The sequence below is a fragment of the Centruroides vittatus genome, unplaced genomic scaffold, assembly GCF_030686945.1.
Source record: "Centruroides vittatus isolate TY-2023 unplaced genomic scaffold, ASM3068694v2 contig_1035, whole genome shotgun sequence".
NCBI lineage: Eukaryota > Metazoa > Arthropoda > Arachnida > Scorpiones > Buthidae > Centruroides > Centruroides vittatus.
Genome location: NW_027120673.1, coordinates 3,385,916 through 3,491,239, shown reverse-complemented (window position 1 = coordinate 3,491,239; position 105,324 = coordinate 3,385,916). Strand labels below are relative to the sequence as shown.

General features: G+C 30.1%; 2 protein-coding genes across 2 annotated transcripts; one reads left to right on the top strand and one right to left on the bottom strand.

The window, feature by feature from the left end:
* Positions 1–2,634: 2,634 nt before the first annotated feature.
* ari-2 (E3 ubiquitin-protein ligase ari-2) lies at positions 2,635–69,764 on the top strand. The gene is made up of 14 exons (XM_067263803.1): positions 2,635–2,807; positions 19,168–19,374; positions 23,073–23,216; positions 28,688–28,838; positions 28,981–29,102; positions 34,795–34,904; positions 43,930–44,047; positions 50,677–50,727; positions 52,630–52,675; positions 55,625–55,752; positions 56,226–56,369; positions 60,271–60,339; positions 64,813–64,896; positions 69,369–69,764. The coding sequence occupies exons 2-14, from the start codon at positions 19,168–19,170 to the stop codon at positions 69,438–69,440; spliced, it is 1,446 nt and encodes a 481-aa protein (XP_067119904.1). The 5' UTR covers positions 2,635–2,807; the 3' UTR covers positions 69,441–69,764.
* An 8,181-nt stretch (positions 69,765–77,945) lies between these two features.
* On the bottom strand, positions 77,946–93,951 carry LOC136968996 (pre-rRNA-processing protein TSR2 homolog). The gene is made up of 5 exons (XM_067263067.1): positions 93,871–93,951; positions 90,118–90,208; positions 86,924–87,015; positions 82,330–82,476; positions 77,946–78,121 (listed from the first exon to the last, which is right to left on the bottom strand). Exons 1-5 carry the CDS (start codon positions 93,940–93,942, stop codon positions 78,002–78,004), a joined length of 522 nt encoding a protein of 173 aa, XP_067119168.1. The 5' UTR covers positions 93,943–93,951; the 3' UTR covers positions 77,946–78,001.
* Positions 93,952–105,324: the final 11,373 nt, after the last annotated feature.

Sequence of the window (105,324 nt, the reverse complement as noted above, 5' to 3'; positions counted from 1 at the left end):
AGTCTCGTCTTTCATCTCTCCGCTTCGTTCTCGAGATTAAGAAAAGACAGACGGACGGACGACAGTGAGAATTTATAGGTCTGTAAATTTTTCAAATTGCAGCCTAGTAATAAATTGATCTTGATCAGAAAAATTAGCAACATATTTATTTTATATCATTATTTGTTATATATAACAAAATAAAAATAAAAATATGTCATTAATCGAAACTTTGTTCTAGAGATTCGCATTTGTTCAGTCGAGTACCCCGAGAATTTTTTCTATAATCTGTGTTCGAATACCGAATTGTTGGGCTGCAATTTGAAAAAATTGTAGACCTATAAATACCTACTGTCGTCCGTCCGTCAGTTTGTCTTTCCTTAATCTCGAGAATGGAATTAGATAGATAAAATTCGAGACCAAATATGGAAAGCTTAGGGCAAGAGGTCCGATTAACAATATACGAACTTAGTCTAAACCGGAAGTCACTTGATTTTAATTCAAAAATTTTTCTCAGAACGGGATTATATAAATAACCGGCATGACTCTGTTGTTATCAGGAAAAGTATGATGTGTGATGAGACACTATTAATTTGAGATGGAGAGCATATATCAATATTTTAAATTAAATAAATTAAAAATATGATTAAAATTTACAAACTGGCATTGTTGCGATGTCACAATAATTTTTTCTTATGTGTAATTTTCACCAAAGGACTAATTCTGAACAATGTTTATTATTAAAAAAAATACACATCAGTGAAAATTCTAGTCACAAAACATTATGTGCTTAAATAAACCATAGTATAATAAACATAACTCGCATTACCACACCATTTATCCGATTGCCATGAAACTTTGGGAAGTTGTTTAATACATTCCCGCGAAGGTTTGTGGCATATGTCGAGATGGTAAATTCAATCGATTTTATTTTATTTCCCGTATAATTTCCAATGTCATCACTTCATTAGATTATCCTATATACATAAATATTGATATTTTAAAAATATATTTGTTTATTAAACTAAGCATTTAAGTTTAAGAATAATAGATTATAAATAATAAGAACATTAATAATATTTCAATACATCTTTAAAAATTTTAATTTACATGAATTTTTTAAGGAAATAAACCTGTTTGCTTTTCTGTGAGAATGGACCTAAGCAGATCATTTTCTACCTATCTATATAAATAAAATACAACGTTTGTTTGTTCCTACCGATTCCTTTGAAATTTTGACACAACGTTGCATTCGAATATGCACGGTTTTTATATAATATACATGTCGAAATCCCCACGGGGGGGAGATGACGGGTTAAGGCTTACGTGAAGAACTCGGCTTTATTATACTATTTTACATGCGGTTTTTTTGCGTTTTAATAGGTGACGTAACAGAATACACTAAAAAGGGATTTTTCGATATTCCCCAGCGGGGAAAGAGACAGGATTAAGGCTTACTGTGAAGAACTCGGCTTCTATTTATACTATTTTACATGCGGTTTTTTGCGTTTTTAATTGCGTTTTAATAGGTGACGTCAACAGAATATACACTAAAAAGGGATTTTTTGAAATTCCCCCACGGGGGAAGTGTTACACATTTATAATAGATACATTTTGAGCCACAACAACGCGTGGCCGGGTCAGCTAGTAATTAATAAAACAATTAATAGAAAATTGTCTTCCTGAATTGCAGTTAATTGCTTTGTTTATGAATCCTTGATACGTGCATAAGATACCTAAAAAGTATAAGAGATTTAAGTCAAATAAGACCAACTCTTTATGGGAGTGTCATTATTAATATGTATATATTTTAACTTTTTCCGCCCTGTGGGCCTCTTTTAGCAATCCCATTATGAGTTTGGCCAGGCCCACAATAAAGCGGGTGGGTGGCGAGGGAAGATGTCTGAGAAATTCTTGAGATTTTTCGATCCGTTCGGATTCGATCCCGGGTTTCCCAGAGCGGTCAAGAGCTTTGATACTAGGGATTGTTTCTTTTGTTAAGTTATAGCAACGCAACACTTGGGAGATCTGACTAGGAGGGATGCCTTCCGAGAGGTTTTTTAATAAAGACATGACGCCATTTAATAAAAATATATGTGCAAAAATAAGTAACACGTTTCTTTATTATTTAGAATAAAATCAAATTCTAATCTACCCAGTGACGTAGCGTAGTGGGGGCTGCAGGGGCGGCCCGCCCCGGGCGGCACTTTTAGGGGACGGCAAAATTTCACAATAAATAGTAATATCTTGTAAAAATTTGAACCATTTCGTTTCATATTTTTGTCGCACATACGATTCGGACCGATTGAAATGAGCATGGAATTTTTCTTTACTTATACCTAAATAAGGGGGTGGCGAAATTTTCCTCCGCACCGGGCGGCTGATACCCACGCTACGCCACTGAATCTACCTTAAGCGTTATATACAAACTCTTAATGTAAATTAAAATGATGAGAAATATGTATATAATTATAACATCATCGTTTATATTTCTTAGTTTCAAATAAAATTTTATATTTATTATTTACAAAAATTAATTAAAAGAAATAAGTACATATAATATGTGTTGAAATACGGCACATTTAAAAAAAAAAAAAGTTTTTAAATGAAAAGCATACCCCGATAAAGGCTCCCTCTTCCGAAGAAAGTGTAATTATAGATATTCAATATTTGCAAAATGGACGACTGGTTCATTCATCCGCAGTCTTAGTTTTGAGAAATATGAATAATCTATAAAGAAATATATTAAAGCAATAGCCTTTTCGCAGAAAAGCTGTAATTGTACATTTATTAGCCGTCATTTGTACATATGTTTCTAACTTCTAAAGGTAAGAATTTCTGTTTTAAAAATGGAGAAATTACAACTTAGCACTTTTTGATAAGGATCGTAGTTGTTTATTTAAACAAATTAACTGTATTTATCTTAAGATAAAGATTGTTGTTGTAAATAAAATTGCTTATATTTATTTCGAAACTCTTTTATTTCCTTTATCAAACTGGAATTTTATAGATTTTTTTTAATGAACTCATTATTTAATCTCTTTGAAGACATTTAAGTCTCTTAAATTATCAATAAAATCTCAAAATAAAACATTGTTTTTTAAGATAAGTTTGCTTTTGCTAACAGATATGTGTTAAATATAGATTAAATGAACATTTGTTTACATTCCTTAACAAGGTAATGCTGTATGTATTATATATTATTATGAGTTTTAACTGAAGTTGCAAGGTCATGTGGTTAACAGAACACACACACACACTTGACAGCTGGAGGTAAATAGTCTGAAAACAAAAGCAAAAATAACTTTCCCAGCAAATGCAATTAGATTCAAGACTTATGCCAAAAATGGCAAGATTTTTGTCTGCTAGAGGCCATTGGCATCTACGGGGGATCGTGGGATATTCTTATATTAGCTAAAACCAGCGAAAAATTTATACTAAAAATAAAGTTACTTGTAATATTATTCAAATAAATAGTATGTTATAAAAACCAATCGTAAAACAAAAATTTTTTCAAATTAATGTGTGATAGCTATAAATAGCCTCCAGCAAAAATTACTTTATTGCAGTCTTAACAATCCCATTAAAGTTTTTGGTAGAATTTACTTTTATAACTATCATAGCTTGATACAATACATATATTGATATTGTAAACTATTAAGAAATTTGTATAGTTACACATGAATTTTATATGAAGCTCATAAGAACTTTTGTTACTTGTATCTTATGAATATGCACATGTGATATGCATATTTATAACATAAAAGTGCTTTTTAATGTTATAACATGTTTTATAGTGGCATTTCACATTATGGTTGAAAAAGCACTCTATTCTAAAATTCACAATCAAAATTTATTTGAATTTAACAAGGATGTTTATGATTTAAAAAAAATTACCTGTAATTTTTGTATTTATTGTGTAACATATTTCTGTAATTGTTGAAAAAAATGATATTCAAAAATTCCAAAGTAAAAATTTTTTGAAGCTAACAAGAATAATTTTTCTAAAATATTACAATTTAATTTTGTTACATTAAAGCACACTATTCAAAAAATCAAAATCAACCTAAACTATTAAAATTATGTACTTTTTGTGGATTTTGTTACATTAAAGTATTTACTTATTAGTTGAATGGTAATATAAAGGATTAAGTGAAGGAAACTTACTTTCCCTCACTTAGAATAATGATTCACATTTAAAAGCTACAGGCAAAACTTTGATTTAAAAAAAATTCCTCAACCTTACAAAACTCAAATCTAAAGGAAGGAACAAAAATAGCCTTTGATCCTTACATCCATGTATCAGTCAACACACAATAACATAAATACAAATTGCTTTTGGAACATTCCAATTTTCAACACGAGTGTTGAGTGTTGAAACCAACAATTTGACATCATCAACGACTTTCCAACTTCAAGTACGAAGTGCTTAGTTCCCACAATTCCATTCTCAGTAAGATGGACTTCATTCAATGTCACACCAATTACCCATAATTCATTGGAAAGTAGCGGTCAACATATCTGTTGAGTGCTGAGTGTGTTGAGTCAGTGTTGAAAATTAGAATGCCCCATTTGTTACAAGGGTTCAGCCTGTACAACATATGTACAGGGTTCCCACTCACCTGGAAAGTCAGGGATTTTCATTAGTGCTCAGAAAAAGTTCATGGAAAGTCAGGGAATTTGTTTCATTGGTTGCCTTGTTGATTTTGTTTTCTGATAGTATGGCTGACCAAGTGTAGCTATCTGCAGGCAGCAAGAAGTAACATGATACATTGCAACTTATGAATAGGGGTGCAGAATATTTTCAGGACCCAAAATTTCTCCAAAATTATACACAAAATAAAACCATGATTTATGAATCAAATAATAATTACTACTACATGGTTTGGAAAATTCAAATTGAATCATACAAATAATTAAATAGGCCTACCATAAAATTTACCATGCAATGCTAAACTGATAAGTTAACATAAAAATATTTTAGATTAAAAGGATACTTTAAGCATATGCCATCATAAGATAGCATATACAGGCTAATTTTTAATTCATGCAAAACTTTAAACTTTAATAAATTTTCAACAAATGAAATATAAATAAACTTCAAGAAGTACTATATAGTATAATGTTTACATTTTTTATGTCAATGATTGATTAATGTTAATAGTCATTTTCAAAATGGTTGCACTCACTTTAGAACATGTGTTTATTATAAAGAATTATCATCAAAATTTTAATTCTCCAATTGATGTGCTATCAGTGCTAGTGGAGTTATTCGGACCATTCTTCTTCAAAAAGAACATTACTTCTGCTGCATATGTTGAATTATTGGAAAAGAAATTTTATCTCAAAATGCTTGTTGGGCATAAACCTCATCATGCTTGGTTTATGCAAAATGGTACAAGGCCCCATTGCACAAAGCAATTGTTCAAAAGCCTTTACAGCATATTTAAGAAGCATGTAATCAGATTAGATTATGAAAAATATGTTGGTGGTGGCGTGGAGTGGTTGCCTTATATCCTCGACTTAAACCCATGTGATTTCTTTTTATAGGGCTATCTTAAAGATAGAGTGTATCACAATGTTCCTACATCTATTGAAGAGTTGATAGACGTAATAAAAAAAGAAATAATGGTGATTCCAATAAAGACCTTTATTACTGTTATTGAATGTTTCAAAAATCAGTTAAAAACTATTCTTGCAAGTGAAGGTAGTCGTTTTGAAAAACCTAATTCATTAAATGGCAATAAATTCTGTATAATATGCTTTTTGAATTTTCTTTTTATCTCATATAGTTGAAAAGTTATTAAAGTTTAAAGATTTGCATGAATTAAAAATTACTGTACAACTATAAACTTGATGTAATACATTGACTAACAGAAATAAAATTGAAGTCAGTGCCATGGATTAATTTTTTGTTACTTTTAGCACAGGCAGTAATTAACAAACATTTGGACATCCAAAAATATAAAATTTATTTGACAATGACATCAGAACAAATTTTTATAAGACTCAAAAATTTCAGTTAAGGACAAACTTTTAATGTATTTTTTAGTGTTCATTGTTTGAACACCAAAAAATACATTAAAAAGGAAAATTTCTGATTTTAGCAAGAAAATTTTTGTATTATTGAAATTATTACCTCACAATGGTCATTTTGTCTAACTTCTAAAGCACTCATTTACACTATTTATTTTAAAAAATTAATAGGAGAAATTACATACATTTACAGTATAAATAACTTTATTAAAAATTATAAATTTTTGAAATTACTTGGAATTTTAAAACAGCACAAACTGGATCTGAGTCTTGGTAATTAATATTGGCTTCCTTATGGGATTAGTCCATCAATGGATAAATAGATAAAAATGACGGTTGACTGCAGGTTTAAATCTTAATAATGGGTTGGATTTTTTGGGTTTTTTTGCATATCTAGCACCTAAATAGGGTCAGTTTCCTATAGAAAGTCCTAGTGGGATTTATCCTTCCTTGGCATATTGTCCAAGTGTTGCATTGCCTTCTTCCATTACTATCCATCCTGAGACCCTAACTGCTTTTTTTGTCTGATATCAGATAAGGAAAGCATATGAAAACTGAAAACTTGCAGAGTGTATAGTGCTGAACAGTAAAAATACTCATATGCATGTATTTGAGATAATTTGGATAGCAGATTTCTCAATAATGTGTGATCCATGGATTCCTACATATCTGTAAATGTGTTGACACGGATCCTTGAATTTACAGAAGAAAAAGAAGTATATTATTGTATTTTGTAAATTAAAAAAAAATGTTTTTTGTGATATTTACCTTTATTAAAACACACATTAAAGTTAAAAAATATATAAAATCATTTTAGTTAAATGAAAATATTTAAAACAAAGATAGTATTTTAAAAAAGGTTTATTAATACTTTATATATATATATATATATATATATATATATAAAATATTTTACTCTAGTGAGTGTGCCAAGCGTTTTCTTTTATTAAAAGAGGGTCTACTATAAGGTGAAGTTGAGAAACACTAGGTTAATGTATGCAAGCTCTTAGGGTATTTTGTACTTAAAGGCATGCAATTCTTTCAATTTTTCAAAAATTGTATTGTTTTTCTCTTACAGTCTACAAAAAGACACACCGTCAATAATAAGAATATTAAAACTATTACAGTGAAATGTTGATTTTGTGTGTGTAATAGAAAAATAAAGAATACAGAGGTGCTAGTCATCAATTTTCTTTTGTTACTATACTTAAAGACCAAGTTCTTAAGCAGTTCTTAAACCTTTCGCAACCATATCAAATAAACTGATTTTAATTTTTACATTTTTTAAATTTTACACACAAGATTTATCTTATGTGTAAAAAATGTAATAAGAAATTTAAAATTTTAAAAAGGGTAAATCTTATGTGTAATAAGAAGTCCTATTACACATAAGATTTATTATTCTATTGTATTGTAAGATTGCATTTTACAATCACTCAAAATCAGACCTTTAAATTGTGATTACTTTGTGTACTTTTTAATTTTTTAATGTTTAGACAATTATTACAGACAATTACTCCTTTTACTGATTGAGCAGATTAACTTTAAAACCGATGGTAATTGTTTGTGAAGAATTACTATAAAATGCAATAGGGGGGAGAACATTGAAAAATGCTGGGGGATCAAATTAAGTCTCAAATATAGCATAGAACAATATCAAATGTCATTTTTCAAATTTTAAAATACTTCTAGATTTTAAAACTGCTGTATTAATTATACAGTATTATAAATTTGAGAGAAAAATCTGTGAACTTTTAATAATCTAACATTGATTTAAAAAAAATTTTGAAATATTTTAACTTTCTCTATATCTCTTACAATTACCATTTACACACACAATTTGAGGGCAGGTGTTAATGAACTGATAAAAAAAATAATTTATTATTATTTAGTATTATTTATTATTTTTTGTTTTAATAATTTTAATTTCATAACAAAACAATTTCTGATTTATGAAACTTTTTTCCAATTTATTAATATTTTTATAAAGTTGGGAAATTTATTAAGGGACAAATTTAATAAATTTATACTTTTATACATGGATTATCAGGATTTGTTAATAATAAATAATTGCTTTTTCTTTTTTTCAAAGCCATGAAGTTTTTAGTTATGGATTATTAACAGGATAAATTACTTTTATTTGATAAAACATTTTATTTTTGTGTAGAGAAGAGATGCTATAATTCTTTCTTTCTTATTTTATTTTTAATTTTACTAATTCAATGATTATAAAAAAACATATAATTATTAATTAGAAAAAATAACTACACACATGTGGCTGTCCATAAATGACATCCAAACTGGAAGGGAGGGAGAGTGTTACAAGTCAGACAAAGTCAGACAGTGAAAGAGGACGGGTTGAACTTCAACGGACATCCATTTTATTTCATTAAATTTTATACAGTTTATGCATTTTATTATTTATATAGTGATAAAGTTTTTGTGAGAATTTGATTTTTGTTGGATGTCCAAAGAGGGGAGGGGGTTATGAAAACTTGGACAAACTGAGACAATGAGAAGAGGGAGTAAAAATTTGAAGAAAAATGCAGATGTAATTTATGAATAGTTGTACAACATGGTTTCACTATAAAATGGTTTTGGAAATCCTCCATAAAAATTTCACAATTTTTAAGTGTAAACTTTGTTATTCAATGTTTTTTTTTTTATTCAAGTAAGCCGGCAGGCAATGTTGTCTCAAATTTTTTCATGGATTTTACAATATTGAATATGTAAACTGTACGTGTATAATTTAAATTTCCATGTTCATGCGGAACAAACAATTTTGAAAAAAACATTAGTTGATGTTTGGATTCTTCTTGAATTTAAATGTCTTGTTCTCTGGATGTTCTAATAACAATTCTGCCTGGAGAGGACAGTTTTAGATTGTTGAAAGTACTTGCAAAATAAATCAGTTATTCATAACATCAACAGACAGTGATATATGTATTTCATTTTATACGTGAAGGAATTAGACAATTTTGCAAAATGAGTCTAGATGGCAATGGGAGTGTTGGAAAGGAATGTTCATTCAATTTTAAAAGAAGATAGAACCCAGAAGTTAGAAACTCCAGGAAAAAAGACTAAATGAATCTCCAGTAACAGTTTTGGACAAATTTGATTATCTGTTGTTTGCAGGACAGTTCATGTAATGTATGTGTAGAAGGTTTGGCCTACTGTACATAGCATTTTGCAAGAACTTTGAGAAATAATTAATTTTTATGGTCAAGAAAGTTCCTTTTGACAGGTCTTGCAGAAGCTAGGTTTTAGATGGAATAAAGTAAATGGTGGAAAATTTCTCTGTGAGACTCTACACATTGTTTCTACATGAAAAAATTGCATTTGTTTGATAAAAATGAACATAGAATCAGACAACCCTCATCTTCTCCAACTTAATGAAACATGGATTTTGATGGTCAAAATCATGGATGGATACAACTGTCAATGGCTCTTTGGATATTGCTGAGCAATTTTTTTCTTGTGAACAAAGGAAAAAGATTGTTGTTCATGTGGGCAAAGAAGACAGATTTATAGGAGATGATTTGATTTTTGCCTCCAGAACAAAATTTGGAGATTATCATAGTGAAATGAACTCCCAAAATTTTCCATATTGGTTTGTATAACAACTTCTTAAAAATCCAAACATGCCTAAAAATTCAATTATTGTGATGGATAATGCCTCTTATTATCTTCAAATCAACAAGGGAACAATCAGCCAGAACAGGGAATTGAAAATCATTGAGTGACTTAGAAATCATGGTGTAAAATGCAATGATGGATTTCTGAAACATCAACTTCTGGAAAAAGTCAAGTCAATTCATGACAAAAATAAGTTTATTTTTGAAGAACAGGCTAATCCAGCAGTTCTCAACCTGTTGGTTGTGACCCCTTTGGGGGTCGAATGATCCTTTCACAGGAGTCTTCGGTGACCCCTGTGAAAGGGTCTTTCAACATATTTCTGATAGTCTTAGGAACCAAGACACCGCTCCTCTATCTGTCTGCAGGTGAGTTCGCCCACATGCAGATACACCCAATACAAGTACCCGGAGTGATGACATCATCATGCCAACCCCATCACATACACCCAGTACAAATACAGGTGTATGTGATAGGGTTGGCATCTTAATGTACTTTACTGTACTTATGCGGACCAGTCACACATGTAGAGAACAGATACTGTGTAAAAAAAAAAGCTGGTGTGTTGAAAGCAGCAGTATTGGAGATAAAACGACACTTCATGTATTATAATTACTGCGTAAATGTAAAATCATGTACTGTAAAATCATCAACTACTGCAAAAAATATATATCTGTACCATGGAAACTTAATCTGGATGCTGATCAGTCTTTTTATATTCAGCTGTGGTTGATGTGAGTACTGCCCCCTTGTGATAGTAACAGGTATGTAAAAACACAACACAGAGAATAGTAAATCATAGGAAACTTTAATGAACTGTATTGACTGAACTATGCCATGTATCATCTTTTGTATTATTAAAGCTATTGTTATATATTATTTTCATTAGCAAACCATTCCATGACAATGGATTGTGTAGAGAAGAACGTTAAGAAAAGAAAATATAGTGAGGATTTTTACAGTATGATTTTACCTCAATAATTACAGCAGGAATTGAGAAACCGCAACATGTTATTTGTTGTCGAGTTCCATCAGCTGAATTTATGAAGCCGAACAAACTAAAACGCCATTTTGATAGCAAGCATCCGAGCTTTGCCGGCAAGGATACCAACTATTTTAGAAGCGATTCTGATGGACTCAAGAAAGCCAGACTTGACACTGGTGGCAAGTACCACAAACAAAACGTAGCATCTCTTGAAGCTTCATATTTTGTGGCACTCAGAATCGCCAGAGCTATGAAACCTCACACCATTGCTGAGGATTTACTGTTGCCAGCGGCCAAAGACATTGTTCGAGTTATGATTGGAGATGAAATTGAGCGCAATTTCTTTATCTAACAACACTACCCGCAGAAGAATAGATGACATGTCTGCTGACATTCTTGGTCAGGTAATCCAGGAAATTAAATTTGCTCCACTTCCAATATTTAATATCCAGCTTGATGAATTTACAGACATTGCAAACTGTTCAGAATTACTGGTTTACGTATATTGATGATGGCGACTTTAAAGATGAATTTTTTTTTTTGCAAACCTCTTGAAACGACAACTACAGCACATGATGTATTTGACACAGTTGGTTCATTTCTGAAAGTGCATAAGATCTCTTGGGAAAAGGTTTGTAGTGTTTGCACAGATGGTGCTCCAGCTATTCTAGGATGTTGATCTGGATTTCAATGTTTGGTATTGAATGAGTCACCAAAAGTCATCAGATTATTCATTGGCAAATATTAGCAATGAAGACACTGTCACAAGAGTTACAAGAAGTAATGAAAAGCATCATAAGTTCTGTCAATTTTGTAAAGGCAAGCATTTAAACAGTTGCACAGTTGCGAAAACAGTCAATGAATTGGATGCGCCGAACAATGCTCTGCTATTTCACACTGAAGTGAGATGGTTGTCGAGAAGAAAAGTTTTAAAACATGTTTTGAGCTTTGTGATGAACTCAAAACGTTTTTTAATCAGGAAGCAAGACTGCAGTTCAAAGCACTTTTCAGCGATAAAAGTGAACTGCAGAAAATAGCCTACTTGGTTGATATCTTTGCCATCTTGAATGAGTTAAATTTATCACTGCAAGGACCAAATGTAACATGCCTTGATTTGTCTGAAAAGATCCAATCATTCCAAATGAAACTTCAGCTTTGGCAAAAAATTGGATGAAAATAAAATTTACATGTTTCCTACCTTATCTGCTTTCTTTAAGGAACATAAGGCCTTCTTCCATTTCCAACAACATATCTTTGTGAAACAGTTTTCTAGCATGTTGGTTATCAAGTCTAAATACAGAAGTAGACTTGTGAAAGATGATCTTCGTTGTGCTCTTGCAAAGACTGCCCTGAGAATTTCTGATCTGGTGAGAAAGAAGCAATCTCAACCTTAGCACTGACGTTTGCTTTTTACGCATACTGTTGCAAAATGTAGCGATGTAATTTACTGTTGTTATATTAAGGCTGATACCTATGCTATACCATGCTTCAAGACAGAATTTCATTTATTTGTAATTAGAAATAAATATTTCACAATATATAATTACATATTGTCTTTTTGATTAATCACTATTCTTTAATTTGTAACAATGAAAATACATCCTGCATATCAGATACTTATATTATGATTCATAACATTAGCAAAATTACAGTTATGAAGTAGCAACTAAAATAATTTTATGGTTTAGGGTCACCACAACATGAGGAACTGTATTAAAGGGTCACAGTATTAGGAAGGTTGAGAAATCACTGGGCTAAACAGTGGGAGCACACAGTGGTAAGGACCTTATGTCATTCTGAATGCCAAGCTATTGATCTTATTTGGACAAATATGAAGGGCTATATTGGTTGCCATAATACAACTTTTACGGAACAAGGTTTCAAAATTTTATGGCTACAAGCTACTTTGCAAGTCATGTCACAAATTTGGAGGGATTGTGTCAAAAGCACAATGAAAAAATTTTGGAAAACAAGGCATTGTGGATCTGATGATGAATCCTCTGACAAAGATCCTATTAATGATAGTTCAAACTAGGATAAATATGCCATTCCAGTTTAGGTCTAGAGAGTCCAAATTTAAAATTTTGTGCAGTTTTCTCTACATCTCTATGTTATCATTAAAAACAACCATTTTCAGGGCTACATGGGTGCCACAAAGGATAGATCCAATTATTATATTCCAACATTAAGCAGACAGCTTAATTTTGTTGTTGGTCATGATAGTCACCTGCACTTGGAAATCAGACTGACAACTTGGGCTAAAGTCCTCAAATCTATCTTTCTTTCTCTCCAACAAGATTACTGAAGAATACAAAAATTTTTGTTTTTACAAATCTGTTGTTTCACAATCATCAGTGACAAACTAATAAAAATCTTTATTTACCAAGGTCACTTTTTATTTGAGGTATATTAACTTTGTTTAATGAACAAAGGGGTAATTTATATTAAATACTAGACCATGCATAAAGAAGAGAATTGAGAGAAGAACAGATGGTGAAAATTTCACTGGTAAAATTTATCTCACAAAGTAATCAGGAAATTTGAGAAGTCTGGTGAAAATGTAATTAAATAGAAAATATGGGCCTATCTTTACCTTGCAAAAAGGATTGTGTAATTTGTGATGAAACATAGTCACTTATTGTGTAATTGTTTAATAATTTAACAACAAATTTAAACGTGATTATAAAAAATTAAGAAAAAAAGGCAAGGTGACTAGGGCTGATTTTAATCAAGGCAAAGATTAGATAGAATATTAATTTGCATGCAAAGTCTGAACATATCTAAATTTCAACACTAGTTCTCTATTCTAATCATTGATATAACATCATTAAGAAGCAAGAAATGTTTTTGTTATTGATCCATACATCCACAAACATTGCATAGATTATGGATGAACAACAATTTTACTATTTCATGATCCTGCCTATTTAAAGACTTTCCTTTTTTGGAAACACTCATTATTTTGGAAAAAATCTTAAGATTCAGAAAACAATCTCCATCAAAGTAAAAATGTGTGTGACTGACTGTTAAATCCATAGATCATTCCTCCAATTCTTCCTTACTTTCCTAATTATCCCCAGGCTACAAAGGATTCAGTTTGGAGTGTATGGTAAGCAATGAAACTCCATTGTTAATTTGATCACTCATTGATATCAACATCCACCAGTAACAGTTGCGTAGACATTTATTCATTATCAGATTATACCAACCATTATTAGCATGGTTTTTTTTTTATTTGATAGCATCCTAATGAAGATAAGTTTATTTAATGTTTGCAGGCTATATAATAATATCTTTAACAAAAAGTGATTATATTGCTTTCCTAAACAAAAAGAAAGGCATATCTGGATAGCAAAGTTAAAACTTTTGTTTCATTTAACACAAGGGGTGCTCAAATGAAAAGGTATGAAATGACACTGTGGGTATAATTGAAGTCAACGTACTTAACAGAACATGGAACATAACAAACTTGTTATGTTCCATATGGCTAATGCTGTTTTGTTCTAAAAATTTTCAAAAAGAAAAATAATAATAATAATAATTGAAGTCTTTATTCAAAGTAATCACCAGAAGCCTGAACACAACTATCCCACTGTTTAATGAGTCGAAGGATTCCCTGTTCCCAGAATTCCTGTGGCTGTGACAAGCCAGTCCTCCACTGTGTCCTTCAGTTCATTATCTAAGTTGAAGCGCTTCCCTTTGAGATGTTTTTTGAGCGGACCAAATATATGGAAGTCACAGGGCAGCATGTCCGGGCTGTAGGGCAGATTCTCAAGCTGCTGCCACTTGACCTTGGCCATTACACTTTATGTGACCCTGGAGACATGTGGACGCATGTTATCGTGGAGCAGAATCACTCCCTCTGTGAGCAACCCAGGCTGTTTGCTCTTGATGGACTTGAGTAGGCAACAGAGTGTCTCACAGTACACGTCACTGTTAATGATTTTTCCATGCTTGAGGAATTCCATGTGTATCATATCTCGGATGTCAAAAAAGATGGTGAGCATCACCTTGCCTACTGAGGGCACAGCTTTGAATGTTTTAGGGGGGTGACGACGCATGTTTCCGTTGCATGCTGTCCTACTTTGTCTCTGGCTCGAAGCAATGACACCAGTTCTCATCACTAGCAATGATTCATTCCAGGAAAGCAGGGTCTTCATGATACCAGAACAGGTGTTGCAGTGCTAACCCCATACACAGTTCCTTTTGCGGTTCACTGAGCTTATTCGGCACCCAATGCACATACACCTTTTGGTAACCCAACCTGTAGTGCACAATTGTCCACACTGTTCCAATGCTGTCCCCCATCATCACTGCCAACATTTGCATTGTGACACGCTGATCACTTCTCACCAGGTCATTCATCTTGTCAATGAGTTCGGTCGTGTTTACCATGTTTGCCTGGCCCGGTCTCAGGTCATCACTCAAACACTCCCGGCCTTCTCGAAAACGGGCACTCCACTTTCTCAGTGAGAAAGTGGAGTGCCTTCCGCAGTCAGAAATCTGATAACACCTCGCTGCTTCTCACTCGTCGACTTTTGCAACATTAACACCATGATGTCCTCATACACACTGCCATGTCAATTGGATGGAACACACAACTGCCTGCTTCTCTTGTGCATCATGTGCGGGAGCACACACATGACGCACAACCATGCCGGACACTACATTCACATCCCTAGATGTCTCACTATGGTATCCCAAAGCAGCATATTCCCATTTCAACCAGTTTGGTTGTGACGACATTTTGTACCTTTTCATTTGAATACCCCTCTTATTTAAAATTATGTACTGTACATTCATTTAATACAATTATAACACAGTTGCACAATATAATTAATAAAATTACAATTAAATAAAATTCTATAATGCAGTATTATTAAATAATTTAGGGTTTTTCAACTCTGTTACCCAAAGTTCACATCTGAAAAAACATGCAAGAAAAATAACTACGTGATTATAGTTTATATATAAAATTTTATCAATAAATATGTTATTTTATCTATATTTTATATATTTCTAGCAAATTAATTAGGATGATAATTTTCTATACAGATAAAAAACTACCTTATTTATTTAGAACACATTGCATGTCTATAACAGTATAAGTAAATAATTTACTTAAAGAACTAAATTAACTGTAGAAATGTGTTTGATCTAATTATAAGTACAAAAATGTTTATGTTCATGACTTTCTTATGTCTTTATAATCTAAATTTTGTCACATTATGATAAACTGTAATTTAACTAAATATGTATACAAAAATTAATAATAATTGCCATATATTCAACATCATTTACCTTTCTTCTTTTTTGGAAAATCAATTTAATCAGTTTCCAGGAGTTGTTTCTACATTAAAAATGAACTTTTTTCAAAAAAGTTCCGTTTTCAATGTAACTAATAATGTTTGGTATAACACATGTAGTGGTGATATTCAGTGGGTTCGCACAGGTTCGGCCAAACCCGTTGTTAAAATTTTCAGTTTTCCGAACCTTGTTAAACACATGGAACATTTCTCAGTGGGTTTGTTTTTTTGAAATATATTAAAATATACGTATTATACTCTGTAAACTACTAAACTAGGGCCTTATACCCTGTTTGCACCAAGCATTTCAATCTAGATTGTGAGCAAGGTCGGGGACTATGTCTTGGTGCAATCTCTTTGGACCGTTTCAATCTCGACCGAAACAAGGTTTAATCGCGATCGATTCAAGAGAGTTCTTGAAAGTAGATCCAGTCATAAGAGAGATCCCAGAATGCCACGTGCGCGAGATAATACAAGATGGCTGTGGAACATGTGTCGGGCTATGGACAGCGAAAGAAAAAGGATAATGTATCTCGAGAGAGATGATGACATCTGTCTATTACGAGGAGTGCCATTTCGCGGTTAAGAATTTCTCTGCCTAAAAAAAAAAAAGAAAGAAAGGAAAAGGTCGACAGCACTAAAATACTATTGTTGCCTGGTCTTCACCCAGGGCTCGTTATGTTACAAATACGCCACTGATTGTTAGATATATTGCAAGAAAAGGTATTGTATTTATTTCTAGCTAAAACTTCCATTTCGTTTGTCGGTGATTGTCAGGGAAAAATTTTCTGCTAGCGAACCCCTTGTTAAATATTTCGAATATCACCACTGAACACATGGTATAACCTGGCAATGAGCAAATCTACATAACCATTACTAGGGGGCCCTGATATCATCTAATGATAAAATTAACAATGGAGTTTCACCATATACCATATATATATATATATACACATACATATACACACACTTTGGTTTAGCTTAAATACTTGTAGGTGTAGCAAAATTACCACAGAATTCTCATTCTATTCACTTTCAGTCTCAACATGAGGCTAATAACAGGCAATTATTATTAGTGTAGGTGATTCTGAAAGTGATTACAATAAGTGGATTTTACTCTATATCATTCTATTTTCAGTTTATATTTGTTATAGCTTTATGATGGCATTTTTAATATGTATAAAACAATTTTGTCATTTCCTAACTATAAATTTGCCACTTTTTGCTGGGAGTCCTACGCAGATGATTTTTCTGGTTGCCTAGCTGAAAAACTTCATGAGAAGTACAGTCAAACCTGTTTTTATGCGGGGGATAGGGACCGCATAAAAGAAAACGCATAAAAAAAATCGCGCGAAACTTCACGAGTGGCTATAAAAAATAGTTTTCGCAACACAATTAAAAAATATTTTTTTTTTATGCGGTGAATAGGGACCGCATAAAAAAAGTCTCATGTAGAAAATAACTCGAAACCGTACAAAATAACTAGGAATTGCTTTTTTAACTCCTTGGACCTTTTTCTGCAACACCTAATGGGGAGAAAAATCCTCTAAGAATTTTAATTTTTATATTAATTAATTATTTCCACTTAAAACGAATCTAACATTAAAAAGTTAAAAATAATTGTTAAATAATGATTTTATTTGAAAAATATAGCTGCAGGAAGTGTTATTTCATTTAACAAGGTGTGAAATTTCACACCTGCAGTCTAAAGCTGGAGGGGAGCTAACTTACCGCATCTGTTCAAATATAACATAATATTTATGGTTTTTATGCTATTAAAATAAGAGGGGACCGAAAAAACGTATGAGAAAAAAATTTTACTGAATAAAAAATGAAAAAACCTGCTGATGTCATAGAAAACATCCAATAGAGTTATAAAAAATTTTACAGGAGTCAATTATGTTCCAATTTGATTGAAATTTTCATATACCGCACAAAACAAATCGCACATGAAAAGAGCGCATAAAAACAGGTTTGACTGTATATACATATATATAAAATGTGTGGCTTTTTTGTATTTTTTTTAATGTAGTTTAATCCCAATTTTTAACACATGTTTACCAGAACACATTTAAAATTTAAACAAATATGCGTTCTTTCCAACAAGTTAATACCTCTGTGAATATCTTTTAAAAATACTGAATTTTCACATATTTTAAAAAGTTTTAAAAGTGGACATGTTTAAAAAACATTCACATAGATGTGTGAAAATTTTTGTTTTAGTAAAACCTAATAAAAATCCCTAAATAAATGACAAAAAAAATCAAATCAGACTAATTTGATGTTTTTTTAAAAAAAACAACAAAATGACAAAATAACGATTTCAAAACAACAGAGCTGCCAATTTCAAACCAAGATTTCAAAGTTGTTATCAACAACCTTGTTCAAAAACAAGAACAAGATTATTTATAGGATGAGAGAGTCTGATTCACCTAGCCATTTTTATCAACTACCTGGCAAAAAAATTCAAGAAACAACATTGTGTTGTATTAGTAAATGATTATGTGATTATTAATTAATACCATTTCTTTATTTCTTATTTAGGGTTATTTTAATGATATTTATCACTATTATTTGTTTAGTAATTTTCAGTTTAAGTGATCTCTGTATAAAGTTTATTCTACATATCACTTTATAAAAATAATAAATATTGCATTATTTTATAACTGATTTTATTTTTGTATTGGTCAAAAATTTGAAATATGGTTTTGTTTGCGCAGTTTAACTTGTCATTATTTGGATCTTTTCTTGATTATTTGTTTTTTATGATGCATTATGTAATAATCAGAACAACAAAAATAGTTATTGATAAGTGAGAATATTTTTAATACATAATGTAAATTACATTGAACAATTGTTATGTGAATAATAATGAGTTATATATTGGGAATATCTAATTATTTAATGTTTTAAAATTATTGGATTCCTACATTTATAATTCATTAAATTACAAATTTCATTATTTTAAATTAGGATGAAAGCTTTTTATGTCTAATACAATTAAAAGAAAATTTATCATTAAAGAGTTAGTTAAATTAGTTTAATTTATATGTTTTTAAAGTAAAAATCTGCCCAAAACATATCATTTTGTATGAACTTATCAATAATTTATTAAAATGAAATTTTTCTTTTGAAATTTACATGCTATGCTCTTTAAGAAAAGTTTTTGTTATATTCATTGCCAGGTTTTTTTGTTGTTGGTTATGTAGATAATATTGTGATTTTTAGATGTCAGGAATAGAATCTGATATGGATTTAGAAGAAAGTGATGATGATGGTTATGAAGATTATTATAATAATACTGATGATGCAGAAATTGACCAAACAGATCCACGAAAAATAGATCCTGAATATTTTGAATATGATTGTTTGACAATTGAAGATATTGAAAGGCTTTTAAATGAGAATGTTGAAGCTTTATGTGCCAATTTACAGGTATGGTAAAAAAATTTATAAATGTTTGTGTTATAAATCCGTATGAAATTAACTCAAAATTTAACATATTTTTTAGAAAAATATTTATGTAATAAATGATTAAAATGTCTTGCTAAACAACTAATGAAATTTTTTTTTAAAGTTTGGTTTTAATTAAGTCTTTCTTTTTAGCTTAATGAAACATATACAGAATAAAGATATATTCATGAACATGTAATTCTTGTAAATAATGTACTGTGATTTATAAAATTTATATTTTATTATATATAAAATGAAGACTAAATTAAATTAAACATATAAATTTAATAAATATTTAAGAATTAAATTTACATATAAATATGACAAGAGATTAAATATCAATATATGACCCAAATGTTTCAATGATATACATATTTATCTTTAAAATTCAGGATTGCATAATAACTACAGTAGAATCTCAATTTCATGATTTATTTTAAAAAATTTGTCCGTCAATTTGTTTTGATGCTACTTTTCTGTCTATTGAATACAACAACTGCTAGATATTAGCAATGTTGCATATAGCCTGTTGTTTGTTTATGCTGAAACTCATCAGAAAGGTCTTTACGACATGAAAGACTGGGTGTCTTGCTGAATTTTGACACTACACTTGGATCAGCATCTTAATATTTATTAGGTGACTCCTCGTCACCTAATAAATCCTTGTGACTGTCTTTGTACAATTCTTCAATTGTTCATATCCCAGATGTGACAAGTATACCATTGAACTCTACAGATATAATTCACCTATACACACCGGGTTAATACTAATCCAATCTCCCGAAAAACCTTGTAACCGGTGCAGTCCAAGTTGTTACGCAAACGTTTTCGGACCCTCACTAGGTCCTTCTTCAAGCGAAATTTTCTTTTTCGACCGTTCCATCGAATACTATCCTCCCAACGGATAAAAATTCGAATCGTCCGAATTCCGAATCTAAGGAAACCGCGTGCTATCCAATATTCCAAAGTTTTCGTCCGACGATCACGTGCTTATCTTCGTGACGTAATCATCCAACGTCAGTCTGATCGTAACTTTTTTGATGCGACTTCTCCTTAAGGGCCCTTGTTTTATTCATTTGGCCCTCACTGTTTCGAACCGTTGTCTTGAATTAGAGCCTGCCACGCTAAAGATAGCTTCATCTCGTCCTTCGAATTGATTGGTTGGGAGTACTCGAAGGCTTTACAAATCTCCATTTGCTCCAACCATCTGAGGTGGTCCGTGTGGCGAGTGGTGGTGATGAGTTTTGCATTCGCGAAGTCCGCAGATATTTCCGGGTCCGAGGCGTAAATCGCAAGTGCGGTGCTTTTTCTGTTAGCCCCAATGTCTTGCTGATGTTCCTTCCATCTAATCTCCACTGATCGTTTCGTGGCGCCGATGTACATTAAATTTCTATCAAATCTATGGTCCTTTAAAGGGACCGCGTACACCCCTGGTAGTTTTCTTCTGTCCGGTTCATCCTTATCATTACGTAGTATTTGAAACATCGACGGGCATCGTCTGTATGCTATGCGTATTCGTTGTTTTTTCGCGATACTTCTATATAACGATGCCAACCTGGGGTTGTAGGTTACTGGTACCATTCGTTGTGTTAGCTCTCCCATGTCGCCGTTGGGGGTGGCGTCCTACTTGTATCATCTGCATATTGCCTCTCCAATCTCCGAATTAATCCATCAAATCCGTGCTCTTTATGCCAGTTCCCGCAGGTACCTCATTTCCTGTTTCCGTGCTTCCCGTGTGGAGCAGTGCGTGTGCGCCCTTCTGACCAAAGCTCTGAACGCCGCGATTTTGTATTGGTAGGGGTCACAAGAATCTGCCGGTATGTAAGTCGGGAAATTTGTCGTCTTGCGGTATATGGAGGTATTAATGCTGTTTTCCCCTAACTCTATGCTCAGGTCCAGGAAATGTACCGCCGTCTCGCTATGCTGTTCAAGCTCGACGTTGAGGCCATACCGGAAAAAGAAAATTTCGCTTGAAGAAGGACCTAGTGAGGGTCCAAAAACGTTTGCGTAACAACTTGGACTGCACCGGTTACAAGGTTTTTCGGGAGATTGGATTAGAACTCTACAGATTTCCAGAAACACCCAAATATTAACTAAACATTGAAATAATGTGAAATATAAATGGGACTAGAAAAAATCTGTTATTGCAAGTTACAGGTGCACTAAAAGGAGGTAAACTTACATTAATTTGACTGGTCATGGGAAAAAAATTTTTATTCCAAGAAATCCTTTGTTCTGTGATATGTTAAAACAAGATTCTACTGTATTATCAACTAAAAAGCATTTATACCTTGAAATATCTACTGGAAATTTTAAACTGGTTGAAAATGTAAAAACTATAATACTCATATGATCAAGATTCCATTCCCTTTACCATTTTGAATAGATTTATCAGTTTTATGAATATACATTGGAATTCATTAGTTTATAAAAGATGAATTGGATTACTTTGATTTATTGGTGAATTGGCCTTATGGGCTATACTGTGCCATCAGCTTACAAAGATTCTGTCTTTAGTATATTTTTTAATATTGAGAATGAATATTCATTCTCAATATTGTTTACTGCAGTTATAATTTATAGTTCTAAAGTTATAATTTTTTAATATTGTAATATTTTTTATTGCATTTTAGAATTCAGTTAATACCAAAGAAGTGTTAGCAAATTCATATTATACAGTCAATGGATGAAACTTTTTGATATGCCATAATATTTCTTGCAAATTCTGTTAATCATTCAGAATTTAATTGTTTCATTAATTTGAGCAAAAGTCTAGATAAATAAAAATGAAATGATTATTTTTTTAATTTTTGACTTTTCAATTTATGCAAAATAATAACAAAAATTATCACTGTTTATATGTTAATAAAATCAAAAATATCAATTTTTTACAATAAATACAAACATATTATAATGACAAATAAAACTTAACCAAAAAGTAAAATCTGATAAACATTTTTATTCTAAAAACTGAGTTTAAAGTCAAATAAATATTACTTATAACTTTGTTTTTATTTAACTTGTTTAAACTCAGTTTTTAGAAAAAAATGTTTATCAGATTTTACTTTTTGGTTAAGTTTTGTTTGTCATTATAATATGTTTGTATTTATTGAAAAAATTGATATTTTTAATTTTATTAATATCTAAACAGTGATAATTTTTGTTATTATCTATATATATAAAATTACATATCCTGACTGACTGACTGATTCATCGTCACCCAGAGCAAACTGCTGAACCTAAAGAGGTGAAATTTGGTATACGGTTAGGGTACGTCATGAAAATGCTTACTAAGAAGGGATTTTTCAAAATTTCTCATGGAGGAGAGGGAGAGGATTAAGGCTTAACCTGAAGAACGGCTTCTACTGTACTATTTTAGATGAGATTTTTTTTGTTGTTAACTGCATTTTAGTAGGGTGTGCCATGAGAATTCACACTAAAATCTAGTTAGAAGGGATTATTTATAACTAGATTTTTGCTCAAATTAATGGAACAAAATTAAATTCTGAATGATTAACAGAATTTGCAAGAAATATTGTGGTATATCAAAAAGTTTCATCCATTGAATGTATTATATGAAATTTGATAGAAATCTCATGCAAAAATTCATTATATTTAAATAATAAACGTTATATATTAATTTAATGTATATTAAACTTTTTAAACTTTTTATTTAACAGGTAATGCCATCATTGGCAAAAATGTTATTGCACACTCATATGTGGGCATTGGCAGAAGTTATTCAGAAATATAGACAAGATATTAGTGAAGTACTGGCAGATGCTAGAATTAAACCACGAAAACCTTCAGAGATTGATATACAGGTAGGGATGATTTCATAATATATTGTTATGTTGGGTTGTCATTTTAGATTATTTTAAATTATATATTAAATATTATAAATGTTGTTATAAGTTAAAAATATAAAATTCTATTAGTAATAGGATTTCTTTTTTATTTATTGTAAGATTCTAAAGTTTGAATAATCTTAAGTCTATATATTTTAGAGAATTGGGTGAAACAAAAAGAATTTATTGCTAAAAATTAGAGTATATCTTTGAATTAATATAATAATGATTCATCTTATAAATAAAAAGTGTAATCTGTATCTTGTTTAAGTATTTATTTTGTAGTTATAAGTATTAGTGAAACGTGAGTTTAATGAGCACTGATTTAATGGATGGATACTTCTATAATTGACAAAATATCCAATCTTGACATAGTTGTGATTATTGATGTATTCTTACATTGATCAAGTGGAGATTTCCTTCTGTAGACAACAGAAAAAAAATGTCCTATTTTTGATGTCTTCTAAAACCCTGTTCAGCATAATGCAAATAGCACAATGGATTATATTTCTTTTAACCGTCACTTTAAAAAATACTATGCTTATTTTCAGTCTCATTGTTTTTGTAGGATTTCTTTGCATCTTTAAACTTGTCAGATAAGATTTTTTGCAGTTTAGATAGTATTCTGGTACACAATATCAAACATTATCATTTTTGAAAGAGAGGTGAAAGCTAAACAATTGCCATAATATATTGTTTGGTTTTGATTAATAACATCAGGGTTTGAGATGTTTATATCAAAAGAGAGGTATTAAAAAACCTTGAGAATTTTGAAAAAGAAAAGAATATCAAAAACAAAATAAATTAAATGAGATAAATATTCAAACATCCTGCTTGAGAAGCCTAAATAACATAATTGATTATTAATTATTTTATTATGAAATCATCACAATGCTGGGCTGCAATTTTTAATCATATTTTTTAATTTATTTAATTTTAAATGTATGCTCTCCACCTTCAAATTAGCATTGTCTTGCCCCTGTATAATATACTTTTCCTTTAGCAATTGAGTCATGTCAGTCATTTATTAACTCCTTTCAGAGGAAAATTTTTGAATTGAAAAAAAGTGACTTCGCTTTACATTGGAAGTTCATATATAGTTAATCGGGGTCTCCTGCCCCTAAGGTTTCCATATATGTTCTCGTCTTTCATCTGTCACAATTCTCAAGATAAAGGAAAGACAGACGGCTGGATGGATGACAGTGGGAATTTATAGATCTACAATTTTTTTCAAATTGCAGCCCAATAATGTTACCTGCCTAGTTTGCAGCAGTTACAGTTTTCATGCCAGATCTTTTTTTCTAGATTCCTATGAAATAATTACTTTCATTAAATCAGTCTTATAATTTCAGCAATTTATTGACTATTTTTGAGTTCTGTTCATATTACACATTTTTTAAATGATTCCATGGTTGTTTTAGCTATAATAATAATAATAATAACAACAACAACAACAACTCTCCCGTGGTCACCACCTGGTCGTGGTGGGAGAGCCCAGTAATTTTACTGATCCATAGGGCAATGCAGGCTGGAGCATAAGCTCCTGGTAGGGACACCCATGCCAGTAAGGTCTATAGGGAGAAATGAAGCTAAGAGTGACCACACCCACATTCTGTGGAGATATTTATTATGGTAATAACCAGATCAAAGTGTGATACTGGCTCGGACGTTGTCTGGGTTCATGGGTTAGGCAGAGGCTCACGTTTGAAAAATAGGCCACAGTTTCCCTTGGTTACCAGTGGCAAAAGTAGCACCGGCCCAAGCATGGCTACTGCAATGCCCTCAACAGATGTGAGGAACCAACCCAGCCTTGGTGTTTCTGTGGCAATGCATCCATAAACCACAAAGGCTGGAAAACCACGCCAACAGATGAAATGGACAGTAGAAATGAATGAGTTTATCATCCATACTTATTACACCATCACAAAACTCGAAACAAACATGACAGCATACAGACAACAACTACACCATAGATTCACAATTGAATAGAAACACATACATCACACTACAGAAGGCCACTATATTGAATACATGTCATATTGTGAGAAAATTCCTGAATACAGACACACACACTGATACACTTCTTTAATTTCTGTTTTGGTTACTATGCCTTGACTTTGGTCTGGCATAGTACACAGCCACCGGTGTTAACTGAGTATATCTCACTTAACCCAACATAATAATAACAACAACAACAAAGAGTTAATAGCAGCAAATAATGTTTCATAATATTAAAAAAGAGCAAAGATAGCAAAACTACATCTTCCTAAGACAGCTACTAATGACAGACTACACAGTAGTTTACGTACATGGCAAACATTCTTAACATTTAGACTTCAAATTATGCTGACCAACTCCCGTTTCCAGATGTCCCCTCTTGCATTATAAAAAAGGCTTTCAGTATTTTTACATGCTGTTTAATACTTTTTACATCATAAATATAGTTGGATAATTTGCCTATTTCTTTCATGAGGTAATATTATTTGGTTCAATAAAAAATGCAACCCTTTCTATTATTATTAAACTGAAATTGAATAAGATGTTATAAATTTATTTAGCAAGAGTTTAAATAGTTTAATCTTACAAAGTTGTAACTAAATTTATTCAAAGATAAGATCTAAAATGATTGGGATTTATTTTATTCTTATATTAAATATCTTTTTCTCTCATCATCAGTGGTTAGCAAAAATTGTTAAAATTGGGAAGGAACTAAATATTAATTAAAAAATATATATTTTTATGGACTATTATATATGTTATGAACATGTATAATTATCGAAAGGCTATATTATTGTATATAATCAAGTCAGTATATTTATAATTTTCTATTGTTGGTTTTTCATAATTTGTGCATAGAAAAATATTTAGTTATAATTGGGGAAAAAAAGCATTGATAAAATTAATCATGTAATACTGTAATATCAAAAATAGCTTGAAAGATAATATTTCTTGTAGAAAAACCCAAATTTGTATTTTTGACAATTGTTTGTATAATAGCCATTAATAGTTAATGACTTTCTTTGAGAAATAATGTGATTTAAATGCTATTTATTTTAAAATAAATTTTATAAGATTAAAACTAACTTTATATTTGTGAAACAGTTTTAAAAATTTGATGTGAAAAATTTCATTGAAAAAATTTTTTGTATATTAATTACATTTTTTAGATTATAGCAAACACATTCAAATTAAATTAGAATGTATATATAATGCAGAAAATAAATAAGATGTACAGAAGATTTTATTTACTGAAATGTACTGTTAGACAGAGTAATGAAGTATGTATTCTTTTGTGTTCATTCTATTTCCTCCAGGCTTTATCAAAGATTTTTCCATAGGTCAGTTACCAAGCACATCTTTGCAGAGAAAAGGTTTTGCTTAAGATAGCCAAATCTAAAAATTTCAAGCAAACTAGTGTCACAAGAATTGATGGAAATACCTTTGTTTTCCACTTAATTAATTTCAGTTTTATTTCTCATCTTTTGGAGATATGATGAGATATGACTGAACCAAGTTGCATGTATGTGATGAAGCTTTAAAATGGTGAAACACAACTTTGTCCATCCATGAAGTTACGGTAGATTCTTTTTAAAGAATGGCTTAAGACACAATATATGGTATTATTTACATTTTGATGAATGAATGGTAAGATACTGATGAATGAATGGTAAGATGGCATTGACTGATAATTCCAATTACCATAAAGTCTACAGGCTAAGTTTCAGTGCAGTATCTCATCCAACATTCAAATGATTGTTTCTCTGTTTCTTCTTTGCCCTCAATCCAGTGAAGCCTGGGTTGGACCTTGGACCAAAGACCTTCATCTCTTTCTATCTTTCCACCACTCCTCTGCAACTATTACTGTTTTCAGAGTCAGTCAGTCCTGTGTTTTAGGCCTTTGGCTATATTGTCCATCCACCTCTTTCTGGATTTTCTCCTAGGTTTTCTTCCTTCCATCTTCTTCTCCAATACCAACTTTGGTATTCTATTTTTTTCCTTTAACTATTTCAGTCTAATTTGTTCTATCTTCTCCCCCAAATTTTTCATTCTTGAACTTTTCCTTATTGTTTCATTCCTTCTTCTGCCTCTTCTGGTCTTACTTAGCATATTCCTGAGTTAACTTTTGGTTAACTCATGACAATGATTATATTTGTTTGGCTTGTTGCATTATTTGCAGAACCTCATTTAGTGCTAAATACAATGAAATTAAAGCATTTACAAGGCATTTCGATTGAGAGTAGCTTGAAAAAGAAGTGCATCTTCTCCTTTATCTTTTCCCTCTCCCTGGTCATTGTGTTGGCCAACAAAGCAGTTTTCAAAGATGGTGACCCTGGATGATGTGATAGGATAGTTCTTTGAGTAAAAGGAAATCAGCTGTAATTTTTTTTTACGGTTGTGTCGCAGTATTAACTTTATCCAAAATAAGATTACAAATTTATTTTGTAGTACACAATAAAAGCATGTGTATCCACATATAAATGGGAAATTTTCACATTTCTTTCAAAAGATTGATTCTGGATTTACCAATTGTTTTCCTTTCTTAAGTTTGATGTTTATTAATTAATGAATTTACCTTGCTCATAATGTAAATCATTAATTTTTAAAACTGAAATAAACTTTAAGCAGGGTCTTACTGTATTTTAATAAATTAAAAAAATGTATCAATGAATAATAAGTAAAAAAGGAACTTTGATATAAACTTTTAATCTGTTGTTATCTTTAATTTGTAATAAATAACTATAAGCCTGCTGGCCTTATTGGTAAATTCATCAAACATCTTTCCAATTTTTATTCATTAACATATGATGTCCCAGATTGCATTCATCTTTTTCAACAACCCCCTTAAGTCGAAATGTATTCTGGGACAACATGCGTTAATGAATAAAAATTGGAAATGTGTGTTATGATTAGATTCATCACGCCATAAGGCCCACGGATTCATAGTTATTTATTACAAATTAATAAAGGAACTTTTTCCCTGCATTTTTGGAAGCTTCATAGTTTTAGGATTGTAGAGTAAAACAAAATAAATTATATTTATGTAATAAAATGTTAAATTTTAAACGTTTAGTGTAAATTTTAATAGTTGATAATTCTAAAAAGATATCTTTTTCAGTTTAACATTTTAATTAAAAAGTTTAGTTTGCAAAACTGATCTTTTATAAACTGAAAACAATAATTGATTAGAAAGCATGTTCAATTAAAATGACCTAAATATATTAAAAATTATTAAATTATAGAAATGATTTAATAAATCATTTTGCTTATTTACAATTTTTTTTAGAATACGTATCTAATCTTTTAAATAGATATTTGAGTCTGATTATTTAAGTAATAGCTGTCTACGAGATATTTGGGTGTACTCAGTACTTGAATATCCAGATACAAAAATGGGTAACTAAGCATTACTAGTCAATAATTTACAATTTAAATATCTGTCTTTTTAGGCTTTACGTAGTAATCCATCAGTGCAATGTACCACCTGTCTTCAGTTCATGTCAGGAGATCATTTTCGTAATTTGGCATGTGGCCATTCATTTTGCAAAGATTGCTGGTCTATGCATTTTGAAATTCAAATTATTCAAGGAGTCACAACAGGTAAATCAACTGTATTTGAAGTCAAATTTTAAAAAAAGATAATATATCTAATTAATTAATCAGAATTTATTTCAATTTTATAATTTCTGGTATTTGAAAATAAAATAAAAATTTTTTAAATGTAATATATTTACACATTTAGGTATTGAATGCATGCAACAAGGTTGTAATATTTTAGTTCCAGAAGATTTTGTCATGAGTATATTAAATAAATCTTCTCTGAGAGAAAGATATCAACAGTTTGCTTTTTCTGATTATGTCAAGGTAAATGACTGTACATTATTTTTTGATAAATTATTTTTGAATGTTGTTATTCTAGTAAATGATTTTTAAATTTTATCTATATTATTATAAGAAATTGAAATAATTTCATAAAGAGAGATTTAGTTAGAATAACACAAAAATGAAATCTCAAATTTTAGATTGATGATAATGTAGCTATAAAATAAGTAATTTAGTATTTAGACATTTTACTAGTTATTTGCAATTCAGTGTATCAGATATTTTAACCAAAATGATATAAATATGGAAATTGAAAAAATATATATATAATATTTATATATATTTCAGTAAGTGTTCATTCTACAATTCAGTTCAGATTAAGAGCTTCAAATTAATAAGTGTATTAATAGTTTAGATATAATTATAGATAATTTTTATTTTAAAATTATCTGTCTTATATACTTTCTAACCACTTCAGTTTGTTTCCAGGCCTTCTTTTTAGTATCCACTGTTTCCTTAATTCTTTGTCTGTCTTTATGTAGTCACTTCAAGATTAATATTCAGAATTTGTTCTGCTAAATTTTATTTTACTTATTTCCATTATAAGTGATTCTGTCAAACTTGTACTTAATTGCATTTTCCTAAATATCCTTTCTCTTTTATGTACTTTTATATATAGAAAAAAAAATGAAAAAGAATTGATATAAAAAAAGGTTTTGATTTTAATTAATTGATATTGTTTCTACTGATAATGCTGTTCGTTAATAATTTTTAATGTAATCATTAAAAAATTAACAAATATTATTAATCCTTCTTTTAAAACAAAATTTACTCAAACATGAAAAAAGTAGCAAAAAGAATATTTTTAAACTGAAACAAAAATTAAGAAATGCATTTTGAAACTGATTTTTTTCTCCTCTCTCTTCATGGAATTTCTTCAACTGAATAGACAGTAACTGAGAAAATGTTTAAAGTTTACCTTGTCTCAGCTGCACTTTAACAATTCAGCTAGTATATTAAATTTTATGTTAATACAGAGTGATTGTTACAAGTGTATCAAATGTTTTTTATTCTTATTATAGTTTCAAATATAATAAAAAGGTCTGTAAAGAAATTATACATATACTTGAAATTTGTGTATAACTTCACACAATGTTTATTATATATCAATTTAACAATTAATAAGCTCACTATTATAAATAATTACTCACAAATACATCATATTCATAAATAAAAATATTCAAATTTCTGAGTGATGAATTAATATAAAAATTGCAACCAAATCTGCCATAAAATAATTATACATACAGTGTGTGTATTACATCATATAATTGAATGTACAGTACTTAATAAGCAATATATAAATTAAAATGCACATCATTTACCCTCTTTCACATAATAGCAAGGTTGTGGTTGAAGTTTTCATCTCTAAAATGTGAATGTCAAACATCGATCACCACTTACAAGATAGCAGCGCTTGATGTTTGATGTTCACATTTTAGAGGTGAAAACTTCAGCCACAACCTCACTAATAATTGTATCATTCTGACTTAAGTTTTTACAAAATGCCACAAGGAAAAGAAGTGAGAAAAATCTTTTTGTTTCATGGACAAGGAAAATCTTATAGACAGATTTTGATACTTCTGAAAAGATCTATTGGAGCAATTCAAAATGTTATTCAAACAGTTGATTAATATGGGATAAATAAATAAATCTAGTCAGAAACAAGCTCTTTAAGTGAAAGAAAGAAAAGAAGAGTTTTCCATCTTGCCACCTCACAAGGAAGTCTACACATGCCATTGCTGCTAGTTTGTCATTGAAAATGTCTCATTCAACAGTTGCTAATGTTTTCAAAAATAATGATGATGTTGCCTATGTTAAACTCAAGGCAAAACCTAAGCTTACAAATGACCTCAAACAAAACAAATTAGAAAAGACAAAATCAGTAATGAGTTGAACTAACAAATGGAAAAACATGGTGTTTTCAGATGAAAAAAGTTTAATCTGGATGGAATAGATGATAATGGATATTATTGGCATGATTCAAGAAAGCAACCAAAGGGATATATTAGCAGACAGATGGGAGGTGGTGGAGTCATGGTTTGGTCAGCCTTTGCTTTTAATGGCAAATTAATTAATGGCACAATTAATGATAGAATGACTTCAGAAAACATTAAAATATGTTATTTGAACCACTGATTGGAAGAAATGGATGGCTATTTCATCAAGACAATGCTTTCTGTCATGTATCTAAATTCACTGAAACTGGTTTAAACAACAAAGAATAGATATGATGGCCTGGCTGCTGCATACTCCAGACAAATTCCATGGAAAATGTGTGGGCTCTGCTTTCTTGAATGGTCTATGCTAACAACAAACAATACACAACTGCTAATAAAATGACAGTTGCAATTTATAATTATTGCGATAAAATTAACTTACATGAACTGTAACACTTTTATGTAAAAGGGGCAAATTTACTACTATATACAACTTTTTAGAGAAATTACCGGTACTGGTACTAATAAGTATCACCTCTAAGCCTTTGGATTTCCGGTACAGTTTGAATGTAGTAAATGAGCAAACATTTTTGATCTTTTATCAAAAATGTTTGCTCATTTACTACATTCAAACTACATGCTTCAGGTTCCTATTGTTCCGATTGTGGAATGCCAAGAATTTGGAACATTTTCAACATTTGTATTTGAAAACATTTGAAATTCTTGGCATTCCTCAAAGGATCGAAAATGTTTGCTCATTTACTACATTCGAACTGTACCGGAAATCCAAAGGCTTAGAGGTGAGAAATTACCAGTACCGGTAATTTCTCTAAAATGTTGTATAAAATAGCTATGCCAGTTAGGACATACAAGAAATTTACAAACTAGAATTTCTATTGGAATGCAAGAACAACATTTATCCCATGTCGATATACAGAATACATTTACCGAAGGGATGCAAATTCTTAATTCCGAAACTAAAAACGTTATGCTTGAGAAAGGCTATTAGAATATCTAGAAAGAACATATACTCCATTTTGGATAAGGTCATCAAGGTGGAGAATGATTTATTTGAACGCAACCAGTCATACCTATATGAAGAAAACAGAAAAGTGACCTTTCAAGAAATCCTGAACAAAATTTAACACTAAGATACAAGAAGAAATTGGAGTGGATAATGAATAAACAAAAACTTGGCAAAAGGAATACACCCTTCACCCCATTGATATGATGGGATGGCATCAAACCCCTGGATTTTCTAATTGAAGCAGTATTGTACAGTTCGATGTATACTCTGGGCTCAACAAGACCTTCACTTGAAACAGTGATGCCAGATATTGAAAGGCTGGTCTGCGGCTTGGATGAAGTCCATAAGGAATACTACAGATGGTGAGCAACAATAAAAATATGCTCTATTAACCACAAAAATCAAGGAGCAAACATATGGAGGCAAGTTAGAAGGACCAGGAAGTGGTTAGCCAAGGAGCATATTGTTTTACTGAGAGCAGATAAAAGCAGAACACTAGTTCTTGTCAAGGAGGCAACATACAAGACTATGATGAGACAGTACATAGTAAACACTGAATGTGAACCAGCGACAGAGAGCTACATTGATAAAATTTAGGCCTGTGTTGTACGTTTCACGTCCTTTGCCAGAAAGCAGGGACTAAACAAGACGTTGGTGGCATCCCTGGACACACCTAGGCTCTTTGCTTTTGCAAAAATACACAAACATACACCATCCCTCAGACCAATCCTAGATAAAGCCAGATCTCCCACTAAGATTCTGGAAAATGAAAATACACCAAATAGTAGCAGAACATCTGAAAGATTACCCCTTATTGGTGAGAGACTCCAAAGAGCTAATAGACACAGTGGTGAAGACACAAATAACTGAGAACACCCATGTCACAGTGCTTGATTTTGAAGCACTATATACTTCCATTAAGTTGCAGCCCTGTTTTTGTGTCCTTAGAGACATCTTACTGGCCAGGTATAACTTACCGGCACAACACAAACAAGTCCTTGAGCTTACACATCTCATGTGCTACAATTCAATATTTAAGTTTGACAACACAACATACTTGCAAAAAAGAGGGGTACCCATGGGGTGCCTCCTCTCAGGCGAGCTATGTGAACTAGTACTACAGTGATTAGAAAGGGAGGTTATCAAAAGTTTTACACATGAAATCATTTTATACTGGAGATATATACTGTATATTCCGGCGTATAAGACAACTAGCCGTATAAGATGACCCCTGACTTTTGAGAAGACTTTTGTGGATTAAAAAGTCGTCTTATATGCCGGAATATATGGTAGATGACATGATAGTCTTTTGGAAAAGCAAGCCGAGGATTAACAATTTTCTAGATGGCATGAATAACAATTCATATTGACTCACCGTAAAAATAGACCAGATGTCTACAGCCAGTGTAAATTTTCTGGACATCACTATATGGCTCAAGGAAAGCAAAACAGAGACTGAAGTATACTACAAACCCAGCTTCCATCCTATATGGATACCGGTAGAGTCTGAGGACCCGTATTTCTATAAGGTGGCGCCATTTAAGACATTTACAAAATGTTTATTCACACACAACTCTAGATGGGAGGACACATTCAAGGCACTTGAACACCTAGAAAACATTGTGACAAGTCGTGAGTACAATAGAAACATAATTAGGAATTTAGCTCAGAACTATAGACCACAGAGTGGGGGACATACCTCCACAGACCAGGCAGAGTCCAACAAGATACCTGAGCAGGACTCCAATGCAAAACACACAGTGATAGACTATAACAAAAAACTTACATTTCCTATGTAAAGAAATAGTGCAAAAGAAGGGCACAAAAGTAACTTACAAGAGGTCTCAAACAATTTACTCCCTATTGAGGAATGCTGAAAACATCTGATAGTTTGAGGGCACCAGGAGTGTATAGTGTCTCGATCAGAGACCATAGATTCCAGAGAAATTTGGTATACATTGGATCGACCAAATGATCTATACAAAAAAAGATTAAAGAACACAAATACGGCATTGCCAAAAAAAGATACGTCACCACCCTGGCAACATATGCCACCAACTCTGATGTAAAGCACTATTCAACCATTATAAAGAAATTCTTCCAGACAGACCACATCAGGTCCTTGGAAACTCAAAATTTATAAGGCAAGAAAATTGAGGAACTGTGTAAACTACAAGGAAAGCTATACAATATTTCAAGCATAGCGATATGCTGTGAAGACCATCTGCATCAATAATTACATATTCCCTCAATGATCAGCTACAGCATTAAAATACAGTTACGGAATACAAACATTCAAATCTGTACTATCAATGCATTTAACAGATTTAAATAATTTGTATATGAAAACATTCAAAATTCTTGGCATTCCACAATCGGAATGATAGGAACCTGAAACAGATTCTGGCTAAAGGATTGAAAACATTTGTTTATTTACTACATTCGAACTGTACTGGAAATCCAAAGGCTTAGAGGTGATACTTATTACTACTATATGTATAATTATTTTACAGCAGATTTGGTTGCAATTTTTATATTAATTGAGTAATTATTTACAATAATATTGGTGTAAATAAACATTGTATGAAATTATACACAAATTTCAAGTGTGTGTATAATTTCTTTACAAATCTTAATAATGATGATTAAATTTGAATATTAAAATATTTATTCTTTCAATTTAAACAAAAACTTAATTCTTAATCAGAGTCATCCACAACTGAGGTATTGTCCAGGACCTAATTGTACTGTTGTAGTCCGAGCAAAAGAATCTAAAAGTAAACGTGTTATCTGTAAGCATTGTAAGACACAGTTTTGGTAAGATTGTGTTTTATGTTTTTTGTTTCTTACTTCTTTAAAGATATTTTATAAAAAATTTATATATTTCTTCATTTTATCAATTTCTGTCAATAATTAAAAACAAACAAATTTTTATTCTAAACATTCCAAGTTTGTCTTCAATTTATTTTCAAATATAGAACAGAAAGGGACAGTCATGATTTGTTGTTTGAATTTTGAAAACTTTGATAAGAAAAGCTTATTGACATATATAGTGTTATATTAGTATAGGAAAATAGTGTGTTAATTTCCTTTTAATATATTGCATAAATATATAGAGTTGAAATCTGTTTGTAGAAAATTTAATAACTATGTGAAAATACAAAAAATGTTATATCTGTAAACTAGATTCTGTAATTAGGCAATGCCAGGTTGCAATTTTTAATCATATTTTTAATTTATTTAATTTAAAATATATGCTCTCTATCTCAAATTAGTACTGTAGTGTCTTGCCCCTGTACATCATACAGGATTCCTACACACTTAGAAAGGATTTTCATTGGTGTTCAGGAAAAGTCATGGAAAGTCAGGGAATTTGAAAAAATTGTCAAAAAATCTGGAAATTTGCCTCCTTGGCTGTCTTGTTGATTTTTTGCTCACAATAAGGTAGACCAAGTGAGCTGTCTGCAGGCAGCAAGAAGTAATGTGGTGCAATAAAACGTATGAAAAGACATGCAGAATATTTTCAGGACTCAAAATTTCCTCAAAAATTATTGCACTTAAAATAAAACCATAATTTATGAACTAATTAATAAATATTATTACATGGTTTGGAAATTTCAAATTAAATCATACATATAAGTATCATACAATTTGCCATGCAACACTAAACTGATAAATTCACAAATATTTTTGATAAAAAGAATGCTTTAATTTAAGTATGTGTTTTTATCATCATAGGATAGCATATACAATAATAAACTTGATGCAATATGTTGATTAATAGAAATAAAATTGAATTCAGTGTCATAAATGATTATTTTTATTTTTAGTACAGAGTAATTAATGGACTTTTAGACATCCAAAACTACAAAATTAGTTTATGATGATGACCACAGAATGAATTTTTATAAGGCTTAAAAATTTCAGTTAAGGCTGAACTTCAAGTAATGAACACCAAAAAATATTGTAAAAAAGAAAATTTTCATATTATTGAAATTATTTTCCCACCATGGTCATTTTGTTTAACTTCTAAAACACTCTTTTACATTATTTAGGTTAAATTATTTTAAATACAGTTAATAGTTAAAAAATTAGACATTTACAATTTAAATAATTTCATTAAAACATTATAATTTTTTGAAATGACTTGAAATTTTAAAATAACACAAGTTAGGTCTGGGCCATGGTAACTAATACTGGCTTCCTTATGTGCTTATATCAATGTCTTAGTGGATAAAACACTGGTAGTTGGTTGCAGGTTTGCATCTCACCAGTGGACTGGCCATATGAAGTGTTTTAGGTTTTCTTCATAAATCTAACACCTAAATAGTCAGTTTCCTGTAGAAAGTCTTCCTGGAACGCATTCCTCCTTGCGAGATTTCCAGGTATTGCATTGCCTTCTCTCATAAATCTATACATTCTGAGATACTTAACCTGCTTTCTTTATTTGACATTGTTGAAAGCATCATCTGAAAAAACTGATAATTTTTGCACTGATAATTTTTATGTAGTGCTGAATAGTAGAAATTTTCATGTTCAGATGGTTGAGATAATTCAGATGTATAGCAGATTTCTCAACAATGTGTGATCCACAGATTCTTGTGGGTCTAGGCAAATATATTGACAGCAAACTAAGCAAATTATGTAAATGGCACATTAAAATTTATTAAACAGGTCTATCAGAAGAAGTTTGAGAAATGTTAGGTTAATGCATGTCACTGGGGTATTTTGTACTTAAAAACATTTAGTTCTTCCAGTTTTTCAAAAATTGTATTACAGTAGAGACTCGTTAATCAGAACCTTAGTAATCGGAATCGCTAGTAATCGGCACGATTTTCAGTCGGACTGTGTCGTGCTGAATCTAACGTTTTTGATACTAAATTTACTTCTAAAGTATAATTTTCATGTTTTTATATTCTTCAATATATTTATTTTGTTTGTACAAAATGCAGAAATAATTTTTAACGATACGATAGCCTCGATTATTATTATAAAAATTTTTGTTAGGCTTAAAATCAACGAAAATTCAACATGAAGCAACACGCAACGGAGAAAAATTTGAACATCGGACAGGTTAATATATTTTTTCGTACATAATCGGTAATTGGAACAAATCACTAATCTGAACAACCCCAGTCCCCAATTGATTCCGATTTTCGGTTCTCTACTGTAAGTTTTTCTTTTACAATTTAAATAAAGATACACTATTGATAATAAGAACATTAAAACTATTACAGTGAAACGTTGACTTAATGTGTGGGGTGAGTATAATAGAAATGTAAAGAATGCACAATTGCTATTTATCAATTTTTATTTTTTGATACTATTCCTAAAGACCAAGTTTGTAAGCAGTTCTTTAAACTTTGCAAACCGTGTCAATTGAGTTAATTTTAACTTTTACATCAAAATATTTTATTTTATTGTATTTTATTTATATATATTTTGATGTAAATACCATCAGCCAAAATTTAATTTTAATTTTTACATTTTTAGATTTAATAAGTAAATCTTATTACACATAAGACTTATTTTATTGCATTGTAAGATTGTATTTTAAAATCATTCAAAATCAGACCTTTTAAATTGTAATCACTTTGTGTATTTTTTTTATTTCATTTAATGTTTATGCAATTATTACAGATGTTTACTTCTTTTACTGATAGTGCAAATTAATTTTACAAACTAATATTGACTATTAATTTGAAGAATTATAAAATGCAACAAGGAGAGTGTTAAAAGGAGATCAAACTAAGTCCCAAATATATGGCAATATCAACTATCATTTGTAAATTTTAACACAGCTGTATAAATTATGCAGTATTATGAATTTTAGAGAAAAGTCTGTAATACTCTTAATAATCTAACATCAGTTAAAATTTTTTTGAAATATTTTAACACACTATGAATCTTTTACAATTACCATTTACACACACAGTTTGAGGGCAGATGTTAATGAACTGATAAAAACAAATGGATTTACAAAGTACAATAAATGATAAATAATTTTAATTTAAATGGTATTTGATTGCGTAACAAAACAATTTCTGATTTTCCTCCACTTTATTAATATTTTATAAAGTTCAGAAAATTTATTAACAGATAAATTTAATAAATAATTACTTTTGTACATGGATTATACAGGATTTGTTAATGAATAATAAATAATGGCTTTTTATTTTTTTTCCTAAGCCACATAGATTTATTAATCCACAACCATAAAGCCACATAGATTTATGGTTGTGGATTAATAACATGATAAAATGCTTTATTAAATTAAAATAGTTTATTTTTAATTTTAATTATTCAGCAATTATAAAAATTATGTAACTGTTAATTAGAAAAAATAACTAATTAAAAAGTCAAAAAAGCAATAGCATATTTGCATAGTAAGTCATATGCTTTTTATTTTGTCAATGTGCTGTGCTGTAAGACACTTGAGAGTCAGGGAATTTGTGCAAAGTTTGTCAGGAAAGTCATGGAATTTAAAGCAAAAATTTGAGTGGGAACCCTGATCATATTTTTCTATTAGCAATGGAGTTGTGTTTGTCATTTATTAACTGCTTTCAGAGGAAAAGTTTTGAATTGAAATAATGTGAATTCCAGTTTGCATCAGAAGTTCATGTATAGTTAAGCTTAGTTCACACTGAGTGCGATTCCCTGGCGAAAGCGAAAAACGGAGCGAATAGAACGTTAGACATGACGTTTCTGGCGAATTTTACCATTTTGTGAATCGCTTTGAAGTTTGGAACTTTTGAGCTTTTTCGCTAGCAAAAAAATTTTGCACCAATTGTATTTCTGCTTGTTGTCACGTGGTTATTGTTTTTAAGATGGCTACAGAAACTTTCTCACGCAATAGAGTAAATGTTGTAATTACGGATTTTTAATATTTCTCTCACTCAGCATCATTTTCTTTTCATCTTATCTTTCTTTCTCAATTAATAAACAAATGTGGTTAATGACAGAATATCGGAAGCGGCCATTTTGTTTTTTAAGATGACGTTTTTGCTTGCTTGTAAATGATTGGCTGCTTAAAATTCGCAATCGCTTTTTGCTTTTGGTTGTATGGGTCAATTTCGCTAAGCAAATAAAACTCGTTTTTTGCTTTTCTCATTTACTTTCGCTATTCACTCAGTGTGAACTAAGCTTTAATCATGGCCGCCTGCCCCTAAGGTTTCTGTATCTGGTCTTATCTTTCATCTATCTTACTCTGTTTTCAAGATTAAGGAAAGACATACAACAGTAGGAATTTATAGGTCTACAATTTTTTCAAATTGCAGCCCAATAATAAATGTCAAAGTTTACATTAAACAACCAAAATGACAATTTTTGCATTCTGGTTGTTTGATGTAAACATTCTTAACTTGAAGTATTCGAGTTAAGAACATGATTATAATGTCCAAATTGTTTTAATTACAGGAAAACTTATGTATCGATAAATTGGAATCATGCAATACCAAATTTCTTTGTTTTGAACATATTTTAGTTTTCTTATCTTTAAACTATGGGTATGTTCGTTAAGTCAAACGAGTTAAACGAGAATGACGTCATCGTTATTCTTGTTTCGTTAGACTTTTCGAACGATTCGTTATAACTAAATGGCTGTTTCTAAAATCGAAGATATGAATGTTGCTAGTGCAGCCTTATCCAAAATATTTTTCTTAGGTTGCTTCGAATAGACAGTTATTTCAATCATTTCACCTTTAATTCACAATTTAAACACTCGAATAGATCTAGAAACATCGATATTGTCGGGTGCCATTTTCTTAACGAAGTAAACTAACTCTTTCCTTCGTGAGCTTCATTAGAGTTTCGTTCGATACGTCATCACCGCGGAGCATGCGCACTGAGTGAGACTACTACTTTTCAAACAATTCGTTACTAACGCGTTTAACTCGTTCGACTTAACGAACGTACCCTATACCAGATAGAAATGACACAGTTACAATGTCATTTCTATCTGGTATATAGAAAGACACACTATAACACACATTTCTATCTGTGTTATAGAAATGACATTTCTATAGTATAATCATTTTTAACATTACTTTTGTGTACTGTAAGTAAAAATAATTTAATTACTAGATTTCAAAGTGATTCCAACTGAAAATGGGACTATTCAAATGCAAAAATTGAAAACAGTTCAATTCTAAAAAGTTTTCATTCCTGAGAACTTAGGCTAGGTATTTGAATACTGAGTTTTTGGTGAGTTTGTGATACGTATGAGCTCACTCAACAGCTAACAAGCAAAATACCATGAACTAGTGTGTACTTGGTCTGTTGGCAGAAATTCTAATTGTTTTATATAGGGTTCGTACAGACCTGGAAAGTCGGAATAAGATTATTAGCAGAAAAAGTCAAGGAAAGTCATGGAATCTGCAAATATTGCAGAATCCATCTGTCATTCTCACTGTATTTTGATTGGAACAAGTCTTTAAATTCAGTTGGATGACGGTTTACAAAAACTGGAACCACCAAACAAATGGCAAGATTTTTTGCACTTCTATCTAGTAAACTATAAATGATAATTTAAAAATTTTGTTGGATAGAAGGTTTACGTCTGTATTTAAAATTGAGTAGTGGGGTGTGTAGCTTTTTTTAGGGGAGGGGTAGCTGTTGTGCATGAACACTGAAAATGGCAACACGATGTGGTGTTTGGACAGTGAAACTTTGGATGGAGAAGAGATAGGACGTTGAAATTGGTGTTGATTTGCACAGAATGACAGGATCTACAATATTATTTAGCAATAATAACCAACAAAATAGAATTTTTAAAGTTATAAGCCGATAAATATGAGAGTCAAAGAAAATTTTCATAATGTGGAAGAAATTTCAAAGGAAATATGAACAGAAATGGAAGAAATGTATCTCATTGGAAAGAAACTTTTAAAAGGAATCAGAAAAGCCCAAAGACTAATGCTGAGCAATGCAGATTGTGTAGAAAGCATAAGAAAACTGAGTGCATAAAGTTTGATGCTAATACTTCAAGTACGTCGCTGCCCAAACTGATAGATATTGACTTGGAATATGATAACCAGCAAGACAGTCTGTTTAAATCTTATCCTTCCTCTAATAACACACAGACAGATTCATGCCTTAAACAATTGCAGTTGTGTTCCGTACACAACCCTTCTGATTTTTTGACCTGCATGACATTTAGTTAACTCATTGCAGTCAGTTGATGCCATGGAGGCAAAGAACTGTCAGTCGGCTTAATGGTATTGTGTACAGGACATTTTGGAATGCATAGTGGACCTTGTGCAAATTATGTAAATTTATTCATATTTTTTGCTGTTGGCCACAAACAATATGCAGAGATAATAATCCTGCCAATTTTGACAGATTGATGATCTGTGATGTCTTTTCTCTAACTGCAAACTTTCATCTTCAGATGGCCCATGGGAAATTTCGGAAGTCCACATTTTTTTGGAAGTATACCAAAATATCGCTATTGAGTTAAAATGGGTTTTCAAAAACACCAAAATCAACAATGACCCGCTTTCTCACCAAAATTCCATCACTCTCACTTTAATCTCGGGGAGGGATGGGAAGAAATGTAACAATCTTGAATAGGTCTGTGCTTCTGTTTAAAGTATTTTGAATTTTCCACCTCCTTGCTTTAAGAAAATTCAATTTTACAATGTGATGCAAATCTTTTTCTTATTTAAATAAAATTTAAGAATGAATTTAAATTAAATCATTTTTATATTATGTAGAAATGACGTAGCTAATTATGTAATTGATTTTACGCAAAGTTTTTTTAAGTGAATAAAGTGTTTTTTAATAATAATAAAAAATTTATATAATTGAGTACAAAATGGGCTTAGAGTTGGCTGAATATTACATAATAGAAAGGGAAAATGCAGAGATATTAATAAGTCAGGGAATAATGTCATAATTGGGGAATAGTTAGGGAATCAAATATGGAATTACCTGTATGGACCCTGTATATAAAAATCTCTTCTTAGAACAAAATTATTGTGACATTGTCACAATACAGGGCTGTAATTCAAGTTTAAAGACAATGAATGGTATGATCTGTCACTCTTTTGTACCAATTCTTTTTGGCGGCAGGACAAATAATATGACATGTTGTAATATGATATTGTATACAGAAATGGAACCTGAGTAAACAGGAAAACAGGATATAATTAAAACTAAATTTTGTTTAGAAATTTAGTCTTAATTATTACTCAAGTAGTTTATTATAATCTAGACCTACACAATTTTGAAAAAAGAAAAATTATTTTTGATATAAGTCTCCAACAGCTATAGACAGTTTCAAATTTTATAAGAAATTGTTATATTTGGAAATTGAGATTATTTAAGTTAAAAAAATACTTGTATTTAAATTTTTAAACTACTTCAATAACAAAGTATAAATTACAAGGTTTATTTGCAATATTTGAAATAAATAGTTTCTGTAAATTAATATTACAGGTATCTCTTGTACAACATGGCACTTCTACAATACGGTTTGAAAATTGGGGGAATTCTTGTACAACATGGTTTCCGATTTCACTCTAACTCAGTTTGTGAATTTGGAAAATCCTCCACACAAAATTTACAACTTTTAAGGTCAAACTCAGTTATTCAATATTTTTTTTATTCAAGTAAGCATGCATGTTGTCTCAAATTTAGCCACAGATTTTAGAATATTGAAATTTTTAATTTCTCTTGTCCCTTTCATCAGGTTTACTTTAATGAAAACCAATAGTGCAATTTTTTTCTTCCTTGTCTTAAGTTTCATATCAACTGGGTGTCGTCATTACTTTCAGACTTCAGTTTTTAAGACTGTCAATGTGTTTTATTTTAATAAATTAAATAAATTTTACTAAATACAAAGATTAAACAGTTTTAGGTAAGTGTTGTTAAGCTTTTTTTTTTTTTTAAGTGTAGGTAAGCCATCATTCATAAAAATGACAAACGAAATACAGCTGTATCTCTGTACTTGAACTGTCCCCAATTCGAACAGTTTTGGTATTCAAACAAATTCTAGACGAAATTGCTCATTCCTCGACTGAACAAACATGACCTTCTAGAACAAACTTTCAATTAATAACATACTTTTATTAAGGGCCTAAAACCACAAAGGAAAAAAAAAAACATACTTTTATTTTATCATGTATGAACATTTTTTTTGATAAAAATAAAAAGTTTGAAAATTTTGCTGATATGTCTGATCAAGATCAACAAAAAGGCTCAGATGATGACAGTAAAAACAAAATGCCGCATTTAACTAAAATTAATATTAATGCATAATACAGTGCTTTTAATTGTAATTGTTAGTTAATTATTGATTGCTTTAATCAGTATATTTCTCTTAGTAATGAAAAAGAATAGTATACTTTTGTTAACTTTGGAACCTAGCCTTATATTTGGCACTAGTTGTTCATTTTATATAGCATAGATTTGCATAACATGGCAGTTTTTTCAAAACATAACTACTATGTTATACGAGGGATACCTGTAGTTTTTAGAAAAAACTAAATGTACAGTTATTAGTTTGTGATATAATAATAAATTTGAATATAAAAACTGCTTTTTAAATATAAAATACATACAAACTACAGAATATATAAAATTAATATTCTCAAAGTAGTAATTTGAGAATATTTAAATTTTTAAAATTTATAGATTTTTAAAAACCATAATTACAAAATTATGGTTTAATTTTGTAAATTGTGATTTTTAAAGATTTTGTAAATAACCATAATTTACAAAATCTTTATATAAAGTATATTATTTTATAAATTGATAATAATATGAGAAAACTAATTTCATTTTTTATTTTGATTCATCAAAAATGATTAAATACTATAACAGTGTTTTAAAATTCTTTTAGTTTCAAATGTGGTACTGATTATCATGCACCAACTGAATGCAAAATTATTAAAAAATGGCTGACAAAGTGTGCTGATGACTCGGAGACAGCTAACTATATATCTGCTCATACTAAAGATGTAAGTACTAGTGCAATTCTTGTAAATTTTGATTTTAATATTTATATAATAATACTTTACAATATGGGTTTGCCCTCATTTTACTCTGACAATAACACTGGTCTTAGATTTTACCCAAAAATTTTCCAAAATGTGTGGAATATATTTTTGCAACTGCTAAATGTGTATTTTTTTTTTTTTTTTTTTTTTTCTTTGTGGTAACTCTAACAGTGACTTCATTTTAATAACGATTCTAAGCAGTGTTGGTTTGTTTATTATTTTAAAATGCTTATTGTTCATATAATAAAAATAGAAAAAGAAAACCATGTCGAATAAAAAGAAATTAGTGAATCCCAAATGTCCAAGTCTATGTTGCAAAATGGACCCTGACTGGGAGTGAAATGACTTTGTAAGGAGGTGCTGAAATGAAGTCTTAGCACTTTTTTATGAAATTCTCAAGAAGAAGAAAAGAAAGGCACAGTAAACAACTTTGAATTCATATTTTATGAAGATATTTGACCCTTACCAAGCTCATTAGTGGATGTTGACTCTCAACCAGGGCCATCATTACTGAATTGAAGTTGCACCTAGTGGCACTGTTATATGAGATCAACACAGTAGAAATATAAAAATTGCATCATTAATCTCAACTATAAATAAGTAGTCCTAAGCTATAATTTTTATATTAGTATTTTTGTATTAGTAAACATTTTGGTACTGAACATAATTTTATATATATATAATAAAATATATGTTATATATATATATATATATATATATCATCATAAAATAAATCCATTTTGGAATAATTAGGAATCTGTTCCAGACATGTATTGTGGAACAGATCTCATAATAAAATGGATTTATTTTATGATGATTTTGTTTATGACAACTCCTTCAGGAATGCAATACCAGTATAAAATGAGTGCAGCCTATATATTGTAATTTTATGAGGGTAATTCATGATGGTGTATACCATGCAGAAAATTATTAGAACAAAAATAAAATTGTTCATATAAACCCATCTAACTGTTTACCTTGTGCTTCCAAATCAGTGTTGAAAGAAAGCATGACACTGGTTCACAGTTTATAAGGTACCAGCTCAACATTACATCTACAATGAAATGTAATAGAAAAACAATTTGTTTATAAAATAAGTGAAATGGAATACAAAGAGAACCTCTAAAACTTTTTGTAGAAAAGATACAAATGTCTACAAATAATGACACTTTATCATCGTGTCAATTTATTTCTGTTTTATTCATATAATAATAATAATAAATGCTAAAATAAATGCAGGAAAAATTAAATAGGAAATAATTTTAAAATATATAATATCCAATGATATGGATTTGAGTGTTAATGACTCTGCTCTTACTTTCTGTGAAGAATGTGTAACCTTAGTACAGAAAGATATTTGCTAGTGAAAGCAGAATGCAAAAACAAATTTATTTTTTATAGAAAATTTTATTTCCACTGCTGTTTCACAGAACAAGAACAATGAAATGATTAGTAATATGCAAACAACAGCAAATAGTATTAAAACAAGATGATGACTGTAACAGCAAATTGTTTTTATGCTTACTAATTTCATTTATTTATTAAAATTATTTACAATAACTAAGTATAATTTTAAAAAAATTTTTGTCCTGAGGATGCTGTGAGGTCCCGTCTTTCTACAGACATTATGGTTTCAGTCAAGACCACGAAAGAGGTAGCCATAAGTAATCCATCCCAGATGCATTGAGATGGACTGCCCATGAAAAGTTCCTGGAGTTGCCTGCATCAAGTTTTATCCCAGTTTTTCCAAAGCATTAACTATCTAACCATCTTAAGAATAGAATTAAACATGTTAGTTAAAAAGAATATACTTTAAATTTCTCTCTTATCTCCATAAATCATTTTCCCAATTAGTGGCAAATAGTTTTACTTGGCAAATAGTTCAACATGTTAAATCTGTAATTTGAATTTACAAAATGGAAAAATTTGCTGAAAAATTTGTCATTGTTGATATAATGTTTGTTCCTTTTTCCACTTCATCAGCAATTCACTCTTAGTGTACTAAGTTAAGACATTAAAATTTAATTTTGTCTTTTAGCAGCAAACTCATTCGAAAAATATGCTTCCTTACATGGTAAAGACTTCATGAATTGTAATGGTCAGGCAATCCAATATAGTGCTGAATATTGTTTCTTTTCTTTGATTACTGTTTGGAAAATGTTATATAAAGAACTATTTTACTGCTGTCTTTGAAAGTTGTTAAATAATAATTTAAATTTTATATGAATGTCATTTTAATTAATACAAAATGAATTTATAAAATATAAAATTAAAAAAATGAAACAAACAAAAATTTTGATGACATCATCATTAATTAGATTTAATTAGAAAGTAATGCTATTATGTGCAAACAAGGTGAAACATTGCACAATCAAGCAGGGACTATCATTTTAAATGTATTAATTGTTAAAACTCACTTTATAGGATGAAAAGGGATCATCATATAGGTAAGGGATAAAATACCAGAACTTTATCAGTTTTTAAAATACAAATTCAAATATTAGTCTAATGTTATCAATTAAAGCATGGATTGAACATAAAGAGAATATATTGGTCAAAAACTAAAGGCAAATTATATATATAAGTACCTGGTGGTTTTGAAAAAAATTATGATAGCACAGGAATCCATGGCAGAGCATAAAGGATTTTTTTTATGTTTTTGTAGGAAACATGTTTTTAAAGCAGCTCTTAGTGACTTTAGACGAAGGTAAAGTTGTTTGATGAATTTTTAATTGTAATTTAAAATTGGCATATAACATACTCCATCACATAATGTGCATCCATTGGTTTCTAAACACACACAAGTTTTGAGTTATTTGCATGAAATTACCATAACCCATTTCTTAAATATAAATGACAGCATAAAAAGTCTTTGACTACTTGTCCTTTTCATTTTAATTTTAATTCATCATACAATGTAATAGAGAAGTCTATAAAATAATAATAGAAAATCTTGAAATGCAAATGTTTTCAGAATGCTTAATGCAATTCTCAAATGTTTTTAATAAAATAAGAACAGAATAAAAACAAAATATTCATATCAAACGGAATCAAATTTAAAATTTTTTATTCGGTTGCCTATGAATGTTTTGTTTATTCTATTCTGTGAGTATCTGAATTATTGGCTTACATTATATTTTCCGTGTTATGTCATGACATCATAGTTTGTCGCCTTTTTGTCAACTACCTAGCGACTAACTGTCAATTTTTACACATGAGAACGAACCATCTGTTCGATTCTCAGACGCTTAAATGATGCTTTCTCATCACCTCTCGACCTAAGTTGCATACAAAATAAAACAGCACCTCAAAATTCGTTAGTAGTCGCCCTGATCGACGCTCGCCAAGTTCCTAATTTCATAGTGTGCCATTTCCTTTGTGTATGTGTAAAATTCAGTCCCTGGATTAAATCGGCCGTCCATTGGATTAATTGCCAACTTAAATGGACTAAGCTTATCGTCATCACTACGAATTTCGCCATTCACCCTTCCTCTTGTCTATGGACTAATCAGACTAACAGGTCAACCCACCTCCGCTTCAATAAGGTATTTATCGCCATGCATCCGCATGCGATAAATACCTTATGAAACTCTCTCTTATTGAACCTTATGTAAACTCTCTCTCTCTCTCTCTCTCTCTCTCTCTCTCTCTCTAAGAATCGTGACGTTAGGCCTATCTCCCTTATGCTTTTCGTTGTATGTAAGTCATGCTCTGTGTAAATAAATGTTGTACTTTAGTTAACGAAGGTCTCTGTTACTGCATTGTCACGCCCTCCATCCCGAATCTGATCGTTTCATATCGCGACCGCTCGCGTGTCAGATCTTTGAATCGCCATGGCTTCAGTGTCAGCTAAGACATGGTGGTGTCAGTCTTGACAAGGCATCAATGAGGTGCCGACCTCCCGGTGTCACTGGTGTCAGAAGTGGGATTTTTGAGGCCCCTAAGGCCCCTTTGGTACAATAGTAATCCACTCCCTTAACAAAAAATAATTTCTGAACCAATTCTAGGATGGAGGCAGAGGCAGAAGGACCAGCGCATGGAGCGGAGGTCCTTCTACCTCTATATTCACTTGAGCTGCTATTTTAGAATGCTACTCTCAAACCATTCTCGTAATCATCTCTTCTTCTGATAGCCCCTCCTTTGCTATTAACCTTTATGTTTTAGAAAAACTGACCTCCCATTCTAAAGTCTGTTATAACATTAAATTCAAAGAAGGGGATCATGTCTTACGATGGAGCTCTGTTATTCAAGAAATCTACGGAGACAACCCACCCGCCTCCCCTCACCCTATACCGTGCTTCGAGATTCCCCTAACCTGTCTTCATTTCTTTGGCCATCATCACAATTTTAAATTCATTCTTAATATTTCTCCTTTATAGATGGCCGACGATAATGAATGGTGAGACTTCATACCCTCACCCCCACCACCAACAACAACCAACAAAGTCAACCGAGTGGCCTTACAAGCGGCCATATGCTTCGCACAATTAAACCCATCAAACTGTTCCAATGACCCTCGTTCTGCCAATAAATCATAGCTGCCCTCCTGATCTAGAGCAAACCTTCCAAGACATTAACCGAGTCTCTTTGACATGGACCGATCCATTGCCACATGCATCCCGCACTTCATTACCTGATCCACCACCATCTCGCAACTCTAATCAACCCCCTCGTAACTCAAATAATCATCCTTAAGATGTACGAAAAATTCTACGGATATATATATCAATTATATTGCAATTAAATCATTTATATACTAATATATATCAATATTCATATCCTTTTTATAATAATCTATTCTAATTTTGTTTAAAAAAAAGGTTTGAGAATGGAATTAAGAATTCTGAAAATATTTGCATCTTGAGTGTTTCTTTTGTAAAATTTTATAGACTTCTATTTATATTATGTTTGCTGAATTAAAAAATGCAAAATACAGGTGTTTTTATTTCTAAAATTTCAGTTACAATGCAGAACAGAAAATACTGCACCAAAGACATATGAATTAACAGGAATAACATGAAAGTAAACATTTTATTAGGAAATTTGTTGATACTTATGCATTTTTCAAAATATTTACATGTGATTCTAACATTCTATCAATTGTGCTGGAAATTTAACTTGAGACTTTCCTGCATATCATTTTATTAAAATTATTGTATTGAGAGAAACACATGTTCAACAAAATTTGGGCTTTGAAAATTGATGTTCTGTAGGATTTGTCTGTGTTTTCAAATATAAATGCTTGTAGTATGTTGTTTTTTATTTTTAAAAAAACTATTTAAAAAATTGAAGTTTCTTTCAGTTTATTATATTTATTATTTCATTTTTATTTTATTATTAGTTTAATGTCATTTTAATTTTATATATTATTTTAACTCAAATTTTTGAATATACTTGAATCTCCATTCTAATATACCATGTTCTAAACTATTAGTATACGAGAATAGCTATTTAAGTAACTATTCTTTAGTAATTTTAATTAAAATTTTCTACTGGATATTATATAAGAATATGTTTTTAAGTATCATATGTAGTTAAAAAGAACATTGTGATAAAGCAAAGTAATAAATTTTAAGATTAATTTGTTTTAATAAAAAGTAATAAACATTACAGATGGATACTAGTCCAATCTTCTCTGCTTGCCATGTCCAATCACCAGGAACAACTATTTCCATTGCAGAGACAACCTTTCTTTAGAGGCTATGCCTCTGCACAAATATGCAAAACAGTTTAAAATGTCCACAGGTGACAATCCCAACACAATTAAAAATATAATTTTTTTTTTTTTTTTTTTTTGTAGAAATGGGCTGGCAGAATTACAATTTAATAAAAAGTAATAAACATTACAGATGGATACTAGTCCAATTTACTAGTCCATAAGTTTCAATTGATTAATTTGTTTATAAATATATTATCATCATTTTTTGCTTTCCTGCCTGAAAAGTATTGGAATCATGCCAAATTTGACCCTCCAAGTTTTTTGCAAATTGCCATGTTTTGAGACCTCCTGAATCCAAAAAAGTAAAAAAAAAAAAAGCAAAAGAATTGCATGGATATGTTTGTACGTGTATGTGTTTGTGTTGGCATCTGTTTTGCTTAATATCTCGGGATGGGGTAAACATTTAGTATTGAAATTTGTCCTGGTTGCTTGTATATGAAGGACATTGACGCTGTTAAATTTTGGTGGTTAAAGGTTGAGAGGTGGGGAGATAAACTTTGCATCTTCAGTAGGGTCAAACTTAATGATGATTTTACTCGCTATTAACATTTGTAATTTTTTATAAAACTCATCCCTACCCTCAAAAATAAGCTTTTTGCCATTTTATAGTAGTATTAAAAACAGTTTTTTTATAACAAAATCTCATAATAGATGGCATCACACAATTTTATTAAGTTATATTGTAATTAAAATAATAAAAGTTATTTTCTATATAAGATCTCATAATAACCAGGATAGTTATGCAACTTGTAGCTGGATTTATTTAACAATGTATGTAATTTTTAAATAATTGAATTTAAAAATATGTATGTTATCTTTAAAATATTCTTATTAAAACTGATAACATCTATTTTTATTAAAATTTATTTAGTGTCCAAAATGCCATATATGTATTGAAAAAAATGGAGGATGCAATCATATGGTAAGTTACTTAAAATATTTAAAATTTTGACTGAGTAAAAAAAAACTTGTAGAGAAACTGAGTTGAACTGTTTTATTGATGCAATCAAACTAAAAAAAAAAAATGAATACTCTCAAACATTTTTGAACATCAGGTCTCACCTTCAAAGACTAGTACATTTGTAAAAAAAACTACCAATTTTTAAAGGAATAAAGAACAAATGTTAAATTTTATTTGCATTGGTATGTTGCTAAAATCAACATAATTTGTGTAACAACATTGGATAAATATAAAGTGTATTAGTAATCTACAAATAATTACAAAGACAAGCCAAAGTTAAAACATGTAAGAATCATCAATAAATAAATAAGCTATATTTTTATAAAAACTATCAGTGAACCAGAAATTCATGATAAAGGGAGAAATAATTTCTAATATTAATTTTCCTTTTCTTAATAGTAAACTGTTTTCTGGAAGTTCAAATGAGAATCTTCATCTACTTGTTTTTTTAACTTTCTGTACTCTTTTCTAAAAGTTTTCATTTGATGCATTTATTCCAGTAACTTAATATCATTCCAAGTATCTTTTATAGTTGTTCAGTGTTGCTTCAGAAAGTACAAAAGATTAGTACAAATTATAAATTCTTTTAACAGATGTAGAATTTCTCAAATAAACAAACTAACTTATAAAAATAATTTGAATATAACTAATTAATTATTAATGTTTCTTTTCATGTTTATAAATTTTATAAGAAAAATAATTGAAATAAATAAATTATTTTTAATATTTATAATAATCCTCACTGATTAGACACTGTTTATCAAACGATAATGTATTAACATCAATTTTTGACAAATGACAAATCTTGAAATTTTGATATTGCATTTACTTATTATTTTAATTGAAATGCATTTATGTAATCATACAATTTTATATACATTTGTTTATAATTAAGTTATATAGTTACATATAAGCAAAAACAAGTACAGGTATCCCTTGAATAATGCTGTTAATTAATTTCTCAATATTATCATGTTAATCAAACACAGTTATTACCTTGGTATTCGACCAAACAATCATGATCTGCTAGAACAAATTTTTGTTTTAACTTCAATTTTGTAATCTACAAAAAAGTTTTGTGTGATAAAAATGAATGAATAATTTAAAAATAATATGAATCTTAAAGCCTTCCTGCCTACCTTCGACAGACAAATAATACTCAATACAGTTTGTTTCTTCACTGATGTGTGAGGAACACAATCATGTTTTGCAACTATTCCAAGTGAATGAAATGTTTCAACAATTCATGTCTGTGACGCACTACAATTTGTTGGAAGTTCATGAGTTGTTGTTCATCAATTTTAACGGTTTCTTCCTGCAATTTCTCCTCATCAACAGCTTTTTGGTTACCCATACATTTTATATCCTGTAGTTCAAAATTTTCCAAACAAAATTCTCAAGACCATATTTGACAAGACCAATTTGACATATAAAAGCCTTTCCCCATACACACTGCAAGTATCTTTTACTGTATGTATCCTTTAAAAAACTTAAAAAGCATAATATGTCCAATATGCATTTTCTTTGCAGACATTTCAATTTGATTTTACACAAATAAAATATGAAGTAAAAAGTTTTAAAATAAGCTTCTAAACAAAGAATACAATATCACATTAATAATAATGTGTTAAATTTTACAACTGTTATAATTAAACCACATATCTATGTTAAGTAAAATACAGCCATAAAAGACATTAATTAAAACTTCTGGTGCCTATATAAAGGGATTGTTGCAATTAATTTTGCAGTGTTAATCAAATTTCTGTTAAGCAAGGGATACCTGTAGTAATTGTTATTTTAATGATTTAACAATTTTCATATAATATATCTGAAGTTGTGTTTTTTATTATTTATTTTTTGTAGCAATGTTATAATTGCAGACATGACTTTTGTTGGATGTGTTTAGGAGGTAGGAAATATACTTTTTTGTTGTTACTTATCATTGGTTTTTTATGAAATACATTGATGTTGTTATCTCAGTTTTCATTTTAATCTGTTATGAAATAAACTAAAATTTAAAAATTTTTCAAGCTATAAATTGCTTTATTTTTTGAAATACTGTATTTCAATAAATACTATTCTAGACAATAAAAATTTAACCATTAAAGCAAAAGGATAGACTTGACAGTTACATTTTTAAAAATTCACACAGAAATTTATTTGAAAATAAACATTTTATATATTCTCTTTCATATCCTTTAGTTTGACTTTGTTAATCCTGATGACATCACTTTGGAAATATCAAAAATAGCCAAACTATAAAAATTTTTAGTTGTTTTTAAGTTTTAATTATATTTTAACACCAAAATCTTTTTTCTACGTATATAAGGTGTAGGTCTCTTCCATCTTATCTTGGATTTAGATTTGTTTCTCTGTTTGAAAATCATCCGTATAAAGAAACTAAATAATTGCACTTAAAAGTTCCAGCAATTATTTTAATATTAAATACTAATGTTTTTGGCCATATTCAATAACTTTATTCAGGCTCAATCAAAACAAAAAAAAAAGAACAAATTGTAAACTGGAACATTACACATATCAACATTTATGGAACATAAATAATAGAATGCTACATTTAAAAACTCGAACGAACACAATAAAAGAGATTACAAAACATTGGTTAATATTAAGATAATCACTGAAACTTTAAGATATACAGTCAAATCTGTTTTTGTGCAGGGGATAGGGACTGCATAAAAGAAAATGCATTAAAAAAAATCGTGCGAAACTTCACCAGTGGCTATAAAAAATAGTTTTCACAACACAATTAAAAAAATATTTTTTTTATGCAGTGAATAGGGACAGCATAAAAAAAGTCTCACGTAGAAAATAACTCGAAACTGTACGAAATAACTAGGAATTGCTTTTTTAACTCCTTGGGCCTTTTTCTGCAACACCTAATCGGGGAAAAAATCCTCTAAGAATTTTAATTTTTATATTAATTAATTATTTCCACTTAAATAGGAATCTAACATTAAAAAGTTAAAAATAATCATTAAATAATGATTTTATTTGATAAATATAGCTGCAGGAAGTGTTATTTCATTTAACAGGGCGTGAAATTTCACACCTGCAGTCTAAAGCTGGAGGGGAGCTAACTTACAGCATCTGTTCAAATATAACATAATATTTATGGTTTTTATGCTATTAAAATAAGAGGGGACCGAAATAAACGTATGAGAAAAAAATTTTACTGAATAAAAAATGAAAAAACCTGCTGATGTCATAGAAAACAACCAATAGAGTTTTTAAAAATTTTACAGGAGTCAATTATGTTCCAATTTGATTGAAATTTTCATATACCGCACAAAAAAATCGCACAAATAAAAATCGCACAGAAAAAGACCGCACAAAAACAGGTTTGACTGTAATTATTTAGTTTATTGAACTCTCCATCCAATAAGTTTTTCTTTGTGTAAATTTGTAATATCTGAAGTTTCATATATTTTTATTAAAATTTTAATTTATGAAAAAGTTAATATACAGTATATTTACTCTAAAATTAAGAAGAAAATTTCTTAATGTAAATGCACAGAAATGCAGTAGTCCTCATTATATCAATAATTTGGATATATTGTACTGTTTTCCTTCCAAATATAAAAGCACTTTAGCCAGTAATTTAAATTAAGATATGTTAGTTAATGTTACTTCTTGTAATGAAGCCTTGATATAACAAAGCCTATTTAATGTAAAAATATTAAAATTTTAAGATCAATGCCAGGAAGTCATCTGATTGCCAAATGATGGCAACATGTCACATATTTCAAGTTATAAATATGTTTGTTTTAACAGTTTCATGCATCATTGGAATAATTAGTTGTTGCTTGCACTGCATAAGGTATGTTTCAGTGTGATGTAATGCAATAAATGAGGTATGAAGAAAAGAATAAATTATAATAAAAGAAAATAACATTCAATAGATAAGAAATGGTGTCTCAATCAATAGGTTTTGAAAATGTGTGGACAAAGAGGATGTATGAAAGTTATTAAATGCAAAAGATAATAGTTTTTCAATGGAAGATTTAGGAAAACTTGTTAACAATGAAGCAAAAAAAAAAGTGAAAATGAAATTAAAGAAGTCCCTATAGAAAAAGCATTAGCAACCAAAGATTTAAAAAACTGTTTGAATGGAATTGAAAGTGATCATAATTTAGGAAGAAGTATTATTATTAAACGATCATTGTTAATTGCAACAAATCTGTACAAGTAACTGTTAAATGAAAGAAAAAACTAAGCATAACAATCAACTTTAGATTCTTGTTTTAAAATGTCGTCATTTTATACTTGTTTGGAATGCAATATCGACTTTTTATTTAATAAAGCTTTTCTTTTTTCAAAAAGAGTCTCTTCTTTACATAAGAACATATCACTATTGAGGCCATAGTATTTTTACCTCTGAGAACAAAAATTTCACGTAACAAAGTAATTTTGTGGAATGCATTTGTTTATGGAACCTCTCTGTTAATTGAGGTATGCCTGTATTTAGAAAAATAACAGTTTGCTCATACTAAAGTTTTGAGTTTAAAATTTCCCTTCTTTGTCCAGAGTGAACACTTTCAGGTTGTTTTCTTTTTTGTCCCTTGTTGATTATTGAAGAATGTGTAAGAATTAATTTTTTGGTACACATTTTTTAATGATTAGAGAATGAAAATAATAAAATGAGACTGAGATAAGATTGCATGAATTCAAAATCAAATATTTTAAAACAGAAAAATTATATTATTATTGTTTAATGTAAATTATTGTAATTGCAATATTTATTTAGTTTTTAATATAATTTCTTAATTTTTGAAATAATATAAATTTTAATTGTTTATCATCAGTGTATAGAATTACTTCCTGCTTTATTTGTATATAGACTGGAGAACGCATGGAAGTGAATATTATGAATGTAGTCGATACAAAGAGAATCCAAACATAGCAAATGAATCTGCTCATGCTCAAGCAAGAGAAGCTCTGAAAAAATATTTGTTTTACTTTGAAAGAGTAATTATATACTTTTTTTTTAATATTTGTTTTAAATGTTTTTTTTCTATTAAAATAAAAAAAATTTTTGTATCAAATGTAAATCATAACATAGCTTCTGAAAACCAAACTTATAACAAATTTTGAAATTTTTGTTAGGAAATGTAAAAATCTAGCAGTATTATATATTTGTTTTAAGAGTCACTGTAAATTCACACCTGGGATACTAAATTTAATGTTAACTAAGTGTTGATATATAGTAACTTTATTATTAATTTAAAAAAAAAGATAATTTGAAATACAGCAATGATTTAATGAGCAAAACTTGCCATTTTTAGATGTGAAGGTGACATATCTGCTTATTATAAGAAGAATAGATAAATGAACTGTACATCTAAAAATGGCATTGAGTTTTGTTCATTTTGAATATAACTGATTTTTTTTTTAATATGAATTATTAAAATAATTTTAGACTGTATATTATATGCTTTCAGTGGGAAAATCATGCTAAGAGTCTTCGACTTGAAGAACAAACTCTAGAAAAAATCAAAAATAGAATTAATGAGAAAGTAATGAGTAATCAAGGGACTTGGATTGATTGGCAATACCTGTTAGATGGTGCTGATCTTCTTGCAAAGGTATTTTTTTTAATATATGATAAAACAAAATTAAGATATATTTCAAATAATGAACACGTTTGAAAAGAGAACCCATTTATATTAAATTTTTTAATTTGTAAAAATCTTTAGATAGAATATAAAAATTGTCACATTATATCTGTGTAATCTTCCAAAGCATAATAAAATAAATTACTAAAACACTATAGTAACAGGAGTTCTTTTATATTTTAATTATAAGTAAATGCTTTTTGAGATATTCTGCTTCATCATTAGATTACATCATCAAAAAATTCAAATGATGAACAATTCCAACACTGCTATTTGAACATTCAAAGTATAATACATAACTGAAACTTGCATATTAAGCCATAGAATAAAATATCTTAAGTAATAATCTATTGAACCGGAACATATAAGATAAAAATAAAATATAGATAGATAAATAAGAATTAAATTAAAATAAATAAATGAAAGAATAACAATGATAAGTAAATAATGAGATAGTCATTCTACAGAATTAAAGACTTGTAAATTGTTGATTTTAGAGTAAAAAGAAGAAAAGCAATAAAAAAAATTTAACAGTTGTCTGTTATTGTCTTTGGCATTTTCATCCACAGTTCTAAGTCATTTCATTCTAAATATTTTTGTTTCTTGTCTGTGATTAATATATCTTTATGTGGTCTAAATTTGGCTTTTTTCCAGACTTATCAAAGTTTGTAGATCAAGTGATAAAAACAGAGTCAGAGATCAGATCCAAAAAATATATATTCTTTTATTAACATTGGAAATGTGTTTCAGACTCTACAATCCCTCATCAGTCCAACCAGTTCGCTTAAATTACTATAGGCAGAAAATTATGGCATATATGTAAAAATGATATGATGATCCTGCTCTTAACGACAATTGTTATCTCGAAAAGCACATTTACCTCCAAATTAACAGATTTTAGAAGAAAAGACCAGCTGGTTTTTTAACACACACATATGAAGTTTAATTGTACATAATTGTCAGTAAAATGATTCCATTGAGAACAGGTAATATGATGATCCAATGATTCCATTGGATCATCATATTACCTGTAATGCTGTTAATTAGTACTATGTACAATTAAACTTTATATGTGTGTGTTAAAAAACCAGCTGGTCTTTTTTTCTAAAATTGGCTAGTTTGAGGTAAATGTGCTATGTAAACCGATCGAACTCAGTTCGATTGCGGGTACGAAGGGGTTAAGAGCAGGATCATCATATTATCTTTATATATATGCCAGAATTTTCTGCTTACAGTCATCTATGCAAACTGGTTTGGACTGATGGATTGTAGTCTGAAGTGCATTTCCAATGTTAATAAGTGTATATATTTTTTGATCTGATCTCTGACTCCATTTTCATCACTTGATCTACAAGATATTTGGCTGTTTTTCCAGACTTATCATTTTGGTCATTTCCTTCTTTTTGTTTGTGTGTAGTAGGGTATCAGTTTGTGGCTATTTATAGCTCATCTGTTACTCTTAAGGAACTGTTTTTCATTATTGGAAGTGTAATTTTTCCATCTCTACTTTGCTTCTGCATCTTTATTAGACGTTAATATTTCAGTTAAGCTCGTGTTTGGATGGCCTTTCAGTAAGTTGTACTGGTGTTCCTTCAATCTAGTACTGAATAATTCTTCTGTAGCTTTTTATTATTATTTTTTGTTTTGTTTTGTTTTGTTTAAATGTCACTGTAATGAAAACATTAATGAGCATTTACCAAAATTATAGTATAGAATCTCAGTTTAAAAGACAATTTTTTTAAGACATAAATTTGTAAAAACTATGTTATATATGTGGATTTGTCAATGAACAGAACATTGATAATGAACTTTAAATGAATGGAACAATGTTTTTGACATCATCTTAAATGAGCACTTCTGTTTACAGGTGTTAATGGAATGCAATGTACAGGGTATCTGGCAAAAGACCTGAGCCTGTAGACAGCTCAGCAGTGCTACACTAAATATTTTGTTACAATGCACTAAGTTAACATTAAATAGCTGTCTTGTTGAGGAATGGGAGGGGTAGTAACTCATGGACATCCACTTGAGATCTGGTGCTCTTTTAGCTTTTCAAAAATTCTTTTTATAAAATTATCTATGTGACATCATTATCAATATCATACTGTCCTTGGTGGTTAAACTGCAACAGAAAAATGCCATCCTATAACTGTATTTGTGGAGTCTTCACATTTTGCATAAATTTGTGTCTTTTAACATAATATTCAACTACATCATGGATACATAAACTCCTACTAAAACACCGGATTGTAAATAATTCTTCACCCAAAAACCTAATAACCGGTGCCAGTCCACTTAAATTATATGGCAAACGTTTTCGGACACTTCACTGCGCCCTTCCTCAAGCCTTCTAATCTTCTTACAACAAATTTTCGAACAAACGAAATCATATTTCCGTTATGCACGTGCCAACCGAATAAAATTAAAAAATCGAACAACTTAAATTCCAACCGTTCAACTATCTTTTGTAAACGAAGCTTCCTCCAAACATTCTACTGTTTTGCTATTTACAAATTCCTACATCGTTCGATTTTTTAATTTTTTAAATTTTATTTGGTTGGCACGTGCGTAACGGAAATATGACTTCGTTTGTTCGAAAATTCATTGTAAGAAGATTAGAAGGCTTGAGGAAGGGTGCAGTGAAGTGTCCGAAAACGTTTGCCATATAATTTAAGTGGACTGGCACCGGTTATTAGGTTTTTGGGTGAAGAATTACATCATGGATACTTTTATTGTCTGGAAATGGTTATATAAATTTTCTATCATTTATTTTGTTTAGTTTTTGCTCTATCTATGGATTGGGCAATGCTTATTTTTGGACGCAAGTGTGTATACAAAAAGTGCCATTTTGATCCATTATAAAAATAATAATTTCAGTTCTCGGGTTCAAATGCATACATAATCATGTGTTGTCTGATTCAAAATTTAAAAAAAAAAATGTTTTATTTAGATTTTATGTAATGAAAATTTCTCATATATTCAATATATTCTGTAAAATATGTTGAATTAAACATTGTATGAAATCAGCATACAATTTAAAATGTCCAATATATTTAATAATTATATAATAGTAAAAATGTACAGAAGTAACTTAACACTTCTCAAAAATTTAAATATTTTTATAATATTGTGATTATTCTTCTAATTAGTTAATAATCAAATTAAACTTCCTGACATTTTACTTTTGTGTTTTTATGTCTAGTTTTCTTTAAATTCAATTTGTTATGGTTATTTTTTTAACATAAGTTAATAAATCTTCCAAGAACTGTTTATTAAGGAACCCAAACAGAAACTTTCTTTAACTTCAAAGTGCTTTCAATTCAAATTGAGCCATTTTCAGTTCAGGATACATTACAAAATAAGAACAACCTATAGAACAATATTTTCTATATGCTGTTCTTAGAATAACGTATCCTGAACCAAAGATGGCTCAATTTGTATCAAACATTTTGAAGTTACAGAAAGTTTGTTTGTTATCTTTAATAAGCAGTTCTGGAAAGATTTATTATCTATAGTGTCAAGTTTTGTTGATTATAATGATTATTTCTATTATAAAGTATAACTTGTATAAATTTCATATTTTTAATATTTTGTCCCATTGGCTTATCTGTCATTCTGATGTGTCTTTCTCAGTTATGAAAATTAAGATACTTTATTGATGTATATACTGTACATATACATGCAAAATTTAGTTTATACTTTTTTTTTTATAAAATTAAATATTTTTGGATCATGAAGGAATAAATATGAAATGTCAACTATATAAATAAAACTGATTTAAAGATGTAGGACATATTTCAAGAGAGACAGATAAGTTGGTTGGGTAATAAATTTTAAAATTTATATTTCAAATGATTATTTTCATATTTAGTGTCGTTACACACTCCAGTACACGTATCCATATGCATATTATATGGAAATAGGCCCACGTAAAGAATTAGTAAGTTACTTTAAAATTTTCAGTAATATTATTACAAAATTTTTTATTTTGTTTAGTTAACATAAAGCTTTTATTTTTATAATGTGATTAACTTATTAACCTTTGTACATTAAATGACAAGAGAACTTTTTTAAGATTAACCTGTATGACTTTGTCTTACTTTTTTGTTATTAATTATAATGTGGAAGCAAAGATTGAATGGGATCTAGGATGATTTAGTTTGACACAAGATGGCAGAATAACCACCTTTGGTCAAATTACTGTAATTACTGATTATCCATATTATAGCCTAAATATAATTCAGTCTTTTATGTTTTATTTATACATTATATAAATTTCATAAAATGAGAAATACAAACACTTTTTAATCAACACATGGTATTCATAGTAAATTTGCTTTTTTCCAAAGTATAATTTATTTAAAATTTATTAATGATACATGATAAGACTGCTCCCTTGATAGCATGATATTGTGAAAAACTGGGGGCAAAGGATATTACCTTATACCACTTAATTTGCAACAGGATGGTTAATCCTGCTCACTTTGTCTATGGATGGCTTTATTTTGCAGATTGGATGAAAACGTAAATTCTTGGTCCAGTCAGGACTGACACCAGCTAGGAAAATTATTCACGCCCTAACTCACAATATTAAGATTATAATAAAATTTAAAAAGGGGGTTATAAATACTATTGAGTGGGGAGGAGTCATGGGTAAGTCAATGGATGTCCATTTTAGATATTGAACCAGAGTCAAGATAACAATTAACTAATTTAATGGCTAAATAAAATAAAAAGAATTACAAATGGATTAAACAATATAGGATACAATTAAACGATTACAAAATCTAATAATATCTAACACTGAGATTATGACGTTCTAACTTCTTATCTATTTGTATAGAGATAGAGTTCACATAAATTGATAAAATACGTCTGAAATATATTCTTTCATTCATTTCCTAAAGATGGAAGTTGAGACATCCAAAGTTGATCAGGCACAAATGAAATAATTAATTACTTCCAATATATGGAGGAATCTGTAATTATCCTCTATAGTATTTGAGGGACCCTTCAACTATATATGGTGACTATAGTATAGAAAGGTCTGTAGGTTCTTATGGCTTCTCTGTATCAAGGGATCCGTGCCGAACCTGACGTGTAAAACCCTTTTATATTCGAGTTTATCTCCAATGAGGAGCTGAACTTTTTGTCATCTGACTGAGATGAAGTTAGGTCAAAATTTAGTTATAGGATGTGATAAACTTTTCTAAAGGAAGTAAACTGGTGGGAAAGGAAACTGTATTTCCTTGTTTTCCCTTTATTTCCCTCAAAATTTGTAAAAGTGTACAATTTTAGTGACAAAATATTAAGTTGAATTTTATAATTTTATAAAATAAATGAATCTCAAATTCAGATTCTCACAATATTTGTTAATCACAGGAGCTACACACTGGCAACAAATTGCTAAACAAGGGCCCTTGGTATTCCTTGATTAGCAGCATGAAAAATATAGAATAAACTCCTGATGTGAAGTTTGACTAATAAATGTTTGGCTAACTTTTCCTTTATTTTGTTAATTCCTGACTTGATTTTACATGCCATCTATTAGTATAGACCAATTCTTTATGATGAACTTGAAATTGTTCAATTAATTGAAATTGGGATATGTTTGGAAGGTTGTTTGAGTTGGGTATCACTTTTGAGCACAATGAAACCAACTTTGCTTGACATGCAGTAACCATATTGGGCCAAAAACATATCCTTTGTTGTTTGAATAGTGCTTTTAGATGCAAGAGACTACTCTTCTCAATGCATTCAGATATATAAATGTTCTGGCTTATGGCTCCTTTTGATTCCATGAAAAATAGCTCTAGTGGTCCTTTTGGTCCAACTGTAAGCCAGGCAGCTTTATCTTTTGGTGTAATGTTCTCCCAGGTAGATTTCTTCCTTCTTTAAAGTAAGCTGTAGGTTGAGGAGGCAGGAAAGAATAGTAACATTCATCATCCATGATTACATCAAATGTGAATCTCTGGTACCTTTGAAGAGAGAGAACAATCAATTCTATTGCATCTGTTCTTGACATGGGTTAATTTCTGGCACAGACTTTTTCTTTCTCATCATATACCCTATATCAAGCACTATCTTTTTCATAGTGTTTGTGTGATAACCCACATCTTTTGGCTAACAAGTTTGGTGAGGCATCTTTACTCTGCAAATCTTATAAGAAACACTTGATTCATTGCCAGCAATCACTTTTTTTAGGATATCTAGATCTTTAGCAGCTTGATTGATTGGTTCTCTGCTTATGAATGCATGTTCCTCCCATTACCTTATTGTTAAAATCCTTAAAATAATGTGAGAGTAGACACACTACATTTTTAAGTCATGAAGAATGTGTACAGAGCTATGCAAAATTCTCAATGTTCAGAAAATAATCTACTGATTGTCTACAATCTTTTCTGACTTTTCCAACTTGAAATAATTTCATCATATCATTTCTTGTTGGGGATTGTCTGTGTTGAGTCTTCTTTAAAATGCTTATTTCATTTGTAAACCTGTACATGAGATGTAATGTCATTATCATATGCTTCTTTGATAAAAACTTAAATTTTCAGTAATTACTGAATTTAATCTGTTTAATGTTGAATTGTTGCTAATGAGTGAGATTTCCGAATTATGGCATCTATCTAATATACTCTAATACTTTGATGTTTTGTGTTCTAATTTGTCTGAATACAACCACCTATCATGTCAAATAACTACTTATCTGTACATTTCTAAATTCAACACTTATATCACTGGTGAGTTCTCCATTGAATGATGTGACATCACGTTTTGTAGAATAAAGAAACGTTTCCATTGAAAAGGCACATTTTATGATGGCCGACTTAATTAAGGAGAAGACGATTGTGACTGTTTTGCTAAATAATTAAAGTAACTCACTTAACCATTATTCCAATAAATTCTTTTATTCAAATGAACCCTTCTCTGTATCATTTTCTTCTATACTGGGTCTTTCTTTAATAATTTGAATTTCTTGAATATTTATATCATTAGGAAGGCTTTGTGACTGAAATTTGGTCTTCTATCAATTTTGGACAAATTTGTGGAGGTAATTTATTTCTAAAAAAAGCTTAATATTTCAATATTGACCAAATTATTCAACATAATCATACAATCACATGTTTTATCATATACAGATCGTTCATTAATCTGTCCACTATTACAGCATCTGCAGCAAGAGCAAATCAAGAGTTTCTATAAGCAAAATTTACTTGTTTCACAAATGCTGCCATGTTAGTTTGTTGAATACCCAATCATCTTTCAGGTCGTTGAGCTCAACAGTGCTGATGTCATTAATTTCAACAGAGAACTCAATGGTCCATTTAGGAATGTCATTTTCTCACCGTTGAGTCAACCATTGATTATAGAAATGTATGGAATGTATATAAGAAAATGTTTGGATATGTACAGTATATGTGCTTACAATACAGCTATTTCTAGTAGCACCAAAAGTTTAGTTTAACTTTGTGGAAATCACAATAATCAGTATTAAGACTATTGTGAAGGTGAATGACTATCACATGAAAAGGAAGACAAAGAAAAGTTACTTAACAATAAGTTTATGTACAAGTAGAATATTGATACATACAAAAATTTACGATGTTGTTCACAAGGTTACACATACAGACACTGACGAACTATACAGGGTTCATGCTTACAACGAGTTTGCTGTAGTGCAAACTTGTTGTACCCTTCAGTCAACCCAGACATGTGAGTCTCACACTGAAACTAATTATTGGGCAATGTCCACTACCGACAATTGATATAAACCAACAAAACATTCCAATCACCCGTTTGGTATTTCAACTGATGCAAACAGATTCCTTCACTTCTAGTCTGATAATACAAGTTAGTAAAGGTATCGCTTCCACTGCATCATACAGTCCACCAGAACACCTTAACACACAAAGAAAAAAAGAACGGAGGGCTTTTTCCTCCACCTGGGTGACCTCACCCATCAGAAAAAGTCATATTGCCAATCTTCATTACCTTAAATACCCTTTCTTCTTTTTGTGTGCTGCCAATCCCTTATACTGTAAACAAAAAATAAAGTATTATGTATAGCCCAAAAACCTTTGATTCAACCACATATTAACTGTGTTCCATGCTTAGTATTATATTATAAATAACTTAACATTTGGAGACCCAGTTTGTTAAATTTTAATCAAATTTTATATGTAAAGCTAATACATTAGCTACAAAAATTGTTAAAATTTTGATTCTTTTGTTGTAACTATTACATTCACCTATGGTTGTCACTTTTATTTCAAAGTTTATTGCATTTCATTAAAAAACCTATAACATACTGCATCAAATATAGTTAAGTAGAAAAAATTTTATTGGATAGTTAGTGTTTTATAATAGTTCCATAGATATATAAAGATTGTGTTATACAATTATTTTTCAGTTTGAATATCAGCAAGCTCAACTCGAAGCAGAAATTGAAAATTTATCTTGGAAAATAGAGAGAGCTGAAACTACTGATCGAGGAGTAAGTTTGAAAATTATTTTAGTAAATTAAAATATATTTTGTTAAATATTGTAAATATATAATAAACAAGAAATTACCCAGTAATTAGAAAGTAAATTAATTTTCTGTAAACACTTTATTATTATGACACTAAGTAATTAAAAATATTCATTTTTATTTCAATATATTCTTTTTTTCCACAGTCTGAGTTTCATTCAGATTGTCTTGTATGGTCATTTTGTGAAATAGTTCAAATGAAGCTCTTCCTTGTGACTGACTGACTGTTTTGCATTTTCAAGCTAGTTGTGAAAATACAGTGGGTGATTGGTTAACGAACATAATCTGTTCCAAGACTATGTTCACTATCCGAATTGTTCATTAACAGATTATCGATTTACCATAGATTTTCACAGGAATTTGATTAATTCATTCTGGAGACCCACAAAAATCAATAATTATATACTTTTTTACTATGTTTATTTACATGTAATAACAAACTAAAAGCAATCTCTCTATTTTTTCATGGATGGCACATCTTTGTTTCTCAGATGTGATTTTCGTTACTCCTTTATCAGCTTGGGTCTTTTTGATTATATCTTTCTTAGCTAGGATTTATCTACTGTAGATCTGTTTAAATCATCTGCCTACAATATCAAACATCTGCCCACTCTCTACCTTGGCTATTATCTCTTGCTTAGTTTCTATAATGAACACAGTTCTTGACACTCCACTCTTTTTAGGCCCCTTAATAATACAGTTTAACCTGATTATAACATCATCTGCGGAACCGGCTATTTTTTGATGTTATAACCAAGTGTCGTTATTTGCAGGGTCATAATTTCAGTCCCACAAAAAGTACAAAGTGTGTTTAAAAACCTATTATAAAATCCATTCTAATTTAACATCGTATGTGTTACAATAAAATTATTTTTTAATGGTAATAATCATTTATTATCGTATAAAAGTGAAACTAAATGTTTAAATCAACTTTATTTACTTTATTATGTCTAAGTTTACATCGATGTAATTAAAAATTTCAAAAATTATTTTTTATAAGAAATTTCTGTTTGTCTTAAGTTTTGATAATGGTGGCACTTCTGGTTTTGAGGATAATGTTGAATCAAAAGGCAACAAAAGGTTAAACTAATGTATGCCAATTAAAAAGACACCATAACAATTTTTAGGTGAAAAACGCCTACAATGTCATTTTCTAAATCATACACTTTATCCACTATTACCAATTTAGTTTTCCGAGACCTGTAAAACATTTTCAGTTATCTTATTGCATTACATGCTTCCCTGATTGACAGCACTTCATTTTCGTCATCATCATTAGCCTCATTTTTTTTCATCTGAAGATTTAATTTGCTTAACAATATCTGCATCTGTATAAAATAACATGAGTGATATAAACCATGTATAAATGCCATTAAAGGCATGGTTTATGGAATACAGTTTTATACATAACCTTTTTTGCACTATCTTAAACATAACCTTGTACAGTTTTACAAATCTTAAACATGGTGTCACTTCTTGTGTTTGTTCTGTGAGGTGTTCGTTATCTGAACATAAAAATCTTTCGCTAAAGAGTTCATTATCCGATTAACCGATCACCCACTGTAATGGTCAACACTTCAACTTTTTTTCAGATAACAATTTCTCTTATGATTATTTTACTGTTGTGAGTCCTCTTCAGCTAAAATTCTAAACAAAGGTTCTTGTCTTTGGTAAATAAAAAATTAAAACATGGTTGGTGAATTAAAGACATTTTGAAAAATTTTTCAATAGGAAGATGATTATTGATTAAATTGTATAGACATGCATTTAATATTAAGCTACTCAGAACAAATGTGAATCAAACAGAAGAATACTTTTTAGTAGAAATGATGTTTTTAGAAAAAATATACATAAAATTTTTTCCATGATGTACCTCAAGTAAATACAAAACTGCAAAAAAAATATAATAATAATAATTTGAAGAGTCATCTCATTTGATGATTCCATTTAATAAACCTAGATCTTTAGAAGTTTGCCTTAATACCAAGCTAAAACTGTGGATATTCATCTGAAACAAAGTGTAACAACAAATGGAACTGTGAATTATCATATTTATAACTTGGTAATGGTTCCAGTAATTTTGTAAAGTGATTTGTTGCTGTGCTTCTTGAAAATTCATTTTAAAACAAACAGTTCCAACAAGGCACAAATTTTACATCTGTGTGATTAGAATTAATAATGAAATTTATTTTTTAATACATTTTTATGTTTTTTGTTTGAGAAGTTTTTCTTTGTAATATTGCATTGACAAGCAATCCACTAGAAGAAATAGTCTAGATCAGTGGATCCTTACATTAATTTAGTGTATGATAGGGTCAATAAAATCAAGTAATTCTAGGTTACTTTTTCAAAAATTACAATAATAGCAACAATTTTAGTTTTTTTTTTATTTATTTAAAATACTGTAATAAAATTTTTAAATGATATAGTTTTGGCTGAAAATATATAAAAATCATTTATTGAAATTTATAATGTTAGCTAAAAACTTGCAATTAATTTTTATAATGTATATAAGATTTGTTCTGTTTGGAAGCAGAATGATATTCACTGGAGAGTATTCTTAAATTTCTATAAAGATTAACAATACATGTATTCTGTTTCAACTAACTAGATGGTCAAGCACTAATGTGTTAGGCTTTGCTATGATTATGCAGTTTGTAGTAATGTAAGTTGAAGTACCATATCAACACATAAATATAACCTTAATTTATATTACTATTGGGACTTGTCAATATAATAAGTATAAAATGGATATTATATAGAACATGCTCAGCAAAACATTAAATAATAATCTAACACCTTTATCGTTGCCAAGAAAGTTTAATTTAAAACAAACGTTTTCGACCTATTCCATAGGTCATCATCAGGTTAAATAAACCGAAAAATGGAAAAGTTCCATTCCAGTTAAGTAAACTTTCTCGGCAACGATAAAGGTGTTAGATTATTATAAAATGGATAATTTGAGAAATTGTTTTTTGGAAGATAATGTACAGTTGAGAACAAACTATGCTTCTTAATCTTACTCAATAAGAATTTCTTTTTCATTAAGTTTATAAAACAAGTTGAAGTTAAATAAAATTATATTGATTTTCGAGTCAAACAAAGTGAAGAGAAGATGGTATTTGCTGTTTAAGTGTGGACCAGAGTGATTAAACAAAACAAAGCTAAAAGAAATTTGTGATTTTTTTTTTTTTTTGGTTGGAAGTTGTTTGAAAATATTTTTTGGTGCAAAAGTAGTTAAAAAAAAAAAAAATTAAATTTGGCTCAAAGTAACCAAACCTGCCTTCACTGTATGCACTCCAATATTCAAAACTAGCATGTGTTTGTATGGGACTGTAACTATTTGGGCATCCTTAAACTTTAACCCCTATTTTCTGACTACAGTAGAATAGTTCACTAAAACCAGATGTTTTAATTGCTCTATAATCCAAGGTCAAATCCATCATTGCTTACTAGGAGAAAAAAAATCTATTCTACTGAAAATGGAACATTTATTATTCATGTCGAAAAGTATAAAAAGCAACCATTATTGGAAATAGGGTTATTTCTTGGGAGTTATGAAAGTAATTTAGTTTGGTTTAGTGAAGTCTGGTAAAAGTTTTGTTCATTTTATTGCATGAAAATTAACATTGTGACAATAACATGTTACCAGGGCAATGGCAAAATTCATTTATTGGTGGTGGTTTTAAGGCAAGTTGATTATACAATCAAACCTGTTTTTATGTGGTCTTTTTTTGTGTGGTATAGTTGGTGACTAGTCTCGTGTGTTTTGTCATGTCTCACGTTGACTTATTATAGCTAAATAAACTTATTATAGCATAAATGTACTTATTATAGTAATATTATTGCACAAATATGCGAAAAATGAAATAATTTATTTTTTAAGTCAACAAAACACCACCCAGACAAAAATATGTAAAACAGATGATAGACAAGATGATGCAGTCAAGTGCTGACATCTGTTGTCAATAAATTCTACATGTGTTTTAATTACGTTAATTAAACCTTCAAAGTGCTTTCACATTCCTGGACCATTAAGATAAGATTCATTTCAAAGTGTAAATTGAAGGTAGATGTACTGTATTATTTTTTCTACTTAGATATAAAATTTTAGGATTTTTATTTTATGTTTAGACATAATCCCTGAAAATAAATAAGGGCAAAAACAAAGCGAAGAAGAAGGTAATTTCCTTAGAAACTAATACTACGATTTTAAAACGAGTTATTTTCTATGTGAGACTTTTTTTATGCGGTCCCTATTCACCGCATAAAAAAAAAATATTTTTTTAATTGTGCTGCGAAAACTATTTTTTATAGCCACTCATAAAGTTTCATGCAATTTTTTTTTATGCGGTCCCTATCCACCACATAAAAACAGGTTTGACTGTATTATAAAATCCATCACGTAAGATTCATTAAATTTTTTTTTCTTTCAGGATTTAGAAAATCAAATGGATATTGCTGAGAAAAGAAGAACTACTTTGCTGAAAGACTTTCTGGTAGTCTGAGAACTTCTTATAACTATTCCTAAATGGAATGAACTATAAATCTGTTTATACTATAAAATATCCATCTGCCTCGGAAGATAGGTCGGGCATTCGGGTCGTACCATCGGTCGGGCTCTATACTGTGGACTTGGTCGGTCAAAGTTTTTTTAAAATCTTGTAAAAGAGATTTGTTTGGAGGTGAAAATTACTGTCTGCTTCAGGAATGATAATTTTTTCATGCTTGTATAGAATTATGATAAAAGATTGTGCATTTTGTAATATTTATTAATTCTTCCAAAATAATTACTACTTGTAAATAAATTGATTTCCAGTCCACTTAAATAATTTTCTTTTTAAGCTGACATACCAAATGAATATTTGTCATTTAAAATCTAAATAACATTCTTATTCTAATTACTTTCAGCTGAAATTTTAAAGGATTATTATTAATGATATTTATTATAAACACTTAGCAAACCTTAATTAAGAGGTAAAAATTGAGTAAATTATAAATTGAATATTGTATAGCAAGGGAAATAAGAGATCAAGTTTGAATACTAAAGATTCGAATACGGAACTGTTTTGTCTTGATAACGGGGATGATAGGCCTGCACTCTATCTCCTATAAAAGAAAATCACACTGCAACAGAAAACTCCAGGAAAATGAAACTGGATGAATTGTATAGTAAACGACTAAGGCAAGGTAAACTAACAATAAATTTTGCTACATGGAATGTACAGGGGATTGAATCAAAGGGACAAGAGATAGTTAAAGAAATAAAAAGAATGAAAATTGACTTTGTGATCTTAACAGAAATAAAAAAGAAAGGGTTGGGAATGGAGAACTGGAAGACTATGTACATATTTACTCTGGCATACCAAAAGAAGAAAGTGCAAAATGTGGTGTATCCATGATGATAAAAAAGAAATTTAAGAGAAATATTACCATGAAAGAATGATGAAAGTTAACCTAAATATTTTTGGAAGATGAATAACTATCATTGGAATTTATGCACCAAATGAGGTTGAAACCATGAGGGTAAGGATATATTCTACAACAAGATGCAAGAGATAATAGATGAAACTGGAGAGACAAGAGAAATAACGTTATTGGGTGATTTCAATGCAAGAACAGGATCATCGAAAAATAACAAAATTATTGGACAATTCGGAGAAAAAGTAACTAATGACAGTGGAAGAAGACTAATAGACTTATGTAATACATATCACTTTAAAGTATGTAATGGGTTTTTTAAACGTAAAGACATCCATAAATATACTTGGATTCAACATACTAGACTGTGAATCAATCATTGACTATGTTATTACAAAGAAAAGAACCCAAATTAAAATTTTAGATGTAAGAGCACAGAGAGGTGCTACCTGTGGCTCAGACCACTAGTAAAGAGCAAAACTCATTATTTCTTATAGAAGAGTAATACAGACACAGAAAGAAGAAAAAAAGGAAATGGAAGTAATCAAAGATCCTAAATTTAATCTCAAAAGCTTAGCAGAAGAAAGTACAAGAAGACTGTTTCAGACAAGATTAGGTCAAAAATTTGAAGAAAAACAATATGATAATACTATAGAATTACATAAAAATATAAAAACAGCACTTCATAAAGCAGCAAATGAAACTCTAGGGCAAATCAAAGTAGAAAACATGATACAACAAAAAAAAAGAACTTACTTAAAATGGATAAACACTAAAAAAGAAGAGGATAGAATAAGATATAAAGAACTTAGAAAATCAGCAAAAAAATTAATTTTGGAAAAGAGATGATTAGATTAGGATAGAAATTGTAGAGAAATGGAAACATATATAGGAAGAAAATGCACTGAAGCATGGAAATTCCTAAAAAATGTTAGAAATGAAAGTAATAGTAATAAAGGGCAGTTTATCTCAGTTAAACAATGGGAAGAATATTATAAAAATTTATTAACAGAAGATAGAATTCAATTTATGAGAGAAAATATAAACAGAAAAGGATGTACCAATTCATTTAGAGACAAAACAGATTAAACAAGCATGTAAGAAACTGAAGAATAATAGAGCAAGTGGTCCTGGAGGAATACCAGCAGAACTGATAAAAAATGGAACAGAAAAATTATTTACAATGACAACAAAATTCTTTGAAAGGTGTCTTAATGGAGAAGACATCCCAAAAGACTGGAAAATACGCTTTTTGACATCTATCTATAAAAAAAAGAGACAAACAAAAATGTGAGAACTATCGAGGAATTACAGTAACAGCAACATTTAATAGATTATATGGATGAATAATAGATCTAATCGAAGAAGAATATCAAACAAAAGAAAAAGAAGAGCAGAGTGGATTCAGAACAAGAAGATCATGTATATTTTCTGTATAAAACAAATTATGGAAAAAAGATTAGCAACAGGATAAGAAACTCGTTTGTTGTTTATAGACTTAACAAAAGCTTATGATAATGTCCCAACATCAAAATTATGGGAGACATTAGCGAGATTGAGGCCGAAGTTTTAAACGCGAAAATGTGTACGTCGGACGTTCAGCGCCACTTTCCTGTAAGCCTAGAAGTTTGACAATGGCATTTGGAATGCCGAGCATGATTCCACTGACTTTCCAAACACCATTATCAAACTTCTAGGCTTACAGGAAAGTGGCACTAAACGTCCGACGTACACGTTTTCGCATTTAAAACTTCGGCCTCAACTGCTTTAATAAGTGTGTTGTTAATATTTAAGAATTATATAGAGAATCCATAACAAAAATAAAAATTAGAAAATAATATTGGAAGGATTTACAGTATCAAAAAGACTAAGATAGGAATGCTGTATTTCACCAACTTTATTTAAAATCTATGTAAAAGGAGTATTGAAAATATGGAAAAAGAAATGCTGTAAAATGGGAATAGATATTAACAGTAAACCAATATTTACACTGCAATTTGCAGATGATTGGGTGGTAATGGCAGAAGATAAAGATGAGCTGGAATACATGACAAGAAAAATAAAAAAGGAATATTTTAAAGGAAGTTTATATATAAACATGAGTAAAACAAAATATTTATGCATGGGAGGGGCTAAAACAGGTATGGAACTGGAAGGAGGAGAAAAGATTGAGGGATGTGAACATTACAATTATCTTGGAATACAAATTCATCAAGATGGAAGCGATACATTAGAAATTAATACAAGATTAGCACAACATAAGAGAGAAGTCAAAAGATTAAATGGAATGTGGTGGAGTGAAGAAATAACTAGATCAAGAAAAAAAAAAAGAATATATAATGCGATTGTTAAAAGCATTCTGTTATATGGGGTGGAGACATGGAGAATGACTGGGGAAGAGAAGAGAAAAGTAACAATGGTTGAAATTGATGCATTGAGAAGATCATGCAGAATATCAAAAAGAGAAAGAATAACTAATGAGAGAATCAAAGACCTAATGGTATTGAAGGAGATGGTTTTGGAAGAAATAAAGAGGAAACAACTTATTTGGTTTGGACATGTGAAAAGAATGACTGATGAAAGACTCCCGAAAATGTCAAAGGAATACATTCCACAAAAAAGAAAAGAGAGAGGAAGACCCAGATAAACTTGGTACGACAGAGTAAAGTTAGCTTGTAGTGAAAACAGGATTAAAGAGGAATGGTGTATGGATAGAGAGAGATGGAGAGGGTTCCTGGAGGTCAGAAGGCAACATTGAATGCCATAAACCAAAATATATATAAATTGAATAAACATATTAATGTCTAGCAAAGATTTAAATGACTGCTAAAACTAACTAGAAATGCCATTAGGTTACATGCTATATTAATTCCAAAATAGGGATAATTCACAATTGAAAGCTTTCTTAAGTGACTTTGTTAACCTGGGATCAGTTAATTTTCCAAGCTAGGTCCTAATTAAGAATGATTGTGTCAGGAAAAAGTGTCCTTTTTTCAGTTACACATGGTCATCAGAAAAGTGAAAACTGTACTACTGCTCTGAAAACTAGCATCCACTAGATGCACAGCTATGGTGTTAAAAGAAAGGAATATGATTGAGTGGGGGAGAATAAAATATGGCAGAACTGCAACAAATTGTGCAGTCCTGCCATATTCTTACATGCTAAATTATTTTTAATTAAGTTAACAGTAAGAGAGATCTAATCTAAAAATTTTGAAAAAAAAACAATAGTAATGGAAAGTTAAAAAGTTTCAGTGCAAAAGTTAACAATAAAAGTTCATTACCTCTATACAGCAATTTTAGGAAGAAACCAGCGAGATAAACACCATACTGTGTATACTTTTAGGCTTATGGAGAAAAGATTTTGGCAATAAATGGTTCATATATACATATCATGTTTCATCTGAACTAGTTCAGTAAAGAAAATATGCAAGTAGGAATCATACCACCCAATCCAGAGTGAACTGGAATAATGGGAAACGAACTGTACTCTGTACCATATGAATTTTCATTGTGCTCGTTCCATATATTAATGTGAAAATAAAAATGATTAGATGTCACAGAGAAGTGCAGTGTTCCAAATGTGTGTTGACTGTTGTGCAAATTAAGAACTGATATCACATTACCATATTTTCACCATTGGTAAGTAGTTTGTCAAAATTTCTTCCCCATAATCTGGAAAGTGTACACATTAAGTATGGCAGCATTTCATCTATTGGTTTATCTCTGGAATAGGAATACATTAAATACAGACTGATTTAAATTAAAATGTCATATTTGGAATAAGGCTGTTAGGAAAAAATATTCAGTGAAAATAAAGTTATTTTCCTTAAAAAAAAGTGCCATAATATTTTGTTTGTGCATTAAAATAGATCACTATAGTAGAATTATAGTAATTTATATAAATTAATAGAAATTACTGTCGAATAAAAATCATATTATCAAGAATTGCAGAGTTAACTGGCAATTCTTAGCAAATTTGGTTTCTATTCAAATTTTGAAAAATTGGTTCTTCTCATTAAAAAATGGTCAATTAATTTTAGAATATAGATCAGGGGTAGCAAACCTGTGGCACATAAGGAGAAATCATTTGGCATTTAACATAACATATGATTTCTGTTTATCACCTGTTTTTATATTTATTTCTAGCTAAAGCATATTTGTTTAATTTCTTTAAATATCATTATTCAAACTATGAAACTGGTACGCACATACATCTTTAAAGCTAAATATGCTTACTATATGGCGCACAGGCTCAAAAAGGTTCACCATCCCTGTTGTAATCATCATTGGACATGTGACATTGAAAATAAGTTTTAACTCGAAATTAATTTGAATATAATTTTTATAACAAAATAGAAAAGCAAAACAAAGTATTCTGTCTTGATTCTATTCAACAGAAGTGTCATGATACACAGTTTTTCAATCATATAGGATTTTAGAGTATATGATTGCATTTTTATAAATAGTCCAGTGCCCTTTGGTCATCAATCTTCACTCTGAAGAAAGAAAATAGATTGTCTGAAAATTTTTAATTCAAACTCTAGAAAGATTCAATAAATCAATCTTCCCTGCAGAATATACTTCTAATAGAATAGCGAGGTTGAGGCCAAAGTTTTAAACGCAAAAAACGTGTACGTCGAACGTTTGATGCCACTTTACTGTAAGCCTATAAGTTTGACAATGGCGTTTGGAAAGTCAGTGGAATCACGCTCAACATTCCAAATGCCATTGTCAAACTTCTAGGCTTACAGGAAAGCGGCAGTGAACGTCCGACGTACACATTTTCGCGTTTAAAACTTTGGCCTCAACCTCTCTAATACTTGCCAAAACTTCTGGTTGCCATCTGTTGATACACCAAATTTAAGATCTCAAACTCCAAGATCAAAGTTGCCCGACCAGGCTCTTCACCAAAGCAGCATCTTAATCAGGATGTACCACTACTACTAGTTACTATAAGGGTTTGCTCTATTTTAAAGCTTCCTTTCTGCTCAGCCTCATATTGTTTGTTTTTGCCAACATGTTTCATCTGAACTAGTTCAAAATGTAACTTTTGAAAAGTAAATAATCACTAGTCTTTGTTGTATATGATTTTTATAGAAACTTAAGTCTTAGAAAATATCTCAAATTTCTTATTTTTGCTCCTACATACTGTACCTTTGCAAAACTGAAATACTATATTTCCACAAAACCCAAAGAATAATGATGATAAAAAAATAATCCCCAGGTTGAAATGTTGAAGTTGCACTGCATAAGGGTAATGTGGTTTTGAGTGGCAGGTAAGCAGTACCTAAAATTCTACCTCTTCAAATTGCCTACAGTCAGAACTGTTTCAGGGTTCGTGGAAATATTTTTTGAAATAAAATTATAAATGAAGCGTGCAATGCCATATGCAAAAAATGCAAAAAAATAAACTTTTCGGGAGAGAGAAAGAATACTTTTTCTAATCAACAAACTTTAATCAAACGCTAGAAAAATTATTTTAAGAATTTACAATTTGGAATGAAACATAGGTGTTTGAAATTAAACTCAAAGTATAATAGTAAGGAAACAAAAAAAGGTTTAAAAATGGTTAGAGCCACAATGTTGTAAATGCCAAAAACAATTGCAGTCATAAAATGAATGTTTCTACAGCTGAAAAACAGTTTTGAATACCAAAAACTTACATTTAAATTATTAAATACAATTGATAGATTGAATTTGGTCAGGAAAATTTCATTGTACCATTGTTGAGTAACTGGAGCTTTGCTCCCAGCATACTGTTGACAATATTTCTCAAGAAAGGCTTTACACATTCTGCTAACATTGAGATCAGGTGATAAGTATATTTTATCTGTACTTTTGGCTCGAGCATAATGACTTTCTTCACATGGAAAACTCCTAATGTGCTCAATTATTTTTTCTGTCCACAGCTGCTTTTCAATACATTTTCTCTGGCCTCCTCTGATCAGTAGCATCCATTTTTCTCTCCAAAATCTTTTCTCCAATCAACTAAATTCTTCTTTCAGTAGTAACCCCAAATGTATTACACAAAGTCTTAGGGCAAACTCTTACTTCACTTCCACTGGAAAGAAGCAAATGATAACTGAAAGAGTGTTGCCTCCTACTTTCAGAAGGACGGTTGTACTTCCCATATCATCTCCTTTTTATCATCTAGGGATGAACAAGTCTTTGAAGATAACTCTGCTGCTTATTGTAGTCAGCCAGTTCATAAAATTGTTGGAAGAGTTCCTGATGGTAAGCTAACCTTATATTTTTGCAATCAAAGGAACACTTCCAGCATCACCTGTAATATAAACAAAAGTTTGACAAAATGTTAGAAAAACAGTCATCTACAAGTTATACAAGTTATACATGCATACACACGACGACTATCCATATCTTGTAAATCTCAAGTCTACATCTATTTTTTGAAGTATTAAGTCTTACTTTCCCCTGTTGGTGGATCCTTTCTCAGATTAACATCCTTTGATATGGGGAAATGTATTCTAAGCCACTAATTTTTTTGTTTCTTTCGAATGTTGTTGTTCCACTTTTCTGCACATTTCTTTTAAGTATTTCATACTTTAAGGAATTCATTTCAATTTTAGAATGAAATCATAAAAAACTCTGTGTTACAAATTGGAATAACAAAATGATGTAAATGTAAGCCGTAACATTTTACACGCCAAAAGTCACATGGTTTGCACTTTGGCACTTAAAATGTTCTGGCTTGCACATAAATTCATCTTCAAAATATAGCCACTTAGAGCGCCAGTATCACCATAATATTTTATTGTAGAAAAAACATTGCGTTTAAAATTCATTTCTTCAATAAAACGTATTTTGAGAAAGCTGATAGATCCATTTTCTTCTTGCTCTATATAAAAATTATTTTGTTGAAGAAATAAAAAAGTCAATCTAATATAATCCAAGATTAGATTATATTCAATTCATTTATGTCCAACAATATTTTTCTAATTTAGATGATAATGGCAGTTTTCTGCATAGAACTTGATTTACATTCAACTTTTTAAAATATGAAATCCATTATTTTAATACAAATTTCAAATAATGGGAAAACAAAATATTCCACTAAATGCAATAAAGTTTATCATGATTAAGCTTAAAAATGGTGAAAAATGATTAACTAAGTTAAATAGAAAATTATTTATTTACTGTAACATCTATTTCCATAACTTTTCAAAGATTTTCTGGGTTTCTATCATATCTTTAATTCTTCATGCAAGTTTTCAAATGAAGACAATTAATTTGTAAATTGTGACTGCTTTATAAGAAGTCAGTTAAATTTGGAAATTGGTGTTTTTCAACTGTTGGTCTGCATAAAAATATTTTATTGTACTGATGTAGATTACTATTTAAATGTCTTCTATAATCAACTGTAATCTACAGTTACTGTAAGTACAGCAGTTCTAGATAAGCACGATTTATAGTTGCATATAATTACTGATCCAGGTAAAATTAATCATAATTTTACTGGTTACAATGAGAGTCAAGAAATGCTGTTATAAAGCATATCAGTTAACATACTAATATGATGTAATATTTGGAAAATCGGCAATATACTTTGTCGTGAAAATAACAACACTACATTTAGATTTTATATTATTTATTTACAATTTAAAATATATATTAAGAGTATTTAAATTCATTTCCTCCGGTGATTTGATACCAGTGTCCATCCGCCGCCGCCATCGTCGCCGTTGAACGAAACATCAGGTTCTGGTTCACTGTTCAAAGTCAAATTCTGAATTTGTGGTAAAGATTGCTGAAAGAAATATAAAAGATAAATCATACACCATTTACATTTGATCTTTACTACAAGCAATTTATAATTTAGTGAAATATTTATAGTCTTATTTCGTCTACTAGTATGTATCTATTAACCTGTAAATTAAATAAAACAACAATTTTCTAATCTGCGAAACTGAGTTGCAGTATCCTTAAAGCCAGTTTAATAAGTCCTGTTAATAGATACGTACTAGTGGACGAAATAAGACTATAATAAATTGAGGCATATTAATTTAATTTAGTGAAATATTTAATCATAGTTGTATGTTGATCAGAGAGATGGTTCTGCCCAATTTTATAGGTTTGAGATTCTTTTGAATTTATCTTCGAAGCAATGTGGATTATTGTCAAATTCATATAATCCTAATACCATAATGTAAAACTATTAGCAATAATAATGCTTTTCTGGAAGCCAAAGTTTATACAAAGAACATTTTTTGGCCTGTTTTAGAAATCAAATGTTTGAAAAGTGAATTGTACTGTACATTACAAACATACAATTGATGCATTATGAAAGAGTTGAAACTCACTATAAAACTTTGCATGCAAGTTATTTAAAACTGAAGAACAATGTATAGAATGTAGACACACACATTGTACTAGAGCAGCGATTCTCAATGTTCTTAGCTCCATGATCCCGCAAAATATTAATTTTATAAATAAAATTAATATTTTGCGACCCCCCCACCCAAAGGAATAATAACAGTAAGCCTACTATTACTAATTGAATTTTGACTGTAATTATAAAATAATATTTAAAAAAATTTACAATAATCACATTGCACTAATTTTATACATTAAGAATATTTGTTTGAAACTGACAGGAATAGTTGTATTACATTTTTTATACTATTATTTTGTGTCACTGTGTTTATAGCGACGGGTATGAACACGCATTATGATGTGTACGTGCTGGGGATCGCGACACCCAGGTTGAGAAACTCTGTACTAGAGTATAGGTAATTCATAGTGGGCTATTTGTTCTCTGGATGCCACAGATCCCCAAACCTCATTTGTGGGGAAATTCACATCTCAGCATAGTTTAAAATAAAGTCATAGCATCTCAAGATCAGAACGAAAAGTTTTTTTCTGATTAAAATACTCAGAGGAAATGGCTAGGCACCATCAACAATTGAGGCTTCTCTGCATGGCCTTAAGCTTTTATCTATAATAAGACATATATTGATTCAAAATGAAATGTCCAAAAATTAAAAATTTTCTATCAAGACAAAAAACATCACTGTCAAATAAATCAATCATCTATTTTCCTAATTCAGAAATTACTGAAATATTTTTTGGATAAGTTTAATCCTGATTTTATAAATATCTGTCAAAAATTATACATTTAAAAAGTAATTCTTGAGAAAATCAAAATCTTGAATTTTTGAGATCCAAAATTATTGCAATAAAGAGAACCAACAAATATTACAATGATGATCAAACATTAAGGAACAAGTTACTTCTGAACATTTGAAGTGTCATAGAGAAATTGCACATGACCCAAAATGAAACATTTTTATTACCATATACATTGTCAACACAAGTTATATTTTTTATACTACAGCTAAGTTTTACCATAAAGATTCTCATTGTAAAATATTGCTGTAGAAAAATTTCCAAATAAATCACATTACTGACACCAATAACCAGCAAAACAAACAAAAATTTTACTGTAAACTAATGTTTTCTTTTGTGTTCAATGGACATCATCAGAACATATAATGGAACAACAAAAATTAAAAACTATTCGAGCTGGCGTAATTCCCCACAACAGTATTTTATATCTGATATATCAACTCTGTTTTTAAATTACAGACTGAGCAAGCACAATTACAGTTTTTAATTTTTGTTGTTCCATTATATGCTCTATCAATTAAATTCAATAATTAAAATAGAAAATTGTGTTGAAAGAAGAATTGTTGAACATTTTTGCATCACTGCATATACAAATGTACTTAATTTAAATACCGGGATGAATGTTGATGCATGCTGGGAAAAGTTGCTGGATATAAAACAAGAACAGCAATTACTAACTTGATGAGGTAAAATGCATTTGGAGTATATCATTTATAGAATAAAAACATTGGTAATAATGAAAGTTTAATTTGTTTCTTGTCATTTGTTTGCCTTTTTTGACTTGTATTGTCCTCGAAGTCAGAAATAGATCGAGTATTTTTTTTACTTATTTTTAACTGAGAATAATTTTATATTTTTAGTGGTTATTCTATCAATTAAACCTGATGTCCATTGTATACAGAAGAACAAATCATTTTACAGTAAAATTTTTGTACTTTTTACTGGTTATTGGTGTCAGTGGTGTGATTTATTTACATATTACTCCAGTATTTTGATAATTAAAATTAATTCAATGGGGAACGTACAAGTTTACTTTACAATAGAATTTGGGAAATCAGTTCTGGTCATAATGCAATGATTACTTACAACAGCCCAGAAGTAATGAAATAACATTATGTTGTAACAAGATATTTGTATTATACTAATTCTAGTACAGTAGAGCATCGATTATCCGACTCAACTGGGGACTGAGGTTGGTCGGATAACCGAAAACTATGAAAAAATACATTATTAGTATATCCCATGTAATAAGCATATTAGTATATCGCTATTAACCTACTTTGCATTGAATTTTCGTCGATGTTAAGCCTAACAAATTTTTTAAAAATAATAATCATCGTTACATTATTTCTTTATTTTGCAAAAAATAAATAAAGAAAAATAGAAAATTAAGCCTGGTTTAAATACTGGCCTCCCTTTCAAGGTCGAGCCAGTGTTTCCAGCTAAAACACGCAAAAATTTAACAATAATAATAATAATAAAGTAGCCAAGACATAGCCAAATATTGTAGCACCACATCACTAGCGGATATTTGAATTTGCCGACTAGAATGCGGTCGGTTAACCGGGGGTCAGATAATCGATGCTCTACTGTATATTATGTATATATTGTATATAATCTATACATATACAACCTGGTCTTCTATAATTATTTATTTTTTAACGTCGATGCTTTATAAAAGAAGGAAAAAATAATAATGAATTCCGAAAAATGAAAAGCATCTGTCAGGAATATATCTATAAGTAGAAATATAAGTTACTAGAGAATTTTCAATGATTCACAAAATTTTATATATATTTACATAAAATTTTGAGCTTTATTGTGTAAAAATTTTATAGAGAATGTCTGAAGAAATTAACACTTCTGCAAAAAACAGATTGGAGCTGATGTCGAGAATTTTTAAAGAATACGTGCTCTGAACTTTCATTTTTTACCAGAGCTGGCTCTGGTAAAAAATGAAAGTTCAGAGCATGTATTCTTTAAAAATGAAGCTCTGATAGCTCTAGCTCCAGCCCATCAGTAAACCAGTCTCTTTTTTCTGAGAGAGATATGCCAGATTCCCATTCAGGAGCAAAAGAGATTTTTCCAGCATTGTACAAATGTATGCATGAGGTGTATGTTTCAGCACTGAAATAACTAAATAATCTCTGACTATAAAGGATGAAGTAAACATTCAAACCTGATAGTTATACATTAAAGCCAAAAATTGCCAAATTATATTGGGCTACTTCTATTATTAATTAAATACTAAGTAATTTGGCAATACAAGCAGGTGTTAAGTGACACCTCTTACTAAATTTATTAATTATAATTAAATTAATATTTTAATATTTAATTTAGATGGTTCTGGAAGTGAGAATTAAACAAAGGTTTGGGTAGCATAAGGTTTGGCAATGCAACCACATGGTAATGTGAGGTTCCAGGCTGAGTCTGAACTTGTTGCTAATACAGTGGTGATTGGTTAATGAACATAATCTGTTCCAAGACTATGTTCGCTATCCGAATCGTTCGTTAACCGATTATCGATTTACCATAGATTTTTGTGGGAATTTGATTAATTCATTGTGGAGACCCACAAAAATCAATAATTATATACTTTCTTACTATGTTTATTTACATGTAATAACAAGCAGTCTCTCTATTTTTTCATGGATGGCACATCTTTGTTTCTCAGATGTGATTTTCTTTATTCCTTTATCAACTCAAGTCTTTTCGATTATATCTTTCTTAGCTAAGATTTATCTACTGTAGACCTGTTGGAGTTGTCTGCCTACAATATCAGACAGCTGCTCACTCTGCTATATAATAATAATTTTAAACTATTCTTACCATTGAATTATCTGGATTTTCCCCCAACTCAGTCTTTTGATTGTTGTTCTGTAATACTGATCTTTGATTTCTTTGACAACTTTCTAGTATCTTAGATTCCTGTTTGTTTTGACAAAATTCAAAATACTGACAGAATTTCTTGGATACCTAAATAAAATTAATATTTACTTATTTTTAATTTAATCTAGTTTAAACATTTATTTAATGCTCATCTTAAAATAGCTTGTGAAACAAATGAAGTAATTAAGAACTAGTACATTTCTTTCTAGAATTCTCTGTTCATCATCAGAATGTATAATAAGAAATTCAAAAGATTTAAAGATATTAAACAAATAATAATTAGAAATAACAATCACCAATCTAAAAAATATATTAATATTTAAAGATTATGAGAAGCAGGAATAAATCTTAATATTGGAAGCCATTATCTAACTATGGTTGGTAATGTAAACAGATTTTAGTTATAAGAATCAAATGATTATTCTATTATCAAATCAAATATGAATTTTTAAATGTTAGTAAAATATTCATCTTGATAGCTGGTTACTATACATTCTATCTATTTGTATTTCCAGCTACTGTTTTTCATAATTCCAAGTTGTTTATATTCATTATTTTATTGGGTTGTTCAAAATTTCGTTTCTTTTATTACTAGAGGAATTAGATGTATTTTTACCTGCCAATTTTATTTTAAACCACATTTTCACTATATACTTCGACAGCTGACATTTTAAGGCTTGTAAAAAATTTTGTTTGATTCTGTACAATCATTTTTTTTTTCTATGACCCATCAATATGGAAAATCGAAAGCATCATTTTCGGCATATTTTGCTTTCTTATAACTAAAAAATCAAAATGCTGTTCAAACAAGAAAAAAATTGTGGTACATGTTTGGAGAAGATGTGTTGAGAGAAAGACAGTGCCAAAACTGGTTTACAAAATTGCGTTCTGGCAATTTTAATATCGAAGATACACCACATTCTGGATGGCCATTTGAAGCCAATGAAAACAAAATAAAGGTACTGATTGAAGCAATCTGCCTTATAACAACACATGAAATCACTAAGAGATTAAATCTGTTAAAATGAACCATTTATTATTACTTAAAATGAATTGGTTCCATTTCAAAGCTCGACATATGGGTTTCACATGTTATTAAAGAGAGATGCTCTCTATGGTGAGATTTTAAAGAAATTTGTTTTTGAGCTTTTACCAGACAATTTAACAATCGATTCAAAAGTGTACTGCCATCGAGTAAACAAATTGAGTAATATCATCAAACGAAAGGCCAGAATTGATCAACAAACAAAGTGTAGTGTTTTACCATGACGATGCCAAATTTCACACAAGTTTGGTAACTCATCAGAAACTGTTAAAGCTTAGATGGGATGTGTTATCACACCAACCATATTTGCCAGATCCAGCACACTCAGATTATTACTTGTTGCAGTCTATACAAATTTTTTTTAACTGTAAGACATTTACTTGAAATGACATGTCAAAAATCACTTGGATCAGTTTTTTGTAAACGATCAAAATTTTTATTAGTGATGTAACGAATAGTATATTTGGCCTCAGCCGAATACCGAATATTTGGCCAGGAGCGTGGCTGAATGGCTGAATATTCGGCCAAACTATTCGGCTTGATTAATGCAAGTACGAAAATTGGCGCACGAACAGCATTATGGCAAGGATCGCGCACTCTGCTCTCTATTGGCCCGCTGTCAATAGAGAGCAGTGTGTGCCCGCTATTTTTTCTTCCAGTAGGTCTAAATTATTTAAATTAATTAATTAAATTATAATTATTACAGTTAATATGAGATGGAGCCTAACGTCTACCTCTAGTGCCAAATTGGTTTATAATTTATGTAATAGCCGTAAATAGCCCGATATGATTTGGCAGTTGTTGGTATTTAGATGCAAGTTATAACTTATAAGTTATTTTATTTGCAATCGATCTTTTTAACTCTAAAATCTTGTTTTTACTGCGTATTTGTAGACTGAATAGTGTCTAGTTTCTGCCCAGTTGTGGAACAGTTCAAATATATTATTCGGGGTTTTAGTTATAAGAATCAAATAATTATTCTATTATCAAATCAAATAAGAATTTTTAAAGATTGTGAAGTTTTGTGATATTTTGTTGCTATTGTTTTTGTCAATATTTTTAAAATTAACATGATTTCAAATGTTATCTTTTGTATATAATGAAAAATGCTCATTCTTTGCTTTATATATAAAATAAATTATATATTAGTTACTCATCTTCTAGAAATAGATAAATAATTCTTTCATTAAATATGATAAATTTCAATAAAACATTTCGTAAATCATTTTAAAATATTGTAAAAAATATTAAAATATACGCGAATACAAATATAACATAATTAACTAACCAATAATATCAATGCCCGATACATTCTAACCTACACGCCATCAATGCAATAAGATATCGGGCTAGATAAAGGCTATAATATTATTTAATACTAGAGTTAGATGCTATTTCTTATTAACATTTATTAATGCTGAAAATTAAACTATAATTATTAAAGTTACCAAAATGATTAATTTACTGTGTTTTTGTTATTTGGCCGAATAGTGAAAAATAGGCCGAATACCGGGTAGTAACCGAATATTCGTTACATCACTAATTTTTATGAATGTGAAATCATGCTACTACCAGAAACAATGACAACAAGTATTTGACCAAAATGGTCAATATATAATTCAATAAAATATTTATTTATTATAAGAATATTGCGTTTATTTTTCTATGGAAAAAACGAAATTACTTTCCGAAGAACCCAATAATTGCTAATGAATATAAAATTCCAGCATTTCCATTTTTTTCTTTACAATAAAATTCAGCTTTCAATTCAATATAATTCTTGCTTCATACATTTTCAACTTTTATTTCTTTATTCTATCATCATCATTGTAAAAAATAAATAAGCAAAATTGCATGCATTTCTTAAAAGTGTTGCATATATTTAAATTATAGATGCTCAAACATAATTACTATTATTACAATAATAAACTTGTTCTGTAGCATAAATTTTAATGAATAAAAAGATACCGAAGATTTTGATATATTGAATTACAGGCTTACTCTGGAGTTATGTCATCTTAGGTTCCAGACTGTTCCTGATGCCATAACTCAAAGTACTGCCTTTTTTCCCACCTATCAATGTATATACTTCCTCTCCTTGCACTTTGATATTATGTACAGTACATTTGACTTCTTGACCTTACCAAACCATTCAAGATTTAGAAGCAAGTATTGAATGGTTTGGTAAGATCAAGAAGTCAAAACATACATTCTCTGGATTTTTAGCTTATGTTTGGTAATAAAAATAAAACTATAAAATCAATTATATATATAATTCTATAAAATCAATTATGAAAATCCAGAGAAAATAACAAAAATTTCAAAAAAAAGGTACATTATGTTTTGTTAAAAATGTTCAATAATTTTTGCTTATTTTTGTAAAATGTACAATAGAAGAGAAACTTCCTTTCTGTTAAAGTGTGATAATATAAGTTCCTTCAAATTTGATAGTTCTTGTGTGAGATTTTACAAGACTCATCCGTTAACTCACCCAACTTCCATCATATGTCAGAAGAGTGGAAGCCTTGTTTTGACAATTATAATTGGATGAATTTTCTGGATAAAAAAAAAGGATAGCCTAGCTCAAGAGCAGTCTCACACCTAGAATTTGTTGCCTGTGTAGAAGAGAGACAATGTGGCTGAAAATCCTAGACCAGGGATGGCGAACCTTTTTGAGTCCGCATGCCATATTGTAAGCATACTTAGCTTTAAAGATGTTAATGCGTGCCAAAGTCTTAGACTTCGAATATGCTTTAATTCGAATAAATGTAAAAAAGTAAAAAATCTGATTGAAAAAAGGATGATCAGGTGATAAACAGAATAGATGGTTGAAAAGGACAGAAATCATATGATACATTATGTGCCAGATGATTTCTCTTATGTGCCACAGGTTCGCCACCTCTGTTCTAGACCTTTGATGCATGTAATAGAAAACAAAAATGAAGAATTTGAAAGACAAAGAAAACACTGTCAATTTAGAAAAAATTGTGAAAATAATATAATATATTTAAGTTATTGTGTAAATTATCTCAATCCAAAGGGAAAAGTCAACAGTAGGATATTGGTTCTGATTATGATTCAATAATTTTAGGTTATAATAAAGTATATTAAAGTAGGGATCGATGGAGGGTCAAATTGTATTTGTAATCTCAGTTTATGTTGTTAATTTTTTTTCTTAATTTTTGTTAATAAATTGAATTTGTTTTGATTTCAAGCATGTCTGGATATGTATTTCCAATAAAGTCTACGTCTATCATCTTACTCGTGTCATGAATGTTCCCTTCTCAAATCCAGTAAATTTATATTTGGGATAGGACAGTCAATGTGCACTCTAGCACACGAATTAATTGCTGGATGGTGTCAGGAATCCTGATTTTTTGGTATTGAATTAAATAAAACAGTCATTCAACATATGTCACAGGGTCTATCCAGAGCACTAGAAATTCGCATAATTATATATATTAATTCATATATAAATTTATAACTTACTTCTAAAACACTGCCATCATCTGCAATAGTATTAAATTCATAACTTAAGATGTCTTCTATATATTCTTCTACTTCTTCAGGAAGTAAATTATCTACATAAAAAAGTAATAAATAATATAATATAATAATATAAAATATTTTTATTTCATTTTATATTGCTTTATGAACTTTATAAAACTCAATAATACCTATGTCTTATCAACTTCCTACATATAAGAACCTCACTATCAGTCTTCTTGTTATAAATGCATTTGTTCTTTCATACACACAATTACATTTAGAGAGGTAATTTAAAATGTTAGACAGCTTTGTGTAATGCAGAATATGCTAACAGTAAGTCCTATTACATACAGAATAATGCTCGTCAGTCAAATAGACTTTCCCCACCATGTTTGTTAAACTCAAAGCTGTGGTCACACCTTGCATTATCCAGCCACACAGGCAACTGCAACCATGACAGCTGTTCTCATTAACTAGTAACCCCCTTCAAAAACCGGCACAACTGCAACCAAAACTAGAAACAAAAAGTTTGTTCTAATCATGCCAATTGCAAACACACATCCAATCAGAAAACGTCTTTGTGCCACATCATATGATAGCAACATTGAAAATAGATCATCATCATGGCAGAAAGTAAGAGGATTGATACTTTTACAGAATCGAGATTTATTGAGCTTTATTTAGGCTCATGAATACCTATGGGATTTTAATTTGTAGTTTTATTGAAGATTTTATCTCTTCATGTATTCTCACCAGCTCTAACAAAATGATTGCCTTTTTTTCTTTATTCGTTGCAGAAAAGAAACTAAGAAAGAATTTTAGCCATTTTAATAAGAAAAATGGCTAAAATTCCATAAATACTCTGAAAGTAGAACACAAACTGTCGGTAAACTTATCAAAGTAGTCAGAAATAAGCTACTGTAATTTTATTGTATTTCTAAATAAAAATTAAATACAGAACATGGCCGGCATTATTCACATTTAATAAATATAAAATATAAAATATAAATACGACTTTACAAACTTGGAACTTTGTCTTGTCTTTACTTCCGCGTTCACACCATCAGTAGTCCTTTAAAATTCACAGTCTCTTGGAGACAACCTTTCTTTTGAGGCTACTGCCTCTGTAAAAGAATGTAAAACAGGTAAAAAGCGTCCTCTGGTGTTATTGCCACAGTTAAAATATCACATTTCTAAATAAAAATTAAATACAGAACATCGCCGGCGTTATTCACATTTAATAAATATAAAATATAAATACGACTTTACAAAAGTTAAGAAGCTGTGTCTTGTTTTACTTCCGCCATTCACACCATCAGCATTTCTAAATAAAAATTAAATGACGAGATGGCGGAAGTAAAGACAAGACAAAGTTCCAACTTTGTAAAGTCGTATTTATATTTTATATTTAGTAATTTTATTGGTTTATTATGAGGGCACATGTTTCCAAGTTGCAACGGCAATGAACAATGAGACCGTGACAAGATGCACGCAACTCATGCTTGTTGCACTCGCAGTTGCCTGCGCGGCTGGAAATCCTAAGTATGACCACTGCTTAAGACAACATTGTTCAGTAGCTATCCCTTAACTACATAATATGCTTGTAAAAGAAAGACATCAACTGCATCTCTTTTTCACAAGCATAATTACTAGCTCCCAACTTCAATAGTTTAAAAAAGGATGGTTTGCTCTTGAACAAATGATTCCTTTTGCATTACTAATAAATCAGTTTACTAGGAATCAGTTAAAAATGCATCAATAAATATACCAGTAATTCAATACTTTTTACTGGTAAACTTTGGTAAAAATAGGCTCATGTAATAGTTTTTTTTTTTGAAACCAAATATTTATTTTAATACATTTTCATGTATATTTATATTTATATATATTAAAAATAGAAACATTGAATGTTTTTATTTAAATCATAATAGTAGTTTACATCATTTATCCTTTAAATTATTACTGTACAGTTCACATTTATCTGAATGTGAATGCTTGCAATGACAACTTTTCAATCATGAAAAATAAAAACCTACAGCATGCTCTATTTTTCAGACAATGAAACTGTTGTTTTTGAAAATAGAAAAGAAGGAATTCAATTGGACATAGTGCACTAGCAATTATTTAGCTGCAAACTTATCCATGAGTCAGCAACAACTACTAGTGGCCTGATTTTTGCATCTGCAGTCAAAATTTAAAATTACCAGTAATATTTTAAAAATTTACCATATTTAAGTAATAAAAAAAGTTAAATTTGCAATCCCTAGTATTTTTTAAATTTTTGTATTTGTAGATTGTCATTTTTCTAAAGCAGTTCATAATAGCAGCACTAAATATTTTTCCATCTTTACTTTATTCATGTATGGACTATGTCTTCCATCTTTCTAGTATACAGTATGTCATTCAATCTATAAAAGATACCTTAAGTTGGAAAAATCAATTTCCATTTTTTGAGTGTATCTAATTATAAACATCATATATTATTTATACTTATTTAATCTACTGATTATTTTTTATATTTTAATATATTAAAAAATAGAAAATGTTGTGATTTAAAATAATGCAAACAAATTAACAGCTATAAACTTTTACAAGAATAGGTAAATGACACTTAACACTAAATGCTTGGATATTATTCTATTGTATAAAATTTGGATTAAACTGACACTCTATAGCTCATTCTATTTTACTTTTAAGAGTTATTTGTAAAATAGATCATTATCTGTAATTTAATATTTTAAATACACTTGGTCATGTATAAAACAGACAAGTTGAGGAGGAGTAAAATAAAACCCCAAAATGCATCCAATAAGGATGCAATTTGGAGACCGTGGAAAAGTCACAAAGTACTTACACGTCTGGTGTCTGTTTCATATATGGTCAAGTATATATAAAATATTTTATTTTTTGAGACTTCAAATTTTTTCTGATAATATACTTGACATGTTCCTTAACTGTACCATTTAATTTTTTTTCTAAGAAGTCTATTTCTATTTAAAAATTTCACATCAATGAGCTTGTGAATGAGGCCAATGTAATTTTATAATATAGATGTATGGTAAACATTTATAAACGATTTATTTTATAGCTAAATATCAGAAAACATTAATTTTTGTCAGATTATATTTAGGCCCTACTACTGAAATAAAATTGATAAAACAAAATAAAAACTGATAAAAGATATGTTCATATACCATTTTTATTAAAAAATTCTTCAATAACATCAGCTAGCCATAATTCTTTTGCATGACTTTCTGGGCCACCCATCCCATGTTCAATTGCCATCTATAAAATATATAAAAATTAATTATTATTTTAAATATCGAGTGAAACAAAAGTGTAATAATAAATAAAAAAACATCATGATTATTTTATACTAGAGAAATATGATATTTGAAGGGAATAGATGCAAATGTCACATTATCCAATTTTTGGCAGTATTGAGTTATTCATATCACTGTGTTCATCTTGTAAAGGTGAATAAGACTGTAATATAATCTCTCTATACACCAGAATTTGTAATAATTAAAATAACACTTCTAACCTTTCACCCGGTGTCGTTCTATTTTCAGAATCGCAAATGTTTTCACAGCCCCTCCTGGGCTCTTCTTCAGGCTTCGTCAAATAGGCCGTTAACATTCGTTAACAGAATATTAAGCAACGGCAAAGACCCACCAAACCCCGAAAGGCTTCCGGGAGTATATATGATACCACTAGAAGACCACAGGTGCAATAGACAATTAACATACATTGGTTCCACGAAACGTGCGTTAAAAGTGAGGTTAAAGGAGCACGAGTCAGACATACAGCACGGTAGATACACTACGGCCCTGGCGACGTATGCGTCGGAAGAGGAGATAACGGCGGACCTGCATGCGGCAAAAATCATTATACCCAGCTATAACCCACAGCAATTGAAATGGCTAGAAGCCATGGAGATATTTAAGGCGGGATTATGTAGTACCTGCGTTAATTATAAAGAGGAAATGATCCTATCGAGCGCATGGCAGGTTTTGCTAGAAAACAGTGTTTAAAGGGAAGAACATGGAGCATGCGCAGTACAAATGTCCAGCTGCTGCACGTGGTAATGTTCTGAAAAGAAATCAAATTGAATATTTATTCGAATGTTAACGGCCTATTCGACGAAGCCTGAAGAAGAGCCCAGGAGGGGCTGTGAAAACGTTTGCGATTCTGAAAATAGAACGATGCGATTCTAAAAATAGAATGACACCGGGTAAAAGGTTAGAGGTGTTATTTTAATTAAGACTGTAATAGTGAAGTCACCCTACACTCACATTTTTAGACTGGAAAAATTGTAGAAAATCACGTTTTGAAGCATACATCACATTATCCAACAACCGTTTTGCAGCAACATTCACACTCTCCAATTCAACCAATTAGAGAACCCTTGGCGCACACAAAGCATCATGGGATTGTCTGCTCCAGTTCTGTTGATGTTGTGTCTGCTCACAATTTTCTAGCTGCTTTGTTTTTAATATTTTGGTAATAATTCTTGTAAGTATTTAGTGTTAACAATTGAAATACAGTGTACAATGGATGAACTAGTGTAATTAATAAAGATTGTGTGCAATTTGATTTTTGGTGTTTATTATCCCCCAATAAAATAATGTTAAGATTCATTTTTCTTGGTTCTTGTTGTTTTTGATTATGTTAACTGTTTCGGTTAACATAACTAACATTCTTCATATAAGATTTGTTGCAAAACTCACTGTCCATATTTTAAAGTTAAATCCTAGTTTTCCCTCCTTTACAAAGAGTTTGAGACTATGTGCAAGTGGTTTCCATGCCAACAGAGATATCATTAAAAAAAAAATTGTTATAATATATCACGTATGTCAACAATAAATAGTGTTTTATGTTTTTCCGAAAGTCTTAAAAAGGGGAGAGTTGTGATACCCTTCATTTATAACAAACTAAAATATTTTTTTTATTTACTAAATTACTTTTTCTATTATTATTTTAATACCCTTAGACTAATAGTACATACTTCAATAGTTACCAATTTTCTCACCCAAAAACTAAAAACCCATTAGAATCTGACAAATCTCTATACCCAAGTAAAATTTCAACCTAGGTTATGGAAAATTAGAAATGACAACAAAACATCACTAGATCTGTAGATAATTATTATTTAATAAGTTAATTAGAACTATCATTAAAAATGTCCAAGGCAAAATTAAATTACTTATATTAATTAATGATTTGTAAATTTAAACAACATGTACCATGTTTTGAAAATTTTAATAATTAATTTGATCAAGTAATATTAATTTATTACTTGAATTTTGACCTTTTTTAGGCATTATTATTCTCACTTTCTAGATCCTTTAACTCTGTTCATTAACATCTGTAAAAGTATTGACAGTTTACTAATAAACAATACATCCATTCTTTTTCCCTTATAGCCATTATAGCTTGTATTGTTACAAAAAAGCAAGCTTCCATCCAAGAGATCAAAACATTCCAACTGCATCAGGATACTTGAAGTTTTGGAGATATCTAAATTTGAAAAAAGGGCCATTGCATTAATTTTAAAGATGAACAACATCTATCTTACTGTGGTAATCCTTATATGATCATGGAACAAACTATGACATACAACGTCATGACATAGGGCTATTATAATGGAATGTTCTTATTTATGTTTATATCATTTGATTAGTTACTTTTTAGTTTTATTTCTCTACCTCACTCTATTTACTTTTATCTTATTTATTTTTATGTATTTGAAAATTATTTTATTTAATTTTTCAAAACACATCATTGTTCTATTCAAGCATTCCATCATTGAATATATGGACTAGAAAATGATCTCCATTTGCAGATTGAAAATGTTAGTGCAGAAGTTTTATTTTAAATTAAATCTTGCCTGAATTCAATTAAGGCTCTTTGATAGACATTTTCATTGCTAAATTCCAGCTTCCCAATTGATGTTGGAACTCCGTTTTGGTTTTTGTAAATGAAGACATTTTGAATCTTGTGTTTGCAAAGTATGTTCTTTTTTTAAGGGTGTTTACTTAAAATTTATGTCTACTCAACAGGTCTATATTTTAGTAGTGTTTAATATTTTAGTTTAATAGTTTTTAAGGCTGTACTATAGATTACCATCTATGGAATTTCGGAACTTTGAGTATATATTTGAACTGAGAGGGCCAAGATGAGTTCAACGATACCCTCCTTTTGGACCGGAGACAAAAAATAATCTATAGTATCCCTGTTTTTAATGTTTATGTTTTAAGTTTCCCGAGCTACAATTATGGGGGGAGCAACTTAAAAATATTAAGCTCAAAAGGGACCACAGGTCAAAAATCTCAATAGTGGCAACCAATTGTGGAAATAGATAAATCAAAAAATTTTCACTGAAAATACAACAGAGGATAGTGGAGAGAGGGACATTGGATATTCAGAAGTAGAGAAAGTGTCTGGCCAATATGTTTTTTATATTGAAGTGTCAGATAGGAAGGAGAACAATGTAATTTAACAGAAAACTAGATTTTACATGGTACACATAATGCGAGCAATAGTTGGTGAGCCTAAAATAACATTGAGCAATGGCCCAATGGTGTGTACACCCATTTCATCATTGTTCACAAACAAAACTTATAGATCCAGAAGATTCAGATGTGCATAAGCAAACTGCAGTGCATATTCTAATGTGTAACTGAACACAAAATGTGTAATGGAAATTCTGAATTGCGCAATGGGAATACAATATTTGTGAAGTAATTAAGTGTCCAATTTCTGGGTTTCTAAGTATTTCTTTCTTCTGATTATGTTAAAGTTAAAATATTTACCCAAATATTTGGTTCCATGCCATTCCAGTTACACAGCCAATAACTTTTTATGCAGCCGCAACATCAATATCATTGTTTAAATTATAATCCACAACCACAGCGTTTTCATTTTGTTCAAATTTTAAAACTTACTTGCAAAGCGGTCCAATTTTTCAAGACGTTTTTAATTCCAAAATGAAACACGCTTTCATTTGAGGCCGCCATCTTTTCGAAAACGCCACCTGGCAAAAATATTTACGAAAATTTTTATTTATAAATAAAAAAGTCATATACCAAATATCAAACTGTTTAATCTGTACAAATAGTAATATTTTTTCTATGAATATTAATAAATTATAATTCGTATTAAATAATAATAGCTTTTCTCTTTTTCCACTCTGTGGGTACTAATGTTAGATCACGCGAGTGCATGGCCAACGAAAGGACAGGAAAAACGAATAAAACAAAACTTGGTAGAAGTTTATTTTATCGACACCAACGTTTTTCTTCTTAATTATATTTATAATAGAGACATACATGCTAGACATGTTTAAAACACATCGAATATATGAAGGGCAACTCATTTAAAAAACGCTATAAACAAAAAATCATAGGACTACTTACCGACTGTGCACCGCCATCGCTTTAGCTTGTTTTGGTCGTGGAGCTACACATTGGAGGGCGGACGCGCACACAGCGTGTCACGTGACCCGGATTCGACGTCAGTCGCTCACGTGACTACTGCTCTGACGCGTTTCCGGACAACTTTTTCTTGTGGCGGAAGAATTCGTTCTGTTTGCACTATACCTCGCAGGCGTCACGTGATAGAGTAAAGACACCCTACGGTGCCCACATTAATAGCGGTGCTTCGCTGGGCTGCTGTTTGTAGACATTTGCGAACGACGGTGAAAAAAAAGAGACGCCCGTAATATCGTAATCTATAATTTTAAAATATGCGTTTTTAGAGAGAAAATTTAAAAGATGGGTTCCAATAGCATCCAAAGTAACTGCGAAAAAAACTCGAGATGACACTTATATATATTGACGCGCGTTTTCACAACTTGTAAATTTTTCATTCATAAAACTACATAATGGACACAAAAACCCGCGTGGACAGCCCGCGGACCAGTTTGACGAACTTTGCTTAGTTACGCTTTCGTAACACCGTAACATTTTATAACGAAATTCACAAGCTAAGGTTTGACAACGACGATTTATTTTTCGAGATTAACTTGTTAAAAAGAGAACAATCAAATTACTTTAAAATTCAGATTAAATGTTTATAACTATAAATTTATAAACACGTATGTTTTACATAGCCTAACTAATCCTTTAAATTTAAAAATGTAAAGTTATATAACAATAATTTATATGTAAGATGTGGATCAATAGGCTACTACATAAAGACTTTTCTGTTTGATAATGTTTTACTTAAAAACAACAGACGCAACACGCGTCAGAGCGAAGTTCTCACACCCAGTTTTTTTTTTTTTTCATTCCAATACCTCGCGGACCAATACTTTTGTGAATTAAAATAAAAGTAATGATAAGGCGGATCACAGTTTGAGTACGTCCAGTTAGACCGCCAGCGACTTTCTTTTAATTTCTTTTATGAATCGCATATTATAAAATAAGTTATAGTTATCATAAACAAATCAATTTATGATTGATAATGTTAAAATTAAAGATGTATAAATGAAATAAAAAATGACGACTTCCTGAATATCGTGTAATTCCTATTCGACTGATATAATAAATCTAGTTTAGAACGTGGATAAGAATATGCCGACAATAAAACTATTTCGTTACTAAACAGTACACGTTTATATTTCACCTAAAAAAGATAAAAGTAATAGGAATTAAAAAATCTAAACATGGACTAGCCCAATGAATATTGTAATTAATATCTTAGTTTGGTAAGATACAACTTCACTCACGGGAACAATGCGTAACGAAATTTCATATCGGTGATCGAAAAAATTACAATTTTGGCTAGGAAAAGGTGGAAGGAGTAAAACTCACATTTTTATTTAAATATCGTAAATAGGCAAAGTAATTAAAAACTGATTCAAACATGTATTAAGTGGCAGACAATACACGACTCGAACGTAAGAAGTTACACGATACTGTTTGTTATAATCGTGCCGTCAAACCAAGAAAGCCAAATCAAGATGCCTTTCCTATTAGTTCAAAATCAAAATACGTATATGATACTTTTTTATTTCAAAGGATGACAATGACGAAGAGAAATGACTCGTCAACACAGAATTATTTTTAAAAGAGCGTCTTTTTAAAAACACGTTATTTTATAAAGTTTAGTTATTTAAAATGCGCAATGTAGATCTTTCTCGCTAGACTTATTATACCATCAATTAGAAACAGGACAAGCTTTAGAAAATCACATTTTTTCCCCTAGAGTATGCATTTTTCGAACTTCGAGTCCCTTATCAACTCTGTCATGTAACTGTTTAGTTGCACTGTTACAAAATTTGTAAAATTTTTTAACTTACATGGTTATGAGAAGCACAGAAATGGTGACGATTGATAAAATACAGATGATAATTATTAATTTATAGGTATTTGCTATCGCAATAGTTAAAATGTTAATGATTTACAAGAACAAACATGCGCACGAGAATTACGTTTTTCTGTTATTCAGAGGTTAACTAAAATCCCATTCGAGGTCTTGCCTAATCGCATTCCTAAGCTTGTAAATAAAATTATTTTTATAAAATTTGACCATACGGGAAGTGTTTAATGTGAACGTTATATTGTAATTTATCTTCGATCGTTACGTATACAGTATTTGTTGTCAGTTAATTCTTTGATGAAATTGGTATCAGAATATTGCGGGTGTAACTCGTAATAATAATATCGTCTGCTTGGATTAATTAAAATATTTTCTTTTGAAATTATTTGGAAAAATAACTTGTTTTCTTACACCCCATAGCTACCTGTCAATCTTCATTACAGACTCTTTATAACGTTTGAGTGGAATCCTTTGAAGGTCCACTGACAGTTTTACAAGTTTTGGGAATTTGAACTCGACTAATTAGACGCCTAAAATGTGTAAAATATTTGAATAAATACATCAATTTCCCAGCTTAAGGAAGTATGCAGCAAAAATTCCAACGTTATTTTCTACATAAAGCAGATACTAGCTCAGCCAATAATTAGTCTAATTCACAAAACAACACCTGCCACTTTTTTAAAAAAGTATCACCAGTGGAATCATTTTTATTTTCGTTTTTTTTACTTCTTATTCCCACTATAACGATTTTATTGTATATTTATTTATTTATATTACCATGTTCTTTCTTTTTGTTTTTATTTTTTATTTTTGTCCGTTACTAATGGTTTGAATTTTTTCAAATAATTGTATTCTTTTAATGGAATGATAATGTTCCTTTTTTCGAAAGTTAAAACCTGAAGATGGCTTCTTGAGTAAGCCGAAAACGTTAGTTTTCTCAATAAAATTGTCTCAGCTATAAGTAAATGTGTTGTTTTGTGAATTAGATTATTTTCTACAACTTTTTCATGTGAATAGTTTTTCGTAATGAATTTAGTAAGAATTAAAACAAGAAACCGGCTAGCAGACACATCGAAAATAATTTAAAACTAGCAGTGACTAATATTTAACCAAACATTTCTGATATATAACGTTTACATCATTTCTAGAAGCTAAATTAAGTACAGTATATGTTTATTTATTTGTTTATTTGACTAAACGACATTATGGCCATTGGCTTTTTCCAAGTGTCGACAAAAATACATATACAGAAAATAAACAATCAACAAACAAAAAAAGAACAACAAAAATAAATAATACACAAAATTAGACATCGTTCAATTTTTTAACAACTTGTTTAAATTGCCCATAAGTTCTCAGATCTTTATATGCTTTTAAAGAATTCCAGTTATACATCAGTCGGTAGATCGGTGCATCTCGCCAAAACAGTGCTAAACTCTTGGTAGAATCAAATTTTTTTTTTTCATTGACAGTTATAGTTAGAGGTCCTAAGGTGTTTATTTAACTTATCACTTATTATATAAGTGATGAGTTAAGATTAAGAATAATATTAGCTAGAATCTTATACTAAGCTTAAGATTAAGAATAATTACTAATAACTAAGCTTCTGAACTATAATATAAGCCAAACATTCATTTAAACTTCAAAAAAATGTTTGAAATATGAATATATATAAGATTTTTTCCTGCCAGCCAGAAGCTGTATCCCATATGGAAATACCATATCGAAGTTTGGTTCCATACAAGCGTGATATAAACGCAAAAGAGTCTCAAAATTTATGAAACTCAGTATTCTTTTTAATATTCCAATAAATCTAGATAAAGACAATGTTAGATTATTTATATGATTGTTCCATCGTAATTTATCATCAATTTCAATACCGAAATATTTTACGGTATTAACTCTTTGAATACGTTTATTATTAATTCTTACTTGTATATCATCTAAGTTGACTTTTTTGTTTTTATTTGATAAATAAACATATTTTGTTTTATTCTAATGTATTCTAAAGTTATTATTCACCATATATTTAATTAATTTAGCCAACAATAAATTCATGTTATTTTTAATTAATTGAAGATTCCAACCCGCATAGGTTATAACAATATCTTCTGCCAACAATATATTATTATTTTCGGTATATTGGTTTCTATAATATCGTTTATATAAATATTAAAAAGCGGCTATGCTAATTTATGATTGCATATTAATAAATAATTGTGATTTACTGGCATTTCTTTTTTCTCTTTTCTCTCGTTTGGGGCTCGCGTTAGTTCAAAAGTTTTTAAATACGGCCGTTACAAAGAAAAAGGTTGCCCATCCCTGATTATACTAAATGATTAAGTATAAGAAGCGCGTATCAACATATTAAAGTACGAACTTAGTTTTATTTTATTTCATTCATTTAGAAAATATTACATTTACTGCAGAAGGAGAAATCTTATTTCAGATAGAAAATAGTTAAGAAAATTTATTGAAACATCAAATAAATACATTTTAAAATAGTTTTAGACGTTACTAGTAAAATTTTATTTCATAATATAATACTGTAAATATTCTTCGATACAACTATGTAAAATTTTAGATTAACACTGTTTTATTTACAAGTTTAATAAGGCGCCCTTATAAGGCGCCTTTCGTGGATATCTGATTAATCACAATTAAGTGTTGAGACTTTGAAAGCCATATTATGTGTGAAATATAATTTAAACTCTTGCGAAAAATTTAATGACATTTTAAACGACAGCAATCTACTAAAAAATTCACTCGACTGAGAAATATGCGAAAAAAGAAGAGTTTTTAAACATTTATAATAGTATATAAATTTATTATATTTGTAAATTTTACATACGTTGAAATTTAAAAAAAAATATAACAATACAATTTTTGCGTTCTTTGATAATAAAATTTTGTTGATCTAGAACAATTTTTTTCAAGAAGAAAACAACTTCCTACTCCCACGTCAATTTTGTCTCGCTTCACAAATGTTAAAATCTGGTCACCTTAAAGAAAATAGAACTTAAATTTAATTACTCATTACATTTACACTCATTCTGAAATGGATCCCCTGCTGGACTGTAAATGAGAAGAATTACTAAAGAGAGAATTACTGTCGTGTGTGTCATATGTATTGTACAGCTAGAATAGTGATAGTTGAAGAAAATACTTTAATTAATCCAAGCAGACGATATTGTTCCTTATTCATTTAGTATAAGGCCTACAAGTTTACTATCATCATTAAAAAAAAACTATTTTTCTGTCAATGTATTCTCTATGTTTTGCTTACGAGCAATTCATGAAAATGTGTCATTTTTGTTATTTCCTGAGTCTACACAGTACAAGAAAAATTTATCTGCGCAGTTTTCGAAATGGACTTGCATTATGGTGCTTGTATATGCAGGTTTCTTTAGACAATAGGCTATATATATATATATAGCCTATTGTCTAAAGAGATCCTATGTATAGAATTTTATAAAGGGGAAAAATAATTTAATTAAACTTTAAATGGTTCTAGAAAATTAGGCAGTGAATCAAGGGCGTCGCCAGGGGGAGGGGCAGAGGGGCAGTTACCCTCCCCTAGAAATTCGAAAAGTTATTTAAATGCTAAGTTTTAATTAAAATAATCTTCTTAGGCTTCTTGTAAGTTAAAGAAAATGTTTTATTTGAGATATTTCTTTTCCGGTACATAGTAAATGATTAAAACTTTATGAATCGTTTCTATTTTACCTACATACAGTTCATATCCTCTATCAATTTACATCATCTTGCCCCCCCTTACCCATTGGCTGGCGTCGTCCTTGCAGTGAATGGCTAACCAAAGATGGAATTACTGCTCCTAAAAAATTAATTTTAATAAAAAACAAAATGAAACTCATCAATTTTAATTTAAATATAATAGTGTTTTAAAGTATTATTTACTCTAAAAACCTTAATGTCAGTCAAATATAAGAACATTTATGCCACTGAAAGGAGCCGTATTGCATGTTTAGAGTCTCTCGAATTGTGAAATTACCCGTGGTTAATAGTTCATAGAAAAAGAATTAGGACATTGTCTCAGGATCGTACTAGTGTTGGGCATAAATCAGTTGTAAAAAGCCGATTATTCGATTCGATTGTTTTTCTTAGAATCGACTGATTCAGTTGTTCCGGCATACTTCGACAGAAATGAAAATTTTTGAAGTCATATATAAGAAAAATATATTTAAAAAAAACTTAAAATCTGTAAATTTTTATTAAATTAGAATAACAATTCTTACATGATTTCATTTATTCTAATTAATTAAACAAATCCGAAAATTAGAAATTACTTAAAGCGTCTTCTAATTTTAAGGTGTTTAGTGTTAGTTTTACTGACTTTTAAAAAATTTGTCTAGAATTTTTTAGTATAATTTAATGCAAGCTACTGTCAAGAGACTAGCGACGTCAAAAGCGTTTATGCATGCCTATTATCAATTTTTCGAAATATCGCTTCTGGACGCAAAATTTAAGAGAAATTGCTCTTCTCTACCAGCAGAGCGAATATTTTCGAAAGTTGGTCAGATAATGAATGAAAAGACAGATAGAATAAAAGCAGAAAAATTACACAAACTATTTTTTAATAAAAAGTTGTAATAAAAACTGATAATCATTTTCATATTTACAATCTTTAATTATGTTAATATGTTCAGTTTATTATTTTAATAAACAATAACGTTTAAAATAGTAGTTTCACGATGAATTATTTATTTCATTATATCTTTCATAATTTAATAAGGATTTTTTTTCAAATTGCGATATTTCGCGCTCAGAATCGATCTGTTTCTTATTTTTTTTACTATAAATGTATCACTAAGATTGTTGTTTGTTTCAAAATTTTACCTAGAATCGTACTATAATTGTTTCTTTAATTTATCAAAAATCCATTTATTTTTTAGGTCGGCTAGTCCGAAAAATCCATCGGAATGAAATGAAACAATAAATAATTTCTAGGTTTGTAAGCTGATTCGAATAGCAATCACATACCTAGAATTCTAGGTATAAAAATAATATATAATGATTTTCAATAAAATGTTTTCTACCTACTTTATAATCTTATATATAAAATTCTCGTGTCACAATGTTAGTTACCGTACTCCTCCGAAACGGCTTTACCGATTTTTACCAAATTTTGTATGCATACTCAGTAGGTCTGAGAATCGGCTACTATCTATTTTTTATACCCCTACACCATTTCCCCCCTTTCAAAAATATATTTATATATGGATTAAAGCTTTTATGTCCAACAGATGGCGCTAACCTTCTGACGACCTAAGTTTGCTTTTCTGTCAGGCATTCTGCTTTTCTGTGAGAATGGACTGAAGCAGATCATTTTCTATAAGCATAAATAAAATATAACGTTCGTTTGTTTCTACCGTTGCATTCGAATACGCACGTGTGTTTATATAATATACATGTCGAAATTCCCCCCAGTGGGGGGAGATGGACGGGATTAAGGCTTACCGTGAAGAACTCGGCTTCTATTATACTATTTTACATGCGGTTTTTTGCGTTTTTAATTGTGTTTTAATAGGTTACGTCAACAGAATATACACTAAAAAGGGATTTTTCGATATTCCCCAGCGGGAAAAGTGACGGGATTAAGGCTTACTGTGAAGAACTCGGCTTTTATTATACTATTTTAGATGCGTTTTTGATTGCGTTTTAATAGGGTACGTCAAGAGAATGTACACTAAGAAGGGATTTTTTGAAATTCCCCCCACGGGGAAGTGTTATACATTTATAATAGATACATTTTGAGCCACAACAACGTGTGGCCGGGTCAGCTAGTAAACTATATATTTAACCATTTAATAGTAAATAGCGAGGTTGAGGCGAAGTTTTAAACACGAAAACGTGTACGTCGGACGTTCGGCGCCGCTTTCCTGTAAGCCTAGAAGTTTGGCAATGGCCTTTGGAATGTCGAGCATGATTCCACTGACAATATATCAAGATTGCAAAACTGATAATGTATATCATTAAGCATTTAGTCTGAATTTTAAAGTTATTCCGTTATTTATTATTTCATTTGTTTTTACGAAGTTAATGTCGAAAAATTAATAATCGTTGTCAAGATTTAAGTATAGAACCCGTTACGATATTACGTTTTCCTAACTAACAAAGTTCGTCAAACTGTGGTCCGCCAGCTTTTCGAAGTGACAAAACAGTTAATTATGTGTTAATATTGTTATTATTAAAATTAGGAGGAGGAAAGGTGTAGAAAATAGCTGAGAATGAATTTAGAGTAGGGTGGATACAGTACTGACATGCAATGCAGAATTTAAAAATAAGACAATATAATATTATATACAAGAAGAAAATGTATTCATTCGTCTGGCCAGAATGACATAACTAACTACCGATGAGGTAGCAGCAAATAATATGGATACATATTGACAAGTAGAGAATAAGTAATTACAATGAAGTTATTATGTGTTAATAATAAGACTGAGCTGCTCAGATGTACTAAAAGAATTATGTGATTTAATATCATTAATTTTTACGGTACTATCTACGAGTGCGTCTGTTGAGTGCAGTTTTTCAACCACAAAGCGAATTCATACATTCGTAAAAAACACTCAGTCATGAAAGAAATAGCTTCTAAATCTAAATCTAAAAGAACGGAAACCAAACTAATAAATAATTTAAATGCTTAATTGGGACAGTAGCAGGAAAGGAATTTAGCAATATTTGATATATTTCATAGCTCTTCCGAAAATATGTCAATTCTAAGGCATTACGGTTGACAGAGAGACAAAGCGATTTCTTCTTTCGCTTGGATAATTGTTCGGTATTTGCTGCAGGGGAGAGAATAGCAAGACCTGTCACACCTTGAACCCCCTCATTAAGCACAACTAACGAAAATAGATTTTAAGCTCTTTCTTTTCTTATTGAGACAAAAGCGTTTAATGTTCTTGATAAGAAAAGTAAGCGCTAATCTATTTTCGCTTAATGAGTAATGTTCGTACAAATTTTGTACAAACATTACTGTTTTATAATTATTTTCTTTAAAAATAAATATTAAATTTATCAATACATAAAAATAAAGTTATATTAGTCTGAGGCGAACGGAATGTGAGCTACTGACCCTGACTAATCAGACGGCCGGATGGCCGAGCGGTAAAGGTGGCAGCCTACCGCTCTGGGGGTCCCGGGATCGAATCCGAACAGGTCGAATAATCCCCAGGAATTTTTCGGGGGGTGGTCCGTTCGGATATGTCGGGCCCCGTCCCTCACCACCCGGTCGCCCCATTGTGGGCCTGGCCGAACCCATAATGGGCCTACTAAAAGAGGCCCTCTTAGTGCCCACAGGGCGGAAAGAGTTAAAAAAAAAAGACCCTGACTGACCTAGAAGGAATGGAGCCTAATTAGATCGGCTCAATTCCTTCCTCTCATCCCGTAATTTTTATTGATTTTTTCAAATTGCGATATTTTGCGTCTAGAATCGATCTGTTTCTTGTTATAAAAAATCTTTTTTTTTATTACGTCGTTAGTTGTATCGGCAATTAAATAAAGGCCGCTTTTCTTTATGCAGCGAGAATGTAGCGAAAATGACGTCAAAGCAGCTATCGCTACACGTCGCTGCATCATAGTTTAGAAACGCTTTCTGCTCGAGCGAAACATGGACGCCGTAATCTATCCTTTAATTCCAGTTACAGCCAAAAGTAGTGCTTTAGTTAAAGAACTACAATATTTAAATAAAGAGATATAAAGAATTGAGCATTTCTCTTTCCGAAAATGTGAACGAAGTAAAGAGATAGATGTATAATTATATTTAAAATATAGTATTTTCTTATTCTTTAGATAACTTTCAGTGTCATTTTATAAAATCTAATTCTTCTTAATCTTTACATAATATTTTTATCAACAATCACTTCGACTTTTTTATTTTTACAGCATAATATCGTATTATACACACAAGCGTCCATTTTGCTTTACACGTGTAGCGGACGTAAAAGCTGCTTTATTTTTGCTGCAGCGATCTCTTGCAGCAAACAAAGAAACGCGGCCAAACAAAGGTTCGAAGTTGTACACACATTCCGCCAGGTGGATAGTTTCGTATAAAGCTGCTAGTTCGAGTGCTTGAAGTGCCATTTTCTGGTTTGCAGTTTCGGCAGTTTTAATTTGTGCGTTGTTTCCAACACCCTGTTGCGAACTTATCATCATTTAGATATAAGGTAAGCGTACCGCGTCTTCTTTTGTCAACCCTGTATTTATTTTTCTTGCTAGTTTTTTCTTTATATTGTATATTAAAATATTATATATATATATATACATACATTCGCGACTCCGGATTAAATTTTTGATTCGTGATAGTATATAAATACTCTTGTAGAAACTCCGAACCATTTATTGATTTAACTAACTGAACTTCTAAATATTCGCCCATAAAGCGTTCAAAAAAAAAAAAAAATCGAAACATGTAGCAGCTGATATTTGTGAAAACGATAAATTTATGATATTTCATATATGTCATTTATTTAATATATTATTTAAATTAATTGAAACAAATGACAAAATACATTAAAAATGTATTTCTTCTTAATTTTGTTTTTATAAAAAATATTACTAGTTTTATTTATATTATCATACAAAACAATATAGTATAAAGTTAAAAAAATTCTTTTTAAATATTATTTGATATTTAAAAACTAACTCAAAAAGTACATATTTTTTTTATTTTCATTGTATTTATTAAGCATTATTGGGCTGCAATTTGAAAAAATTTGTAGTGGACAAAAGTTTCCACTGTCGTTTGTCCGTCCACGTGTCTTTCCTAATCTCGAGAACGGAATTAGATGAAAAACGAAACCAGATATGGAAACCGTAGGGGACAACAAGCCCCGGCACCAATTAACTAAATGCAGGGTTCCTACGCACCTGGAAAGTCAGGGAAAATCAGGGATTTTCATTAGTTTTGGAAAAAGTCATGGAAAGTCAGGGAATTTGTCGAAAATTGTGAAAAAGTCAGTGAATTTGTCTCCTTAAACTGCCTTGTTGATTTCGTTTGCTGAATATGGCTGACTAAGCAGCGTAGCCATCTGCAGGCAGCAAGAAGTAAT

What these genes read in the sequence shown, in the direction of transcription:
- ari-2 (XM_067263803.1), top strand. Translation starts at nt 19,168, where the DNA reads ATGTCAGGAATAGAATCTGATATGGATTTAGAAGAAAGTGATGATGAT. An exon ending in CTTCAGAGATTGATATACAG is followed by an intron (nt 23,217 to 28,687) that starts GTAGGGATGATT and finishes CTGTCTTTTTAG; the next exon opens with GCTTTACGTAGTAATCCATC. An exon ending in TTGTTGGATGTGTTTAGGAG is followed by an intron (nt 52,676 to 55,624) that starts GTAGGAAATATA and finishes ATTTGTATATAG; the next exon opens with ACTGGAGAACGCATGGAAGT.
- LOC136968996 (XM_067263067.1), bottom strand. Translation starts at nt 93,942, where the DNA reads ATGGCGGCCTCAAATGAAAGCGTGTTTCATTTTGGAATTAAAAACGTC. An exon ending in AGAATTTTTTAATAAAAATG is followed by an intron (nt 87,016 to 90,117) that starts GTATATGAACAT and finishes TTTTTTATGTAG; the next exon opens with ATAATTTACTTCCTGAAGAA. An exon ending in AAAATCCAGATAATTCAATG is followed by an intron (nt 78,122 to 82,329) that starts GTAAGAATAGTT and finishes TATTTCTTTCAG; the next exon opens with CAATCTTTACCACAAATTCA.